At 47.9% G+C, this 141,253-nt stretch overlaps 4 protein-coding genes across 7 annotated transcripts in view; 2 read left to right on the top strand and 2 right to left on the bottom strand.

The window, feature by feature from the left end:
• The first annotated feature begins 20,044 nt into the window (after window positions 1–20,044).
• On the top strand, window positions 20,045–67,868 carry NTNG2 (netrin G2). 2 transcript variants are annotated; one of them, XM_027911633.1, is made up of 8 exons: window positions 20,045–20,541; window positions 23,096–24,215; window positions 41,273–41,916; window positions 53,477–53,649; window positions 55,358–55,384; window positions 65,456–65,623; window positions 66,268–66,402; window positions 66,713–67,868. In XM_027911633.1, exons 2-8 carry the CDS (start codon window positions 24,003–24,005, stop codon window positions 66,934–66,936), a joined length of 1,584 nt encoding a protein of 527 aa, XP_027767434.1. In that variant the 5' UTR covers window positions 20,045–20,541; window positions 23,096–24,002; the 3' UTR covers window positions 66,937–67,868. The 2 variants fall into 2 exon arrangements, with proteins under 2 accessions (XP_027767434.1, XP_027767436.1); XM_027911635.1 differs by lacking the exons at window positions 65,456–65,623; window positions 66,268–66,402; window positions 66,713–67,868 and adding an exon at window positions 57,259–57,843.
• A 6,062-nt stretch (window positions 67,869–73,930) lies between these two features.
• SETX (senataxin) lies at window positions 73,931–98,876 on the bottom strand. Of its 3 annotated transcripts, none has more exons than XM_027911630.1 (26): window positions 98,791–98,876; window positions 97,688–97,875; window positions 96,370–96,550; window positions 95,182–95,392; window positions 94,871–94,980; window positions 94,410–94,629; window positions 94,001–94,120; window positions 92,811–92,982; window positions 92,432–92,522; window positions 87,742–91,893; window positions 86,780–86,879; window positions 86,151–86,327; window positions 85,272–85,504; window positions 84,625–84,792; window positions 83,970–84,126; window positions 83,008–83,109; window positions 82,658–82,770; window positions 81,913–81,984; window positions 80,942–81,091; window positions 80,299–80,406; window positions 79,540–79,727; window positions 78,861–78,953; window positions 78,047–78,211; window positions 77,417–77,554; window positions 76,425–76,512; window positions 73,931–75,962 (listed from the first exon to the last, which is right to left on the bottom strand). In XM_027911630.1, exons 3-26 carry the CDS (start codon window positions 96,547–96,549, stop codon window positions 74,988–74,990), a joined length of 8,283 nt encoding a protein of 2,760 aa, XP_027767431.1. In that variant the 5' UTR covers window position 96,550; window positions 97,688–97,875; window positions 98,791–98,876; the 3' UTR covers window positions 73,931–74,987. The 3 variants fall into 3 exon arrangements, with proteins under 3 accessions (XP_027767431.1, XP_027767432.1, XP_027767433.1); XM_027911631.1 differs by lacking the exon at window positions 98,791–98,876 and adding an exon at window positions 98,441–98,466; XM_027911632.1 differs by lacking the exon at window positions 98,791–98,876 and adding an exon at window positions 98,190–98,208.
• A 3,529-nt stretch (window positions 98,877–102,405) lies between these two features.
• TTF1 (transcription termination factor 1) lies at window positions 102,406–108,631 on the bottom strand. Its single transcript, XM_027911628.1, has 11 exons — window positions 108,536–108,631; window positions 107,484–108,357; window positions 106,456–106,706; window positions 105,994–106,179; window positions 105,480–105,558; window positions 105,153–105,283; window positions 104,672–104,891; window positions 104,334–104,423; window positions 104,061–104,126; window positions 103,470–103,555; window positions 102,406–103,094 (listed from the first exon to the last, which is right to left on the bottom strand). Exons 1-11 carry the CDS (start codon window positions 108,603–108,605, stop codon window positions 102,943–102,945), a joined length of 2,205 nt encoding a protein of 734 aa, XP_027767429.1. The 5' UTR covers window positions 108,606–108,631; the 3' UTR covers window positions 102,406–102,942.
• Window positions 108,632–109,409: 778 nt separating this feature from the next.
• The window catches only part of CFAP77 (cilia and flagella associated protein 77), a 57,152-nt gene continuing 25,308 nt past the window's right edge, over window positions 109,410–141,253 (top strand). The window contains exon 1 of the mRNA XM_027911629.1: window positions 109,410–109,640. Within this exon, the coding sequence (XP_027767430.1) occupies window positions 109,512–109,640 (129 nt within the window). The 5' untranslated portion in view covers window positions 109,410–109,511. The remainder of the gene's footprint in view (window positions 109,641–141,253) is intronic.

The raw sequence follows: 141,253 nt of genomic DNA, 5'->3' as shown, positions 1-141,253 counted from the left end.
AAAGGCAAGCACTGGCCACTGCCTGGATAAGGAGACCTGTTCTATTCCTTGTGGCTGGGGAGACCCAGCAGATTAATTCATACAACAGCAGAAAGCACCCAACGTTGTAATTGCAGGAACTACGTCAAGACAAAAATCACATCCTTTATTCTATAGGCAATGACTTAACCAAACCCAAGCAAACTATAACTATAAAACACATATATACCGGTTCACCTGAAGTATGAACTTGATGATGTTCTAGACCTTTCCTGTTAATCACATGCTTCTGATGTTCATTTTCTAATCACTTCCATGGAGGCAGCCTTCTCCCACAGAGACCTAATCTTGCACTCCTCTGCAGTTACCTCAGACTCCCTCATCATTTCCTGATCCAACTCTTGTGATTAATCATCTCTGAACAGCTTTATCAATCTGTTCCTGCACACAGGAACATACATGTTCAGCAGATATTTCCTCTATAACTTTCCCTGCTACACTATTTTGGAGAACTGTTCCAAAGTGTGCCAGCTGACTCTTGCTATTTGTGGACATGGGAGATGGGATTCTAAACCATGAGGATTTGCCAAGGTAGCTTTCTGAGTGTGCTAGCAAAAGAATATTTCTCCTACTGTCAAATAAACTGTACTAGTAGAAGGACTTCTGCCTCAGCAGAAGGGTTTTGTTCAAAGATAATTTCACCTCCTTCACTGCAAACCAATATGGGAGTGATAATGAAGCTTTTGACCAGGGTGAGTTGTTTTCTCCTCAGTATTCACAGCTGCCAGGAAAAGGAATATGATCACTGTCTTAAGAAATAACAAGTGGCTCAATTTTGTCCCCAAAAATAACCTGCACTTTTGATCCATTCTGAATTCTTTCTTTTGCAAGGCTTTCCTGCACAGGGAACAACATTAAACAAATTAGCAAATTACTCTCTCTGCAAGAGCCAGGTCATATTTCACCATTAGAGAAGGAGTCTGATTGTGGTTGGGTGAAAATAAATCCACAGTAACACTATTTGCTATCATTCATGTCTCAACATTCCCCCTCAAAAATAGTTTCATATTGTTATATTTAATGCTGAAGCATTACATCTTAAAATAATGCCAATAATTACAAATCTCACTGTTTTATTTTAGGCACTGTTCTCCCGGAGTGACAGAAGCACACAGATTGAAAATGTCACTGAGAGGATTGCTGGAAGAGAGGAAAAACACATCTAAGCTTTGCCTAAGTGGTAAGAAGGAAAGGAATGCTCTTTGGACGCAGCAACAAGGAGATAAAAAAGTTTCTAATGTTTGTCATTTGCTTAAAGGCTGAAGAGGACTCTGGGACAGTAAATGAAAGCACTGCAGTGCCGTGGGTTCGTGCTGTAATATTTTGGCCCTTGTGGGATGTTGCACTGCGATACTGAAATGAAGGATCATCCTCTGAAGTCTGCAATCTGGTGCCCCTCTCTGGCTGTCAGACCCAATTTTAGGCAGAAGAAACCCAATAAAGCACATTGATCGAACTGTCTGATGTGTCAGTTAAAAAATAGCCCTTCATATGTAAACAAAAAACTATGCAGACCAAAAAAAAAAAAAAAATCTTCAAAACCCTCCTCTTCTTCAGGTTATTAAAGCTCTTTCTGTTGCTATACAATGAGGATCTTTGTGTAAGTTTTATGAGCTCTATCACTGATCTATTCATTTTCTAATGCCTAAAAAATCGCAGATCTTCTCTCGCCCATTGAATGAGAAAGCAAAGCCCTTTACAAGCCTATTAGGAAAACAATATTTACAACAAAGCACCGAGGAAAATATTCCCATTAAATTTTACAGCAATTTCCTTGGAAGAGTCCTTTCCACTGAGAACAGCTGGACTTAATTGCAGATGAGCTGACTGAAGGAAGTACATCTGATTGCAGATGTAATAAAATTCATGCTTGACACCTTAATTTTTTTAATATATATTGGCCACCATCAGATGCCTGCATTTGCTGGTTTGCAGGCTAAATCTATCAAAGTTCTGGCAGGAGAATAGACAGGGAACGGAAAAGCTTGTGGAGTCCTTCAAAGCTTGGTGCTTAAGACACAGCTTTTTAATGCTATTGATTCCTAACAATCAATACTTTTTTCTATAAGAAGGTCTCATATTACCCCTTTTCCCAACCACCCTTCACAATGAACTTAGTTTGGATGAAAAAGCACTTAATGGTTTTCTTTTGAGGTTTTTTTTTTTTTTCATGTTCATTGCAGTTTCTTCTTCCTCATAAAGTTCACCTTCCTCAGCCCTGCTGGTTGATACTATATGGTTGTGGAGTGGTTGACCAGATGTTTTCCAGTATAACAACCTGCCATCAGGTTATAATTTGACCCAGAAGAGGTAATTTCTTTCAAATTAATGACATTGTAACTACATCAACCCATTCCCTTTCAGATTATTTGCTTAGAGCCTACCATAAAAGCACAGGCTACCATGCGCTTCTTCCTCACTCCTGTTGTACTTCTGTGGATAACTTAATTCTCAATAAGTTCCACAAACCAGGTTTTTAAGTTTAATTACATTAAATTTGAATAAAAGCGGTGATTTCTGTGGGGATTCTTAGGCAGTGACTTTTCAAAAAGTCATTCTTAGGCAGTGACTTTTCAAAGGCTTGTCATCTCCTGTTGGCAGACACAGTTCTCCTGCATCATGAGGATATGAAACTTGCTCAAAGAGAGAACTGTGCTCCCTTCGACCTGACATTGCCCAGGAACTGAGTTGCATTGCTGATTAATTGCAGGCAAATTGCTTCTGCTGGAATGTATCGAGTGAACAGCAGCAACAGTGCTTGCCTGTAGAGCAGAAAGTTTAATAAGGATGGAATAAACACTAAATGCTGCCTGAATCCTCCTGCAGTGGAGGAGTATATAATCCCCTTCCCTCCTCAGTCCGTGATATGGGAGTGTGGGATCATCATCCCACTTGCCACGTCGTTCCATTTTCTGCTGAAGAAAATGTCAGGAGACTCTTCCAATTCTCTCCTGCCTCCTGACCTAACAGGACAGAAACACACAGTCCTGTGAAAGGAAAATGGTTCCCTGAAGCTTCTGCTCAGGGCTCATTACAAATGGAGGCTGCTCCTCCTTCCTGGTGTTTGTTTGGGGGTTTTTTTTGCAGACTAATACTGTGTGTGGCATCCCAGCACTTCAAAACCAACCTGCTGCTCCTCAGGTGCCGAGCGTGGCACTGGTAAGAGCTTCACGTAGGGGATGCTGCAGAATTTATAACAAGAAGCTCCATTTTTTTAAAAGGAGTAACATTCGCTGCTTGTTTCTGTAAGTGGCTGTTTAACCAGGCCTGCCAAACGTTGCAGATATACACACAACTGCATTTTAATCAACCACAAAATCACTCTGTAGCATAAGTAGTTACCCAGCTATGCCCACAACAGCACAGGTAAGTGGGGCTAGTAAATATTTAAACACCATTGTTGCACGGGATGGTAAACATTAATATTTAGTATAATGTTTATTTACATTTATATCCTATGTTTAGAATAATATCATGTTTAAAGACAAGTATACATTCAAATGTTTGGTCTGGTAATACTACCCATAGACACCTGCTTAGGTAAGATACTTAAAACAGTGTCATGATGCAGGCAAGAAAAGGAAAGGATTAGTTTGTAAGATACAGCCACATAACTATACACATACTTCATTTTCTTTGTAAAGTAATTGCACTGTAAGAAGAAAATACAATGTACATATCAGAATCTCTTTGCAAGGCGGTAGATGTTGGGTTTTTAACATCAGACCTGTCACCTGGTAGGGAATGACCTTGAGGGGTTGCACACCAAGATGTTGGACTGGCACGAGGGCAGATTTCCAATGAACGCAGCAGGAAGTGCAAATATCACTCCCCCAAGGCACAGCCCCAAGCACAGCCAGATTTCATGCCTTTCTTACAGAGTAAAATGGGGGGCTTGGTGATTCTTTAGAGAAATGCAGCATCCAATCACTGCAGAGAGAAAAATTCCTTACCAAAAGCCCTGGGAATGCACCAGCTCCCTGGCAGGGCTGCGACTCATCCTCCGAAAGGCTGGCTTTTGCCTCCATCCTGAAATAGAGGTGGCATACAGTTTGACACATTAATATTTATTGCATCTTGCAGTGCAGCAATAGTCCTATATCAGAGCTGACTCTATTATGGAAAAGACCTGCATTACAGCAAGAGGTGGCCCTTTACAGGGAGTTGGGTTTTCTGCCTGATAACGCATTTTGGACTACAGAGTCTCTACACACACTGAAAATTTTCTCTTACAGCTACCCTGCATATATGATGACACATCCTTTCTCTCCAGTTGAGGGTCTTCTAAAAGTGTTCCTTGAGTTCTGAGCTCTTTTGTCAATGAATTAAATAAGATTTCTTGCAAAATATGTATCCCTCTGTGGAGATGTGGGTACTAATTAGTGCCATTTATATTGGACACCTGACCAAAATATCAGCTTGACCAGAATATTTTGTGCTGAAGTAGAGCAGTCATCTTAGGACGAGTAAAGCACTAAAAAGCATTTAATCTCTGTTTCATGGGCTTCAGATGGCCCGTGTTATTCAGGACTGGTTTTACAATGGCTCCATGATGACCTCAGGGAGATGTGGCGTGGCAGAGGGTCTGGTCTTAGGGGACACAAGTTGTCTGTTGTACAAACAACATTGTCACTGCTGATATCTCCGCCAGAAGGACCTCTGTGCAGCATTGGGGTTTGTTGCTTTTTTTCCTTTGCATGCACTGCCTTTTTAGCAATATGCCTGCTGAATATTAACCACCCTAACGATCCCAGCGCAGCTCCACAGCACTGCTGCTGCCTTCGCTTCTGGCTGAAGTGATTTTCTGCTTTTCTAGCAGTTTCAGTAGAGGGGCCAAGGACTGGCAGAACTACAGCAGCTGAGCAACCTTCCTCTTCTTCACAGGCAGCTCACAGCCAGGCACCAGTGCTGACGCACAGGGCAAAGGGATGCTCGGTCCTCTAAGGATTTTTTGACAAGGGCATGTAGGGGTAGGACAAGGGGGAATGGCTTTAAACTGGAGGAGGGTAAGTTTGGATTAGCTATTAAGAAGAAATTCTTTTCTGTGAGGGTGGGGAGGCCCTGGCACAGATTGCCCAGAGAAGCTGTGGCTGCTCCATGCCTGGAAGTGTCCAAGGCCAGGTTGGACGGGGCTTGGAGCAACCTGGGCTGGTGGAAGGTGTCCCTGCCTCATTCCAAGGGGGTTGGAATGAGATGGGCTTTAAGGTCCCTTCCCACCCAAACCATTCTGTGACTCTGTGATTCCATGACTTACTTACAAGACCTCTGGGAGTGGCTGGACTGGCTGACCTGGTGCCTGTGTTTGGATGTTCATTGCAGCAGGAAGACACTGCTCTTCCTTCTGCCTACCAGCATGCCTGGACTGCAGGGGTTGAGGGAAGGAGATGTTCTGGGTCACAGAGCCAGCATTTTTCTAGCAGGGTTGGGGTGGGGTGAGAGGCAGGGGGTGGTGGTGGGTGGGGGGATTGCCCCAAGCTGGAGTGTGAGAGAGAGAGGGAGTGCAATGCACAGCAGGGAGGATTCCAGGCATGGTGGGCAGGAGCAGGATAGAAAATGAGTGAGTAGGAGGCATCTGAAAGAGCACTGGGTGGTTTCTCAAATACTCATGGAGGATTCCCCCGTGGGGATATACCGAGAAGTCAAATAAAAGGTGCCAAGACAGGTAGGAAAACACCTTTACCAGCAGCTTCTGAAAGAGCATGGGGAGACATGGCTTCTGCCAGACGTGGCTGAGAGGAAGGATGATGTTATCAGCACGCAGCAGCAGAAACCACAGGATTGATGCTAGACCTGAATTTCATTTATGTGGACGGATATGAGAGGCTGCATTTCAGAGAGGCTACACAGAAAAAAAATCTGTACAATCTAAACTGGAGGTGAGGACAGGGTGGGAGAGGCAGGACAGATGGGGCACCATGGCAGGCATGAGTGAAGGACTGGCATGGCTCTGATGAAGGAAAGTCTGCAGTGTTTGTGTTTTGGGAACACCAGATGAACTTCCAATGACATGAAAGGGAATGAGAGCTTGATCTAGAGCAAGAAGGGGCTAGGAAAGTTATCTTGGAATTTTGGAAGCCAAAGCGAAAAAAAAAAGTCAAAATAACAGAAGACCATCTGAAGTGTCTTTTCCATGACTGAGAAATACTGAATTCATAACTGTCCTTGTGGAGATGAGCAGGGAGAAGGAACCACTTTAATCTGACCGTTTCCTGGGAGAATTAGTTATTCCCAAGTAGGGGGTGAAACCACAGTACCTTTGTCTCCAGAAGTGAGCAGATCTGGGAGTGGAAGAGGAAGGCTGAGCACAGAGGCATTGACACACAGTGGGTAATCCTACTGCTCAGATCCTAAACTGTACCTGGAAAAGTTCAGGAAAAGCAGAGGCAGGAGGAACTAATCAAACTGATCCCTCCCGTGGGCATTTCACCACTTCAGGCACTGCTGTTCCTGCCACTTCACCCAGGTGCAGCCAGGACATGCTGTGCCATCCAGGGGAACCAACCCATCTGAGTCCCTCCCAAAACAGGGGTTGCTCTCTCTCTGACCTGCCCCAGGCCTCCCCCCCAGCACACTTCATTTTTCATTGACTGACTGCTAACATTGTGCCTGACTTCATTGAGAGGCTTTTAAAATCTTCATCTTTGCTATTAGTATTGATTAGCTTTGTCCTCTTAACAGGCCTTTTTTTTTTATTATTTTTTTCCTCCTGGCTTGTTGCATCATCATGTTCTATATTATTCTTCAGGGGCCTTTCCATGCATTCATAAATGTGAATACAGTAGGGGACCAGCCCTGGGAAGAGATGCCAACCTTCTGAACAAACCCCCCAAGCCATCTTTCAGGATTTAGGAGACCACTCACAGTGAGAAAGAGGATGAACAATCTGGTCACTGCACTCTTCTGGGGAAAAAGATAAAAAAAATGAGAAGAAAAAGAGAGAGGGAGTAAGTTTCTCTTCCACAGGGAGAGAATGAGGATTCAGTGACTTAGTGAGCCAATGCACCAACTTCATCCCTGCAGCCAGGGGTTCTGAGCTTAGAAGTACAGGAGCAGTAATTATTAGTTTGCACTTAGGTAGCATTTTTGCAGATTAACCTCTCCACCAAAATTTCACCTAAATCTAAATGCAGCCATTTCTGGAGTGGAGAATAGTGGGTGTTTAATAATGCATAGCAACACCATGCAAGAACTCAAGTCAGGAATATTATACAGAAATAAAAATGCAGGGGCAACGTTCATAGCGAGAGGACTCGGCTACTCAGGCTGGAATTGCTTGGCGCTGTCCTGCTAATAACCTGCCTTACAAAGCTGTTGCTGAATTGTTAAAATATTACAAGAAGGTATTACAAGTGCACTCCAGTTCCATATCTCATCTTACAGCCGGCATCTCCCCGAGCGTGGTGCCTCCGATCTCATCCCCCTGCATTAATCCAGTATTGATCCTGAGGAAGCCGAGCTTCTGAACCACCCAAACAACGTTCTGCAGCACAGAAGGTTTCCACTGAGCTCTGTCCTCCAGCCACTGACCCAGCGCTCCTGGTAGCTGTGAGAGCAGCAAATATCATGTTGCAAGGTGATGGCGGGTGCAGCCCAATTGATTTGATGGTCTCATCCTTGTCCTCTGGGAATGCATCCATTGCACAGTTTAGCCTGGATGTCAGGGACGTACTGCAGGCAGGAGAGCTGCCTCAGAAGCTGATGGGAGTTATTCTGGGGTTTCTATTGCTAGAAAATGCTATTTGCCATCTCTATTCCTTGTTCAAAGCCCCCAGCATTGTTTGGCATCTGCTGGTTGCCACGGAATGGGGGGCAGGTGTCATTTTTAGCCTCTGCCTGGAGTTTGACGTTCAGTTCCTTCCTCCACATCAGCTCAGTGACACCCCTGTGCCTGTCACTGCAGGTCATGAGCTCTCCAGCAGCACAAGCCTTGGTCCTCTTGCCACAGTGGAGATGTCCTGTGGCATCTGGAGCTGGAGATGTTGCTCATGTACAGCGAGTTCAGCTCATGGAAGAGGGAGAACACACTGTCGAGGGGGTGCTCGCTCATTAGCTGACCTCAGGTATTCCTTAATTGGACTCTGCTTCCCTCAAAATTCTCTCTTGAGAGTTGAGCTCTAATCAAATTAATTTGTCTCTTGGCCAGTGAGGAATAACAGTAAATCTGAAGTCCCTGAAGGCTTATGGAAATTGGCCCACATGAACGGTATAATTTTTAAATATGAAGGAGAAAACGGATTTGCAAAGGAAGTTTCTCTGGCAAAACAAGCTATAGCAGAGAGCACAACAAAAGGGGGGGAAACAGTCTGGAGAATACTGCAGCACAGCTGGAATACAAGGGGCTTGCCTGAAAAAAGCATTCTCTTGTATTTTACCAGAAAGGCTTTTCACTCTGAAAATGAAATCCAGACAGGATGTTACTGATGGTCCACATCTTATTTTCAATAAATGATGAACCTTCACATCCCATGAAATATGAAAGTAGAAAGCTGCATTTCTATTATATTCAGCAAAGGTGGTTTTTCTTCCCCCTTTTGTTTAAATATATTCATTATCAAAGGTATAGTGCCCTTGAGAAGCTGAGGCAGTTGCTTGTACTGCTGTGCAAGGAATTTGAGATACTTAGTAAAGTTTTTACGAACAATGATGCAGAGACGGGTAACGTGCCTTTCAAGACCCCAGATCCATCTATCCAGAGCTGACACTTCAGCTGTGGAGAGACATCCTTGTCAAACTACTTACATATTGCATATACAATGAGATGGCTCTTCATTTCTACCACACGAGTTGCAGGAGGTAGAATTTAAAGCAGAAGGGCTCCAGACCTCTTATTTCAGACTCTTGTGGCTCCAAGTGAGGAAATCACGCTGGCAATAATGAAAGTTCAGCGTTTACATTGAATGCACAGCATGTGAGAGGGCATGAAAATGTTTGGATGCAGAAGGATCTGGCTAAACATTCTGTGCTTCAGAAATTGTCAGTGTGCTACGAGTCAAGGTGGGGTGTTGAAGGGGCAATGCCTGTTTGGGATGCAGGTTTTCCCTGTACATCTTTTATTATTTGTCCTGCTGTTAGGAATGACACCAAGGAAAATAAATCCATTTGCATGTACCATACAGCCCTACAATGCAAAAGAAAGAGAGGAAACCATCTTAAAGTAAGAAAAATAAGATTCAGTTCAGCTCTTAGACATATATCAATGGTTTCACCTTATGATTCCTCTTTATCTTTTATGCCTCCTACTTTTATTATTATTTTATTTTACTAACACTTTTCTACCTTCTCCCTGTACCTTAGATACACTGGTTACTATTGCATAAGATATTTTTAATATGTGTGATAACCTCACACATAGTTTAAAAGCAGGAAAAGTTATTTATCTTCTCGAAAAGTAGCAATGGTTGCTATTAACCAGATTTTGGTCTCTGCAGTGCCATCAGGAAAAGGTGGCTCAAGTGTCTTCAGTAGCTTATAAACCAAGAATTGAAGAAACTAAAAGTCAATGCCTAAGATGACAAGAAATTTTGTGATATGGCTGTGTATTTCCAAGGAAAGTGCAGGCACTGTCATGCTGGATACTAGAGGAGATTCATCTTTATGCCATTTTTTGTCCATCACAATCTCATAGAAAAGGCTGTGAAAAACCTGAATATTAACAATTCATTTCCTAAATTTGCTTAGCTAATGTAAACTCAGTAGTTTCCACGTCCCACCAGCTTGACTGTGCCTGCTGGAGTTCACTTGTTGAGTAGTTCTCCCTGTAAGGAAAACGCTCCATGGGCATCATCTAGACCAGCTCATTCACTGCCAGGAACTGGTCTGATTCCTTAGAATAACAGTGATCTAGACAGCATTTTTACAAATCACTGTAAGTTCAACCCCTGAGAACAAGATTTTCTGAGGAAGAATTCCTGGGCAAGGCACGTTTGGAGGCAAGCAGGAGTTTAAGCTCCCTGTGCCTTTCCCACAGCACCGCTCAGAGCAGCAGGAACGCTGCACAAAACATCAGCTCAGTCCTACCCAGGCAGCTCCCAAAGGCTTGGGTGCCACATCCTACTCCACCAAGGAATTTTCCTGCATCTGCTCCACAGAGAAATCTTTGTGAGGCTGAAGGTCACAGCTCTGAGAAGTCCTTGTGTTAGGTGACCTCAGCTGGCTGGAATGTGGTCCTGAGTAATGACTGATGGGTTTCATATGACTCGGGTTTTTCTCCTTTGTCCTTCCCTCTCCTTCACCACTGAGCATTTTGCTAGTTAGTGGTTATGCAGCAACAGCTGCAAAGTGCCATTTTAAAGCAAATTATTCTTAATATCACTTTGCCAAATTGCCACAAACTATTGAAAAAGGAACCACAGAGTGGCTTGGCTTTGGAGGGACCTTAAAGATCAACTCATTCCATGGGGAGGGACACCTTCTTCCAAGCATCGTTCTTCCAAGCAGCCTGCTCACTGCAACCCCCTAAGCAGAGCAGGCATTTTTATCTTCACGTGCTTTTCTAGCCTAAAAAAGGCTAAAAGGCAGGACCTTGCCTGCCTGCAGCAGCGCTGAGCACAGCCCCGGCCAGCCCCGCTCCTCTCTCCCAGCGCTGCTGTTCCGCTGTCAAAGCTTTGAAGGAAAAATCTGCGGTACTGAGCGATGCTCTGCGATGTGGCAGCTCCGGAGGTGGCAGGGAAAGCTAATGCTCCAGTGCGATACTAGAGGGCACTGTAAACCTGGCAGTTTTGGCTCCAGAATGGGACGAAGCAAAAATTGAAGTGTTTGCTATCTACGGTCATTAAAGCTCTCCTGGTATTTAGTGCAAAATTAGTGCTAACCCCTGGGTCCTGAACAAATTAATTTGTGGAATTACATTCTGCAGTCGTAGATCCCCCTCCCTCACACTCTCAGTCCGGGATCCTTATTCACTGCCAGGCCCTGAGCTGCTCCATCCCAATGCCAGAGGGGCTCCTCTCCCAGGAAATGGTGGGGCTTGGAGGAAAAGGGAGCAAGAACCATTATGAGAACTCAGCAACTTTTTTTTTTTTTCTTAAAGCTATCACTTAACAGTAATGTGTTCATTAATTGCCAGCCAGACCACTGCCTGACTTCATTTAAAAACCCTGATGGTTTCCTTTCACTGTGGTGGCAAAAGGTTTCATCCTGCATCTTTTTTGCATATGCCAACATCAATTTTTTCCATGGGCCTGCTTAAGGATACACACCTACCAGAGAGGAGGAGAGTTCCTGCACTGCAATGAAACAAAGCTGTTTCTAAAAGAGTATTTTAAAACATATTTAAAAACAGGAACATGCCACTCCAAATTAAATGCTCCAATCAATGCGGTCGATGGATTAATAGTTTTCAGTACCTGTCTCCCCAGACATTCATCATAAGCCCATCACTGTGATTTATAATTCAGTGTTCAACTTAAATTAGTAAAATTTAAACTGAAACAACAACGGACTGACAAGTAAACGAGACTTTCCAATTTAAATGTGAAATGTTTACCCTGCATGCACAATCAAAGCTCTCTGCTCTCACAGGATCCTCCCCACACAGAACAAACACAAAGCCACAGGGAATAAGAGGAAAAGGCATCTTAAGAGGTCACCTAGTCCATCTCCTTCCCCCGGGGTAGGATCAACCCCGCCTAAATCAGTCTTGACAGGCAGGAGTTGCTCTAACCTGTTCATCCCTAGAGGTTTTCAAGGAGATTCCACAAGCTCCCCAGATGGTCTATTCTGGGTGTCAGTTATTCTTATAGATGGAACATTTTCCCCACATTCTAACCCAAATTGCATTTGCTGCAGTTTAATCCCACTGCTTCTGTCTGTGAGCAAGAGTTCATTACTTTTGTAGCATCTTTTACATTCGGGGAGGTTATTGCTGTATTTTCATCAGCCTTAGGTAATGGACCACAGTTCTTTCCCTCTTTCCTTCTTGGAAGCTTTATTTCCTAGAACTCCAACTGTTCTTTTCATTTTCTTTATTTCTCTGGCAGTCTGATGACCTAAACTGCTCCTCCCCAACACTCAGTAGAGATAGGAGCAGTGTACCACACCCCACCCTCTTTCCACACAGAGGTGTCAGCTTTGCTTCGCTCACACCAAAGCACCACAGTTGGCTCAGGATTATTATCTTGCCCACGATATTATCCCTTTCCCTTCGAAATGCTGCCTATGCAGCCATTTCCAGAGGCACATTTCAACAGTTCTCACACATTCAGCTTTGCTCTCGTCCTTTTAGAACAACAATCTCTTCTTTCCAGCCTGTTTCTTCAGTTTGTTAAGATTTTTGAATCTTACTCCTGTTCTCTGAGAGCACTTACAGCCCCTCTCAGCTTGACACTGCCAGCAGATGCAATAAGTCTATTCCATATTCCATTACCCAAGCCACTAATGAAAATATTGAGTAATACCAGACCCTGCACAGACCCCTGCAGGGCCAGGCTCGAGCCATCCTTCCACTTCGACAGCAAACAGCCAACAGCTTTTCAGTGTGTTTGCCCAGCTGGTTTGGTACCTCACAGCGTTTCTGCTCGACCATATTCCCCCCCCTTGCTCCTGGGAACACCACGAGTGAGTGGCAGAAGCCTGGCTGCAGTCAGGATGTGTCACACCTCTCCTCTCCGAGACCTGCTGCCCCGTCACGGGAAAATTAGATTGGTTTGATATGATTTATTCTTGACAAACCCATGGCCTGTGGGGCTACTGCAGCCCTCGTGCCCATGCCATGCCTCTGGATCCGGTGAGCAAAATTCTGTCCCTGCTGAAGTAAGGGACAAAACTCCCAGCATCCAAGGACTTCACCATGTCCAGATTCCACCCAGCCCACACAAGTGGTGCAAACACCATCACATTAGTGCTCCCGTGGGTAAGCAGGGTTTTATTTTCCCTGAGAGCTGCAGAGGCAGGATGTGGTCCAGGGATATCACATGTGGCTCTGAGTTTTGTACCCCCCGAGTACCAGCACGTCACGGGCACACAGCCCCTCTCCAAAACTGCTCTACCTGGTGCTACATCATTGCAATGGTATCCTCAGTGCAGTGGGTCAGTTCAACAGGGGTGGCAGAGGGTATAATTTGCATGCTGAAGGGAGCTGGAAGGAGGTGTAAATTACTCAGGCACAAGCTACCTAAGATTCACTTAAAATTCACTCTGAATTTGGCACCAGATATGTAGGAGATAATCAAGTTTTCCTTTTCGAGATCCTGTGTATTTAAAACCTGCTGTGTTTAATTTTTGCAGTCACAACAATGCTCATTCATAAATATTTCCTAATGTTTGATCCTATTAGTATGTACAGCGCAGTGTTTGATTAATGGACTGGAACAATGCGATCAAATATATTTTGGGCTCCAGAATACCACTTTGTAATGCCTAATATTTGATGAGATATTACAGATAGGCTTGTCTTCTGACTAGATGCGATTGCACTTGAATTCTGAGAAACCCAGATACAGATCTCGGATAAGATCTGAATTTCAAGCGAGTCCTAATTACACAGCACTGCTGGACCAAAGCTCGAGGTCTGCACATTTCCAGCACTGGATTCCTCGCAGCTCAGATGCAAATGATGTTTCTTAGCCCTCTCTCTCAGGAATCATAACATATTCATCAACTTGTAGTACCTAAGAGCCCTGTCCGACTGTATTTGGAAGACCTTAATTTGACTCCGGTAGGAGTTTAACAATATTAATAACTAATATTAAAGTGGGTTCCTAACGGGGACGCTGGGACAATACTCTTTGATCACTGCATTAATCTGGTGCAATTGCGTTTATATCAGCCTTGTTCATCCCGTGTGTGCTCAGTGCCATCTTGGCATGAATATGAAATATGCAAATCTGGGGGATACACGTTAATAGTGGGTCCATCTGCTTGGATCTTTTATTAAAGGGAAGTGTGAATGCAGTTGCCATGCAATACACTCTTACACACAAAGACCACGAGTTACGAAAACAAGAGAAAACACCTCATGCTTTGGCCTTACTGGCATTTCACATCCGTCGCTTCTGCGGCCGATTTTCACTTTAATTTAGAAAATTTTCCCAAAAAAACGAAGTTTGAGTGAAAAAGCCCAACAGTCAGCAGTGACTGTGCGTATACACGCACGCACATATCTTCCTCTCAAGTGACAGACAGGATATTAGTTCTCCACTGCATATGAAATTAAAACCAGCAGCACAAGAGAAAAAACATGCAAATGCCAACCCCTTAAAGCCTGATCTGGATCTCACTGCTACTGCTTAAGTAAGCTGTAACCTGGAGGAAAACGAGTTGTTCAAGAGAAAAAGAAGGTAATCCAGAGCTGGCTCGGGAGAGCCAAGTCCAAACTTGAGCTCAGCCTTGGCTATGGAGTCATAGCCCAGTGCCTCTACTGGATAGGGATGAACTGCTGTGTGCTGCTATTTCACTTTTTCCATGATAAACAACTCTCTCAGCTCCATCCAAAAGGAAGTGGCTCCTATGGCTCATTGTTCTTGTGCAGTGCCGTGTCCTTAGCTTGTCTCTGCCGTGGATGTCTGCTGTTCCATGCTAATGGTTTGGGGGGGGAGAATGCTGTGATTTATTTAACAGTTGGCAGGTCAAGCCTCCCTGCCCTAGATATGCAAGTGCTGATTCGGATGTGGAGTGGAGAAGGTGCCCTGACGACATAAAGTCAAAGTATCCACCTCGATGAGCATTTTTAATCCAGGAGCCGCCTCTCGTCCACCAGCCTGCAGACACAGAGAGCTCCTGTCACTGTAGTTGGTTCTGAGTCTCACACTCATCCCAGAAGGCTGGATTGAGCAGTCATTTTATTCAAGGGCACTAAGATCTGAAATACAAAGAGGGCCCATGTTCTCCTCCTTGATTCACATATTTGAGTAGGCAGCAGAGTAAGCAAGAAGAGAGGTTTTTTCCATATCTTCAATATGCAAATAGACTTGTGAGCTCAGCTCTCTATTCATTGCTTCCAACATACATGACACAGATGATACTGTTCCCATTGTCACACTAAAACTGGGGGCTTGATGACAAGAAAGCCACTCAGTTTCCATCTGCATAAAGCTGAGATGATGGTTGGATAGGGAAAGGCACTGCACTGGAATATGTCAGCTCCACTGTCTACATCCACAATTTATTAGCTGTGTTTGGGATCTGAAAAGCCACTTAAAATGTAAGTTATTCCTGCGTGATCAGTTCTTGGTACTACTTGGTGTGGCCTCATTTGTCGCTACCCAGGGACTGGCACCTTTCTCCCTAGAACAGGCACAGGGACTGTGTATGGGCTGGAGCCAGTGAATAACTGAAGGGAGTGTTCAACCAGCACGTGACTCGAGAAAAAGTTAAGTGTTGAGATTTATTATAAATGTATTTACTAATAGCATGGTAGCATAACTGGGTCAATTATTTGGTGGTGGGCACATGTGTGCCTGGGAGGGGAGCATGTGCACAGGTCTCCAGGTTCTGTGCTGCTGAACACATCACCTGCTCAGAAGAGGATAAATGTTTATCCCAGTGCTAAGGGAAGACAGAAAAGAGAACAAGTCAACCTTCCACAGCGAGCTGATAATGCATTTTCCACATCAAATTGTCAGCATTTATTCAATTACTTCACTCATTACAAGTGTGTTCTTCAACCACTACCCCAAAAACCCTCCCTGCTGCTGTCAGCTCCATTAGAAGTGACACCTTCCTTCCTCAGGTTAAAAAGCATCTGTGGAAGGCGTCTACTCCCAGCACAGGGCTGGGGAGACACAGCCCTGCCCTGGGAAGGGAGCTCCCCTCCCATCCATGCCCTCTCTCATCAGGGCTGGGGGGTGACACTGGGGCTTCCCATGGGAATCCATCCAGGGGTGACAGGAGCTGTTTTGAAAGCACAGACACATTCCAAGGCAGGGATTACAGGAATTCACAGGGCTCTGTCAAATATACAGGGGAGATCCCCAGAGCCAAAACCGTATATTCTCCAAACACTTCCATTTTAATAGTAAGTTACAAGGAAAGTTCCCCTTCTGAGGGGTTGTTAATTATAGATCCCTCCTTTAAGCAGTCCTCCTGTTTTTATCCGTGCTTACACCCCCACAGCTGGTAAAGAGGAGGAAAGCTCTACCTTCCCCAAAAATCAAATACATCCTAAATGCTTCCTTGAGCTGATTCACTTGGCTAAGCTCCGATTTGATATATGAAACAAAAGACAAGGCAACAGAAAGCGACATATTTTCCCTGTGTCAAGGTGAAGCACTTCCCATCACCCAGCCCATCTCTGCTGGGGTTAATGTGCATCAATAATATTTAAATGATCAAAGTTTCTCAGCAGAGACAGTGATGGGGGTTTTTTTTCTGACTTGTCATGCTTGTTTTCCTTAAAGAGGCAATGACCTGCTGTAGTCAAGGCTTGCAGTTTGGCACGCAGGAGCGTTTTGAGAGGCGTTATCTCCCGAACAGAACAGCAGCCTCATGTTTCCCTGCACAACAACCTTTCTTAGCCTAAAATGCTTTGCATCCCATTTCCTTGATCTGGCTAAGTGCTTGCATGCTGAAAATCCCACCCTCCCTCCAGCTGTCCTTCTGGCAGGGAAGAGACAGCATCTTCTCTCTGGAGAGTACAGTCACTGCTCCTTTGGTTATCTAATCAGGGAGGGCAACATTCACTCGGGGCCCTGCGAAAGCGGCTGAGCTGCAGAAAATGCATCCGAGGTCTTGTGCGGGAGGAGGGAGCTGGGGAAGCCTCCCCTCCCAGAGCAGATGCTCTCTGCCATTTCCCCAGTAGCTTTCACAAAGGAAGAAAAATGTGGAGTACTCCACAGGGACTGAAGCACTCGGCTCTTCCCTCTCCTGCTCACCAGGTCTGTGTGTGCAGGGCAGGGGCAGCGCCTGCGAGTCTGGCCCCGAGGCCAGAGCAGAGTGCGCAGAGAGGGCAAGAAAATAAATGTCCCCCACCCACCCTCCCGGCCTGTGCGTGCCAGAGCTGGCTGTGGCTCAGCTTCTCAAGGCTTTGTGTGGGTTTTCCAGCATTTCTCCTAACTACAAAATATTTTGCCTCTCTGCCTTTTTTAAAACCCCGTGATTTTGTCTTCGCACCGAGCACAAGGAACTGGGAAGCACAAACCTTCCCATCCTGGTCAAGCTGGGAGATGTTTTAACGTTCACCTTGCTAAGAACAAAAGGGCAGTACAAGGGTGGGGAGATGAGACAAATCCCCCCTGAGAAGCACAAGGTTCAAGCAGCCTTTGCCTCCATCATCCCCAACATCCCAAACAAAACCACCTAGAAGTAATTTCCTCCCTTCTCCCGGCAAACTTCTCCCCGGAGGTCCTGGCGGGCTGGAGAGAGTCACTGCTGGAACAAGGGGTTGGACTGAGATGTGATTGTCAAATATCACCCCAGGCCCTCCCTCACAAGGGGGTCTCTCTTCTGCTCCTGGGCTCGGAGCACAATTCCAAGCTGCGTTTCCACCCAATAAAATGCTTACTCACTGGCAGGAGGCACTTTGACATTCTTGGCCGCACATTGCTAGATAAGGACAATAAAAAGAATGTATTGCTATTATAGGTGATACAGCAACATGTATCCCCAAGTGAAAGGTCCTTTATAAGCCTGGTTATTATTCTGGCAGTAATCTTGGATCACCCTCCACGGGCTCAACTCAGCTCAGGCGTCAGCGAGCGCGTCGCCACCGTGAACAGGGACTGCGAGGTGCCACGTTTTCCTTCTGTTGTCTCAGTATATCCCCTATCACCCCAAGTCGGGAAAACACTTCCCTCTTTCTTCCACGCATGTCAAAAGCCCCACTTGCCATTTAGATTTAGGGAGCCAAATACAGCCCCGGTATAAACAGGTGCGAGCCCGCATATGTCAATAGAATTACACCTGCTTATAATGGGTTTACATTTGGCCCTTGAGCCCTGGGGATCCCTCTGGGAGCAGAGGCTGTATTAAATATTAAGGGCCTTATTCTCCACCCCCTGCCTACGCTGGAGTAATTAAATCTCGGTGCAGACCCATTGATTTTCAACCGCGCGCTCTCCCCGTGTGAGGAGGGAGTGCTCGGCACGAGGGAGGGGGCAGAGCTGTCCCCTCGAGGAAAATCACATCCCTTCTGCTGCTCGTGGAAATTTCATCCAGAAGAGAACTACACCCAGCCTTAAATATTTGCAAAATGTGCCCAGTTAAAAGAATGCAAAATGGTCCAGAATTAAACATTTGCTGCAACTCTCCCCCTTTCCCTCCTGCCTGTGGCAGCAGCACCGCCAGCAGCTGCTTCCTTTGGGCTCCCGTGCCTGTGCCTGCCACAGACGATCTCTTTCCTTCCCACCACCAGGACCCTCGGAGCCAGACCTGTCTGTTTAAGCCAGGAGCCGGGTGATTTCCCATCCTCCAAGCCTGCTCCCGGATCTCCTGAATCGCTGTGTAACCTTGGACAAGCCCCACAGCTGCCGCCAGCCTCCCCAGGGTGTCACGCTCATTAGTTAATTCTGGTGCTTTGCCTGGAGCTAGCGCCTTTTACCTGTGCCTATACAAGTATTATTGCCAGCTTCTGATCTTTTGAGCTTGCAGGGCTGAGAAAAACGACTTTGGTTTTTCCTTAAATGCCACGGAGTTTAGAAGTGTGACGACTCACACTGTGCTGTTATTCTTTCCAATTGAAACCTAATGATGCGTGCATATCACTTAACTCTGATGTCAATAATCAGCACACCACTTGGTCTTTGCCGTGGCTATTAGAGGGAATGAAAATGAAATACCAACTCCTTTTTATCCTGTTACGGTACCATAATAACTAATAAAGAAGTAATAAGTGAGACGTGGGGAATTTCCAAGGGAGTCATTACTAGCGAGCAGACCTAAAGGCACAAAGTGAACTCCAGGAATATTAGCCAGCCCTGGATTCCCAGCCAGTGCTTCTCACTTAAGTTATACTGCTGCTGTAAAGTAAGTGTTTACAGAAGAAGTTAGCATGTGGAAAGTATCTGACTGTGTCCTCAGCAGAGGAGTGGAAATTGAGCCAGAATCAAAGACATCCTTGCAGGCAAAGACCACCCTGTGCATCAGCGTCGCACTTAGGCTGGGCCACAGTCAAGACACAATGCCAGCATTTCATAAATCTCACTTATGCTCCAGAATATGGGAAACGTTTCCCAGAAGAGCTCTAAATCACCCCTTGTCTTGTCACAGGATGGATTGTGCGTTTTCCAGGGACTCTTAGATGGGAGAAGCCACATAGAGACCTCAGAGCAGTGGGCCAAAGGAAATCATGTAACAAAACACTGAGTCAATGAGGTTCAAACCACATACAAGCTGGACAATGCATTTTCTGGCTTAGGAACTATCGAATTCTTGGTTAGGAGGGAGCAGTTATTTTTTTTTGGAGGTCGTGTACATAGGAGGCAGTGGGGATTCTTTGGTTTTCCTCCCCGTAAATGAACTGTCATTTATCTGTGGGCAAGACAAAAACCTGTCGCTGCTTTGGCATCCTGTCTCCAGCAGCTGCCCCGTGCAGGGAAAACTTGGACCTTTACCTGCCACAGCTTTATCCACCTTGTCCACAGCTGGAGCCTCCTCTGCCCCGCAGTATGGACTCAACAGAGCTGACCTAAGCAACCTCTATTGCTTCTCCGGCCCCATGCTGGAAGGTGCTGTCAGACTTTACAGCCCTGCATATGAATTCCCCCACCCTACCAAAGAAAAACCCGGTTTGGTTAAATCCCAAAGCACATTCCCACCATTATCAAGCATTTCCCAGCCATCTGATTTCCCCATCCCCGAGTTCCTGCTTTGTTTATCCTATTAATTCCAACCACCCCCTCTTCCCCCAACACACACGCACGCAGCCTCATTTACAGCATCTTCGCTAGCAGAAGCCTCCCCAAAATATTCAGGGCACACCAAGCGAGGACTTACACGTGTGGGGAAACCCTCGTGACTGGAGATTTTTTTTTTTTTCCTCCCCCTGGAGCAAACATGATCTCATGATTTTAATTTTTTATTTTATTTTTTTTAAAGCTCTTAAAGGAAAAAAATAACAGAGAAGCCCCGAGGAGCGGCATTCCCGGCTGCCGTTATCCAACCGGGGGCAGCAGGACGGCGCGGATGCTGCACCGGGAGCCGCGGGGCCGCCGGAGCCGAAGGCTCCCGCTCGCATCCTCCTCTTCCTCGGGTGGTTTTCCCTCCCTCCTCCTCCTCCCCCCCGCCCTGCATTTCCTCCTGCACCTTTAAGAAGCCCATTGCCGCCGGTGGGATGGTGTGTGCTAAAGCTGCACAGAGGAAGTTACGCAGCCGGGATCAGGCACGGAGATAAAAGCTCCGATTGTGATTGAAAGTGAGAGCAAAAGGGATTTCAGCCTCGGCATTAACTTGCGAGGGGAGCCGGGATTGCACAAAGCTCCCCCGGCCATCTGCCCTTGGGGGCCGGCGGCGCAGCGCCTGCCCGCCGCGCTGGGCTGGGCTTAGCTGGGCTGGGCTGGGGGGTGTGTTTGGGGTTCCCCCCGGCCCCGAAGTTGCTCCGCCGGGAGCCCCGCACCGCAGAGCTCCCTCCCGGTAAGGACCCGCAGCGCCGAGCACCGGGGATGGGAGGAAAAGGGGAAAAAGGGAGGCGGAGGGGGGGGGGGGAAGGCAGCGCCGGCATCTGCCCCATCCCCGAACCCCGCGTGTCCCCCGCACCTCCCAAGTTGTTCCCAGGCTTTCCTGGGGTGTCCCGCTCTGTGTCACCCTCCCCGCAACGTCCCCATCTCCCCGCCGCGGGATGGGCTTTATTTTCCCACTTCGGAGTTCGGGAAGCCCGGGGGGGGCTCCCCCCGCCCCGCCGATTCCCACTCGCAGCCCTTCCATCCCCCCAAAGTCCTTCGGTGTAAAAGAAACCGGGGAGGATGGGGCGGGAGCGGGGGGGAGCGGCATCGGGTTTTGCCGGGAACCGCGAATCCATCAGGGAGAGCGGCGGGATGCGAGTGGGATTTACAGGTTTTTCTGCCGGGAGCTTGGAGCCGCGCAGCGTTATCGCGGGGTTCAGGGTCCCGGCACCCCGCGGGGGCTCCCCAACTTCGCTGTTAGGGGCGCGGGGAAGGGATGATCGGCGTGGGAAAGAGGAGAAGAACTCCCGCTCCCTGAGCGCGGGGGGGAGAGCGGAGGGTGCGTGGGGAAAGCAACACTTCTGAGAGAAAATTAAAAACTCCTCCATTGAGTTTACTTTCTGCTCTTAATTCCAGAGCAGCTCAGTTGTTGCTCAGCGTTGCCCCTTTATTTCAATAGGGTGTTAATCCAATAATAAGAAAAAAACCGGAGCCAGCTAAGTCAAGACACAATCTAATTTTGTGTTTTTAATACTCCGGCTATCAGTCCCCAGTGAGTGCTGAGTACTCTTCAAAGAGAACAAAGAGCATTGATTCTATTTGTTCCCATGAACTGCAGTTTCTTAATAATATCAGGTGAAGATTTATTTTCTAAGAATCAAACCAAATCAAGCAGGGTGAAACCTTTAATTCAGGGAGCCTCTCTGCCCCGTTTGCAGTATGTTGGCTCATTTCAGAGCAACACTCCCAACTATTTCTGCAAAGGGACTGGACTGGCAAAGTGTTGCACCTCAGACTTCTCCCCAGATCCGCTCGCCTGGCTGATGGACTGAGAGTAAATACATTTTTCCCCAGCAAATTTTTATTTCCCTGGGAATCTGTGACATTTAGCCAACATAACAAGACACTAATAGATATTATAGATCCTTTCTACCTGGGTTTTTCCCTGACAGCCATTCAAGTGCAAAACATAATTGTGGAGGCTATGAAAATAGATCCATAAACTTAACAGCACTGGAGTCCTCATTAAAACTACCCTGCTTGTTTTCTGCACAATGCCAGAGTCTCACACTCTCCGCTGTTATCAGGCACTTGGCAGTGACCAGTTTGATGTAATAATTAGGAACTGACTTGTTATAACTGAAAAGACAGCTCTGATGTAAGTAGGACTTATAAACACTGTGTCACACCGGCTTATTATTTTTACTACATTTACTCATAATGTAAAAATAGCAGCCAGTCTATTCTTTTTCTGGGAGTTTATTCAGGTCCAACGCAGCTATAATAGGCTGTTCGTTGAGAGCTGGCAATGAAGCATGAGAGACAGCTTCTCTTTATCTGAACTCATTCATCTCAATCAGCAATCCCTCAACCAAAAAGGGGGGAATGGGAGATGGCAGCACGGCGGTGTGAAGCCCCCGAACATGGATCAATGCATCTGTTAACCTGGAGTTTCGGAGCTTTAGCAGCTGAGCTTGATGAGGAGGCAAATGCTCAACGTGCTGTTGAAGCAGACATCCCTAAATTGTGGAAGAAAAGTTGGGGAAACAAACAGAAAGGGAATTATCCCGAGCTGAATTTCTGTTCTGGATAGGTGCCTCCCGCCTTCTCAGATGAGATCTCCCTCCTGAATCTAATGCTGAGAGAGGGTTTGATGTTTGGGTTTTTTTTCCCCTTCAGGTCTTTGTCATTTTGTTTTGTAATTACTTACAATTTTTATAGCTCTACTGGAAAGACAACAAAATTGCAGAAATGTTGCTCTAACCTGAAATGAATACTGGGAAGGTCATTGCTCTTTGTATTAGGTGAACCTAAATGTTATTAGGACTTTAAATTGTTTTTTATTAAATGTTATTGTTCAGATAAATCATATGTGGGGATGCTGGACAATGTATCTGTCTCCCCAGCTGTCTTACTTATTTGCTTATCTTTTTTAAGACTATCATTTTGTCTGTCTACCCCTGCTCTGTGTCTGCATATTCTCCATCTTCTAACGACCTATAGCTCCTTCTTGATATTATTTGAAGACCCATTAGAGCTCCTGTTGACCAGCTGCTGTTACAAGGCAGATACCTCAAATGGGGCAGCGCTCCTTCCTTTCTCCCAGACAGCAGAAAAGCCATAAGCATCTTACTATGGATTGGTTTTTATTAAAGTTGTATATCTCTCTGGCACAAAAACCTGTCTGGTGGCTTGGGAAGCCCAGCTGAGGACTCTGCCTCCTTGGGGACCCATGTCCTTACAAGTCTCGTTGCTCTGACTGTCCCCTCTTGCTCCCACCCAATTTGTCTTTCAATTTCTTGCAGGTGCCACCTGCTGATGAGCTGTCCCTTTGCCCTGACCATGAAAGGGAGAGGAGACCTCAGGTAGCCCCATGGATTGCAGCTGAAGGCTTTGGGAACTTGGTGCTCCGTTGCCAAAAGGCAGAGTTGGACAAATCCTCGCCTGCGAGTGCCTCACCACCACCACAGGACACGGCAGGAGCAGCAGAGACCAGCACTGCTCCTGTCAGCCCAGTGACCACCCAGCATCCTGCTGGGACCACCACGGCTCCTGACACCTGACCTGTCCGTGTTGACGCAGCCGTCCTTCGGGAGAAAGGAATTTTAGCTCCAAAGGGTCCCTCTTGGCAGAGTGGTACTGATGACCAGATGCTCTGTTTGTTTTATGTGTTAATGTTCAAACTCCCCAGTAATTAAGGCAGGCACAGTTTAAGGCACTTTCCACAGCGACGCATTTGCAGCAGACAAGAAGGTTGAGGAAAACCTGATCCAGCACCATCTTACGGCCTCTCCAATTTACTCCTATCAAATTTCATCAGCGACTCAGAACTTGATCTTTCTATTGATTGACTGGAGTCACCTCTAGATATTTTCATGCTGATTTGGAAGACCTTTCGTACAATAAAAGGGGGGAAAAATGAGGTTAAGGAAGACTTTTGACCACTGATCAGCAACTCTGGCCAAAACTTTCCCAATCAACTGAATTGCAAAGTTGGCTTCCGTGCCGAGAGGAACTTTCCACATCCAGACACAGCGGGACCATCAGAGTTGGGATCATCCCTGTTACCTCCTGGGTCTCCTTCCAGTGGATCATTTTTAGATGAGGAGTTTCCATGCTGATCCTGAGAGCAACCCCTAGCCCAGTAGCCGCCTTCCTCGGGACTGCCGGCACTGCCCTTGCCCAGGGACCCCGCGCTCGGCCGCAGCTGCCATGCTCCGCCTGGTTGCTCTCCTCTTGCACTGCGTCCCCTTGGCCATGGGACAGTATGACATTTGCAAGTCCTGGGTGACCACGGACGATGGCCCCTCGTGGGAGTTTTACGCTTGCCAGCCCAAGGCCATGCGGATGAAGGATTACGTGACGGTCCGGGTGGATCCGGCAGGAATCACTTGCGGGGACCCGCCCGAGAGGTTCTGCACCCATGTAAGTGTTCCCCTCCTTATCTGATGGGTTATAACGGGCTCTGCTGGTGGCCGTTGTGAGGGCATTTTTGTTCAGGGTGGCCACAGTGGCTGCTGCCTTGAGCTCTCAGTGTCCTGGTCTGCCAAGCTGGGGGAAGGCATCCTGCCCATCCCAGTGCTGTGCCGAGGAGAAGCCAGTCCTGCAGCAGGGATGGTGGAGGGGAGGGCAAGGAGGGGCTGGGGAGCGCTGAACAAGTCCTGGGTAAGGTCTGGCTTTTGGAAAAGCTCTGCCCCCAGCGAGCACTCAACCCGAGCTGCTCCAAGCACGTCCCTCTGCTTGCTAAAGCATGTGGGGTGTGCTCACCAGTCCCACCCCAAAGAGCTGCTCCAGCACTGGGGTTTTATCACAGTTATCTTTGAGTGAGAGTGAAGGGCAGGTTGGTGAGGGCCAGCGTGGCCCCTGCACACTGACAGCTCTGGCAGTTGGTCTGACAGCCATAAGTTTCACTGAAATATCTGAAAATGTGGTTCTCCCTCTGTTCTAACCTCCCCATGAAAAGACTCTGTGGACAGACATTTGCCCTTGTAGTTAAAATCTTTAACTTATTTTCTCTTAAATATTAATCATTGCATTTCATTCCATGCACCACAAAGCTCAGCAGGAGCGTTTGATTTATAATTCACAAGGCTTTACATTGTTAAAGAGTTCAGGGGTCAAAGCAAAGAGCGAAACAGTAATGCCCCCTCTCAAATGTCCCCCAGGAGTGGTCCAAGTGCACATTTAAGGGACAGGGACCAAGCCAGCCCATGCTGGCAGAGTTTCCATTGTGGTGAGCACTGGACACGGAGGTATTCTAAAAGAGTATGTTATTTTTTTATTACCTATAAGGAGAAGGGGAGCTCTCCTTCTAATAGAGTCCCACTTTCTTTTGCTAATGCTATCCAGGCTTGTGTACCCTGTGCCTCAGTTTGCCACCGAGGAATTACCCTGGGCCCAACCAGCTCAGGGCACCCCTTGAAAATCCAAGAGAAAAATGCTGCTTTGATACCAAGGGACACCAAACATTTATGACCATCAGAACATGCTGCCAGTAGTTCCCCAGTTCCCTCCAGCCTAAGGGGTCTCATTAGTACCAAGGAAGACATTTCCACTAATTCCAGATAAGTAGCAGCTTTTCCTTTTAAAAGATCGTTTGAAAAGAAAGATTAAGTCCAAGGTTGCAAATAAAACCGTTAACTATTGATGGGCCAGTCTGTATTTCCATTTATCTGACTGGCAGCAGAAGGATTAAAAGGAGAACACCAGATTGCTTTGCACTACACTCCCTGCAGCTCTTTGCAAACCCTTTCTGGTTAAGGATGCTCTAGACTTCAGCTCCACTGACCTCCAAGGAAGCAAAAGGTGGAAACTGAACTGCAATCAGCCCTGCACATCCCTTGATTCAGTCAATACCGAGCTGAAATCTTTCTATTCTGGGCGCCGGCAGTGTTTCCGTGTAGCGTACGCCTGCCATGTGCTGTAACACTTGCAAACACCGTGTACAGCCGTGAATGAGAGCTACACAAATGCAAAACATGGATTTGCCTTCCTGTCCCTGCCTCACCCCAGCCTGGCCCAGCTTTTTGTCTTCCAAAGCAGAAGCAAGCACTCACAGCCACGTCCCCGAGCAATTCCCCGATGAAGAATCAAGCTAAGAACAGGAATGATACACTGCAATATAATTTTTTAGATTGTTGGGATGGGTTTATGAAATTCCACTGTATTCGTGGCCCTTTGTCCCCTCCTCTTAGATCGATGCTGTCCTCTCCAGAGGACTAAAGAGCTATGAAGAGGAAGAGCAGCCCTGCTGAGGTGAGCAAAGAGCCCACCCAGCACTTAGTGCACAGGGCAGGAGGTGGCTGCAGGAGAGATCCAGCCTTAGGACCGGAGTGGTGTGGGCTGGGAGGCCATCAAGGTAAATTTTCACGGGGAATGACATGTGGCCACTTACTGCTGAGCATCCCCTCATGGTCAGCAGAAAGTGGAATCAGCAAGAAACGGCCCTTCCACCGCCGGTCCTGGGTGGTGACTTGACACCTATTGACAGGCAGGGGGAGGCGAGCCGAGCCCGCAGAGGATGTGAGCCGAGTTTTGCTCCCCCTGCACTAAGGAAGTGCTGGACAAAAATCGATGTCTCTGCCCACCGATCGTTACAACCTCCGAGCCCCGGCCCTGGCTGGGAGGGGAGGGTGAGCAGCTCGCACACACACCCTGAAGCTGCTCCTCGCTGCCAGCCCCACTCAGGTGCCTTTCAGTGTCCTGTTATCCTTCCTCTTCAGGTTTTAATTATTTCCCTGTAACAGGTGGGTTCTCATAGGAGCCTGGCTTTCCAGCAGAGAAGTTCTTACGGTGACGATATTGCTTTCTTAGGTGTCTTTCAAAACAGCGGGGTACTGTCCGTGCAGTTAAACTTGCGTTACTCAGAATTAAGCGCAGCCCAGCGGGACGCCTGCACTGCTCAGACAGCTGAAATCAAAACTGAAGACACACAAACACCCCTCCATGCTCAGAGCAGCCAGACAGGAGGGGAGCTGGACCGTGTCCCTGTGCAGGGCACCGCTGTGGGCAGGCAGAGGAGCAGAGTCCTGGTGACAGTCAGGACCCTGTCAGACAGTGAGTGTGTCCTGCGAGGCTGTAGCAGCACCAGGAGGCATCACACAGCCCACAGGATCACACACTACGCTGCAACAACTCTGAGCAGTGCTCACAGAGAGTTCTGCACAAGGAGGCGTCAAGGGATGGCAGGAATTATTTGGAGGACAGTCTCTTCTGTTTTACAGCAATTCTAGCCACTTCTAGCTGCTTGCTTCTGCTTGGGAAGTGTTTTGCTGCTTATTAAAGTCAAGGGTTTTGCTTTTTCCACAGTTTCTAAACCTGTTCCTGTTCATGTCAATGCCTTCCTGGCAGGGTCACCTGAAAAATGAATTGTACTTTCCCTCCTGGCAGGGCAGGGGGAGTGGTGGGAGCAGGAAGACAGATGGATAAGTAAATAAAAGCCTGAATGAATCTAAAAGCGTGACTGAAGACTAATAGGGAACAGATCTTTTAGCCAAGGATGTCGAGGGAGGGGCGAGACTTCAAAGATCACATGCAGGGCACGGCACGGAGCAGCTGAATGTGGGTTTCAAAGGAGAGGGGTTTGCAGGATAAGCACGGCTGGGGAATGGCAAAGCTGCACAGTCTGCAAGGGGCAGAGGGGAGATGGAGTGTTCCTTCACCTTCCCACCCTCCTGGGGAGGAGAGGGAGGATGGCCCAGCTGGCAGGGTGCTCCCAGGTGTCGATGCTCTGGGATGCTGAAGCGCTTCTTTGCTGATGAGCAGGGACCTTGGAGGATTTAACTTCCAAGCATCAGCGTTTTCCACACAGGATAAAAAAAGTCCTCTGGTTTTGTGGGGAGTTCACATATGGGGTGAACACAAAAAAAAACACCAAAGCCCTGATCCCAGCTCCAAATAGTCTTGCAGCTCAGAAGGTTTCCAAATCATTCTATCAAAAGCAAGGGGGGGGTGTCCACAGCAGACGGTCCCCATGGAATGGTTTTGCTGCTCCTTGACGTACCAGTGGGAGCTCCCTGCACCAGCAGCACAGGGAGCCCAGCCTGCTGCAGGAATGGGGGCCTTTGTTTTCCCCCCCAGAGGTGTCGAGACAGTATTTCTTGTTCTGACAACCCTTTTGATGCAGGGCCGAGCTCTTAGCCCGTATTGATGGGTCAGGGGTATTTTTGTTTGGCGTCAGCATTGTTTCATCAGCTAATAGAGCTTGTTGACTTTGGCACGGGTACATGAAAGGAAAGGGCTTTATTTATTCATTACACATGCAGCCAAATTGGATGTTTAGTTTAATTCTTAGCTAAACTTTTCTGAATGACATGCGGTTATAAGGCTTGTGCTGAAGAACTATTTCTCTTGCTAGACTGGGTGATAAATTGGAAAAAGCAGACAAGCCTTTGGGCATAGAAACCTTTTTCCCTACATTCTTAGCCCACCTCATACAACTCTATCCAACCATATCTTCATAGACCTGTTTAGGTGCAGACAAAGGATTGTGGGTTTAGGGATGGTTAAAAGTAAAGCAGAAGTTTTTAAAGTAAGAAGGAAAAAGGAGTTGCTTCAGAAATGCTCTTCCAGATGCATTTTTCAAGATGCAGCATGATCTAATGGTACAAGAATGGATCTTCTGGTGCCCTGAGCAGAGACCCACAGCCCTTTCCCAGCCCACTGGAGGCACCTGTGCTGCCCCTGCATGTTGTTTTAGACTGAACCATGGGGCAAAGCACGAGGTATCCTCAGCCTTTTGACTGCCCCAGGGTTCAAGGACACCCTTTGGGCTAAGCAGAGCCTGTATGCAAGTCAAATGGAAAATCCTTTCCAAGAAAAGCGGATGTTCTGCCTCCTCCTCGAATAAATCAGCACTACCCAATACTGGTTGCAAACCCATCCTCAGCCATAGCAGCGGGCTGGGAGTTGGAGCTCCCCTTTGCCCTTCATTGTGGGACCTACATGGCACTGGGGACGATCACTACTTTGCCTTTACACCAAAATTCAGCAGCACAAGAAACTCACTCTCTGCTGTCAAATGACCCAAGACATCTCAGGCCAGGTTGTGGAGACGGAAAGACACATCTTCCTTTTCACATCTACAAAGTGCTAACAGCCCCCCTTCCCTCTGAACCTTCCAGCACATTAAATTAACACCTGGAAAATGCTCCCCTTTCCTTTGAGGAGAGCCTGGAAAAGGCAACTGCTGCCATTTCCACCCGGATGCAGGTTTCCCTAATCCACGCCTTGCACCCGTCGTGGCGTTGCTTTCGAGCGTGGGAGAAAAAGCTGGAGCCCTTTGGTTCTCTTCCCGCCCTTAATCACTTCTCAGCATCAGGGTTGCTGCAGAGGACACTGTTTGAAGTCGGGATCAGTGGCTCCTCGCCCTTGGGGCCAGACCCTTGGGTTGTACGTTATTAGCAGCTCAGCAAATTACACATTGCTGCTCTCCCACCACCGAGGCTGCTCCGGAGAGCGGCAGGATCTCGGTGGTACAAAAGCAAAGGCTTCACAGACAAATGAAAGGACACAATTCAGCTTTAAATTAGAGAGTGCTGAGCACACGGGATTTTCCCTCACAGTCTGTAACAATTTCCTTAAATGCCCAGTTCGGGATTCATCTTGTTGTAAAGTGGGATGCTACTCCCCTAGCAAGGATCATTTCCACTTGCTGATGGAAAAGACACAGCGATAAAACCGAAGCTGTCAAGTAGATTTAATTGGTACAGTGAGCAGGAAGTTTACCCCCACCTTGAAGGAGATGAGAATAAACTACTTTTAAGAAAAGCTTTGCTCTTCAAAGGGAGCAGTGACCAGATGGGAAAAGCAGAAGAGAACAAACTCAGAAGACTTGCTGGGAGTGTGGCCAGAGCTGGAAGAGCAGCTCTCACAGCAGTCCTTATATCCCAGGTACCACAGTTTTCCATAAGCAACTTTTGAAGCCAAAGCTGTTCAAGGAAATCCTTCCTTATTTATAGATTCCAAAATCTATGTTGTATTCTACAGCACAGATATGATTTTCTGTGCTGGAAAACACCAAAGAGGCTTTTTCCTCCTCAAATCACACAGCACTGCTGGGTGACCATTCTGGAGATGTCTCTGGGGAGAAGGTTGTGCCTGCAAAGCCCTGGCAAACAGCAGTTTGGACTTCCAGCCTTCACCCCAGGCAGACAAACCATCCCCTGCAGCCTCAGACGTGTCCCATGAGGTTCCCACAAGCCCCCCCATCTTCCAGGCAGGGTCACCAGCACCCACAGAGGGGACATGTTGCAGTGCTGACCCTGCTCCTGCCCTGCTCCACTGCCCTCATCTGTGCTTGTTCCAGCCTTTGGCACTGGTGCCTCTGCACATCTGCTCCGTGCTCCACGTGGGCAGGCTCAGGGAAACCTGTTCCTTTTGGCTCCAGGGTGGATTTCTCCATTTCTCAGCCATCCCTGAGCAGGCTCCAGCCTGCCATTCACACGGAAGGCAAACATCAGAGTGTGTTAGAGCAGTGGGAAGGTGGTTGGAGGGGACAGCAGGGTCCACCCATGAGCAGGGCCGGGGGGTTCCAGTGCCCACACACCCACATCCCAGAACCACCACCTGTCTTGCTGCTCACTCCAGCACAAGCAATGGGTCTCTGCTCCCTCAGTGCTGAGCTCCACATGGATGCTGCTGCCACCACTGTGACCAGTCCTGCCTCAACACTTCCATGCCCCTTTCAGGGGGAATATCCCAAAAGGACAACTAGCACAGATTCAACTGGTTCTAATCCCAGCTAAAGGGTTTGTAACTCCCCATCTGCTGGCTGAGTCAGCTGCTTCAGCTCCACGGTGCTGCCATTCAGGGCATTTGGGTAGCCCTCTCAAAGGAAAGGATCAGTCCTGCCCTCAGGGACAGCCAGGACACATTTTGGGCTGACCACAGCTCAGTCCCAACCTCCAACAGGCACCTGCTGAATTGTTCCCCTGAAGCAGAGCATAAAGCAGCCAAATGCTTTGCTACAACAGCAAAGGCAGAGCGCTCGATGCAGCAGACACAGGAGCGCTGATCAGAGGCCGGGGTGGGTGCAGGGGTACCCACTGCCCAACTGTGCTCCCCCCAGAAAGGCTTCAAAAACACACCTCCATCTGAGGAGCACAGCAGAGCCTCCACTCCCTGCCTTTCCCACCCCCAGCCTCCACGTCCTGCCCTCCCCCATTCAAACTATCAGGGCCTCTCTCGCAGAATAAATTATTAATAGCGGCGTAGCGAGCCTCTCTGCAAAGGCTGCATGTATTGAGCTTACAAGGCGCACAAGCTTTTAGAGAGCAGGACACTTTTCCTACTTCCTAAGCATTTTCTTAGTCCTGAATCAATAATGCACTCGCAGCCCAGCACACAGGTCGCTGCTGCTGTGCTCCTGCTGGTTGGGGCTGCGGACACAAATACATCTCTGTAGCAAGATGCAAGGGCTTAATATTCTGGCAAAGAAGGGATAGGGCAGGATCCAAGCAGCTTAATTTGTAAACAAGCTTCAGGGAAGTGCCCTGGGCAGACCAAAGCTTGCAGCTCCTGGGTACAGAAAGTCCGAGTTTGGAGACGAGCTAAAAAGCAGTCAATGGGATTAAACGCCCGCGTTTCTGAACGCATGCCCACGGCTGAGGGGTGACTAGTTCATCAGCCTCTGATCCCGGGCTCTGGGTCACCCTGCAATCCCCACTGCAAAAGGTGGGGGCTGCAGGGGTGCAGCCCTGATGAGGGGGCTGGTGGGGGTGGAGGTGAGCCCAGGGCGCCAGGAGGGACGGGGTTAGAGCAGCTCACCGCGGGGGGGGGGGGGGATTAGCAGTTCACAAAGAAAGAGCTGCTCAAAAATGATTCCATGGGAAGCCGGGCTGCTGCGGGTGGTGTGTGTGGATCCCCGGCACAGATGAGATTATCTGCTTAGGAGTGGAATTTTCTGGGCGGCGTTAACCCTTGTGCCGCCCCCAGAGGAGCCGCACGCGCATCCCGCGGGACGAGGCGCTGGGCGGCGGATCCAGCAGCTGAACCGCTGCCAGCCCATCCTGGCTTTGGGAATGGGAGCGCTGCCCCGGTGCCACCCTGCAAAACATCGTGCCTGGGGCCCTCCTTGGAGAGGTCACCCGTGGACTGGGCTGATTGCAGTCTGGAGGTTAAATTTCGTCGTGTGGCCAGATTTTCTGCTGCTGGCTGAGCCAGAGTGGGCGTGAGGGGATTTGTGTCGGTGCACGGGCGGTGCCGGCTGCGCTGCGAGGGTGGACAGGTGACTTGGATCAGCCCTTGTGCGTGACAAGGAGCATCTCCCTCTGGATCCTCCCTTGGTGGAGAGGATGCTTCCGGCCTGGACATCAGCCTCCTGCCAAGCTTGCGTCGTTTACGGTGCAAAGACCAGTTCAGACCCTAACGTGGAGGTACTACCAGACCATGGGAGAGTTTCAGAGACAGCATGGGGTGAGAACAGAGATTTCCTTGACCCTCATGGCTTGTCTCGACCCTCAGATCAACATTGGGTGGACAAGCCACTACTTTTCCCAGCTTCAGATGCCTGGGGGAGTCCAGTCCTCACAGAGGTGGGGCCCTCAATGCTCCTGATCAAACCCAGACCTGCTCCTGAAATCCCTCCCTGCCTCAATTTCCCCAGCTGGAGGCAGGCCATTGACCTGCCACCACCCCGCCCTGTCTGGCACGGTGATGTTTCCCCAGGGCTGGTGCAGAGAAGGGCACAGCCCTGAGCCAGGATGAAATACGAACGAGATGCTTCTCGAATTCAGAGCAGGCTGGAGGGGGAAGGGGAAGAGCAGCCATGAGTAGGGCTTGAATCTCTTCTCTGGCGGAGAGACAGGCCCAAGGGAGCCCGAGAGCCTTGAACGAGCGGCGCTGCTCGGCGAGCGAGGATCTGCTTCAGGCCAAAGGCGAGAGGCAAAAAGCAGAATGTCTCTGTGTGTCCCGGTGTCGCGGCCAGAGCCGCGCGTGGGGCCGGTTGTGCTGAGTCACCTGCTCCCGAATCCCGCACGCAGGCAGAGCCTGTCCTACCACCCCTGCAAGGGGTGACCTTGGGCTTGGACAACCTCCGAGCCGGGAGGAAGGGGAAGGAAGCAGAGGAGCAATCAATCCCCCCAAACCACGGCCGGGGAGGAGATGGAGGGAGTGACATTCGGCTGAGCCAGAATTAGCAGCAGATCTGTGGAGGGACCCCATTTCCACCCTATTAATAATTCATTCCAGCTCTGCCTTTACCTGCTCATAAACAGCAAACAGCTTGTTAGCGAGGACGGTTTTCTCCCCTTTTGCTGTCTCTGCCTTAATAAGAGCCCCTTGCAGATGGCTGGGGGAGGGAGGCGGCAAGGGAAGGGCACACCAGCGGGCAAACCACCCCCCCAGCCCACCCTGAGCTTCCCATCCCATCCCAAAAATGCTCCCTGCCCCAGCACCCGCTGCCTCCCTGCCGGAGCTGCCCTTCCCCTGCAGAGGTGAAGCTGTGAAATAACCCCTGGGTGCCTTGCCAGAACCTGCCTACCCACACATGCCACTTAAAAACATCCCTTTGGAGGGACAGCAGGAAAAGCAGAGCGATGCCTGGGGAATATGTGGATGAGGGGAGCATTCCCGAGTGGCTCTCGAGCTGCAGCCGCACAAGCAGCCCTTGGGAAAACTGCAACTTCTACCGTATGAGGCAGCTTCTGGTTGTCTAAAATATATAGAGCTGACCAAAGTGGTTTTTAGAAAAAAAAAAAAAAAAAAAAAAGTAGAAGAAAATAGCATCTTGAAGAAACCTGTTAAGATTTCGTTTCCAAAAGGCTCATTTTTCCATTCAGAGCATTCCCAGTGTCTCCACAGTCCAATGCTGTGCTGCTGGGCCCATCAGGGACCCCTCCCTGCACACTGACAGACATCCCAAAAAAGCACAGGCAGAGCTGTTCCCAAGATGTTTTCCAGGCTCAGATCACCGCTAAGTTGCAGGGAAAGCCCATTTGGGCACCAGAGAAGTGGACCCTGTCCAGGCATCTCCCAGTGACCTCCCATATCCCTTGGAACATCAAGCAAGGAGGGCACAGACCTTCACCTGGGCTCACAGGGAAGGGTCAGTGTGGGGCTGTTTGGCACAAGAGGGCCCTCACATTTCTCCTCATCTCTCTCCGAGCTCCCAGCCCTCTCTGCAGTGAGTTATGCCACTTGCCAGCTGTTGGACATAATCGCTGTAAATTAATTACGGTTGTTTCACCCCTCTGATCCCTCCCAGCCCATGAATAGAGTGAAAATTAATTGTCAGAGAGTATTTCCAGTTCTCTGGGAGTCCCATCCTGGCCACTGGCAGGTTATGGTTTATGTCCTGAAGCATGAGATTTAATTACTCACAAATGTTATTTTTGATCATAAAATCACCTTGTCTTTTCATAAATCCCGACAGAGCAGTTGAACCCTCAGATCAGGAGCAGCAAGAGTGAAAACACCCTGAAATGCCATTAGGGCGAGCCCGTGTTTTCTCCAGGGTAAATGCAATTCTGTTTGGGAAAGAGCATCACATCCTGGAGCAATTACTGAAAGAAAAAACCAAGAAAGTTTCCCAAAACAAACAGTGCTCAGTGTGACCCTTGTCAAAAATCTGTGTTGCAGAAAATGGGTTTAACTTGGTGTCCGTGGGGAGGGTGAAGGTGTTTGTCACCAGAGCTGGATCGGAGACAGCATCTTCCCCGCTCGGTGGGTGATTTTCCGGTGCTGAACAGACACCAGAGCAAACCCACAGCCTGGCCAGGATGGGGACAGAGATCTCTGTGAAGCCCTGGCACAGTCAGGAAAGCCGGAGCAGGGGATGGAAGGGAAGTGAAGCCTCGCAGCTCAGTCCCAGCGTGAACTGGGGGAACTCAGCCGAGTGTAAAGCAGGAAAGCAAATGTGGCAGGACGGTCATTTCAGCTCCATCCTGCAGCCTGTGGAGCAAATGGATCCAGTTTGCTGCTGGATGGGGAAAGGAAGGGGGGAAAATAAAATATTGGGGGGGGGGAATGTGTTCCCAAACACCCATTAGAGAGGCAGGGTTTGGGGTTGGGGAGCCCATCTCCCATAGCTGTCCATCCTCCTGTGACAGACGGGTTGTTCAGGGCAGGGGAGGGTGCAGGACACCCACGGTGGCACTGCTCCTCAGCAGGGACATTATCAGGGCTGGAGGGATCAGGTGCACACAGAGATTTTGCTGATATGGTTGTTTTGCAGGATTTGGAGGAAATTTGATACCAACTTTAGGGCTTTGTTGCAGCGCGGGGGACTTTGTGAACCTCATCAGCTGGGCTTTGAGCAGAAACTCAGAGGTGCCCTGCAGGAAACAGAAGGGCCTTGGGATGCACCCAAGAGCTCCACAGCTGGATGGGGTAGGTGCTATGGAGGGGGAATTATCCCCTCGTGGGTGGAGGTCCAGACCAAGGTTTGCTCAGCCATGAGCACTCCTGAGGAGGGAAGGAGGTTTCTGTGCCATCTCCTGCTTCTTCTTATATTGAGAGAGCCAGACAGGGCTCTTCAGGCTGTAGAGGGGGTTATCAAACAGCCCCCAGTCCCACCCATCATCAGCACTTGCAGGAGAGCCTGGAGACACCCAAGGTCTGAGCAGTCTCTGGTTGAATTGGAGAGCCAGTTCATAGTGGAAAAAACCCCACTACAGAAAAAAGGACCTGAGAGAAACCCACACAACAGCTTGGGTCTTTGTGACAAATAAACACATTTAAATTTTCCCCCTTTGATAAAAATCTTCCTTTAAAAGGCCAAAGATCTCCTGCTCTCTCAATTAAAAAAATTAAAAATTTTGTTTTCCAAGACCAGTCCAAGTTGATGAGACCTTGTCAGTACTCTTATTAGGAGACTATAATTAAAAACAAGTGATCCCAGGGTGCTCTGCGTTTTAGCAGAGGCCTTGGCTTAAACAACAATCAGAAGAGACCCCCAAAAGCAAAAGAAGTTCAGGGAGGTTCCCTGGACCAAAACCAAGACACCACTAAACAAACCACACCAGGAGTGAGAGCTGTGGTGAGCATCCCTGGCTGAGCAGTACAAGCTCCCACGTCATCTACTTATTTTTCCATGCTCAAATCTTGGTTCTTGTTTTTTATTTTCCCCTTTAATATTATTATTTTTTTTCCTATTTTTCTTCACTGTGCAGCTAGTGGTTGCAATTGCTTTCCAGCTTCCCTTTGGCATGGAGATCTGAAAGCTGCAGTCTTATTTCTGTGCAGCTTTCACCATTCACAACAGATGTCTAGTTTGTTTAAAATATTCAACAGCCTAATGATTAATCAAGCAATTTCACCTACAAAAATACATAATTTTATGCTGTGAGGCTTAAAAATGGCATTATCTGCTGAGGGGGGAGCAGGGGAAGGAGGAGGCAAAAAAACTTTTGTGCTCATTAAGAGCCCTAAAAACCAGCTGGGCTTTGTAAAACCTTTTATTGTGCTTGTTTTCCCCCATTCCCTCCCTTCCCAGCAAGGTGGGGAGCAGCTCTGCTGCAGCATCCTGGACTCCAGGCATTGTGCTTTGTCAGGACCAAGATCTTGTTTCTTAAGAAATCCTCCTCAAGGAGCAAGTCTCCCCTGCCGCCTTCAAAAAGTCCCTTTTGCAGCGTTTTTGCCCAGCACAGACTCCAGGCACCAAGAGGAGGGAAAAACAAGGGCTGGGTCTGCAGTCACCAGGGCTGGGACACGAGGAGTGGGTCCACAGGAACTTCATGAGGTTCAACAAAGCCAAGCACGGGGTCCTGCACCAGAGTCAGGGCAACTCCTGATATCCGTCCAGGGGGATGAAGGGACTGAGAGCAGACCTGGCAAGGAGGACTTGGAGTCCCTTCCAGTATCCAAAGGGGCCCACAGGAAAGATGGAGGAGGGACTCTTTATCAGGAATTGTATTGATGGGACAAGGGATAATGGTTTTGAACTAAAAGGGAGTAGATTCAACTAGTTACAAGGAAGAAAATTTTTATAATGAGCGTGGTAAAACACTGGCACAGGTGGCCCAAAGAGGTGATGGATGTCCCATCCATGGAAACATTTAAGGTCTGGTTGGATGGAGCTTTGATTAACCTGACCTAGTGGAAGATGTCTTTGCCCATTTGGACTAAATGACCTTTAAAAGTCCCCTCCAACCCAAACCACTCTGTGATTTCCTCACGGAGGCACAATCTTGTTATGATGCCATTTATTTAGGACGCGTATCCTCAACGAGGCTCTTGCAGATTGTCCCCTGGAGATTTGCCCCTTTGGGCTGAGCTGGGGCTAAGCAAGGCTGCAACACTCTTTGGTGCACCCTGAAGAAATGCAAAACCAGGAGAGCTGGAGAGCCTGAAACCTGCAGTGTCTAGTTGTCGTGAGGACACTCACGACTGATTTAATAGCGTGAGACTCAAAGTGAACTGGTTTATTTTAAGCTCACCGAGACCAAGTTTGCCTGGCTAATGCATCCTGACTTTTAGATTGAAGACTTAAATATCATGAGACTTTGGACAGATTCTTTGGAGGACACACGGCTTGGGGGAGGAAACCGGATTCAAAAATAATACCTGGAATTGTTTCAATAGTGCTATATCTGATCTTACCAAGGCCAAGGGAGCAGCCAAAGTATGGCCATCTGTTTCCGCTCCCCCCCTGCCCTCCTGGCTCACTTCTAACCACCCCCCCCAGCAGAAAAGGCATCGAGCATCCCGCAGAGGAAGGACAATTCAATAAACCCAAACCCAAAAAGGAACACTTCATTTTCGCAGAGGAAGCTGTAGTGCTGTGACTCACTCGGTGGCTTTTGAGGCTCTCCCCCACCTTCCAGCGCTGTCACTCAGAGGTTATTTTTTTTGTGTTTGCCCTCTGACAGCCCCGCAGCCCTCGTGCCTCTGCAGAACACGAGGGTGGTTAAAGGCATCTTTGGGGTTGCTGCCTGCTGAGCTGAGCACACTCACAGGTTGGGATGCACGGGAGCCATCATGCACCTCCAGTCCCTCATCTCTGGGACAAAGCATATGGCAGACAGGCAGAGTTTTGGCTCCGCTTCTCCCTGCTCTTGACCCGCCAGGTCCCCTGCCAGGGACAGGCCTGGCCAGCCCTGTCCCTCCAGACGGGACACTGGGAGAGGGATCACGCTTGTCAGACTCAGTTGCTTCCCCCACTGCTCCTGGGAAATCTGTCCCACCTCCCATCCTGGCCACCCTCTACTGGTCTGGGTAAAAAACCCTTTAATATTTTCTTACTGTGTTTTGGTCACAGAGTCCTTCCTTTGTTCAGTTTGGCCACTGCTTAAGGAAGCCTCCAAAGAAAGCCTTGACAGGAGCGTCATCTGTAGCCCACATCTCCACTGTGGCCATGCTGGAGACAGCTCAAGTGGCAGATATTCAGTGGAGATTCATCTTACACCAGCTCAAGGGCTTTGGCAGCCCCAGCGGCTGCTGCACACAGAGAAAGGAAGGTGCACAGCAAGAGCCAGGACAGCTCTGTGACAGACTCCTCTCAGACAGAGCCACTCTGAGCATCAAGGCGGGTTTATCAGGGAGTTTTCTGCTGCCACCCCAAGTGAATTCCCCACCTGAGCCCACCAAGACACAGCACTGCTGCACCCTCCTTCAGACAAGTGGTGAAACAGGACCTCTGGGATGGTCTTTTCAGGACTGCCCTATTAAGCCATCTGTATGGCCACATTGGCAGTAGGACCATACTGCAGCACAATATGTTGCCTCAGCACAGAAAACACAGTCACAGAGCCCCCAGCACTTCAGCTGAGGGGGAATGTTCTGTCTTTTCCATCAGCCACCGCTGTAAAGCTGTGCTGAGAGGCAGCTCCATCCCCCAGCAGGAAGCTCTGTCTCATTAGCAGAGGTAAACAATTCCTCTGAACGTGACGAGTCAGGATAGCATATTTAATGTGTCACTGTCTCAGGGTTTCTTAATCCCTACTCCAGAACAGCGTGTTGAGGCAGGAGAGGACCCCCCAGTGTGGCTCAGAGCTCCACCACACCCCAGCTGGCATCTCCCCCTCTTTGGGGGGGATAGTGGGGAGCACCTGGGCAGGTGCCCTCAGCCTTCAACCTCACCCACCCAAGCAGGCCCGAGCACTCCCATTCATTTCCCTTGCTCAGTTGTCACAGCTGCAAATAAGACAATGACAAAACCTATCCAGCCACTTGCCTTCAAAACACCAGCCAGCACATCTGTTTAGGACCAGAATCACAGAATAAACTTTCATGCTTCGGGGTGGGCACAAAAGCCCCCACGTTGCTTGAGTTCAGTCTGTAACAGGAGGAACAAACCCCAGCACAGCACTGGCAGCTTTACCGACAGGCAGGTGCCGTGTCAGAGCAAGGCAGTGCTGCAAACAGTTTGAGTGTTGACCTGTTTTCTGATCTGCTTTCCCTGGCAGCCTCGTGCACACACACACACACACACACACGACGTGTGCTGTGTTTACAGGAGTCCCCTTGTCTCCCCAAGGCTGTCGCTGTCTCCCCTGCAGACGATCCCGGTGCTCACGTGCAGATCAGTTCCTCGCTGTTTTGTTTTATCCCCCGCGCTGGCGGAGCAGCCTCCTGCCTTATTTACAGTGCGTTACTCGCACGCTGCTCTGAGCACGGAATTATTTATGCCCTCCTGGCCTCCCCAGGGCTCCTGGGTGCCGTGGGCTCCGCTCTCTTTGCAAAGAGTCGCTCGCGTTCCGCGCACGGCTCCGAGGGAGGCACCCAAGGCACGTTTTACAGGCACGGAATGGAGAAGCTCTAAGTAGTTCCCAAGACCTTTTTGTTTGCCCAGCTGGCAGTGGCAAAGCACCGGTTTTCCAAAGCACCTTGTGTTACGCAGGGGTTTCCACGTTCAAAGCACAGCCCCCGAGCTCCACTTTGCACCCCTTTGTACGAGCCAGATCCCCTCCTCTGCTTTGCCTGGGGGACACAGAGGGCACCCTAAAAGCAGGTCACAAGCATTCAGACTCCAGCAGTTTCCCAGATCAAAGCAAGCCACGGTGCAGGGTCAGTCCCCAGTGCCACGGGCACAGGAGCAGCCTCTTCCCACGCCTGCAGCAGGGCTCTCCCAGCCCAGGGACACAACCAGCCTGCACAGATCCCAGCCCTGCACCTCGTTTTTCAGAGCCCCTAGGTACCAGCACGAGCTCCCTGCACCCCAGCACAGCCCCAGCACTGCAGGAGGTCTCCAGAGCTGGGTAGGAACACTCTGATCCCCACAAGCAGCACCTTCCCATGACCCAACCACACACAAGGCACCCAAAAACCAAACCACAGCACCTGGCTCGGTCTTACCTTGTAAATCCACTGTGCTTGGGAGGGACAGACCTCACACCCCAGCAGGCTCCTCACCTCCAGCCAGAAGCTCTGTGCAGCTCCAGCTGCTTTATCACCTCCTCCTCCTCTGCCAGGTGCTTCTGCCTCCCTGACAAGGGTCCCACTGCAGCAGAGCCTGCTGTTGTACCAGTGCCTCTCCCTCCCCAACCCTTTGGATTTTGAATCTGAGAGGGAGGTAAAGTGACAGCAAAGAGATGCTTCATATGCAAAAAAGATTTGCATTGTGTTGCAGAGTTGATCTGTGGTCCGTGCCCACTATAACACAGGCCTGCATTATCCCCAAGGAAGGTCTGACCCACGTGCTCGCTCCTGGAGGCAGAGGCTGCAGGGCAAGTAATGTTGGGCTTTAACACACATATGGATGAGCAATAAACCCATTGGCACAGCTGATAACCCTGATGCCCACCTCCAAAACTTCAGCCTTCATGGTATGTCCTCGTGCAGCTCAGCACATGGATGTTCTGTGTGTCCCTGCAAAACATGCCAGCTTGGCTGTGCACTGTCACCTGTGGGCAAAATGGGGTGGCTGTTCCTTTTCTCCCGTTGCCAGGCCTGCAGGTGGTGGACATTTTCACCTGGATGGGATGAGCCAACCCTCCCTCCATGGTCCCTGCAGGCAGGAAAGGACCATGGCACCAGGAGCACAAATTTCTGCTCTCCCTGCTACTCCTCAGTCCTGTCCCAGCTTGGAGCTGGAGAAGTTTGGTTTCCCTCCTCTGGCCATGCTCGGTGGCACAGCAGGGATGGTGTGTCCCCAGGATTTTTGGCTTCAGGAGCCATGAGAGGCAGGGATGTGTTTGGGGGATTTTTAGCCATTCAGTTCTTCCAAGGCAGAGCACAGCATTCTGTGGGCTTGTAAATTGGCCAAGCTGAACCGAAGTTTCCCAGACACCATCTCAGGGAAGGCGCTTTCCATGAAAACTGCCCCCGTGCCAAATTGAAAAGCCCTTTCCCAGAGGGCCTTTCAAAGGAAACAGCTCAGCTGTTCTTATAGTGGAGGCGAAGCCGCATCTTTCTGCCCTAAAATTCATTCTCAGAAACAGCTTCCTCCAGAGCCAGGCCCGTGGCACACTCCAGTTCAGCCCAGCAGTTGATGTTTGACACAAGCAGCCAGATCCAGGGCCTGGTAACAGTGTGAGCTTGGCTGTGATGCCCACACGATGCCCAGGCTTTGTCTCCCTCTCTGGTGACCGTTGTTGTTGTTCCAGGAGAACCCGTACCTGTGCAGCGACGAGTGCGACGCCTCCAACCCGGACCTGGCCCACCCGCCCAAGCTCATGTTCGACAGCGAGGACGAGGGGCTGGCCACGTACTGGCAGAGCGTGACGTGGCGCCGCTACCCGGAGCCGCTGCTGGCCAACATCACCCTGTCCTGGAACAAGAGCATCGAGCTGACGGACGACATCGTGATCACCTTCGAGTACGGGCGCCCCACCATCATGATGCTGGAGAAGTCGCTGGACAACGGGAGGACTTGGCACCCGTACCAGTACTACGCAGATGACTGCATGGAGGCCTTCAGCATGCCAGCACGGAGGGTCCGCGACCTCTCCACCACCAGTGCCAACAGGGTCCTCTGCACCGAGGAGTATTCCCGCTGGGCGGGCTCCAAGAAGGAGAAGACCGTGCGCTTCGAGGTGAGGGACCGCTTTGCCATCTTTGCCGGCCCCGACCTCAAGAACATGGACAACTTGTACACCCGGCTGGAGAGCGCCAAAGGGCTCAAGGACTTCTTTACCGTGACTGACCTGCGGATGAGGCTCCTGAGACCCGCCCTGGGGGGCACCTACGTGCAGAGGGAGAACTTGTACAAGTACTTCTATGCCGTCTCCAACATCGAAGTCACTGGCAGGTAACGGCTGCTGTATTTCTTTGGGCGTCTCTTCTCTGAGGGATGAGAAGTTACTGCTAGTAAACTAAGCCATCAGTGTTTCTGCAGACGGTGTTTCTCCCTCTGACACCCTTTCTCCCCAGGCAGGGCGGCACTGGAAATAAAACAGATGTGTCCTTGCAGGGAACGGCTGGGGCACCTCCAAGGCTGTGTCTGAGAGAGGGGCTGTGTCCTCCTGCAGCCAGTGCTGGGGGAAGTGGGATGTGGCTTAGATGAACAGTCGGGGTCTGAATTCCCTCCCAAAACCCTGTCCCCAGCTGTGCCAACACAGCCAAAAGTCTCAGGGGTGATGCTGATGCATCTGGGGGGTGAGGAATGATGCTCATCCCACTAAACTCCAGCTCACTGCCAGTACAAGCAGGATGGGTCATCCTGAGTCCGTCCTCACCCACTGAGCAGCCCCGGCTCCAGCAGAGGAAGTTTGGGGTGAGGATAAACCCCCAGACACATCTGGGGCAGGGGAAGCTGTGGGGGAGGGGAGGTGGGGGGTGTTTCTCCTGGGTTTTGTTTTCAATTTCTCTGTACGGCGCCATATGCTACGTGATGACATCAACCGAAAAAGCAAAGTAAGGTGGAAAAGTGCCGAGATGGCTGATTTCCCATCCAGCTTGTGCGAGACTTACAGGCGAGAGGGGAGGAACCTCCCCATCACCCACCCCGTGCTAACAAGCATCACCACAGCGACAGAGGAGCCGTTTGTATCGGTTCCAAACTGTTTGCCACGGAGACTTGCGAGTAGAAATGTTTTGCAGGTGCCACCGAGGCTGGCTTTGAACGGGCTCCAAGGGGAAGGAAGCTGCAGCGAGGGATGGGAGAGCCCCTTCCACCCACCGGGGCAGGCAGGAGGCAGCGGTGAGGGTCTTTCTCACGCTGTGGTCGCCTGTCTGGGACGAGCAGCTGTGGCTCTCAGCTGCACTGGTGGCATGTTGGAGTGCCCACCGTGTGGACTGCACAGGGAGAAGAAGCCCTGGGGGGGCTCAGGCAGATGGGCAGAGGAGAGGCAGAGCCCTCTGCACGTGCCTGCAAGTGTCCAGGTTTCAGTGCAATGTGCTTCTGTGTAAAATGTGCTGCCCATGAGAAGCATTGACAGGGGTACTAAATAGTCCAAAAACCAGCTCAGGATGGAGTAAAATAGCAATGTAAGGAGGGTGGAAGGGAAGGAAAGCAGGCAAAGGTGAGGAAAAAGGCAAATATGTTGCCTTCATCTCCCCCCCAGCCACAGCCAGTCCTGTCCCCTGCTCCTTATTTTGTGGCTCTGCTCCCCCCCAGGTGGCCCAGCTGCCCACAGGGACACTTGATATTAACTGACAGCCATGGCAAAACCACAGGGATCAATCCCCAGCCAAAGCCCACACTGACCAGAGCATCTGGCAGGAAGGGCTGGAGCTGGGGTATCAACTTATCCAGGCTGGTTAGACCCTGTAACAGGGATACAGAGTTTTCAGCTCAGAAAGTGGTAAATTAGAACTGAACGTTTGATGTCAATGCTTGTGCAGTGACCTTTGGCTTCCAAGCGTGGAGATAACTGCAGACAACCAAGGACTTGTTGCTGCTCCTGCAGCAGGTGCAGGATATTTAGTGCTTCAAAGAGTTCAAATATACTTGGTGTCCCGTGAATACCCTCCTCCTCCTCCCATTACATTCTCTGCCTGCCTTGGGCAGCATTTGTTGCTTCAGTACTTTGGATTTCAGGCCATGCTGGAGGGATTCTCCCCAAACCAGCACCTTGCTGGTGGCTGCCCTCCTCCCACCCACCCACTCCCTCACCAGCTTTTGAACTCACTGGCCAAATTCAACACCATTTAATAGTAGCAGCGATCGGTTCAAGAGATTAAAATCCCCCAAAATTCTGTGAAAAGAACTAGGGCAGGGGGAGGGAAACCCTTTCAAACACCCAGGGCTTGGGCAGGGCAGGGGGGTCACAACCTCTATGAGACATCCAAGACTCCACAGCCACCTGCACGCCGAGGACAGGGCTGGTGAGGGAGGGCCAGGCTGGGACCGCCCAGTGGAAGCTGCAATGCTGCTTTTTTAGCTGGGGCCAGGAGGAGACAGGTTGGGGTTTGTTGGCCGGTTCCTGGCAGCCTCCCCCCGGCGCTGGCTCTGTGCCGGCGTGGCCGGCTGCCCACGGCTGCTGCAGAGCAGCGGCTCCCGCTCGCCTCCACTTCCCTCTTGGCTGCGCTCACCACGAGCTGCCTGACCCACTCCTCCCATGCAGCAGGGCCTCTGGGAGGACAGGGCTTTTCCTTGGCTGGAAAGACAGAAAACTCTGAAATCTGCTTTTATTTTCAGCCCAAACTCCCAGCTTTGCACTGCTCCGGCTCTCCCCGCTTGCTGGGATGGTGCCCTGGGAGAGGGGGACACAGCTTGGACAGGGAAAAGGTCGATGCCTGCCCTGTGCTGACTCTTCCAGCCCCGGTGGGCACAGGGCAGGGAAAGGTGACCGGCTGAGGAACTGTGGACAAGTGGTGTATAAGATGGAGAAGCCTCATGTGAATTAACTCTGCTCCTGTGATTATTCCAGTCCCAGCAAGCAGGTTTCTCGCTGAAAAGCAATCTAATTCCAGCTGTAAGCAAAGCCAGTTACAGTGCAGGGACTAAAACCAAATTAAATCTTGTGTATGGCTCAACAAGGGATGGGTTATTGAGAGGAAGAGAGGAGAAATCAATGTGAGCCTGACAGGAGCCCTGTGCAGGCAAGGGGGGAGGAAGGGCAGGCAGGGGTGGGGATGGACACACAGTGCCACTTCCAGCATGTGGGAATGACTGTGGTTGAGGAACAGGAGGAAAGTGCCTGGATAAAATTGGGGTGGTGTTAGGGATCCACTACAGGGGGCATGGAAACAAGAGGGAAGATGATCTTGACAAAATGAGGGCTCAGAGGCAAAAAGCAGCCAGAGAGTTCCACCTGGAGAGCAGGGGTGTGAGCAACCCTGGGAGGCTGGAGGGGCCGTGCCCAGCCATGGTGTGTGGCACTGGAGGAGCAGTGTGTGCTGTCAGAATGTGGCATTGCCTCTGTCCCTGAGCAGCACCGGGATTTTGGCAGCAGCTGGCAGTGCCCACAGGGTGATGAGACACTTGCAAGTTCATTTCTAGTTGGTGTTCACAGTCAAGGGAAGAGAAAAACGCTTTGCCCTCAGAGCAAACCATGAGCTGGGGCAGTTTCTCGTGCTGCAGCCTCGACTGGTGGGTTCAGAGAGGTTTCTGTGATCCCTTTCTGGCACACACTCCATGTGGTCCTGGGCCCCCCTCCAAGCCCTTCACACCTCAGCCTGCCACCACAAAAGACCCCTCACCACAGTCTGGGGAAAAGCAGAAAGGGACAGAGCAAATAACATGGGGACAAGGGGAAGGAGTTTTCTGCCTTCTCTTCTCCCGAAAGCCAGATGGACTGGGGTGGTCACGAGTCTGGTGAATCCAGGGAGTCACTGCTTCTTTCCCTGGGAGCTGGTGCAATGGGCTGGTACTTCAGGGCCTCCTCTGCATCTCCTCCTCCCACAGCCTCAGCCGGGTCCATTTCTCCGTTCATGGTTGATGAAAGTTTATTTTTACTCCCTCTCTTCTTGGTATCTTTTTCTCTTCTTTTCCCTTCCCTCTTCCGTCCTGTCCCTATCGATCCGCGGAGTAACTGGAGACGCAGAAGAGCCAAGACAGGAATAGACACGAGCGAGCCCTTGGCCCGTGTGCCGCGTGTGTGCCAGGCAGGGCTGGGAAGGGAAGCGGAAAGGCTTTTCCCCACAGATCTCTACCCAATGCTTCGTTTTTCTCCTCGGTGCAGCAATGAGCTCGCTCATCTCCTCGGGAACGGGTGAATGAGCTTTCCCCCCCGCTGCCGGGACCGGCGGCCGGCGCGATGAAAGCCGCTGCTTCCCTTCCCATTAACACGCCGAGTCTCTTCGGAGTAATTTTTTCCCCTCCATAACGTCAGTCACCGCCGTGCTCAGCAGGCCAAGCTCCATCACGAAGACATTAATAAGCTGTAATTGAAGTTAATGTGCCATGGCCGGGACATGTGGATCCAGTTAGGAGAAATCACATTGAGCAGAAGCAAATCAATTTTAGGCTGATTTATATTAGGATTTCGCTCCTTTGTCTTCCCCTGCCCCAGTGCATGCACTGCCTGTCTGTCTGTCCGTCCTGCTGGTGATGAGCAGTCCCTGGAGGAAGGCAGGAGGAGGGAGTGTTCCTCATCCCTGAGCAGCTCCATGGAACAGTGGGCTTTGCTCAGGCCCAGGAGGGACCAACAAGATGAGGCTTCCAGTTTTGTAACGGCATTTCCTTTCCTTGCTTTTCTGATGGTTTCCTTGGCTGCTGCTCTGATTACACAAAAGAATTGAAGGGAAAGGCCCTTTGTGCTCCCCTGCTTCTTTCCCTGCTTTCCCCTTGTGTGCTCTTGGTGCTTTGCTCAGATGCTCTTTGGGAGAGTTTGTGCTAGTGGAGCAGACCAACTTTGCCCAGTCTCCAACAGCCAGGATCAGGCACTCCAGACCTGGAGGATCAAGGCCATCCCCAAAAGTACTTCCTGCAATAAATGGAGCTGGTTGATTGTCAGTGGTACCCACATGCAACAGATGTATTTCTCTGCATTCATGATCAGTTTTGAGACCTGGGGATGCTTGATGCTGCACTGCTGTTAAAGATCAAGCAATTCCTGCTTGGCCTGGTCACTGCCTCCTGCTCTGCCCTCCTGGCCAGCACACTGAATCAGCTGAATGCACTTCCCCTGCAGTTGTAGCTCAGCTCAAACCAGGGGTGTCAGAGCAAAGTGTGTCCTGGCAGCCCCTGAGCTGCTTTGCCCTGCTTGGACATTCGTCTTTCTGGCTCTGTTGAAGCTGTTGGAGACCCTCCAGCTGATCTTGGCCTCTCCAGCAAAGCTGTCTCTAAAAGGGTGAAAAGAAGCAGGTTTGGTCCATGGAACAGTCTCTCGTTGAGGGTCTTGGTTTTGTGTGGTGGCCGATGGCCCTGCTGAGCATCTCTCCCTGGGGAGCAGGGGGGGATCTGCACTGCTGCTGCTTTGCCAGAGGGGAAGAGACAGGACTTTGGGTGATCTGTGAGACCATGGGCTTCCCCAGCTGAGTTTTCCCAGCCCCAGTACCGGAGCATCACCCCCAAAATAGCCACGGGCTCACCCAAACAACCCCCAAGAACTTGCCCAATGCCCCTGCAGCCCTGGGCCAGCAGCCGCCCACACTCAGCAACTTTGGGAAGACCACAAAAACCAGGGCAAGCACTGCCTGAGCCTGTCCCTGCTCCTTCCCCTGCAGCTCCTGGCAGACAGGATTCGGGTCCCAGGAGGTAACAGCATCCTCGTGTCAAGGACGGCCAAGTCTGTGCCAACGGTGCGCCGTGTTCCTCGGCCCGTCCTCGCCTCCACGCTGGGCAGCCCCTGGGAGCTGGATGGCTGAATTTCCCTGGCATTCCTCCAGGGTGGAATTAGCTGGAGTCCAAGCAAAATCTTGCTCTTGGTCAGATAGTTAAATTAAGTTAACGTGGAGCAACTGTTCGCTCGAGTCTTGCGACGGTTTCTTCTCCCACTGCAGAACAACGGAGGGGAAACTTGCAGAGCGGGAGGGAGGGAGGGAGTTAGCGAGAAACTTGGAGAGCTCCTCCTTCCCCCAGCGCTCCTGACGCTTTGTCGATAGCCAGAGACGGATGCCCAAGGTCCTGTTACCTGCTCCTGGCCTCGCTCTGTGAGGGTTTTTATTTCCCCTCCGATTCTGTTGCCGAGTCGCGTCCGGCCCTGAGCGGATAATAGGATTTCATCGATAGACTGAGAAGGTGATGTATGTTAAAGCACTTAATATAAAGAGACTTCTACAGGAGGCCAAATTCAATTTGGCCAATGAACTCAATTGCAGGCATTATTGCATTCCAGGAGAAAGACCAAGAGCATTTATACACATTACTCTGCAAATATTTATGTTCACGTATCCGTGTGATGTCCTCTTCACCCTTCCTCCCTTCTGCTGCCCGACCCCCTAATGGGGAAGTTTGGTTTCGTGTTTGCTTTTTTAAGACAGCTTTGAATGTAAATAATGTTCCACCAGTCAGCAGGATCTTGACAGCTGGTGAGTGTCAACTTATTTAAAATAAATAGCCTCTCGGATGGGAACAGCCAGCTAGCGTGCTCTCCACTTTGGCATCTTTTAAATTGTCTCATCTTTGTAACCCAAACCTCAAATCATTTCGAAGGGCAGCGAGGAAGGTTCTTTCCATCTCTGCCACACAACCAAAAGTAAAAACCCACAAGGAAAATAACCTACTCACATGTCCCTCTGACCTAACTCAGGGTTTTTTTTTTTTCATTTTTTTGGCTCTGCACAAAGCAGTGAAACCCAGAAGCCTCTTGCCCTGGTTCAAGCTGAAAGAAACAACATGTTAAAATAGCTTTTCCTGCACTTCCCTCCCTGGACTGCAGGCTCCAGTAAGCTCCCAGTCCTGCTCCTGGGATGAATGAGCCACCTTTGCCTCCTTCAGCCCTTTCAGCCCTGCTCCAGGCCTGGAAATAGCAAACCTCTGCCAGAGCCATCTCCCAGCAAGGCAAATCCTCCTATAACTGCTCTCCACAAAGGGACTGTGCATCTTCCATGGCCCAGCTATTAGAAGCTATTTTTACCTGCTTCCACACGCACAGGTGGGCCAGAAACAATCCAAGCTCAGCACCCGTTATGCTTTGCCCAAAAGATTTGCTCCCTGCTTTTGCTGAGCTGCCAAAACAGTTGCAAAGGAGCAGGTAAAAGTGGGTAAGTGATGGCCAGGCAGCTGCTGGAGCGTGCTGAGAGCAACGGCTGGGGATGACAATAGAGAGATGGAAAAGAGTTATTCATGTTTCCCCGAGAGCCGAGATCAGTTGAAACATCATTTTCCTTGGGGATGGAGAGGAAAGAGCTCCCTTCAAACTCATCATCCCATGAGACTCATTAAAGGCTCATCAATTACAGTGAGAGCAAACAATTCAGGGGAAGCTCTGATAAGCCTTCCTTTGGCCGGCAGTCATTAGCAGCTCTTTGAGCCGGTGCCTCTCCCCAACACCGGCTCAGGGAGCAGAGAGGGAGCAGGGGGGCAAAGCCACACCGGTGAGGGGGCAAAGCAGGAGCCCAGTGTCTCAGAAGGCAGCAGGAGGGGACCAGTCTCCACAGAATCCCTGGGGACACACGGCAGCATCCTCGTGGTGAGCACAGGGTGGAGAGGAATTTGCAGGCTTGGCTGGAAGGAGACTTGGAAAGGAGATGGTCCACTGCAGTGGACTCCTGCTGCTCCATGTCCTCTCCCAGGGTTTTTTTAAGGAGCTCAGGGCAGTGTTGTCTCCATGGGGACTGGGTGGAAGGTGCAAGGGGACAGGACAGCTCTTTGGGTCTCCAGCCAGCAAGTGGTTCCTCCAGCCCTACCCCACACAGCAGGGGGGTCACTGCATCAGTCCTGAAGGGGGGTGACAACACCCCAACAGTGTCTCAGCCCCGTGGGGAGGGAGAGGGACGAGGAGATGCTCTTTGCCTTTCTCTGCCTTACTTCCCTGCTCTGCAGCTGGGGTTATGGACAAAAAAAAGAGGTTATAAAACACATAAGAATCCTTGGAAGGAAAACAAAGGGCTGGGAGGACTTTTTAAAGTCACTTCAAAAGTCATTACTAATGAAAGCTCAGGGAAAGGGGCTGTTTTCCCATTCCCAGCATGGCTTCTGCACTCACCCCCTTCCTCTGCATGGGCATCTCCTTCCCTCACACGTGGGCTTGGCACCAGACACCTCTCCAGCCGCTCAGTGCTGTGACCTCCAGGATGCTGACTTGGAGAAATGCAGGAAAGTGTTCTTTATGGCTGGGAAAAAAAAAAAAAAGGAAAAAAAAAAAAAAAAGGACACTTTCCTGTAAACTTTCCTTGGCTCTCCAAGCTCCGTGATGTTCCCTGGTGGAGGCACTGGCAGCATCAGGCCACACTGCACCACTCTGAGGAAAGGCAGCAGCTGAGCAACTGCACCAAAATAAACTCCTAAATACCCCACTGTGCAAACTGTAATGTCCTGGGCCACACAGTGCCCCGGCCTCCCTTGCAGGGAACAGCGTGAGCCAGTTCCTGTTTAATGCCAAATGCAGTTGTGTGACCTGCTGCCCAGTGCAGGACGGGTGTCCCCAGGCCATGGGTGTGCTCTGGGGCCGCTCCCCACCGTGGGCTCCAAATGCTCTCTGAGATACAGCACTGCCACTGTGAGCCTTGACCCACGAGCTGGAGGAGAAACACTCCTGGTTCTTCAGACCTCCAGAGCCAGAGAGACCATATTGCAAGCAGCCCTTTGCTGGAGCAGCCCCGGGGCTGGAGCGGGGCCACGGCTGCAGGACACGGCGCAGGTGTCTGCCCTGCGCCTGCTATTTAAGCCTCCCTGCTAAGTAGCTCCTAACCTTTCCCTTCATCCTCTCCTTCCTGCCATGGCTGGCCGCCCAGGAAGACGGGCAGAGGCAGGCAGGACTAGCAGCTCCCACCCAGGGGACTGGGCTAATGCCATTTACTCCAGTCTGTGCCAGCTGGGTCTTGGCTGTGCACAGACCATCAACAAGCACATGTCCTTGGGCTGCAGGCCCAGAGGAGGAGGCAGAGGAGCCTGAAGAAGGGGTTGAAGCTGAGCCTCTGAGCCCAAGCAGCAGGAAGGCTGGGATGCAGAAACCTTCCCCCCCAAAACAGAGCTGGCAATCAGGACTGGCTGACGGCGCTCGGCTGTTGGCCATTAAATAATGCAGCCTGATTGATTGGGCTGAAGAGTGCTGTGCTGCGGGGTCAGCCTGCTGGGGTTACAGTTCTCTGCTTAGATTGATGATCCTCAAAGGTCAAATTCAGAAAGCAATTCCCTGGTAAAATTGATCCTTTGGATAAAAAAACTTCTGCACGGTGGCAAAGGGCGAGTGAGAAAAATCAGTGACCTGGGCACAGGCAGGCAAGGTGAATGAATGTCTGCCTCTGCTTTCACTTAGTTTTCCTTGTTCACACCAATTAGGAAGTGAGGATCTTGTCTGGGAAGGGCAGAGCTCCATCACACCTACATGCAGTGGCTGGGGGACGTCCTTGAGCACCCACCCTGTCCCCATCCCGCTGGCCAGGGTAGGAGGCAGCTGGGGCTGTCCCAGGAGCTGGTTCTCAGCTCCCAGCTCTCCTCAGCAGAAAGTGAGCAGTGTGTGTGTAAGAGTAAACACATCTTAGTGTGTTTTCAGCCCTTGTTTTCAGCAGAGGTCTGGCTCCCACTGCTTGGTGAAGGTTTTGTAGCTGGAGCCAAATTAACGGTGAACAGGTCTCGCCCTCCTGCACTGGCAGCAGCTTGGAGCCAGAAGAAGCACCTCAAAACATCTGCTTGGCTCTTGGTGGGGGATGTCAGGAGCAAGGATATGCTATGTGTGGAGGGGGTTATTGAGGCTGTCCCAGGCCACCTCGGGGACCAGGTGGTGCCTCCCTGGGGCTGCTGTTCCTGCTGTGAGACTCGCAGGGTCAAGGACTGGAGCCAAGCATTACCCTCCACATCATCCCAACCTTCTGGGAAAACAAGGGGCATGACAGTCCCTGCATTCCTTGTACCCACTGCCCTGGGGCTCAGACTCGCCCTCAGCTGGATTGTGATGCCGTGCCCTGGAGCTGGTCCCATCCCTTCACTCCCACCGAAGGAGGAGGGAGGAGAGATCTGCAGCTCCCAGAAGCTGTTGCTCTGTTCAGGCTGGGCCCAGAGCAGCAGCAGTGAGGCTTTGACCTGCTTTAACCCACTATCTTGCCTGCTTTGCTCTCGTCTGCTCGTTTTGAAGTGAGAGAAGGAGGCCACGCTGTGTGGACGCTGAATAATTCAGAGCCAGGCTCCGCAGCACTCCGGGGCTGGGCATCACCTCTGCCACAGGGCTGGGGCAGCTCAGCCAAAATCCTTCCTCACCAGAGGCAGAAGGGACACGGAGCATCTGAAATTCAGCCTCCCTCCCGTGTAGGTACCAGCCAAAGTCACATCCTTCCCCTGGATGCTTGGATTTGTGACCCGCTCCCAGAGCACCGATTCTCGGAGGCTGTTAATGCTTTCAGCCGTGACGCGGCATCTCCAGCTCTCACTAACGCACAGTTTCAAGTGGAGCATGCTGAGTGTGTCTGCCTCTGCTCCCTAGACCACGTTTTCTTCCTCCCTCCCTTTTAGAAACGGCAAAATTCCCTCCTCTGCTTGGTCAGAGACAGGGCAGGATTGTAAGATGGGGAGAGAGATCGCTCATCCAGCTTATGCTGAGCCTCTGAGCGGGGTTTGCTAGAATTAAGGACAGGGAGGGGAGGGAGGGGGGGGAAAAAAAATCATACATGAGGTCAGCTTATCCAGCCATGCGTGAGGAGAGCACAGCAAAGGCGGCCTCAGCGGGTCAGACAGGTGGCTGGGGAGCTTCTTTGGGGGCTCCCAGGGAGAGGGGAGAGGCACCAGGAGCTGGGGGGGCATGCGCAGCACCAGCTCCCAGCCTAATCCAGGCTGTTTATCCCGGTGCAGATAGAGCACAAGGAGCAGCAGGCCATGTTTCCTCTGTCTTCTCTGCATATGTGGTTCATTCCCTCAGCTCTGCATCTCTTCAGCCTTGTGTAGAACGAGGTGTCGCCCCATCAGATCTCACCCCTGCACAAAAGGCTCAGCGTTACTGTTTTCCTAATGGTTCTGCTTCTGAGAGTGTAAATTACGGCACAAAGCGTCGGGCTGTGCTAGGGATCGACTGTCTGGAATGAAATGAGATGTTTTGGTCCCCAAAGTCTCTGTCTGACGGTCTGAGCTCGGGCCCAGGAGTCACCAGAGCCACGTGTGAGTTATGGGCTCAGTCTCTGTGCTCTGCGCAAGTCACCTCCGGAGTGTGAGCAACAGGAATTATTGTGCACAGAGATAATTATTCCCTGCATGCTGCACTACAGCTCATTAAAAGTTTCTTAATGTTTGCAAATTGCTGAATAGTGTTTTTAGTTGTTGCCTTCTCTGATGAGGCGCATTCTGATGGTGACTTGCTCTCTGTGTTATTTTGGTCACAGCAGGCTGGGGAAAAGGGTTTGTGCTGTGCAGCTTCACACCACGGGAGAGAACGCTGCTGACTTTATCACAAGGGGCAAGGGCCAAGTCCCACCAGTGCTGGCCATGCTCCTCCATCTAAAGCCCAAGGCTGCCTCCCAGTAAAAGCCTCCATCTGAGGTAATCACCCAGATTTCTGTAACGGCCCCGAAATGTGAGTGACTCCTTCCTGGAGTCTCAGCTGGAGACACTGACTTACCAATAACGTCTGTGCTGCTGCAGTCAGATGGTGGGAGTAAAGCATCTCTCATCTTGGACTAGAGGCAGCAGATGCACCTTGGGCAAGGAAGTGGACATCACAACCCCAGCACAGATAACCTGGGGAAAACAGCTGAGTTCAGTGATAAAGTCCTGCAGAAGGAACAGAAAGGGGGGTGACCAGCCCGGTTTCAGCGCTGCAATTTTCGGCACTACACCAGGGGCAAAGAGGAGCAGCAGTGACACCTGACAGCTCTTCCCTGTCTCCCTCCTCCAGGTGTAAATGCAACCTGCATGCTAACCTGTGCACCTTCAAAGAGGGCAGCCTGCAGTGCGAGTGTGAGCACAACACCACGGGGCAGGACTGCGGCAAGTGCAAGAAGAACTTTCGCTCCCGGTCTTGGCGAGCAGGGTCCTACCTGCCTCTCCCTAATGGGTCCCCCAATGCATGTAAGTAACCTGCTGGGAGCCAGCCCTGGCTGCACCCCCACCTTGGCCTGCACAACACCCACAGATGGGAGAAGGGTCTCATCTTGTCCTTCTCCGACTGGAATCGGTGCAGGACGCTCAGCTTTTGAAAGGGAAGAGGGTATTTACCCGTGTCTTTGTACACAGAGAGGTTAAAGAGGACCTGGTGGATGCAGAGGTGGTTTGTTGGCTGCTGGTAGATGAGCAGTGATTCTAAATGATGGTCAGGAATAGGGAGGATGACCTCGGGCCAAGGTGCAGGTCCATGGCTTTGTGGCAGAGCAAATTCTTGCCCTTTAGAGAAAGCACTGTTCACCACAGCAGAGTGCTGGCTGTGGAGAGGGAGTAGCAGTGCAGGTTTGATTCCTGGATCCCGTTCTGTGCACGTTTCAGGCAAGCGCCGCGAGCTCCGGTCCCTCTGCGCAGCCCCAGTCTCATCCAATTGCTGCTGGAACAAGGCTCTGACAGAAGCAGAGGCACGCAGGATGCATCCCCACCATCGCTCGAGCGGGGGAATTGGGGCAGGGGACATCACAGATGGGCCAGTTCCTCCTGGATTTCTGTCCAGTCCACATTAGCAGACTTGTTTAAATGTCACGGAGCCACGGTAGCCACTCCGGCCTTTCAAGCAGCAGCTTTGAGCATTGCCAAAGAGAACCTTTTCCCTCCCACCCCCCCAAATTTTTTGAAAGATTCATGTGCTTTAAGATGATCAAAGCTGAAATTCAGGCTCCGAGGGCCGTGACAGGAATGTTTTGTGTGTGCCAGGGCTGGTAGACGAGCAGGTTCTTTGAAAGGGAACGAGCTTGTCAGCTCCCACCAAGCGGCTGCATTGCTTCAAAGGAGCCTGGGAGAGTTTCTGGTGTTGACAGGCACAGACATGCTGTTCTGTCTCCTTCCCTCCCCTCCATTCCTTGTGTCTCTTCCTATTTCTCTTTCTCCTCTGCTTGCTCTTCTCCCATTCATCTCTCTTCCCAGCTGTCACTCAGTCCTCTTCCTCCTCCCCGCCCCAACTCTCTCTGCTGCTTCCTCCTCCCCACATCAGCATCCTCTTCCTTTGCAGCAGATGCAGTTCTCTGAAGCCCTCTCCTCTTGGTAGCCCTACACCTCTTCCATCGCTGCTCCTGTGCTTTACATTCAAGCAGAGCTGATACTTTCCATGGCTCGCCCAGTGGTTACAGCAGGGAGGAGCAGGGCCACTCGTCTCCTGGGTGCCAAAAGCTGGTCCTTGGATGGACTTTGGAGCTGGTGCCTTTGCAGCATCCTGTGGAGCAAATGCTGCAGTGGGAAGAGTGTCCAGCCTTCTTGCTCACTGAGAGCTGGTTCTGTCCCTACAGCTTGTCCTCAGCCCACTGAGCCTCAGAGGATGAGCTTGTCCTTTGCTGGGCTTTAAGGGCAGGTCAAGGAAACGGTTAAGAGAAAAAACCATCAGCAAAGACCACGCTGATTTTCCTTCCCCACATGACAGGCTTGAGATGCCAAGACCCCAGACAGCACTGCCTGGTTGCTCCTGTGGTCTGACAAAAGCAGCTTTTAAGCTGTTTGTTGCAGCAAACTGATGTGCCCATGAGCAAGACCTCCACTAAATTAACTGCTGTTTGGTCCAACGCTGTGTGTCTGTGTGACCTGCTGGTCACAGAGTTGGTTGTTTCCTGCCTCCAGTGACTGGGCTTCTTCTTGTTTCTTCCAGGTGCAGCTGCGGGCTCGGCCTTTGGCAGTAAGTAAAACCCAAACTGAAATGTTGGCATTTAACACCGCGGTGCATGGCCCTTGTGGATGTCACTAGAAAAAAGAAATACGGTTATTTTTCTGTCCATTATCATTTTTCCAGGCAATAAGTCTTCCCTAATTGTGCCTCATTTTCTGTCTTGTCGAACGAGTCTTACATTTTCCTCCTTTGACTTCAGCAGCCTCATTTTGCCTCTTCCTCTGGCATGGTTTCCCCCCATGAGGTTCGTTAGTATGGCAGCCGGAAAGGAAATAAAAAAAGACTCTTCAAAATCACCAGCGCTCGCTGTGAACTTCCCCCCCACACACACATCCCCAACCCCCCAGGATTCTGCTCTGAGAAGGAGCTGGGTGTGAATTATTTGGCATGGAATCCAGTCTGGGTCACCTTGGGCTATCAATAAAAAAACATGTAGAGCGTGTGTGCATCTGCATGTGCACGTGTATGTGCGTGAACACATGTCCATGAGGTGTCAGCAGCGAAGGCAGCAGAGCTCAGTGGGGATTTCGGCTGCAAGATTGATGGGCTGAGAGGACTCCTTATTTAACAAAGCTGGAGGTAGTTTGATATCAAAGAGCCTGGAGTTTTGGGTAAGCAGAAGCCCGGGTTCGAATTCTGTGGCTCAGAATTCCCCTCCAGAAGAAACAAATCAAGAGAGCTGAATGAATAATGAATTCTTTGGTTTGCAGGCAAGCGGGAAGAATTGGAGGAGAAAGAGTTTCAGAGAAATGCAAATGCAATTAAGAAAAATGCACCTAATTGACAAGTGGAGGACAGGTTTTCTGGGTAAATGAACCATATTTAGGTTTTAAGCAGTTAAATGCTTAAAATTTTCAAATGAAAATTAAAAGTCTCCCTTCAGTAATTTAGAATTAGAAAAAAATAAACGTTTTAACAGTCCAAAATGTTCTTCACCTTCCCAGTCAAAACCGTTTTGATAACTCTTTTTATCCCCTCTTAACAAAGCTTGGCATCCTCAGCCCTACCTTTGTTTCACTGGAAAACATTTCCCACCAAAATTTTCTGCCAGGGAGAAGCTTTGAGGGTGCTGGGAGCGACATGCAGGAGGTGGACAGGAGGGATTTGTGTCCAAGGCCAGTTAAGGAGAGATTATTTAGCCCGCACAGGAGACTAGAAGTGACCTAAATTAAGTATTTAAACTAGCTCAGGGCTATTATGAAATTAAGCACGATAATCTGCATGAAGCAGTGGGACAAACAAGGACAGGAGGGCAGCAGGTGTAAGTTAAGTAGGAATTTGTGTTTGGGTGTTATTTCAGTTCGGGCTGTTGTGGCTCCATACCCGGGGCTGCTCCTTCCTGGCTCTGTGGGGGCTTCCTGACCCTGAGCCATCCTTTAATTTGAAGGGTGCCAGTGGAAATGAGCAGGTGCCAGTGATCCTGGTTGGTTTTGATGGTGCTGAGCAGTTTGGGGCTGTGTAAGGAGCACAGCCAGGCACTTGGACACTGGGCAGGAGAATCACAGCTTGGGCTGGGAGTTCGCCTCGCCCGCTCCTCACCCCATCCCTTCCCACACATGCCTTCATTTCCCCTTTTCAGCCTAATTGGCAATTAGTTTATGATAGAGCTGTAAGTATTTAAGCCAATATCTGCACCAAGAGAGTAAGCTGATACAGCCACAGCCTCCAGCCCCTGCACACACACACACACACACACACACACTCATGTGCTCGCTGTGCCCGCCGCCATCGAGCTGCCGTCGCCTTAATCCCCTCGGTGCCCCAGTTGTGACCGTGCTGAGAAACCAGTCACCACTTCAGCAGCCTCGTGGGGGTGCAGGCTGGCAAGGAAACCCTCCATTCCCCCCAGTAAGTGCCTCCCACCTCTTCTCTTTGCTTGTCAGCGTATGAGCGACCGCAGCGGGTAAACACCCCAAAAACCACCACCGCAAAAACGACCACCACAACAACGCCCACCACCACCACCACCTCAACCACCACCTCAACTACCACCACCACCACCACTGCCACCACCACCACCACGCCCCTACCAGCCACCACCACCCAGCCAGGTGGGTGCCTCACCTGGAGGCCGGGACTCTTCCCAGCTCCTCTCTTTTTAGCTGCTTCCCGTGGGGCTGCCGCATCGGTGGCCCTGGATATCTGCTCTGTAGGATGATAAAGAGACATGGATAAAAATCACCCTGACTCATTTCACATCTCCCAGCCTCCAGGCAGCTCTGGTTTGCTGTTGTCTCGATTCAGCTCCTGTCTAACATGAGCCAGGAGCAAGGTTTATGGTCCCTGTAAGCAGGGACAGCCACAGCGGGTCCACCTCAAAGCCAAGAGACAACCACCCCATGGGGTGCTATCCCACCTCACCAGCTGTCACTCTGTTACCATCAGGGCAGCCAGAAGTGAAGCTGGGACTGGATGCTGGGGGACCATTGATTTTCACTGTTTTATCTCAATTTTGTTGTTTTTTTTTAAAAACAGAAGGTTTTCAAAATCCATCCCTTGGACTTGGCAGTGCTGTCCTGCACAGGGCTAGCAGGGCTCTCTTACAGCTCTACCACGAGGCAGGGCAGGAAGGCAAGATTTTCCAACCCCATAATGAAGTTAAACCACACATCTCTCTGGAAGGAGAGAGGAACTGCACCCCATCCTGCTCCATCCCTGACCTCCTGCCAACGTTCCCCAGGCAGCTGCTGTACAAGCAGCCTGGGAGCGTGTGGGGCTGGAAGTCACACACGTGCCAGAAACATCCTTTCCTAATTTCCAAAATCACCCCGTGGAGGAAAACTTTTGTCCTTTTCCTTGGGGGTTCCTCCTTCCCTCCCCTCCCCGTGAACAAGGAGACGGCGTTTTCGCCTGTCTTTTGGAAATGAGCAGATAAAACTTAACAGCAGGACTTTTTTTAAGCTTCTCATGGGGGAATTAGACACGCATTCCTCCCCTTGCCATGCATTCAGGGCCTGATATTTCCCAGGAGGACGTTTTACACCCACAGTATGTTAGTAACAGTCTGTCTGGGGGAGCTGCCAGAAGCCAGTCAAAGGGATGAGGAAACTTGATTGCATGTTTATGCAAATATAGATATATTCATGGAAGTACCCTGCCTGGGGAGTTAATCAGGAAGCTGAGGGCTTAGGGACCAACTTCCATGGAGTTGGAGTGACCCTGGGAAAAAAAGTGTAAATCCCAGCTCTGTTAAGAAGTGTTCCTCATCCAGATCCATGCTGTACACGTGCAGGAGGAGGTTCATCCACCACCCCTGCCCAGAGCTCACACCATCACCACGGCCTCAGCGGGGGCAGTGATCACATCCCCATCCACACCAAATGCTTGGGGTCGTTTGGTTTTTATCCATGCTCTCCTGTAGCGATGTTTTAGGGCTATTTTTTAGCTGTGTCCATGTGGGTGATGTGCTTAGTGCCTCTCTCGTGCCTGACTTGCAGTGCTCTGCCTCGTGTCGTACATCTGGAGTGGGCAGGACGCATCTGTGGGGCTGGGGGTGGTGGGGGAAAATCTCTCCTACCAAACTTCTCTGAGGGACCTGAGAGACATCATGCCCCCTGGGGTTTATTCCTTATCCCAAACCTGCTTCCTGGCCAGAGAAAATGTTTTCCTCGTGCTTTCATTGACTGAGGGCAAGGGAGAAAATTAATAGATTGCAGCCTGGCTGACAGATCCCTGCCTGGATACAGCCAGGCCTGAGCTCTGAGCTCCTTGCCCTCATCCAGAGCCCCATCTGTGCTCCTGCAGAGCCAGGCCCCACCAAAGAGTGGTGACAGTCCCTGGAGGGGCTGCTCCACATAAGAAGGCAGCCAGGGCCACCCAGCAGCTCAGGGAGCTGCTCTTACCTGGGCAGCATGATGAGGTTGATGATAAAAGTCCACCTGTGCCTTTGACCAGCAATAGGGAATCAAGGCCCAGCTTAGTTCTGGTCTTGGCCAGATCTGCTTTTGGCCAGAGACGTTACTTCTCCTCCCTGCAAAGCATAAGTTATTTCTTTAAACACCATGACATCCCCACAGGGTGCAGATCTAACTCACCTGGACCTCAAGGGGAACACCCTGTGAAAGAGGTGACCCCTGGTGGGACACACGTTTGCAGGAGACAAAATAACCCTGAGCAGGGTCAGAACCCCAAAGTGAGACACCCTGTTGTTACCTCCTTTCTGAGTTTCAGAAGCATTAAAATCCCTCCTTGCTTTAAAGCCACCTCAGTCAGCCAGGCATTTAAAAAAGTCCCATCAGAGCCCTGCCCCGTCCCTGCACCACTCCACCCTCCAACTGACACGCTGCCTTCTGCCCTCTGAATTTCTTCTTCCCACCATAAGCAAGCGTCATCAGACCAGCCTCTGAGTTTGCTGCCTCTGTGCCCGTGACAGAAACACAGAAAAAAACAGGTATTTAAAGCCAGCCCGACGTGTTTTTCCCCTTCTCCTTCGAGCCTCCGCACACTGGTGGGTAGCAGCAAGGCAGAAAGCAACACTGCACGTAGGCTTAGAGGAGTAGATTAGATTTGGGTTGTCTCTGGGTTGCAAGGATCTGCTAGACATCTGCTTCCTTTGGCTGCTCGGGGTGTTTTCCGTGGTCAAGGTGGAGCTGTGGTCGTGTTCGGAGGATTGTGTTTGCTTTTGTCGCCTGTTGTGCGGTGAGAGGGGAGAGAAGAATGAGCTCACGGGCAAGGCCTGTGGTCTGAAGGCAGTCGAGGCTGCCAAAATGGGTAGAAGAAAGGGAAATGGCAGAGTTCCTCTAAGGAGGGTGAATTAAGTGCTATTCTCCTTTGCCTTCTGCAGTTCTGTTATTTCAAAACCTTCCTCGAAGTCTGTCAGGTCCTTCCTTGCCGTTTGCTACGTTTTTCCCGCATTCAAAATAAGCAAAAAAAAAAAAAAAAGCTTTTTTTCTTCCCCCCACCCCTCTGGTTTGTGGCAGTTTCAGCAGTGCCAGTTCACCTCTGGGAAAAACACAGCCAACCTGAGCCCTGCTTGATGGTTGCGAGCTCCTGACAGCCTGGCTTTGTGTCGGTCCTGCAGAAAGGGGATCCCCGTTTATGTTCTGAGCAGAACTTTTTCAGGGTCCCCCACTACCCTAGCACTGTTTGCCCCGATGGTTTTTGCTATGAAGTGTGACTTCTTGGTTCAAGAAACCCACCAAGAGCAGCAATTTCCATCAGAGCTGCCCATCGTTTCCCATTTGTACGAACTGGGTCTGGGGGCAAAACGTGTCTCTCCCCCCTCCCAAAATATAAAACTGTCCATGATGGCCCTGAGCTGCAAGGGAAAGGTTCTCAGGATAATGAGCATTAATAATTTTCCTGGCTCTGTAAATGTGATTGAGTGGAGGTGTATGTGAATGACTAAAAAGCAAAATGCCTCCAGGGCTGTTTTTTATTGTGACTCTAATTAAACCCTTGCCAATTTGCACCGGGCTTTTTTTCATATTCTCTTTAACACCATATTAATATCAATTGGTTTTCACTTTCCAGCTGAAAAGGACAGTGTCTATCACCTTCTCTTAGAGCTCGTCATTAAAAAAAAATATTTTTTTACTTTTTCATTCTGTATTGTTTATCATCCCCTTGACAAGGCTGGGAAATCACATTTCTCTCCTACTCGGGTTTGTCCTTTGAAACTTGGCAAGGATCAAGAGATTTTTTTTTTTATTTTTTTATTTTTTTTTCCCTCCTCCTCCTTATGTTACTCAACTGGAGCTTGAAATTAATAATATGGCTTTTAAAATTTTTTAGTCCTTGGTTTGTTTTCTAGCAAACCTGAAGATTGTTACCAGTACTGAGGAGCTGGGGAGGGGGATGGAGCCAGTGGGGGTGATGGTTTGCGGGGAAATCAAACAAGGGAGCTATAAATTTCTGGCTGGTTTAATTTCCCTGCAAATTGGTATTTTCTGAGGGAAGGGCAGAGCCTGAAGGAAGGGCTGGAAGTTGGGATTAGGAACCAGGATTTGGTGCCTCCATCCTAAACCACCTGTGCTGTTTCTCAGCGCTGTCATTTCCGAGGGGCGCAGAGCAGGTGCTGATGCAAACAGAGCAAACCCCTGTGTGTTGAGCTGGGCTGAGAACGGGCAGCTCAACACACGCTGCCATCCTGCCCCTCCCAATCCAAGGGCTTCCCAGCCCCTCCAGAACCTGAGGGCACGCTGGCCACGCTGTGCCAGCAGCAGCGCTGGCATCAAGCGGGTGCAAGAACCCCCATGGCACAGGGTTGGGGCGGTTTGTTTGGGGGCTCTGGCTCCCCATCGGGGTTCTGCAGGGCTGCCTGTGGGACACCAGCTCTCCCAGCACACCCAGTAACACAACTTTCCCCTCTGATCACTCCAAGACTACACCGACTTGTCGGCGGCCGCCCCGCTGCAGGTGGGCTCTCCCCCGGCCCAGGCTGGCCCAGGAGCAGAAGGTGAGAAAGTGAGAGCCACTCAGTGGCTGAGCTGTGTCCTGCCAGTGAGAACCACCTCTGAGAATGCTTTAGTTTCCAGCTCTGAGCCTCTGCTTTCCATGCCTCTCTCCTCCTCCACCTGGGAAAGAGCTCGGGGTTTGTCTGTGCCCTGCACGCAGCTGGCACTCTGGTGAGGCTGCATTGAGCCTCGGGGTTTAGTCGTGTACATGAAAGATGAGGATGGTAAGTGGTAGAAGGGATTGTTCACAGCTTGCTGCTGGGGTGAACGGAGAGGATCATGGAAATCCTGTCATCTCCTGAGACCGGAGTCTGTTTGTAGAGCAGAGTCACTCTGTAAATGGATAAGCCTGTGTTGTCTAGAGCGTAGATGCCTTCTTGTTCTCCTGAGTGACTGCCTAAGGTGAGCTGCTCCTGGTGGGAACCTTGGGAGGTTTCACACTGGCTGTTGAGGCTGAAGCTTCTCCTCCTCAGGGTTCCCACCAGCACACACTTCAGCAGCTGCCTGCTGGTGCTCAGCTCTTGTTCCCCACCCAAGATCCTGTAGCTGCTCCAGCTGTAGACACTGGCATCCCTTCCAGTGCAGAACATGGCACCCCGGGCCTGTCTCTGGTCTCACAGAGACACAAAGCTGCACTTGGTGCAGTAACAGGGGATAGGGCCACACCACAGCCATCAGGGCCCGATGGTGCTGTCAGTCTGTGCTGAGTCCTGACAGTGGTCTGCAGATCTGGCTTCTCTCCGTGCTTGGGCAATGTAAAGACCACATGTCAACACTCAGTCACCCACGCCCTCCCCTTAGGAATACTTTTCCTGTCTCTCTTCACGTTTAGAAATGCTACTTTTCAGGAGACTTTGTCTCTCGTTCCTGCTTCAGCACATCCTCAACCAGCTATGGCTCCGCCCACCCACCCTAGAGACCCGCCTAGAGCTTCCAGTGTCCCTTTGCCACCTTTGTAAGCAAACAAGGGGGGATCTGTGTTAAATCTGATGTTCTCTCCGATGCCACCTGTGATGACTCACCAAACACAGCAGCGCTTGGACGCAAGCTGAAGCCCCCAGACCCTCCCAAGAACATGCGAGGTAAGGCCGTGCCCATCCCCAGGGCCAGGACAGGACAGGTTTCTCCCTCAGTGCCATGGGCCAGGACCACCCTCCTGTCCTCAGCATGACCATCAAATGCTCCAGTCTCCTTCTTAGAGGGTCCATCTCAGCTCATCCTGCTGCTTATCCAGCCCCACGGAGATCTTTTTGGAGACAAGTTTGGGGCTGGGAGAGCCCATGGGCTGCTTTGGGAAGGGTTTTTATGCCATGGCCAAAGTCAACTGGGCAAGGTTAACTGGGATGATGGGCTGCTCTGGCCCATCAGGGACAAGCCTTGTTAGCAGATCAGCCTGCTCCCAACAGCCCGTGGAGCCTCCTCACAGCCATGACCCCCTTCTCCCTGGTCAGGATGTGACTGACACAGGTGGTTGTAGCTGGCAGTGCCCACCCAATGCCTCCCTGAGCCCCACAGCGCTTGCAAGGGCTCATGTTCCACAAATAAACAGCGGGACCTGTTCCCAAACACCTCAGTGCTGCTCCACCTTGCCCCTCACTGGGGTCACCAAAGCACAAAACCCCCCCAAAGCACCAGTCAAACCCCATCAGCTCGATGGCCTCTACCCCCAGCACTGGGTCATTCCATGTGGGACGGGGGTCTGGCTGGCAGCACAGCCCGCAGGGAGCACCATCCCAGCTGGGGCAGCCCCTCACCCCGAGGAAACATCCCAGTTTAGCCATACTGGGCTGGCCCCGGGAGCCCCTTCCCCTCCACAGCACTCAGGCGTGTTTATCCTCTGGCGCAGCGGCTCCGAAGAGCAAACCAGGGCGCACAGCACACTCTGCAGGCAAGAAGCACGGCAAAAAAACAGGTACGTGCTGCTGGGGACGGGCCAGGCTGGAGCAGCACCTGCTCTGCGGGACCCTGTGGCACCCCCCTGCCAGACCCCACCTCCGTAGCACTTTTCCTCCTCGCTGCTTTTTGGGTGCCAGTTGATGTTGTTTTCAAGCTGTTTAGGCTTGTAGATCCTAATCCCAAACAACCCAAATCCACATCACCGAACGTGCCTGAAGGCCGGGAGGGGGGAAGATGTGTGAGTGGCTCCTCCCAGCTCTGCAATAGCGCCGTGCGTGGAGTTTTTCACGCCTCAAACTTCGAGGAGGGGAGGAGAAGAGGAGGAATTTAGCAGCTCCCAGCTCCTGGTGCAGAAATGAGATGCCAGAGCTGCCAGAGGGGTGTTCCTGGCTTGGCATTGTTCTCGTGGCAGGGTGGTGTTAAGCAGTGAGAAAAAGGCGTGTCTCTGATTTCTCTTAAGCGTCCTCAAAGAGCTCAAAACTCATCCGGCTCAAACCAAACGCTGGCCCAGTGGCTCCTATTGAATCCTACAGAGGTAAGAGGAGGGAGGGTGGTGCTCCAGGACTTTTTGTCTTCACTCAGGTGATGTGGTCCAAGAGGCTCAGACGTGGAGAGGATGGGGAGGGTCTGGCTATCCAAGTCAGCTGTATGTAGGAGTGCATCCCCAGACTGAAACAATGCTTGGGAATTGCAGGCACAATAATTTGAGCTGAAATTCTTTGGATATTGGTTGACGAGGCAGAAGCTGTTTCACAGCAGGTCAAGATCACAACATACTCTCAGCTCCTCCTCAGGCAGCTGTGAACCACGGGGAAACCTCTGCCCTGCTCCATCTTCCCTGATCATCATTTCACTGAGACAACTCTCCTTCTCCAGTTGCATGTGCATGGCAACCCACACCCTTCCATCCCACCCCTGCCATCCTTGAATGTTTAATGTTACTTGCCTGGAACAAAGCCCCAGCTCCGAGCCTTCCTCCTCTCCAAAGGCTGGGGAAGCTCAGACCTGGATGACACCATTTCTGCCCACATTATTCCCTGCCCATGCTGGCTGGGAACCTCCTGACCAGGACAACTAGGCCATAAAGGAACTAAGTCACCTCCTTCCCTCCTGCATTATCCTTTTAAACTCCCAGTAAGATCCAGCACCTGGATCTGACACTGCAAGGGTGTCACCGTCCCAAGTCGTGGTAGTAAAAAGCAAACACAAGAACCACATCATCCAATTCCTCTGGCTCCAAATTCAGCCTGGCTAGTTGTGTTCTAACATGTGCTCACAGCAGGGAGAGGTCAACCCTGGGGACAGGAGCAGTGCTTGGCCAAGTGACGGTGGCATCTCCCACCCCACCAGCAGCCTTCAGGCTGTGCTGTGCCAGGCAGCCCTGGCTCAAACCTTCACACACCCGTCCACCAGCTTTTGAAGGACCACACACAAGCCATGCTGCCTTGTACAGACTCATTTTAAACATCTGAGAGTCATCACCCTTCACAAGCAGCATTGGCTTGGGAAATACCAGGGGTGTGCCGAGAAGGGACACAGAGGGGAAAACGCCAGAGACAGCAAGGTTTTACCTGGACACGCAGCAGCTTCAGCTCCACTTGAGCACCCTCTGCCAGCCCCCTCTGTGCCCAGCGAGGCAGAGCCTTCACTAGGGCTCTGCAACCTCCCCAGAGCCAAACCCAGCTCTGCTCATTAACAAAGTTCTGTGGCTCTTCTCCCCCGCCCGGCGGGAGGGAGGGAGGGAGGGAATGCCCAGCCCAGCCCCCCAGGTCTCTCGTCCTCTCCGCAGACTGTGAGTGCTACGGGCACTCCAACCGCTGCAGCTACATCGACTTTCTGAACGTGGTGACCTGCGTGAGCTGCAAGCACAACACGCGGGGGCAGCACTGCCAGCACTGCCGCCTGGGCTTCTACCGCAACAGCTCGGCCGAGCTGGACGACGAGAATGTGTGCATAGGTGAGTGTGCCAGCCCCGGGCAGGGCCGCCGGGGTGTTGTGGGGTGGCTCATCGGGGTCCTCACTCTGCGGGGTGGGCTTCAGTCCAGCCCCTCTCTGGAGGATGGTGTGCCCACCTGCGTGTTCCACCAGGATGATGGTTGTTACGGTCTCTGCAGCATCCCAAGGAAGCTCTTCCCTGAAAACAAACCCCACATAATACTGTAGAATCACAGAATGGTTTGGGTTGGAAGGGATCTGCCTTAAAGATCATCTCATTACAATCCCCTGCTGTGGGCAGGGACACCTTCCACCAGCCCAGGTTACTCCAAGCGCCATCCAACCTGGCCTTGAACACTTCCAGGGATGGGGCAACCACAGCTTCTCTGGGCAACCTGTGCCAGGGCCTCAGCACCCTCACACTAAAACAGTTTCAGATGCATTGCTGAGCCAGGAGGGGCTCAGCTCCAGGGAAGGGTGGCCTTTGCACCCATGGCTGTTTGCACCATCAGGGGGTCTCAGGCCACCGTGTCCTTCCCTGGTCTATGATGTCCCTCCTGTAGCACAATGCTGGGCTTTTCCAAAGTCCCCCACGCCTCCCTCAGGGCATGGGCACGCACAGAAGCCCCGGGCAGGGCAGGCTCTGACCAGAATGTCTCTGGCCAGAATGTAACTGCAACCAGATCGGCTCCATGCACGACCGCTGCAACGAGACCGGCTACTGTGAATGCAGGGAAGGCGCCACGGGGCCCAAGTGCGACGACTGCCTGCCCAACTACTACTGGAGACAGGGCTGCTTCCGTGAGTACTGGGGCTGGAGAGGCACGGGGACGTGTGGGTGGGCCCAAAAATGAGGGGGATCTTCAGCACTGCGATGCTCGGGGTGGTGGGTGAGCAGATTCCAGCCATTCCTCCCAACTCCGAAACGACTCAGTGGCTTTGTGTGTGGAGAGTTTGCACCTCCCACTGTGTCCCTCTGGCCTTGGAAGTGCTCTAGCACTCCGAGGGTCGGATAATTGAACCCCTAGGAGCCGAAAGCTTCTAGTTTCTGCTGCAATCAAGGGGTTCAACATCCACACCCTTCCCTCCACCCCTCCCTCTCGCCCCGTAGCCAACGTCTGCGACGACGAGCTCCTGCTCTGCCAGAACGGCGGCACCTGCTACCAGAACCAGCGCTGCATCTGCCCCGTGGGCTTCAAGGGGGTGCTGTGCCAGCAGTCCAGGTGCGAAGTGGACAAGAAGGACTGTGACGGTGCCCCCGGCGCGGGCGGCAGCCTCGGCACCGTGGCCCTGGGGGTGCTGGCCCTGCAGCTGCGCGCCTGGGGGGACCTCTGACCCCGCAGGGGAGGGGGCCCAGCCCGGGCATGTCGCCCGAGGGACCTGGGGAGCCCGAGGTTTAACGGGGTGGCTCTCCCCGCCGTCTCCTCCGCCTTCCTTCGCGCCAGGACTTGCACAACTTTGGGCCCGCTCTCCCAGCAGGGGTGCCCGCAGAGAACCCCGGGCCAGCTCCTGCCCAGCCGGGGTGGCCCAGCCCAGAGCCGGCTGTGGAGAGTTGGGACCTCACAGCCCGTGCCAGGGACATGGGCACGTCCTTCCCTCTGCACAGGGACTCTCCTTCCCTGCCCCACGCAGGGCCAGCTGGGGCCGGGGCCCTGCTGAAATAGTGCCGCGATCCAAGGGAGATTTTTTTTATTCTTACTTTCTTTACTTTGGTATAGGCTGGGGTGTTCTTTTTTATTTTTTTTCCCCTCCTCTTAGTGTCCTGTTTCGGAAGAGCCTGTCATGACAACTCCAGAGCCCCACAGCACAACAGGCAGGGGAAGGGGAGGGAGGGAAAGGGGGGGACTCTGGTCCATCCCTGCTGATAGTCCCACATCCCACCATCGGCCTGGCCTGGCCACGCACATACTGTTGCCTACAACTCTAGTTGCTGCATTGATTTTGTATTTTCATTGCTGGGGTTTGTTTCCTTGCACTTATGGAGGACACGGGGGCCACGAGGCCACGAGGTACGTGAGGAGTGCAGTGTCTTATCCACACATGTCCGAATAGTGTACGGTTCAGATACTTTTTTTTTTGGTAGAGACTTATTTTTGTTTGGATTAAATGTTATAACAGAACCACAACTTAAAGGGACGTTTTGCCATGAGCATTTGATTCTGGTGTATTCTCCTCCAGTAAAGCAACTATTAATGGCTGCTTGATCACCACGTTTTCCTTTTTGTGTGCACAGTTAATTACAGGTAAAGACTTATTTTTTTGATTCACAATGTCCTCTTGTGTTTTCTGAGTCACTGCCAAGGTGCACCACATGGTGAGGTAGAGGGGAGGGAGAGAGAGGTTGCCTCATCACTGAGAGCTGTTAATTATTTCTCCTAATTACTTTGCTGAACCTAGGTTAGATTACTAACTGTAGATGATGAACAAAGCCTGAGTGATGCATTAAGCAACTGGTCCTGTGTGGAAAGGCCATTTCCAAATGAGCCTGTGGCAGGGGAAGGCTGGCTAGTCCAAGGATGCTTCTCCAGGTGGACCTCAGCTGTCCCAGTCCCATTCCAACTCCCCCTGCCCCCAGCTGGTGCCATGATGCATCTTTTGCAGACAATGCTCTTTATTTTGAGTATCAGCCTAGAATTTGAGTATAGAGCTCATAGGGAGTAGATAACTTATTTAAGGCTCACAAACATGCCCCTGTCTGAGGAGGCATTTGCAACCAAGCACACAAGCAAAGGCAGGAGAAACCAGAGACAAGAAATGCTGTAACTCAGAACAATGGGAATGTCACAAACACAAGAGCTTTGGTGTTGTCATATCCAAAGATCTGGATTTCCTTGGCAGATGAGCAGCCCTTGGTCCCCATCCCAACTCCAGGACGCTCCCTGAGCCAGCCCAGGAGCTCCAAACAGTCCAGGCTTCAGCCTCCACTGGCATCTCCAGGTTGCAGGATGGATATTGTCACTTCAAAGAGCAACACGAATCTGGTGCACATTTGGAGCATCACTGAACATCACAGGGGGAGGAAACAGGGCTTAGTTAATCCACTGTAAAATAAAAGAGGGGTTAAATTCACCCTGCTGAGATTTGATCCTGGAGGAGGTGAGCTGGCCCCAGCAGAGCCTCCCTGTCTGTAACATTCTCTTGGTATCAACACTTGCTTTTTCTTTGTACTTTCTGGCTGCCACAGATTTAAATCCTCATATGTTACTGTTCTTACAAGGAACAGCAGAGAAAAGGCTGTAACGAGATCAGGATCTCTAATGGCACTTCTGGAAGGTGATGCAACAGTCTCCTTTCCCTGTACTGGTGTTTTTCTCTAGAATATTAGATTAAGCACCAGAAAATTTACTGTTTCATAAAGCCATATCCCAGACAAGCTCTGCTCCCAGCAGATTCACCTTTATTGCAATGCAAGCAGGAACGTGCCAAGCAGCAGCACCAAATTCCTGTGGAAAATAACCTCAGAAGGGCACAACAAAGCTCAGAACAGCCCAGGAACAAGGACTGCTGGAGGCAATACACCCCTGCACTAAACCTTTTGAGGTTTGGGGATTTTCTCTTGGTCAGTTGGGTGTTGGCTGTTTGGCTCTGGGGTTTTAGAATCACAGAATAGCTCGAGTGGGAAGGGACCTTTTAAATGTCATCAAGTTCAACTCCCCTGCACTGAGCAGGGGCATCTTCAGCTAGACATTTGTAATATAAAGCATCACTGGCTTCCTAACTCAGCTCCAGAGGTGGTACCACCTCCCTGTGAGCCCTGAATGCCAGTGAGATTCAGCCCTGGCCCTGCTTTGCCACCAAAGCTCAGTGGATGGTTCTGTAAATCCCAGCAGAAGCAGAAGGTGGTTGCAGCACAAACCCTCCTGCAGCTGTGCCACAGGACACCTGCAAACTGCTGGGGAACAAAACCACGAGCCCACCCTCCACACCGTGGGCACCATCCCTGGGCTCTTCCCAGTCGTGCAGGAGCAAAACCCTCTGAAACAGTGACTGCAAAGAGCAAACGTGACACGTTCCACCTCACAGAACGAGTGGCCTAAAGGCCGTGAACAGGAGGGGAGTTTTGGATGTCCCTCCCATGGCTCTGCCTGCAGTGCAGCTCAGACAGAGCCAGCCCCGTGTGTGGGACATCAGGACAGCATTTTACTTGTCCCAGCGTGCTGTAGAACTTGAAATCACATATAACACAGAACCACTGCAAGACAGAAAGCCTCTCACAGGAGAACTTACATTTGGCATTTAAGAAAATAATTTGAAGCTTCTGAAAGCTTCAGCACTGAAGATCCATTAACTGCAGACATCTGTTAGCACAGGGGTGTCTGCACAAAGAGAACCGAGCATTATTGAAATGACACAGAGAAACCATCACAGCAAGTACCCACAGATCCCAAAGTTCATCTTCTTTAAGATAGAAACATTTGTACATCCCCTAATGCTTCCAAATGGGAGACGTTTTCCAGTGAGCTGGATGCTTTACTTGGGGAAAGGTTAACCAGAAGGTACTTATCTTTCTGAGAAAAGCCACTTGCACTCTTTCAAGAGGCTCCATGTGCATCCTGTCACCAGCATTTGATTCCCTTGAAAAAGTTTTTAAATTACACTTCTGCCTGCAAAAAAGTGACCTCTCCAAACAGCACAAGTAGAGCTTTTGATTTTTCTTGTTTACCTCCAATTTCTACCCTGATTTTAACTATTTAGAAGACCAGCAAATCCAAATAACCAAAAGCCCCAAGGCAACAAAAACCTGCCCGATGTAAAATGTTAAACCAAGAGTCCCTGGGAGCTGGAGATAGAAGGATGGGGGGCTGGGGGAGGGGGGAGAATTCCATTGGCACTTCCCAGGTATGTTATTTGGGTTTCCAAAGATGAGGGAGCAGACATCTCATCTCATCTGCAGGAGTGACCCCTGAGGAGCCCTGCGGAGGCTGGAGGAGAAAACCAACACTTCAGTGGGAATAAAATTAACAGTCTCACCGATTAAAATGGGGGGGGGAAACTGATGGGATTTCTCTGTGGCAAAGGCAGCTCTTGCTTCGTGCAACAGTGAAATCAGTGACATCACTGAACAGCTGCACCACTGCAGCCTGTTGGGCTGTAAAATAAAGGCTTTCTCCATTTTCCCAAGAACAGATGTGATGTGCTCTCGAGCCACCTTCACTTCCATCATGCTTTTCCTGGGAGCTGGTGGCAAATTAGCCGAGGCCAGAGCAGGCATATGGTGAGGAGGGCCCGTGTCAGGGATATTGGATGTCCAGGGCTGCTCAGCTCACATTTATTTGCACTAAAGAATAAGGCATCGGGCTCCTTTCCAAGAAGCTTAAAAAGACAAGAAAGGAGACCTTTTATATTGCTTGGGAATGGACCCGTTGTGCCAGAAGACTGTATTAAATCATTAACATTATAAATTCCATTTACAATACAGCAGTCATTTCATCCATCATTTATTCATGCAGGAGGGAGAGGATGTCCTGCATTTTTAGGACAGTGGTTCTTCTCCTTGCCCACGGTATTGCTCCAACCACAGGGCTGTGAATGAACAGCCCAGCTCCAACTGTTGGATGCTTCCAACTTCTCCTTTCTCCACACAAAAGTGAACCCCAGCATCTCACCACACGCTTCAGCAGCTGCCAAAACCCCAAATCAGCTCTGAAATCACTGGTGTTCCACGTTGTCTTTCAGATGCTGACTGAGAATGTTGTTTAGCCCCAAATCAGTAAGTTTGGTCACTACAAGTTCTGCCTTGCCCTGGAAGCTCTGTGCTTCCCCACATCACAACAGCAGGGGTGGGGGTTATTCCCATTCCATGGGCTAGCACAGGGAAGAGGGGAAGTGCCTTTCCAGCCTGCACATCCTTCTCCCAGCTCCTGTGCCACCATTCATTAATGAGACCAGTTGCTAATTAGCTACTGCACTCAGCTGCTCTAGGAGACAGCACAGGGAAAAGCTCATTATCCCAGCAGTACTCCCAGCAGTGGAAGTGGGAATGGAGAGATTGGGAGGAAGGAGAGGCTGATGACTCGTGTCCTCCCACGAGCCTGGTACAGCTCTTGGGATTGTCACTCACAACCCCAGTGGCACCACCAGCTCTCAGCACCGCTCAGGTCCCTCCAAAAACCTCCCTCATGCACTTCCTAAGCGGAAAACGCTCCTGCAAAAACTGCTGGTTTCCCTCTGGTGCCCCACGGACAGCTCGTGAGGCAGGACCCACAGCATGCACAGGGACACAGAGGGAAGGGACACTTCCCAGAGAGCAGTGCCTGCTGCATGTCATCACTGCATGTCATCACTGCACACACCTGCTCTGCTCTCACAGTGCCCTGACAGGCAGTGATGACATGGGAAACAACCACAGCAAACCTTAAAAGGCAAAAGGAATAACCACCATTATATCCACCTTTACTGGAAAGCCTATTTTGTGTACAAAGAGTAATTAAAAAAAATAAAAACACCCCCCCTCAAAAAAAACAACCCTGAACTCTGAACAAAACATAGTCCAACACTTACAAGAAGACTTTCCCTTGTTCCTGATATCCAGGACCCCAGAGGGAACTGGCTTTGCACTCAGAATTCAGCTGCCAAGCTTGGAAGCAGCATGGAAGCCTCTGCATAAAAACCTGGATACTGCTCCTTCCAAAGGGTTTTGGCACGACCTCCAATAAAGTGTTTTACAGAAAGTTGTGTTGAATACGGTTCTCCACTGACTTTTTTCAAACTTTTAACACTCAGGAATCATTAAACAGCCTCCTCTAATGGCCACCAGTTCTGAGATGTTATAAATGACTCAAGCAAGTCTGTGCTCACAGTTTACACACACTGACTGCCCCATCACTTTGTAACACACAGGGGAAACAGCAGAGAAGTTATGAAAATTGTACCTGATCTTTTTGTTGCCCATTGCAGACTTGAGTCCGTGAGAAGAGTGCTTTGGATGGGATTTTGTTTGGTTTTCCACGTTATGGGTATAAAACAAAAGGGGGAAAAAAGTTAATTAAAGCCACAAACCTGCTCTGAGGGGTATGTGAGGAGGGACAAGTGTTCTAAGTGCAACAACCCAGGCGTTTTTTTATTCATAAATACATCATTAACGATACCCACTGATATGGCAGCAATAAGCCACCCCTGAAAGACCAACAACTCCAGTCAGGTAAATCTTGGGTTAAATCAGCAAAAAAAGTCTGAGCCACTGACCACACCTCAGAGATGATTTATGGAAAAACACAGGTGTTGGAGAGCAGAATAAAAATGAAATGTTACAACAAAATTCCTTCCAGCGTGGGGCAAGTATCGCTCTCAGAACACGCTCTGAAAATGCAGATTGAGGAGAAAGACAACTGGAAGAAAAGCTCGAGAAACATTCTTGTGACAAAGTTGTATTTAATTACCAGCAAAGCATTTCCTCATTTTATTTTGGTGCCAGCTTCACTTTATTTACATCAAGACAGTCCAAGTGGCTTCCCCAGCCATGGGGGTCACAGAGCAGCAGCCTTTTAATGTGCTAAGTACAAGCAGCAGGCAGGGCAGCACAGCCCTGCCAACAGGAGCCAAGGGGGTTGAAAGAGGACAGTTTTTAAATATTCCTATTAACATAAAGGGAGATAACACCCAGGGCAGGGAGCCCGTGATGTGGGAGTGACCGAAATGCCCCGTTCATTAAAGTCAGAGTCACTCCAGCTGCCTCCCCTCCTCTCCCAACAAGAGCCACAGCAGCTGGAGAAGAGCACACACTGCTGACAAAAGGTGGCCAGGGCTCACTGAAGCCACTCAGATTGCAACAGAACGAGTAATTTAAGCCAGACAATGCACAGATGCTGCTCCCACCTCAGAGGGATCTCAAGGACTCCCCCCTGTTGCACTGAAATGCTCTGTCCTGCACAGCACAAGCTGGACAGTCACAGATGGCAACTAAAAAGCCTCTCAACACACCCACAGTGCAGCTGCTGCCAGTAAAGCACCTTTGTTCCAGGCTGGGATGCATTAAAGGATGTGTTTTACTGGCACTTACACTGTGAACCAGCACCTGATGGGGAGTGCTGCGAGTCCAGTCTCCCTGCACTGGATCTCTGGTCAGGGGAGAGTTAAAAGGGCAAAGCCGACACTGATCCCTGAGTGCAGCACAGAAGATGGGACTAAAAATGATGGCAAAGAGAATTCTGGTGGCTCCTCTGCTTCAGCAAAGCCCCTGGCAGGACACTGGTTCAGTCAGGCCTGCCTGCACTGCCAGGTTGCCTCCGTGCAAAACTCTGTGCAGGTGAAATGTTGCTCTTACCCCCTCCCTGAGACAGAAAGGTGGCTCCAGAAAAAGTAAGTGATACTTCACAGTGACCCAAAGGAATTCTTAGTAGAAATAATTCCACTTTTATTGGGAGATGTTATGATTAGAGGAAGGCTTCCTTACAAATAGCTTGGGTTTTTTTTCCCCCATCCCCTGTTAGTGGCTGTATATTCCTCATCAGCACAGTGGAAAGAATCCAGTAATAACATCCAGAAAGAACTACCTGCCCTTTTTGCCCCTGTAGATCTCCAAAAAAGCTCCACAAAAAGAAACTCAAGTGTTATTACCAATAACTGTGAACTAAATCTTCGACCCAGATTCCACAGTGCTACTGATTATTCCTCACGGGGGCACAAACAGAGACCTCGTGGGTTTTAATCTGCAGGTTGTGTTGCCACTGCAACAGGAAAGGGATCCCAACTGATGGAGCGGCAGCAAAACTCAAGGCACATCTGTATAAACAAAAACTCTTCTGTTCCTATAAAAGCAGGCAATAAAATATACAAAAGAAGTAGAATTCTCTCCATTCAACCAATGTACATCTGCCTCAGTCTTTCCTGAGGCACCAGTGGAGCATGAGGAAGAACCACTGCTACCACGTTTTCAACATTCACTTTTGTTATCAAATAAATTACTCATTAGTGCAAAAGGAAAAAAAGAAGTCTGGCTGGTTTTTTTTTTTTTGGATTTGGGGGTGGTTTGGGGTGGTGTTTTTTGCTATGCTCTGGTTCTTCATAAAAAAATTACATCTCTAAGAAATTAGCATTTACACAAGAGAAAAAAAAGAAGCTACGTATCTGTCAAATTAAATCTTAAAATAATTCTGTATACTGTACAAATATACACTGTTAAACATTTACAACTTTAGCTTCCTAGATGACAAAATTCACCGCTCTTCCAAGCAATGCAGCTGCCCAACTTCTCTTCTCCAAACCTCAAAGCTCCCATCTGTCAGGTATGAAGTCCCTTCACAATTAGGGACAGGATGGGAGAAAGATCTACTGAGAGTAGTGGCATCAACAGGAGGGAGTTCCAGGTGTGCTGAATAATTTAAGATGCAGTCCTTGCTAGACAGAAACCTGGGAATACACTTGTCAGTGATGAGCCAGTAGTGAAGTCAATGAAATATCTTTCTTCGCTTGGCATTGCTTGATTCTGTGTCCTCTGGCAGTTCCTCTGATGGTCTCCTGGTTAAACCCCGACAGTCCTTGTTGCACTCGCTGCTGTTACTGTGACCTCCTTCACTGAGGGCTTTGGAACCGTTTTTGGGCACAGCCCCTCTCCTGTCACCCTCATGCTGAGCTGTGCAAGGAGATGTGGAAAGCACATTGCACTGTCCTGTTGCCTGCTGGGCCTTCCTGAGATTTTCTGTTCTGGAAATCTGATCCCTGGCAGCTGAGGGTGCATTAAGGCCTTGCTGTGATGTTGATCCTGGATTGCTCTGGGCTGACCAGCTGCCATCTTTCAAGGCCTGCTGCTCCTTCCCTTTTGTCTCAGTTCTACTGGCCAGACTGGCCAGCCTTGGGTCCCGTGGTTTCTCTGGATTGGCAGGAAGTGCTGCAGCCCCCACGGGCACAGGGGCACTGCCCCTCCTGGAATCTCCAGCAGGAGACCCCAGGGATGCAGGGGCACTGCCCCTCCTGGAATCTGTAGCTGGAGCCCCCGGGGGAACAGGGGCACTGCCCCTCCTGGAATCTGCACCCTGAGTCCCCACAGGCACAGGGACGTTGGCCCTCCTGGAATCTCCAGCAGGAGTCCCCAGGGATGCAGGGACACTGCCCCTCCTGGAATCTGTAGCTGGAGCCCCTGGAGGCTGTGGGGGCCCTCGGCTTCCTTGGGGCACTGCATGGCCAGAGCCAGCAGCAGCTTCCCGTGGGCTGCTCCCAGGATTTGTGAGCTCAGCCCTCTTGCCACTGTTAGGACCAGCCTGCACCAGAGGAGCTGTCACTGTCCCTGCTTTGGCCGGGGGCTGCACTGCTGGCCTGAGCTTCAAAATCTTCAGAGCATCTTTCTTGTAGTTCTTTTCTGCTGTCCTGATTATGGCACCTCTTTTCTGAGCATCCTGAATCAGGTGATTCCAGTTTTTATCTTCCTTTAAAAAAGAAAAAAAAAAAGGGAAAAGGCCTGAGTTATTAGCCAGAAATCAACACAAATGGACAGAGGTGTCAGAAGATGAACAACCCCTTTAACCAAGGTACCTGACACAACTGTCATGGAAACCACTGTTATGTTCCTTCTGGAATGGAAGAATCTTACGTTTCAGCTGCAAAACAGCTGCAGACACTCTGGCTGCTGTAACACAGGGAAGGTACTTTGAACCACCAGAAGCACCAAAAATGACCATTTCCCTGTTTCCAGGGTTTTCTCTCACTGGCACGTGGCTTTATCGCCCTCTAATGGCAAACTGACACCCCCCACCCTCGGGAAAGAGAAACCAAGGGGTAAAACACAGAGTTTACTCTCTTCCTGGCAGCAGCCTTGAGGATGGGTTTGAGTTCCCAGCCCTGCCTCGAGGGTGGATCACAGAGGACCATCCAACTGACACTGCACCTACCATGAGGGTCTGCAGCCTGCCCAGGATGAAGAGGCTGAACCTGGCTCGGGTGATGGTGACGTTCAGGCGCTGAAGACTTGCCAGGAACCTGAGTGACAAGACAAAACTAAGCTCCTAAACTACTCCTCCCACAGGGTTTAGGGGTTGTGAGAAAAAGAGGTAAAATTGTCAGTGAAATGAACAGCAGCAGCAGCTCCTGCCCCCTCCACAGACCCCCTGGCAGCAGCTCTGCCTCACGTGGAAGGCTTGGCATGAACTGTGTTTTCTTTCACCACTCTAACTCCTTGAAGGGAATTCTAGTTCTTTCCTGCTCTTGCCGTCGATGTTTCCTTTCTTAGAGCAAATCCCCTCTTAATGCCAACCCCTGCTTCCTTAAACGTTCCTCAAAGTACAGAGGACATCAACCTCACTTCACCTATCAAGACTTTAAGCTTCTTTTTGACTTGAACTGAAACAGATTAACAATATTTGGCATGATTAATGGGAAAATATCCTACTGAAACACTGAGCACTGGGCATGAATATTTTATTTTAAAGGTGACCTGCATTGGAAGCACGTCAAGGCAGACTTTTGCTTTGTCATGCTTCGAGAGTGGAAAGTGTTTCCTTTCAGAACAAAGTCTGGTTTTGCACTGTGAAGAGTGCAAATGGATTTCACTTTGAGAGAACAGCATTCAGAAAGTTACAGCGTGTACCAAAAGCTACAGGAACTGCTGCAGTGTTAATGCACAGAGCCAAGACCCCAAAGCCAATCCTGCCAAGCCCAAAGAGGGCTAAGGGAGCCCAGTAAGGAACAGAGAGCAGAACACCAGCACTTCCCTGTCCCTTTTGTTCTGAGAGCTCAAACCAGTAACACGAATTCGTGCCCTTTAATTCACTGACCGGTAGAGGTGACTTGTTCTCTCCAACGTTCTCACCAGTCCTACCCAAAATACGACCTTATCCACAGTGTCACTGGAAATGTAACTTGCAGTTCAGTGCAGGACACGTACCCAATGGATCCTTTGGTGCTGTTTGCCTGGGCATATGCCAGTGCTGACCCCTCAGAGCTGTTTGCCCGCACACAGGACACTATGATACAATCCTTCTCTCGACCCTGGAACGCATCCACTGTGTCCACTTCTCCTGGGCTGTGGAAGAAAGAATTAGCAAGCTGTTAAATTCTATTATTAGAGTTTTTCAGCAAAAAGAGTTTTTCAGTTTTTGATGCAAAGACTCCAAACGTTGTCTTAAATGCTCATCTGTCAAAACCATCCAGGGTAAATTTCTGCTTCTGTGTACGAGCCTTTGAAAGCTGAATTTACTTTTCTGAGAGCAGCATCGTTACTGAAAAGCTGTTCTGGTCCACACAGCTTGGAATTTTAGGTTTACTTTTCAATCAGCTTTATTCAGAACAGCAATAAAAATCAAAGCATGTGCACAGGTAATAACTAAGAAGTTGTACAAGGAGACCATGCCTGTTTTAAGCAAGAGGGTTGCACATCCCCTTTGAAGACACAACCAAATACAAATTTTAGCAGCAGACGAAGAAGTTTGAGAGTTTTTGCCGTTAGTTTAAGAGGACAAACAAAGGATTGCTATGCAAGAGCCAGGTCTCCTTTGAAAACTCGTGGTTTCTTTACCTGTTATTCCTAAACACACTGTCCAGCTGACCTTGAATTCTCTTTTTCTGTGCACTGTAAGGGGTGATGATTCCAATGCGACGAACACCCAGATCCTTCCTTTTCTCTTTAATTGTTCTAATCAATTCCATCACCAGCTTCACTTCCCGGGGGTTACTGTAAGAGCTGAACAGGACAAAATGGAAATGGTACAGAAACACCTTGGACAGACCTTCCCAATTCAATGCCCAGTTTGTTGGGGGATTGTGAGTCACAGCCTGGCTTGAACTTGTGCGGCCTCTTTTCACACAGAGGCTCAAAGAATTTGGAAAAGAGACCCTGAGGAGGGGATGCCAACCAGGAGAAGTGCAGGCAGGGAAAGGCTGCACTTCCATGTTCCCTTAGCACCTCCCAGCTGTGCTTTCCTTACACAACAGGCAAAGGGGAGAGGACTGAGCCTGCCACCTCCTGGCATCACCTCAGCCTGCAACTGGGAAAGGGAAGTCACTGATGATTAAAAAAAAAAAAAAAAAAAAAAAAAAAAAAAAAAAAAAATCAGGAACTCAAACTGTTGTAGAGTTTGCAGAGCCTGAAGGCACTTACTGGGATCTAACAGATAAGTCAAACCAGGATTAAAACCAGTTTCAGATAAGAAAAAAAAAAAGCCAAAAACATTCAACAGCTGTTTTTGTAAAATTAAATCAAATCAAGTGAAAAAAAAATGTGGTTCTAGCTACTTAGTGCATATTGGGAACACCAGAGGAGAGAAGATAAGTCTTTAGGTAGGTAATTATCAGAAAATCTGAACTTTGGCTGATTAAAATGCAGGACTTACTCGCAGTCTCGCTCCTCACGACCGTCTGCTACATCAAAAATCAGGTAGGGCTGGAATGGCCAGTCTGAAGAACATCTGTTCTCTTCTATTGCTCTGTAAATATCATTTTAATCACTAGGTAACCATACAGAAATGCTATCAACTGATACTTCATTTATTTATATCAAGCTTATCGAACACAAGGAACTCTCCACGACGAGAGGAAATGGCCTCAAGTTGCACCAAGGAAGGTTTGGGCTAAATATTAGGAATTTTTCCCAGGGAAAGGGTTGTGAAGTGTCACCATTCCTGGAAATGTTCAAAAATCAGGTGGCACTTGAGGACATGGTTTAATGGTGAACGTGGCTGACACTTGAACTTGATGATCTTAAAAAGTCTTTTCCAACCTTAACAATTCTATGATTCCAACTTTCAGCTTCCCCCTTCCTGCCAGAATCCTTAATTTTTACTGCTCCCCAGACATACTGAGGCCTAAAAATGAACTCTGAAGAGCCTGTATGCTCCATTTTAAGGGATCTGGTTAACTCACCTATCACAGCCAGCACCCACAGGATGCACAATTTCTCCCACGAACCATCTTCCCCTCTCCCACAGCCTCAGGAGTTTTTAGACTCAAAAGAATATCCCCACCTGAGAAGTTACCTTCGACAGACAGAAGGGAAAACAGGCAGCTACTCACTTGGCAGTCTTCAGGGTTTTGCCATAGACGTAGTTGGATGGGAAGAGGCAGATGTCGGGGTGCATCCTGTACTGCACCGTGAGCTGCACCACCGGCAGGCTCCTCAGAACGTTCCTCTGCACCTGCTCCTCCAGCAGCCTCTGCAGTCGGGCCATCAAGGACTGGTCGTAGCCATACTGCTGAGCTTTCTGCCAGAGGGAACACAGCACACTGAACTGCTGGGGAATCGGGTCCCAAATTACAAAGAGGGATTTGGGTTTTTTGAAATTAAAGCTGTTCGTGGCGACTACTCGCGTTTCGATTTTTGGGGTGGGTTAGTCGGGCTGTTTCAGTCACAACATTTTAAAAAACATCAACAGTAATGAAAAGCAAGGTCTTCCAGGTGGGATCTCATTAAAGAAGCCTCTAGAGGATTATCTCTCTAAGGAAGCCAGTCTGTTTTCTCTCCTTTCTTCAGCAGGTTGTTTAAAAATAGTCCTTAGTGCTGGATATGAGGAAGTGCTCCTGTATGTTCATCCTTAGATGGGGTAAGGAAGTGCCCATGCTCTTCATCCTCCCTTCCTTAAGGAATGTGACACTGACTGAAGCTCCCAAAACAGCCCAATAACAGCCTGCCACAACATCCCTCACAACCCCCCTGAAGTTTCTGTTGCCACATTGAAATGTCTCCTTTTTTCCCCCCCTTTTAAATATTTTCTATAAATACGATTCTTAAACTACACAGCAAAAAAAAAAAAAGAAAATACTTCAAACACTTACTACTGATTTTACAGTGGGAGGGAGCTGTTTGGGATCTCCAACAAGGACAAGTTTATTACAGCGATGGATCAGAGGAATCAGCGTCTCCACCTCACAGGACTGCCCTGCCTTTTGTGAATGAGGACAGGACAAAAAGTAGTTGTAAGCATCTTAAATTTCCTGTAACACAGCCAGAAAACTTAAATGCTTTAAGTCTTCTAAAAAAAAAAAAAAAAAAAAAAAAAAAAAAAAAAAAAAAAAAAAAAAAAAAAAAAAAAAAAAAAAAAAAGAAAATAAGAGGAAAAAGAAGGACTTCTCCCTAGTTAAAAACTGCAACCAGATTTATTTTATTATTGCATTTGCAGAGCTCTCCAAACAGACATAAATATAACCAAACCATCTGGAAACCTCTACAGCAAGAACCACGCTTCAGCCATGATTTTTCAGTGAAAGCTGCCTGCCATTAAAGCACCAAACAAGACAGCAAAAGAGGCAATGAAAAGTCATTCCTTCTCCTCGTGGTTCTGCACAGCAGGACCGGCTGGGTATCAGTTAAAAGGCGGGGATGGGGCAGGAAACCCACAGAATATTCCACCAGCAGCCCAACCACTACAAGTATCCCAAGCAGAGGCAGAAGACTGGAGTGCCACAGAGCTGCTCTGACCTCATCCACGATGACACAGCTGAAGGGGTCGTGGCCTTGCCGTGCAAAAGCCGATTCCAGCAGACTCCCCCCACTGGTGCTCAGGGTGCAGCAGATGATGTCAGACTCCAGGATGATGTCTGCCTGCACCTTCTGGGAGTGCCCACGAACCTTCAGGTACAACAGGACACCTCTTTTAGCTTTCTCTGACCTCCTCAGAGCAATTGGTAACTGCCTGGACAGGTCTAATTGCCAGTTGTGTGTAATGCACCACCCCAATGGAACTGTCTCCATTATGGCAAATGAAAGGCACAAGTTTATTTAACTGAAATGCTCCTTTCACTTGAAATTCCAGGACAGTGCCAGTGAGGGTGGCAAACTGGAAAGAAATACTTATTTCTACAGCTGTGCAATCCAAAACACACTGAGAGCAGAGTTCAGTTTGCCATCCTGTTTGTAACTCCAAGCCTCCATGACCATTAAGGGTCAGCAAATATTCATTAAAGGGATCTTCATTCATCTCATTGTTTATGCACTTAGCATTAATTACTGGGTTTGTTATCAGTGCCTGTTTCCCCTTTCAGATCTACACACACACACACAAAACCCTCCAGCTGTCGCTTTACTCAGAAACATTTAAGAGTATCTCAGTTCCAGCAGGACTGTCTGAAAGTGTGGATGAAGATACATCCTAGAACATGAGGACATGCACATTTTTATTATCTTATTTGTCAAAGATGGCACATTTTGTTTAAAACTCACTCTCAACTGTAACAGTGAATATTCCTGTTTGGGTTTTCTGTTTGTTTGTTGTTTTTTCCAGCCAGAGTACACACAGATTTCACACCTCCTGGTCCATAACTTAGCTTACAACCTTTTATTTATCTACTACTTTAGAAATATTCCCAGCTACATCAAAACCAAAGTCCACCAAGTATATAAATACATCAGCTGAAGTTTAATAAAGAGTTGCCCCTAAGATAAATTCCTACCTCCTTTTGCTGAGAAGCAAGTTGTTGTCTCTCCTTTGCAAGTCTGGCAATTTCCTCATCTAACATTTGACTCTAGATGGGAAAAAAAATAAAGAGAAAACACTTTTAATACAAACTATTTCCTATATTTCTTCTGTCTTCCCATACCCTACATTTAGACTTGCTCAGACCGACTTTTAATACCAAATGTGTTCGAAAAAGCTGAGCAGTTTCTTGGAAAGTTGTCAGCATATTCAGGTTTTGCAACACACAATACTACATCTTACATTTCTGTGCAGCTGGGAAATGGTTTGCCACCAGAAATCTGTAATTTGAGCACAAATGCCCAATTTTTAGACACCAAAAAAAAAAAAATTGAAGACTTCAAGTGTGACACATAAAAAATCTCAGATCACAAGGTCTCTTACTATTTCCAGTGAAACAAAACCAGAGCTTTGAAGTATACAACCAAATTAAACCATTAGGATTTATAAATATGGTTACATTAAAAACTAATGGTGACAGAGCCAAACTGAACACTGGAGCAACAAGTAGCACAAGCAATCAGTGGAAAACACTGGTGTAAATAAACAAAAAAAATCCCTGGATGCACAGTTCTTCATTCCCTTTTACAGTGCTAACCAACTTTTCCATCAGTTGAAAAAGCAGGTGAAGAGAGACAATTACTGCTCGGGGGGGGGGCATTATAAAGTAGCTCTTTATATGCTTTGGATTCTACAAAGAGGATTAGAAGTTCTCTCGCTACCTCTCTCTTCTCACATCTGTGCATGGCACGCTGCCGGGACAGCATGTCCAGCTTCTGATCCAGAGCTGCTTTTTTCTTCTGAATATCCTGGTCAGAGTCCCCTGGCTTTCGTTCTGTCACAAACCAAAGGACAACTTACAGGGGGGAACAGAAAAACTGTTACAGAAACTCTTGCTCTCAGCCCTGAGGTTTTTAAAAGCAAACGGCCCATACAGAAACTGCCACTTTCCCACTGAGACTGAGACAAACAGCTTTACGAAATATCTTCCTTCTTATAGGACATGCAGTCCCACATGTAAAACATCACTCTTAAAGAAGACTGGATAAAGTCTGATTTGCATGCTACTCACTCATTCTGTGTTCCACTTGCTTATCCAGGCTAAATCCCCGGACTTCATTGTTGATGGCCTTTTCAGCACCAAGTCGCACTAATTTGATGTCACCACAATTCCCTGTTTACGAAACCAGAGTCAAAACACTTTTACATTACTTCAGTCACCTCTCCACTTTGGTATGAGAGTTAAAAAAAAAAAAAAAAAAGAACATCGTGGATATCAAGCAAGGCTTTTCTTTTTTTGCTTGTCTGGGTTTTTCAACAGTTCGCTTGTACTTATCTAAATGCAGCTACAAAAAAATCCAGTAATTCCAAACTCTAAAAAATAAAAGATGTTACCTGTGTTTTAGTGGTGGCTAACAGTTAATAATGTTATTTTGAATTAACAGAATCACCTCTTTTTCTCAGGTTTATCTAAAACTTACAGAACTCCTAATTCAGACAATTACTGAGTACCATCAAGAAATGCAGTTGGTAAGTCAATAAAAATTAACATTTGATTACAATGCAGGTATTTTTCCCCTTGCCACAGACAAGATACCTTGTTCAGAATTCATCTACTTTGTGTTAGTCAAACTGGGAGGAGGAAAAATGAGGGGCTCTGACACGTCAAAACTTTCACCACTTTGTCCTGTGTGATCAGCGAAGTTTTTTTCAACTTTATTCAAAATCAAGGCAACGGCCCTGTGTTCAAACCTTTAAGTGCTTAATAACTGCTGAACTTAAATCAACAGCATGAGGAAAAGGTCGTTGTCTATACAAAAACACAGTGCAATTTATTTAAAAAGAAACACACAACACACCTTTCAGAAAAGCACATTAAAATTAACAACAGCGTGAGGATGTACCGGACACGTTCTGCAAGAGGAGAAAGCTGCTCAGAGGGGCGTGTAAATACAATATGTAATCAACTGTTTCACTTCCTCCTTCAGGCTTTGCCTATTTAGCATAAAAACAGAATTTTGAGACAAGCCCTACCCAAAGGCTCCTGTTTGTTCTGGCATTTCTCCTTGAACGCCACGATGATCTTTTTCATGAGCTCATCCACGGCAGCATTGGACGGTGCACACACCAGGAAGCGGTTTGGCTTCATCTTGGAATTCTTCTTCCGAGCTGTTTTCTCATTCCTGGTGTTCTGTAGATGAATTAACAGCACAACAAAACGGGCTCTTTAGGTTGTCTAGTTTGTGATTTAGAAGCCAGACAGTAGGTTCACCTTCATCAGCAGGCAGAGTATGGGGGCTCTGGCACTTGAATGTCCCTTAAGGTTTGTTTTATACTGAGGAACAAGCAGTCAAATCTATTAATGCTATTTGCATAAATTCCCTTCAATGATGTACTTGAATCTACTGGTTGCTTATATAAAAAACCATTAAGTGGGACAGGCCAAATAACATTCTTTAATAAATAAAAATACTACTTTTTTATGTAACAAGTGTTCATTTTGATTTTTCCATTTTAAGTTCTATGAATTAAGTGTTCCAAAAGGTATTATTTCCACAAGACAGATTTAATCACCTCAGCTTCATAAATTACACCCCCAGTAATTCCCAATACTGCATTTCCAATTAGTTTAAGCTATCACTGACTTCCACTGAGGAACCAAATGAACCTTCACATCACGTTCACTTACTTCTCTCAGGACACGGGACAGAAGTCCTACAATAGTTTTCGATTTCCCTGTCCCAGGTGGCCCATGGATGAGGCAGATCTTGGGGAGCCCTGGGTGTTGCTTTACCATGGCATAAGCTGTCTCAATGGCTCTCTTTTGATCTTCATTGTATTCATTCACATACAAAGCCTGAAGGGATAGACAGGGAAAAAACAATTAATTGATGCTGATCAAACTTTTCATGTATTTTCAGAACATCCTCACCCCTCCTGCTACAACTCAAAAGCTGGAAGGGCAGGGAAGCTTTTGATTCTAGGTTTGCTCTTGATGCACTCCCAGTCCTGACCTGAGAGTTGTAAAGAAGGTTTTGTTTACTTTCCACACCCTTATTTTTACAGTACCTTTTCCATACTGTGTCTTATTTCCTGAACACTTCTCCAGAAAGGAAAAAGAAAACTGAAAGCTGCTTGAAGTGCACAATGTCAATATAATACAAACACCTGAGCAAGTTCAGATTCCTCTCCACCCAATCAGCCAGCTCTGAAGGAGTTGTCTCAATCAACTCGCCTGTTTGCCCTTGGTCATCTCCACAACCAGATTTGCAAAACTCCCAAAGGTCCAAATGCCCACTTTGTTAATCCTGTCCCCTGAGCAGCTGCAGGACTTACAGCACTTCCTGAGGCCACCACAGGCAGATCCCTGGGGCAGAAGTCGTTGTAGCAGGGGTTTATGATGGGTCTGGCCAGGGGACTCCTGCTCAGCAGCAGCAAACCTTTGAAGGTTCGGTGTGTGGTCACCAGGGACCCAACCACCACACACTTCACCTGCTTGCGGATGCAGAAGGACAGGTTGCCTCTGGTCTGCACAGTGAGATGACAGACACTGTCCTGCTCCTGTTGTCCTGGTAAAGGAGAGAAATAAAAAACAAGCTGTTAATAAAAATATCCAAATCGTTAACGGAAAGATACTTCAGAAAGTCACTCCATTAATTCACCAGAACAAGGTGGTGTCTTCTACTAAGGAGCCAACAACTAAACTCTTGCAGAAACCCCAACACTTCCCCATCTCCATCAAAAAACAAAGAAACAAACACATACAAAAAATTAGTGCTCCATAAAACTAGTCAGTTCATTGCTTTAATCAGGCAGGTACTGGATACTTGGTGATCCTGGTAATTCACAATTTCAGTTCCAGAAGGTGGTGAAAAGTTCAGCCAGTGAGGTCACAGAAATTCATGGCACTTATCTCTCATGGCAGTGCCCTCCCTAAAGATGTGTGCAGAGCACTTACTTATCATTAGTTTCTGTTCTTACATGAAGTATTAACACCTGTATTGAAGGAATTCCCTAGAAAAATAGACAGAAAGCAGGTCTGCAGCTTCAGTTCCTGACTTTTTACAAAGCTTCTAGCACGGAACAGACATGCTAGAGTGGAAAAACAACCCCATTTCCTCTGAGGGAAGCAGAATATACCACCAGCCAGCTATGAACAAGTATTTTATGGCAACCAAGAAGAATCCCACCTTCATTCCCCCCACAGGTACTTACTCGCTGTATAACCGGACGCACGAGAAAATCGTGTCACGAGCCCGACGTGATTCACCACGTGGTTCTCCATCCCACCTTCTTCCCCAAAGGTGTCTTTTTCCATCTGGACCACCAAAAGGATTAAGTCATCCTCCTTTGGATGAAGCTGCCTTGCCAAGTCACCCTCTCGAAAATGAGCTACCCAAAAATACAGGTTGAAATTAGAGCGTCGAAAAGAAAACGATTGCGGTTCTGACTCCAGAAATGCTACAATTAACACATCACAGAGACTTCATGACACTCATCTGTTAACTTTTAAAGCTATTAAAGACTACAGCAAAAGACTAGATAGAATTTTAACTTCATCCTGCATTCTTAAGCCTGAACACAGCACTGCATAAAACCAGGGCAAGTCTAGGACTACTTTATCAAAAGAAGCTGAAAGGAAATCCCAAACGAGAGACAGAGAAGGCACAAATTCCCCGCAAAATACCTATTTCTGTTACATGCATTCTGTAGAATAGCAGAGTCAAGATCCTTTCCGTATTTAAAACAAATAAAAAAACCTCTACCTGTAAGTGCCAGCTCATTATAAGGCATCACCTACTTGAAACTCATAAGATTTTATTTAAAAAAACCCCAATCTTTACCTGTAAAATGTGCTGTATTCATGTCAGCAGAGAAGTTCTCCAAGGTGAAGCAGTAGCTCTTCTCTCTTGCTTTCTGATTTTCTACCCATTCTTGTGCCAGCTACGTGTTGAAAAGTAAATAAAAATACTTTGAAGGGTTTAGTGTACCAGAAGAAAAACTCATCATGACTCAAAGGGCAAATACACTACATAGAAATAAAAGAAAGCTGTCAGACTGCCAGGTAAATATACCAAGAACCTTACCCAGTTCTTTTTTTCACATCAGCATACACATTATATGTAAACACACAGGGCAAACAAAATTGCTTCCTCCCCACTCACCCATTTAATAGACTTTCTTAAAGCTCTTCAAAACAAATGTCGGTTCCCCCAAGTGCACTTTCACCTAAAATATTAATATCATTCTGGCAATGACTTAATTTTTTTACCTTATTTCTATGGAGGAAATCATGCAATGACTGAACTTGAAAGCAGTCAGACATCAACTCCATGAACACTGACTTTTGTTGTTATTAAACTATAAACTATTAAAGTTTGGGAAAAACTACTTCTTGGATTAACCAGCACTCACATAAGTTCTCAAGAGAAATCTAAACAGTAGGGTTTTATCCTGTTTTTACAAATGCTGTCACTGAAGGACCTCAGTTTCTTAAGGGTTTCTGCTTTGAGCTTTATATTCTCTAGAGGAACCATCTCCTTTGCCTCTCATTTTACATGTTATTGTGGATTTGCACCCAGGAGGAATAAAAAACCCAAAACACTTCACTGAGGTGAATAAGCCTGGCAGTCCCCAATCTTAAAACAGAACTGTCTAGGTTATTTTCCCCAAATCATTCCTCTACTCTGATCTGTATCTCAACATTTACAGATGGTAAAAACGGAGAACATAAAGCAGATTTTAATCTCTTGGTAAAATTTACCAGGGTCGATGCAACCAAACCGAAAGGCAGAAAGCTACTCACTGTTTCAAAGGCGTTCAGCATCATCAAGGGGAAGAAGGTATTAAAATAGTCATTGTAGTCCTGAAACTGGACAGGAACAGAGGCTACCACAGACTGCAGGAGGTGATTTGGAGTTCCGAAGTAGCTGAAGTTGGCGAACATCTCGTAAGTCCACGTCAGGACCTGATTAACGAAGATGCTGTGATCGCGCTGCTGAGCGCCGAGGAAGGAGGAACACACTCCTCGTGCAGAGCCTCTGGAGATGTTCAGAGCGTTGTCATACTGCCTGTTCTGCGACTGCAGGACGCTGTTAGACAGCTGGGGTCGAGGTACGTGGCTGAGGCCTGGAGCCCTGCACGGCTGGTTTCCCACTGGCGCGTACGCTCTCGGGAGGGGCGGCCTGACCACGGCGGGTTTGGCCGCGTTCACTTTGCTTTTGGAAGGAGGCGGCGGCTTTTTGACGTCCTCCAGGTCCTTGCTGAAGGCGGCGTTGCGGGAGGAGCTTGCTGAGCTGAAGATCTTGGTAGTGGAAGGTTTTCTGGCTTTGGGAGGTAGCAGAGAAGGTTTGGCGAACACGTGGTCCGCTCCTGAGCTGGTGGCTGTGTGTTCACTGCAGGACTCTCCTGCTTTTTCCACTTTCTCCACACAGCCTTCGTGTTTACATGTTGGAATAGCTGGGGACTCGTTCTGCTGAGGGTTTTCAGCAGCATTCGTTTCCTCTGGGGTTTTAGTATCTACAGCAGTATCTTCAAAACTTTCCTCCTGAGAACATAATTCCATGTCCACGGGATCTAACTGAGTTAAAAACAGATTATCATCATCATCATCATCTTCATTGCTTTCATATGATTTACAACCACTTGAAGTTTTCACCTTGTTCTCAGGCAGGACAGTGCAACTTTTTCCTGCAGATTCATCTTTATCATCTGCAAGTGCAGTGTAAGACAGACTTGAATCCATAGGGACAGGAGCTATCCCACTGCTATCCTCCCATTTTCTGTTCCAGTCTGAAGAGCCAGGCGTTTTAGAGGCACACGCCCCCCCTTCCACAGACAGGCTTCCAAATTTTCTCTCGCCAGCAGACGGACCAGCAGTTTCCTCTCTTTGATTTTCCCCAAACGCCAGCTCAAAACTCGGAGCCTTTTGTCCCACAGGCTTCACGCACACCCTGACGCCTCTTCTGTTCCTGCTCTCAGAGCTCCCCGCCGGACTCCTCACCCGGGCGCTTCTCTTGGGCCTCATCTGCCTGAAGAACTGGCGGTCCTGGCAGGCCAGCAGCTTCTTGTTGCGCTTCACGGACAGGCTCTGGGCGTCGATGAGCTTGGTCCGCAGCCTCTGCGCGGCGCCCACCCTGCCCGCGGCCTTGCCGTGGCTGCGCAGCTGGGCCACGCTCTCCCGCGACGGCTGCGACAGCTCGAAGGCTCGGCGGGGGCCCTTCTTCAGCCCCAGCTTCTCCGCGGTCGAGGTGGGAGCAGGACGCTGCCGGGCTCTCCTCGGGGGCACCACGGCAGGCATGGACCTGCCGGGCTCAGGGGGTTTGGAGGCGCTTGAAGGGAGGGGTTTTTTGGGTTGGGTTGTTTTGACAGCAGGGTTTTTGGGGCTCCTCTGGGCAGTTATGGCTAATTTAGGTTTTGCCGCGGTGGCCTTCGGGGGGCTCGTGGTGTTTTTCTTCCAGGCCAGCTTTGAAGCCAGTGAGGTGGTAGATGTAGATGCTCTGGGTTCAGGCAATGGTGAGCCCAGGGCGAAGCCTTCAGCAGCAGCACCTTTGTCTGCAAATTCCTCCAGCTGCCCTTTTGCGTCTTCCTTTCTAACAGATTCTTGCAACATCAAGTTTGTTGCCTCTTTTTTATCATCAGCTTCTTTCTGATGAGAAACATCTTCTATCTGCTTTTCTACCGAGCTTGCTGTTTCTTGCATAGTATCATCACTGAGGTAATCCAGATCATAACCCCACTCGTTTATGCTACTGTTCAGGAAGTCATCTGAACTACTGTCAACTGCTGTTGAAACATCACCTTGTTTGTACTCCTGGGTTGCTTCCGTAGCATAGGCTTGAGTATCTTGCCAAGCTGAAAACACCTCAGCATCTGTTTCAAACTCAAAGAACTGAGAATCACAGTCATCCATTGACAAGGGAGGCCTTGGAGATTCTGATTCCATTTTGACATCAGTATCAGAAGTGCTGTTGGAAAATGAAGGCAGCTTTGCAGGACAAGCATTTTCGTCCTTGGTTTTTGCTTCCTCCTTGTCACCTGCACCTTTTTCTTCATCAGAAGAGTCTGAAATTATAATGACTTGATTGTCACGGCAATCTCCATCACAGAGAGACCTGGTTCCTTGGCCTTCATTGGAAGATCTTACAGCACCTTTCACTCTCCTCCTAATATCACTTAGATTCTGGTACACTGAGCTTTCCTGGCTTGACTCCAAGGGAAAATTGACACTTTTGGCATAAGCAGCTAAAGATAATTTACTGAGTTCTCTATCAACCTGGGAGTCTGATAAAGTATCATCTTCAGAAGACATCTTCCCAAAATCCTCTTCTTTCCCCTCTGAACTGTTTTCCCTCTTGAAATATTCTGAAAACGTCAACAACCTGTCACTTGATTCATGCTTCACGGACAGTGGCCTGATCTGAAGAGCAGGGTTGGACACATCCCTCTTGTTTTCAGACCTAGATGGAAAACAGCCATTTGCTGAAACTTTAGTAGTACAAAAGGTGTTTGAAATTTGATGTTTACAGTCGTATTTAGCCAGGTCATTGAAATTAGGCTGGTCCCAGTCTGAACTTGGCATGTCAGTGTCAATACTGTTATCTTCCTTCTCTTGCATACCAGGTCCATTTTTAGGGCAGTTAGAGCAATCCAGTGATGTTTCTTTTGATCCCTGTTTAGTGGGGACTCTGGATTGAAACAAGCTGTTTACACTAGTCTCCTGCACACTTCTGCAATTCCTTGAAGATGAAGACCCAAGATGAGTTTGAGCAGATAGATAACATGCTGTTGAGGGTCCTGCTTCCTCTTTGACTTCCAGCTCTCTGCCCCTTCTGAAATCTGAATGCTGGGCATTTGGCTTAAAGCCCTGATTATCCATATTGCATTTCCCTGCCACAGAGTCATCATTCCTATTTTCCTGAACTTTTCTACGTAGTTTTGCTGCCAAAGAGTTCTGTGGGAAGATAAATTCCTGAGCTGCTGAATCATCAGGTTCCTTTTTAATATCCGTCAAGACGCCTCCTGTGGATGTCCACGATGTTGAACTTTTAGGTGCATCTCTAGATTCCTCTTCCCAGGCATTTTTCCTTCTAGGGAAAAGGTTCCCTTGACAATCTCCACTTTCCTTTGATATGACAGATGGAGAATAAAGGTCACCTCTCTCATGTGCACTCGCCCTGAATCCATCATCGCCCACATTCCTCTCCTGCTTTAGAGAAACAGTTGGCAAAGCTGTAGAGTTTGAATTGCTCCCTTTGGCCAAAGAGGCACTCAACGCTCTGCCCTTTATACTCCTCAAAACCTGCTTCAAGCACGTCTGTAACTCCTGGGTCTCCTGGATGTTCAGCTGCCAACCCATAGAGAGATTTCCTCGCAGGAGGAGGTTGAGCTTGTCCAGGTACCTCTTGCAGAGGGCCTGCTGCCCAATCTGGTAGCCCTCCTTGAGGAGGCTCCGTATGAGCTGCACACAGGCGTGCTGCACCGAGTTGGAGGCTTGGAAAGATCCTGCAGATGAGCCTTTCCCACAGGGCCCAGAGGTTTTGTCCGTGTGCCACGTGAACACCCTGGCTGGAAGGGTGGCACATCTCACCACTGCTTCCACCCACTCCTGGGAGCTGATCCACAGCAAGTGCAGGCATTTTTTATTCCTGTGGAGTTCAACGATGCACACCAAGATGAGGAGGAAAAACTCCGAGATTCTGTCACACTGCTGGAGGTTTTCAATGAGAATATCTTTGATTTCCGAGCACAGGTAGTGGATGACCTCTACTATGTAGGCCACGCCCAATTCCTTGAGATCCATGAGCGACTGGACAAAAGGGATGAACCAGAGGAAGGTGCTGGGATGGACACGCGTGTCTTTGCCGATGTTGGACTGCAGCACGTTAGCCAGTGTTTGCATATCTTCATACATGTTGGGGCAGTACTCTGGGCAGATGGCAGCCTTCCAGCCAGAGTCCTGGAAAACAAAGCCACCACACATCAGCCTCACTGACCAGCACATCTGCAGTACCAGCTATGAGAGTGGGAAAGGACATGAAAGAATGTGAAAGACACAGAGGTAATAGAAGAGTGTTGTTAAAAAGCTGTATAAAAGACTGCTGCTTGATTCAAATAAATGGTGTTCTCTGATCATCATATTGGTGTGTTGAGTCGTCCGTGCTCGCATGAAAACCCCACGATATCCCCGCATGCAGCAAAATTTAAGAAAATGCAAAAAATAAAGACCAAACGTGTATAAGCATCTATTTTCCTAAAATGTAACCTATGAAGTCAGTGAAATAGAAGTTCCTTTAAAAATCATTGTGAACTCTCCAATGTTATGCTGACATAGTTTAACCTCAGGTAATCAAATACATATTTAAAGCCTTTATAAAGACACTTCATGAATACAACACATCAAGAGAAGAGCATGTTCACTAATGTTTTTTTCTTGTTACAAAGCAGAGTAATGACCACAGTTCAAAGAACAGGAAAATAAAATAATAATTTAATACCTTTTGAGGCTTTTCTGTGTTGTAATTGTACACAATCTGACTGCAAGTAATCATGTCATCACCGTAGTCTGACTCTGGTTCAGTTTTTGTCCTAAAAAGAAACACAGAAAAAAAGTCCCAACAAGTGTAACAGGCATCAGACTTGCCAAAAAGTAGCAAGTACATATTTACTGAAAGTACCTCACAATTTTAAGGGATCTACTTCAACTTTCCATTGATTGAAGATGGAAACGTTTGTGTTTTTTTTGGTTTTTTTTTTTTTTTTTTACTTGCCGTTTCCCTCTCCCCCAACACAAGTTACAGCAGCACTGACAAGAAATCCAAGATCAGGTTCTACTCTAAATTCATACAACTGTTCTACCCTCTTAACAACACTGACCTCATAAAGCTATTGCGTATATTTTTGATTTCATTTTTGTAGCTCTCACTGTTGATAATGGTTTGAAAGGCTTGGACAGGATCAATGAGCTGTCCCCAAACTTTAGATCCGAGTTGATCCAAAATAACCATGAAACAATGCAGGGCAGGCCAGAAGGGGTCAGTGGAATCACCTGAAATACAACAGCAACAGTGGGGACAGTTGAAATGCAAGTCCTGGACATTCTTAGACTAAGCTGAAAATAAAAAGTAGTTGGTTCTCATTGATTTTTCTTAAATATCAATGTAAAAAGAAGTATTCTGGTAAGTTGCAACTATACTTTTTAACCTGGAGAAAGGATGGAAAAAAAGTCAAGCTCACTGATCTGTAGAGAGACACTGCTCCTTAGGCAGCCTTAAATCAACAGGAGCCTGGATGCCCTTTGTTAATATTAAATAATACTAATATTTCTCAACTCTATGAAATGGTTTCTTTCACACTGATTTTTGCTGGGCTGTGCTACGAAGTGGCACAGCTTACACAGCTTTGACAATTTATACTTTACATTTATAACAGAAGCAATTGGTTTCCCTTCAAGTGTGTTCTTCCTCCTTCATGTAATATATTCTTAATTAACACACTAAGTTTATAGAGATCTAGTAATTTAAGAGGCAGTTCTGGTCTTGAGCTCATGTGCCACTCCCAGACTATGCCATGGCACGTGACCTACAAGATCTACACAAGGGTTGATAATCTAAATTATAAATCTAAATTTCCAGCTGCAAAAGGGGGACCCTCAAATAGACAGATGGAAGAGTCAAATTCTAAGGCAAGCTGCAGCAATTCAGAAGTGTTCCTTTACTTTAAGACTCAAAATTCTAACTTCATGCCACAATGAAATGTGCATTCTGGATGCACAGGCAGCCTGTACATTAAATGAAAATAATGATGGAAATTATAGATTTGTCCTCTCAAATCTGCCCTAAACCAGCCTCAGGTAAAGCACTGCCATCCCTCCTCCACTTCACACTCTGAATGTCATTCTTCAGCATTTGTCAGCAGTGCCCAAATATTGTGCACCTTCCAGAAGATAAATAAGCCTCAGTTAAAATCACCTCATCATTACACTAGTAAGAACTTAATTAAGCAAAAAAGTTTGATAAAGATGACAAACAGTCTATGAACTGTCTTTAAGTATCAAAATTAGTTACCAGCTGCTTCTTTCTCCATAGTGTGAAGTATGGACTGCATGAAATCATTCTGTTTGTCTGGGCCCAGCAACAAAGAGTCCATAGCTTGTTCTTCCAGCACTGACAGCAACATGCAAATCCCTAGAGACGAATGGGAAAAAGGAAACAACCTGTCTGCATATCTGCAAAAATTCGTTCAAATTTTCACCAAATCCAGGATCATTTTCCAAATGCCATTACCAGTGAAACACGTGAGAAAAGAGATGAGCAGCAATACGAAACTAATTAAACAAAACCTCATTATTGCAGCTGTGCAACATTCAATTCTCCCTTTGACACAGCACCTATGAAACTGCAGAGCTCTGACTTGAAACAAGTGCTTACAAACGTGAGAGACTCCCCAGATTCGTTTCTGATCATAAATACTCACCCAGCCAGTAATTCTTGTAGTTGGTTGTATCATACAAGTGTGCTGGCAGAAGGATGAGTTTACCCTTCTCGTACATTGAAGAGCTGTAAATATCTGGATTCTCAAAAAGCCCCAGCTCAATAACTTTGAACAAACAAGTCAGCACTTCTTCTAAGTCGTAGTAATCATCCCTGTCAACCTTCCCTAAATTCCTTGCTGTTAGGATGGCCCAGCGGCGAATCTACGGATTGAAATAAAAAGTGATGCATTAATAAAGAGAACAAATAAAAATCACAATTCTGTAAGATTATCGTTGCTGCTACAAATGGGAAAAGGGCATATTTTTACTAACAGAATAATTAAAAATCAGTCTTTCTCCAAAACAGCCTTAGGACCAGGCTCAGTATACAGCTACTCAGTATTAACATAGTGCATGAAACCAGAATTCACTGGAATTCAGCAGAAGAGAAAAAGGAACTTACCACCTCATTGGGGTGCACCAAAAAGAGATAAATTCCTGGGTATTTTTCAAAGACCTGAAAGGAGTCGTGGCCGAGTTCCATCCTACAGAGCACTTCCACACACAGCTCACCTAAAAGGGTAAGTAAGACACAGCTGTAGTAAGGACTAATCTGTAGGCTCACAAAAAAAAAAAAAACTATTTAGTGTCAAAATAAACAAAAAAGATACATACATGCACACTGATATTTTGGCTTAACTACTGTTTGTTACTTTCACCCTCTTCATTGGAAACACCACCATTCCTTCCACGGGTGTGTGATCAGATACTCACTGACTCTCTCATGCAGCAGCAAGTAGGGATATTTCAGGATTTCTAGAAGGGGCACTCGCAGGTTATTCTCAAAATCAGGGCCCATGTAACCAGACAGCCGAGTCTCTCCATTCTCATCCACTAGAAACAACTCATCCTCTTCCCCGCCTTCTTCCTGCATGGATTTCTCCATGTGGGCAACAAGACGGGCCGTTTCCAAGTCCCACAGGTCCTGTTCACAGTGGGGAAAAACGACTAATCAAAGTGCATTTGTGAAGGAGGTGATTTAAGGACATTTATTATCACATGTAGACACTTTAACTGAACTTCCAAAATTCCAGATTTCATTTTGAAAAGCTTCTTTCTAAGCGTGGCACAAAACACCGAAGCTTTGGCGCAGAATTCAACTGTGCAAACCACAAAACTCTCACTTCAGGTTAGCATTTTTTTTTAAAAGAGCAGCCTTCAAACCAGGAGCAATTTTATAACTCTGCTAAACATTTGTATTTCAGTGAGTATTTCAGGCCACTGGCCAATACACAGAAGGACACGGTACAGGAAAATATCATATTTAGGAAGATGGGAAAAGCAATTTTGTCATGTTGCCCTCTCATGGACTTTGCAATTAACAGAAGGAAAACAACATAAACATTGCAAACAGACCAACTGACTGGCTGGATATGTGTAGGGATTTGCTCACTCTACATGGATACTGGATACTAGTGAGGGAGAATTGCAAAATACTTCTAATAAAAAATGAAGGGGTTTCAAACTTTTCTGATTGCTTTTAATTGCACGGTCTCACAGACTTGCAAGGCCTGACCTCTGAAATTCAAACAGAGGAGAAAACTACAAGTGAGAAGTGAAAGCAAACAAAAAAAAGGAAAGTAAAAAAAAACTGCAGAAATGTTAGTCTGGCAGATGTTCTTTGTTTCACATGACAAAGCACCACAGCATGAATAAAGTCCAGATTATACTGTCTAGTCAGCAACTTCCCACTACTGTTTTAGTTCTTGCTAATTTGAATATATGCAAAACAAGAGGGTCTTCCCTTAACAATCAGCTGTTTACAGCTCCATGTGAAAAGAGCACAGTTCAAAAACCAACACACTCTGTTCCCAAAAAACAGCAAAACACAACCCCAGCATAAAACTCCCCCTACACCGAGGCTGGCACACACAGAAGCCTCTTAATTAATCCCTTAATTACCTTATGCAACCTTGGGCACTCTTGCCTTGCCTTGTGGTATTCGACCACACACTCCAGGCAGTAACTGAGATCATCGTTGGATCCCTCAAACTCCTCCTGGGACAGCTGTTCAGTGGCATAGTGCTTCAGGAACTCGGTGGTGTCAGGGCCACTCGGGGTGCACCATCGGCATGTGCTCATTCTGGGGGTGGGAAAAACGAGGAATTAACAAAGTCCAAGGCCTGGAAGAGGCAAAATGTTTCCCAGCAGCTCACAACAGCAGCTACTTTTCAGGTGGGATGAGCTTCAGGATTTCTGGGGCTCGTTAGCAGAGTAGATGCAGGTGTTCTTATACAGATCTACAGGTGCAGGTAGTTAAACAGATTAAAGCATTAAAGGAACATCATCACAGAGAAAAGCCTGGAGAATGGCAAACAGTAAGAGTAAAGCACCAAAGAGAAGTCAAATTTGTAGACTGTGAAATAATGAGTGAAAATTCATTTTTCACACACACACACACAAATCTCCACCATAAATAATGCAATTTCTAGAACTACAATGCTAAAGCTCTTTGTATTAATTTACAGGTGACTGTGGAATCTAGGTCTAGTGCCACAGAATTTAATTAGCTTTTTTCCCTTATCTCCTGCTAAAATTTATAGGTCAACAAATCCCTGTTGTCACAAGCAAAGGATATTTAGGGAGAGCTTTGCTGCCTTCATTACTGTTAGAGTTACAAAGTGTGATAGAATTCTCACCACAGATTGCTTCCTCCAAAAACAGAAGGTCTTCACTAAGCAGCAGCAGAGTCATCTCAGACCCTGCTGGTCTGAAAAACTCAGCAGAACACTGGAATCACAGAATGCTTTGGGTTGGAAGGGACCTTAAAGACCATCTCATTTCACCCCCTGTCATGGGCAGGGACACCTTCCACTAGTCCAGGTTGCTCCAAGCCTGTCCAACCCGGCCTTGGGCACTTCCCAGAGATAGGGCAGCCTCAGCTTCTCTGGGCAACCTGTGCCAGGGCCTCCCCATCCTCACGGGGAACAATTTCTTCCCCATATTTCCTCCAACCCTGCCTCTCTGTCAGTGTAAACCCACTCCCCCTGGTCCTATCACTACAGTTCCTGATGGAGAGTCCCTCTCCAGCTTCACTGTAGGCCCTTTCAGTGACCTTTCAGATACTGGACGACTGAAAAAGCACAAACACTTGAACTACCTGTTTAAAAAGAAAGATGGTAACTGCCTCCCTTATTCAGCGTAACAAAGAAAGCCAGACGAAGCCAAACCATAGTCGTCATATTGGGAAAACCCCAACAATTACCTCTGTGGCCTTTACCTTTGGAAAGGGAAGCTCTTTGCTGTGCAGGTGTGCCAGTCACATCGTGGGAAGGAGAATAGCACTGCCCTGCAGGCAGGAAAGGCAGCTGAGCCCTTCAGCCATCCATGCCCTGCGAGCAGCAGAGCACAGCAGAGTCCTTAGCAATCCATCCCCTGGCGACCGAGTCCCGGCGGTATTTCGAGGATCTACAGCAGCAAAACAGAAATCAAACCACTGAGTCACAGAATCAACCAGAAAAGACCTCTGAGATCTTCGGGTCCAACCTGTGCCTGATCACCACCTTGTAAGACCCAGAGCATTGAGTACCACCTCCACTTGTTTCTTGAGCAACTCCAAGGATGAAAACTCCCCCACCTCTCCAGGCAGCCCCTTCCAATGTTTAACAGCCCTTTCTTGAACAAATTCTTCCCGATGTCCACCCCGAACATCCTCTGGCACAGCTGCAGGCTGTGTTACCTCCCCTGTCACTGGCTGCGGGGGAGAACAGGCCGACTCCCACCTTGCTCCACCCTCCTCGCGGGCAGTAAATCACCACAAATACTTTCAGAATCGCTCTGGCATTTAGGATAACACCGGCTGCATTGAGCGGACCCCACGAAGCGATAGGGAGGCTCTGCAACCGAATCCCTCCCGTCCTTCCAGCTGGGGGGGGGGGGGGGGGTACGACAACACCCGCTTGGCCGAGAAAAGATGTAAACATTTATCTACCCGCGTAAAGCAAGGAAACCGCTTTAAAGGACGCACACGAACCCGGGCTGCGAGCGAAGCCTTCCCCCCGTAACGCCGCTACCGGCTGAGGAGCCCCGGCCCCCGCAAGCACTTTCGGTTTCGCGGTTGGAGCAACCCCAATAACCCCAACAACCCCAACCCTGCCTCCAACCCCCGCAGCGCCCCGTGCTCCCCCCCAACAGCTCCCCCGGGCCCCGCCGCCCCTTCCCGCCAAGCGGGGCCGGCCCGACGCGAAGGGCGCTGAGGCGGCCTGAGGGCCCCGCGCTCGGGGCGCGCCGGGGGCAGCGCGGGCTCGGCGGCGGCAGCGGCGGCTCCGGGCGGGCGGTCCCGGCGGTCCCGCTCCTCTCTGCCTTGCTCTGCCCTCACCTCACACCGCTCCCCCCGCTCCCGGCGGTGCCACCCTGAGGCCGCCGCGCCCCCCACGTTTCCGGGCGCGGTCGGAAGCGGGTGCTCGGCTGCCCGGGCGGGAGGGGCCTTAAAGGGCCAGCGAGGGGGCGCTGAGGGGCGGGCAACCCTCCAGGGTGGGATTAAATAAGGACTGGAATAGTCGGGAGTTCCTGGGGCGGTGGAAGCCGCTCGTGGATGCCGCTGGTGCCTCTTGGTGCGAATCCCACATGGGGCAGGAAAAGGGCTGGTCCCTGCTCAGGCCTGGCTCCTCCTGGGGCTGGGGGATGAAGCTACTGACCCTCTGGGTCACAGGGGTGACACCACCCCACAGCCTGGGGGGGCTCTGAGACAGCAAACAGGGATCACCCTCCTTCCATGAACTCTCTGGGGATGGTCCTGGGCAGGGCCAGGACTTGGACTCGATGATCCTTGTTGGGTCCCTTCCAGCTCAGCATATTCTGTGATTCTTGGTTGGATTTAAAGAAACTCACTCAGCACCGGAGTTTATCAGTGTTGAGCAGCATCCCTTTTTATTGACAGTGCTGGAGAAGCATTGGGGATAGTCCTCCATGAATGCCTCCAAGGAAATTACAAAAGCAAAAACCTTTTATTTTCTAAGGTCTTTGAAGATTCACGTTAAATCCCACCTTTCTATGCCTCCTTGCTATATAAGTCTTTGGTTTCTAGTCCATAAAAATCCTTTGTATGATGTAGCCTTTTTGTCTTGGATGAATTACTTCTCAACCTTGAATGTCAAATGCTGATTGGTTACTTGTCTGCTTGAAGAGATACATCCTAATAACTTGCAAAAGTTACGTGTTTTTTTCCAGTTGCAAAAGCTATGTCCCTTATCTAAAAGTAAGAAAATTCTCAGCAAGTTAACCAAAAATGCAAGGTTATTACATTAGAAGTATACATGACTTCAGCTTACAATAATTCTACAGGAGTTCTTTATTAACTATTTTCTATTTATATGTTAGTTTATTAAAATCTTAAAAAGTAAAACAATTAAAAGAAAACCTTATCCATACTAATAAATCCAGGCTTAATGGGGAATATACAGGATTCAGCAGCTTTTCACTGTACGATATTTAACAGCTCTCTCTCAGACTCGATGATCTTTGTGGGTCCCTCCCAACTCAGCATATTCCGTGATGATTGCGTGATCCTTGTTTAAGACCTTACAGGTGCAGGGGGTGAAAAAAGGCAAGTCCTTGTTTGATCTGCAGCTGCTGCCATCGTAACACTCCTCAGCTTTGAAGTGTGTCTCTGCTGCAAACACAACCCTTGGAACTCATCTGTCTCTGCCTTTGATAACACCACACAGCTGAGTTTTCTGCTGTAACACCACTCAGGCCATGAGCACGTCAGGAAAATGCTTGAAGAGACACATCTGCTTGAAACACCCAAGTTTTTAGGTGCTTTTTCAAGTGCTTTCTGCACTTGAAGGATCTGTCATGCTCTTATTTATAATGCAGCCTGATACACAAAGCTTTGTCAGTGTTGTTTCCCCTCAGCCTTCTGTGAAGTCTGTTTGGTGGTTGTTTTTTTTTTTAAACCTCTGCAGAGTTTGCTGTTAGCAATAAGATTTAAATATCCACGTGAAACAACTGCCTTCTTTTGTCTGTGTTCCCATAGGCCTGGGTAAGAGGATGGCAAAGGGAAAAGCTCCTCGTGCCATTATTCAGCACCTGGGAAGCCATCAACAACTGCTCTCCTCCTGCAAATGGATCACACCCACTTCACCCAGGGAGATGCAGGTAAGGAGTTTCCTTACTCCACTCCCAGGGACACGCACTTTTTTCTCAGGTGTTTTCCCAAAGCAGCCAGTGCAGTGATGGCTTCAAGTTTACAGTTCCTGCCTTGGTTTAGGAACATTTTGCAGAAAAACAGCTTTTAACAACTATCAGGGAGTCTTTTTTTTTTTTTTTAGGAATTTCTGTGATGTAGCAAGAGGCCTCGTGCCCTGCAGTGACCCTGTGAGCTGGAATGCTCCTGGCTCAAGGCCAAGGGAGTGAAAATACCTCATGAAAATATTTTGGAAGGTGGTTTTGAAGCCCAAACATGCAAGATAATGACAGCAGGGAATGAGATAGCAGAGCTAAAACAAAGACAGCTATCTCCCCCTAATGAGGCTGAGGTGCAGCTGGAATGCAGGGTAGGTGAGTGCCTGCCCTGGAGCAGGGAAACCTCTCCAAGTTGGAGATTCTTTGCCCAACATCCTTCATTGGCCAAAGGTGAGAGATCCCTTACTCTGAGAGATCCTTGGTTAAGTGAGTGACAGCCACGGGATTGGTACTAAAGAAACATTGCTAATCCATGTGGCTACCCAGTATTAATTATAAATTTTATATATATAAATCACTGACTGTGTGTGGGACTAAGCCTGGATCCAGTTGCACCCAGACTCCTCTCTGAGACCCCCTCTAAGGGGTCCACTCTGAACCTCATGACTCAACAGGAGGGTCTTTCTTACCCTTTGTATCTCCAGCCTCTTTGTGAATCCATTCTAACTTGATTCTAACTCAATTTTCTTCTGTGTGTCTCTTCCATGCAGTAATGAATAAGGTGAACTTTGCCATCAAACTCCCTGAATCTTGATAAACCACTGTTAAAACTTTGAATTCCACTGAATTTACCTCAGTAAAACATATTGCTGCTTCTCTTTTTTAAGTGAGGTGCATTCCACTCATCCACAACAGTTTTCCTTTAAAGCAAAGAATAAAACTAAATCTCATTATGGAGGTAGAAGTTTATTTCTGTGAGATCTACTCTACAAACTCTACAACCAGGCAACTGTTTGTGCTCCAGCCTGCAGACAATTCAGAGATCTCCATATTCCTTGAGAAACACAAACTTTGTAGATGTAAAAGTCCGAGTTTTTCAGCTCTTAACCTTCAAACCCATAAAGTAAAAGAAGGACGGGTGTATGTTTTCTTGCCCTCTGCCCCACTTCATGTCTTGGCTGGCAAACTTACCCTCATGCCAGTGGCTGATCGTGCCTGTCCCACAAGAATCATCATTTTCTATCTTGAGAGAGACCAAAGCCACACGCAGTTAAATATGGCAAGTTCTCCTTTAAGATCCTTTGCTACAAATCACGTTCCAGACCCTCCAACAAGGCCTTTATTTCAAGCTGTTCAGAGTTCTGGATTTTCAAAAACAGTTATTAAAGAACTTATCAAAATGACCCTCAAAAAGCAGAGCCTGAGTCTTCTTGCATTGCTTTCTAAAAAAAACAGCATATGAGAAATACAAACAAGCCATACAAACATTTTACACAGTAAGGTATTTTGGGGGTTTGGGTTTTTCTTTTTGCAGTCAATTTACAGATAATCACTCTGGGCAGAGAGATAAAAATATCATACAAAGCCATAAGTAAAAGCTACATCTTATTGCTCAGTTTTCTTATCAAAATGTAGAAATTCTCCTTAACACAGTAAAAGTATGTATATGCACATGTATATATATATATATATATTTACACTGTCTGTCTCTATATTCCAAACATGAACAAAAACATTTCGAATGCATTGTTTTGGTTTTCTCTTGAAACGACATTACAATTTATGAACAGAAATGGACAAGTATCCTTTTTCTCTGGGAGGGTTGAGAAAAGTGTAAATCTACATCAAAAATAAAATCAGGTGCTTTTAAGAACAAGATATACCTGTTAAAAAAAAAAACCTCAAAAGTTGTGCTGTTTCCATCAACACAGACGTTTCAAGATTTGGTTATTACAGAGATTTAAAACCAAATTGAAAGTCTTTTTCCCATGACATGAATTTTAAATAACTTTAAAAAAATAAAGTTCTGAAAACCAAGTTTATTCATCAAAGGAAAACAGCAGTTTTTAATTTCACAGGAAACAAATCAGTAAAAAAAATCGTATGTTAAGACATTTAAAAAGCAATGAAGGCTTCTAAACCCAGAACTAAATGAAAGTAATAAAAAGTGGCTCAAAAGCTCTACTGAACTGTCTTCAACATGGAAGAAGAAAATCAGACGTGCCCATCTTGACTTTTCCCATCACTCCACAGCCTGTGTACCTGCAGTTGCTGAGCTGCACCCACTCTCAACCAGATCCATCTGCAGTTTAAAATGCAAATGAGGAGTTGCTTTTAGGACAGTCCCATTTAATCACTCTCTTCACCGGAGTCAAAAATGTCACTGAGTCGGAAAGCCTTTTTCTCCTGACTGGCTGATAAATCATCAGAACTGAGGTGCTTTTTTCTTAACTGTTCTTCTAATTCTGGGAGCTTGTATTGAAACAGAAAATCCATAATTTCTAGGGGGCAAAGAAGAAAAAAAAAAGGGAAAAAAAAGTATTTTAATTGGATCTGTAAGGGAACAGAAGCTCACAGACAGAAATTTAAACGTTATGTTAAATGCACAAAATGTCTGAATTGTTCTGGTCACAGGGGCTGCAGGGACACCACTGCATACAAACATGCAAAGATAAGTTAAAATGCACAGTCAGAAAACTTTTAGAGCCAAGGCATTAAAAAGAAGAGGTTCGCATGCACTGCGCAAAGACGACATTGGAAATTATAAAACAAAAAACCAAACATTCAGTAAAATAAGCATAAAGCCCAAATATTTTAGCCAAGTAGGGGAAAGTTATGTAGGAATGTGTGTAAATACAAACAGCTGGGATACTGACCAGGAAAAGTCTTTTTTTGCCAAAAAGGGACAAAGGAGACTTTAAGCCTATAAAACAGGGCTTGGAGATAGGCTCCAGTGACATCTCTGCAAAGAGAAGAGGTCAAAGAATCAGTGGTGCAATGAACTGTCACAAAGCTTGGTTGTTACCGAGTCACCCATTCATGAAAGTGATGCCAGTTAAAAAATATCTTTAGGTAGAAAGGAGGGAATTCAAACTGTAATTAAAACAGGTTTTCAGGACAGCAAATCCCCTTGAGGGTAAGAACCTGCACGGTGCCATCGCACACGTTAAATGAAAGTATGTGGAAAAAGGGGAAGTTCAGCATTCACAGGACTGGTAATCTCATATTCAACACTCCTTTAGTTGGAAGACAACTGTTCTATTGTATTACACAATGAAGAGTTTCCTGATGTGGTTAAAAGCAAGTTCCAGATCCTGTAGGGATGGTTTCCTGCTCAGTGATATGCCAGGATATACACGTATGTTGTCAAACTGAACAAATGCTGTGGTTACAGAGCTCTAAGAATTTTGATTCATCTGCTTCAACTACCCTTTCTACCCATAAAAAGAGGGGGGGGAAAGGTTTACCCAATAGCATCACAGAGTTCTTCCCAGTTTACTTCATTGGCATCCTCCACTTTCATTTCATACAGCCTGCAAAGGCAAGACAGGAACAGATTGCAGGCAGAATTCAAGGCAGAATTCAGTGTCCCCAGCTCCCCCAAGTCAGAAGGCACAGGACATTTAGCCCAGAGTAAAAATGGTTGCAAAACACATATCGAGCTGCAAGCAGGCTGTTCTCCCCCTGCAAGCTTTTATAAACCATCTCAGAACCAACATCCCAGTGCCTCTGAACTGTACCTTTTAATGAGAGTGATCTTGTTCTGTAATCTCTTGATCCATATATCTAACTGCTGCCCCTTGGACATCTTCTCTACCAGAATTGAATTCCTTTGAAAACACACAAAAACAGGTTTCTATCATTCCAAGCATCCAGATGCTACTGCTGTCACAGAGAGGCAGAAATCAGGCTTTGCTATCACAGCAAAAAGAAAACTTAATCCAGCTAGCAAGGAGTTATTTGTCTCAGACACATTTCTAACATTACACATCCTACCAAATGATCATGACAGCACAAAACAAAGAAGAAATACTCCCCAGAACACATCTGATTCTCTCAGGTGAGTACAAACCCTTACCATTTCTGTTTACATTGTCTCCAGTATCGACTCCCCACTTTGGTTTCAATCTCAGTCCATGGTAGGTGCTGGCACAGTTTCTCGCGGTCAACCCAGAGATCTCTGTCTGGCTGTTCCAGTGAGGAAGATCTTCCATGTTCCACTCTTTTCCTTATCACTTCCTTCACTGCATGCTTCAACTTCTGGACCTCTTCCTTTCTCCAAGGACCGTAATTAATAGCTAAGATTGAAAGAACACAGATTGAGGTGTAATTTATCATAAAGGATTAGGAAAAAAGGCAAAAAACCAAGTGTTTCACTTTGTGTTGTTATTATTTATAGACCAGCTTCTTAACACACCTCCTAGAAACTCTTCTCCACACCAGACTTGAGGGTTCAGCCTCATCACTAAAGATGTGTAGGGTACATACAACATCCAGTTCTAATATAACTTCTCAAATTGCATTACACAGAATTAATGGCTTTTCTTAAAATCACATACCTGACTTGATTTCAGAGAATTTCATAGCAACTGAGAGGTTAGAACGGGACATCAACTCAGAAATCTTCTTCCAGTCGTTGCCATGCATAGCCTGATACTTCTTTAATTGTTCTTTTTCTTCCTTACTGTACCTGGTTGAGGAAATGAGCACAGCTATAAATTCAAACCATTTCAATCTTTTATAAAAGAGCTGTAACCTCTACTGTGCATGAAGTCACAGCAACTGGCATAAAGAGGAAACAATCTTCATTTAAAGAAATTGTTAATGCACAAATAACCAACAGATACAGATATGAGCATTCAGAAACCCTTAAATGATTCCCTTACCTTCCTTTATAATTATTGGGGTCAAACATCTTCCTTGCTCTGTAATATATCAGCCTCCAGGGTCGAGGTATGCCCTCAGCTAGAAGGGAAAGGATCATTTTTAAGAAACATTTCTCACACTGCTGAGGCCATTTAAAAAAACAAAAAAAAGCCAAAACAAAACAAAATCAAAACCCACCACCACACATTTTCATGACTGTGCTGCCAAGAACAGATTCTTGCCCAGCAAATAAAGCACCTGAAGCCATAAAGCCCAAATACAAGTTTAAAACTCTTTAAGTGTTACTGGTCTTGATATTTTATCTCTAAACTCTTCCTACCTGAGACCAGGTAAGAACAGAACATAATACTGTGAGGATTATCAACAACACCATCATCTCACCAGCATGCTCCTTTTTGGACCAAATTCAGCAATATCAGTGCTTTTCAATAAAAATCAGTTTAAAAAATATATCATGGCATCACCAGGCTGTGGAATGGAACATTCAGTTTAAGAAGGAACTTAAAGACTCACAGATTTTCGTACAGAACTCGTGCTCTGTCTTGAGGCGATTGATGGTTTCTTTATCTTCTGGATACCTGGAAGTGAACAGGAGTTTCTCAGCACTGTCTATCCCACTGATGGATAAAAATTCTTCAACGTTTTTCCGGATTTGATTGTTTTCCTTCTGGGTAAATCTGCCAAACTTGACAGCAACACCTAAAATATACAAAGGTAAAATAAAAAAGAAAGTCAAACCTCAAGTAGCATCTTTTATGTGTTTCAGGTTTTAGCTCAGGTTTAACAAGAGGTCAACAAATCCAAAGGGGAAAAAAGAAAATTGAAAGAGTCAAAAGAGTAATTTACACAAAAACCAGAAAATATGTCAGATGGAATGAGGTGAACCACAACAGGCACAACACAAATAATTATTTTCCCTCTGTCAAAACATGAGCACGGCCCTTCCTCACTGCAACAGTATTTTAGAGAGCTCACCTTGTTTTTTAAACTCTTTAAACCTTGGCAGGTCTCTTCCAACCATCTTCTTGATGGAACCATCTGAGATATTCTCCACGTGAGGAATGAACTCTTTCAATTCTTGCCTGGCAGTGTCCAAATCCATGAATGAAGACGTGACAGAGTCCACGTATTCATCATCATCCACACTCACCTCATCAGAGGCTGCCATCTCAGCAAAGGAGCCGTTCTGGCTCTTCTTTTTATTTGATGCTGAGGGTTCTGGGGTCCTGCTATTTAAAACCAAAACCAAACATAAATACACCACCAGAACTCCAAACCAGAGGTTTTTCTTAGCATCTCTGCCACTAAAAGAATGAACATGGCCATTCATTAAAGAACAAGGAACACTTCACACATCCACCCCCTTGTATTTCCAACTTTTTAACACAGATATAATTTATTACCAAATGTCTATACTTACAATAGTCAAAGAGCTTTTTAAGGTTTAGAAAATCCACAAAACTCTCACCCTTGGCCATACTGAAGAAATAGTGTCTCTTGCTACTACTGGCACACAGATTTTTTTTCCATCTGTCCCTTTCTAGTGCACTTATAGTGGGTTCTAGACACTGTAAAAGCACCAAGAGCTACTTACAAGAACATTTGTCTGCACAGAACATTAAATTCTTTAGCTAACCTTACTAGTTGCTTCCAAATTTAACACATGAACTTCCTTCCTCCCCCCCCCTTTTTTTTTACTAAATATGAATTGTTTGAACTTATATTTCTACATCTACAGCTTTTAGAAAGGAGGAAAGAGCCCACACTGAAAGCAAGTGTATTCTTACAACTTGTTATTCTATTTCCATAAGATAACTAAGCTTTTGAAGTAGTCTCTAACATCTCAATGTGCTGTGTAAGTTAAAAGTTTTTCTTTAAAAAACATACAAAACACAACGACGAAAAATCTGTGGACCCAAAAAACCATGACAAAGCCCCACATTTTGGGGGGTGAAGGAAGGAAAAAAAAAAAAACCCCACACAGAAAAACCTCCTAAACTTACATCTCATCTGAGTCTGAAGAACTTTCTTCAGAGACTAAAGCGCTGCTTTTAATTGTCTTTTTAGCATATCCTGGTGTTTTCTGAGTTTGATTAGGTGCTTTACTGGGTGTGGAAAAACCAGCAGGCACCTCCACTGAGAGCTCACTGGTGGCAGAAGCAGCATCAGAGTCACCACCCTTGTGCCTCTGCTCCTCCTTGGCAGGTAAAGATGACCCTTTGTCCCTTGCTGGCCTGTTTCGCCCTGGAGATGATTGGTCAGCAGCTCCATCTGTGTCCTCCTGCCCGTCCTGGGCACTGCTGCCTCTCCTCTTCTTCCTCTTCTTCTTGGGTTTCTCTCTGCTGTTCTCGCTGCCTCTTTGGGAGGGAGGCTCCTCGTGCTCCTCACCCGCCTCAGGCAGCTTTGCTTTCCTCTTCTTCTTCTTCTTCTTGGAGGATTTTTTGATGTACACATAATCCATAGTGCTGTCCTGGCAGCCCCCGGGGCTGTGCTGGTTCACCAGCACGCAGGTGACATCGCTCTGCTCGTCCGTGCTCTCGCTGCACTCCTGCTTCCTTCTCTGCTTCTGGGGAGCCTCCACTCCTGTTCCATTGGTAATCTCCTGGTCCATTCTCACACAATAATCAGCTATGGAAGCCTGCTGCTGCTTTTTCCCCTTGTTTGGGGCTTGTTTTTTCTTCTTCTTGCTGCCCTCCTCACCCTGCGCTGCCGCGTTTTCCAACAGCAGAGGGGAAGCTCGCCCGAGCTCCGGGTCACCCCCACTCCCATCATTCCCACGCTGGCTGTTGCACTCCTTGTGTTTTCTCTTCTTCTTCCTCTTCTTGAGGAAATCCTGGCCTTGAAAATCATCTGCACGTGCCATTCCTTTCATTTTTTCTTGGATAAAAGACAGGAATTTTATTAAGAGTGTGGTAATTTACCTACCATGACCCACGTTCAACTGTACAAACCCCTCCCCCCTATAAAACAAACAACAGAAAGCACAAAACCCACTCAAAACTTTAAAAATCAAATGCTTCATTTTACCTTAGGAATATTAAATAAAAACACTCACTTTTCAAACCAGTTGGTTTTGCAAAGTGCCTATGAAAAACTGACGCCTTCTCTGGGGAACAGATGTGCATCACAGCTGGACTCAGCCTGAAAGTGCCTTCCTGGAACACCAAAAGACACACTTTATTAACTATTAGTTTGATTTTGAATAACGAAGCACCGTCAGACTGTCATGATGAACTCTGTTTTCAGCACCGAAGCACCAACAAGTTAAAATTAACAGAGACATATGAGACTAATCAGCATTAAAACCCAATTCTCTAATTAGAAACTTTCTGCCGGGCCCTGCCCGAGCTCAAACCTTTGAATTCCGCAGCCCCGGGGCAGTCTGCAGCGCCAGCCAGCACCGGGCATCACCGGCTCGCGAGGGCCCTGCGGGCAGACACTGAAGAGCTCGCACCCAGCTCGTCCCAACGCCCCGTTACCGATCAACCCGCCCGCAGGCCCGGCCGAGCGCAGGGCCCCGCCGCAACCCCCGCGCCCGCCCTGCCACTACCGTGGACACGCGTGGAGCACCCAACGCGTTCTTGGCGGCGCCACGACCTCTCAGTCTACTCCGGGACCCCCTAAAACCCCTCAGTGACCCCCCCACCACCGCCCCGAGCCCCCCACCTCCACGTGGGGTCCGCCCGCGCCGCCGTCCCCCCCGCGCCCCGCGGCCAGCGGATCTTCCGTTCCCCCAACGGAAGCGGCCCCCGGCCGGAGCCGTGAGAGCGGCGCACCGCCCGTTGCCAGGGAGACGGAGGACGCCGCGCGCGCCACGCGAGCGGTGGGAGCGGGATTGGGACCGGGAGAGACCCCCCCCAGAACCTGGAGTGGGACTGGGAGAGACCCCCCGGGACCGGGACCGACCCCCCGGGACCGACACTGGGACTGCAGAGACGCTCCCCGGGACCGGGGCCGCCAAGAGACCCCCGGGACCGGGGCGGGGACCACTGAGACTCCCGTGAAGAGGGACCCCCGAGAGCCCCCCGGCCATGGGTGGGGGCACGGCGGGGCGCCAGCGACGGAAGCCAATGACCTTGGCCGAGGCGGGCCCGGGCACCGAGAACGAGCGGCTCGGGGTGATCCGGCTCAGCATGTTCGAAAACCCGCTCATCATCAAGGTGAGCCCCGCGACCCCTCCGCGAACGGGACCCCCGGGAGGGCGGGGGGGTGTCACGGTTCCCACGGCGGCTCCTCGGCGGAAAAGCTTCCCGTTAAAGTTGAACACGGGACGGGGACATTGGGTTTCCTCGCTGCTCCTTCGTGTTTTAAAGTCCCGGCGGTCCCAGAGGGTGACGGGTACAGAGTTCTCCCTCGGAGGGTCGGGGGTTTTCCCGGTCTGTGGTTCCACTGTCTGGGGAGCTCGGGGACAGGGATGCCTGGTTGACAGTGTGGTGATAGGTCAAAGGCTGGATTCAATGATCTCGGAGGGCTTTTCCAACCTTAAGGATTCTGTAATTAGGATTTTCAGACCTGCTGTAGAGGCTCTGGTCCCTTGACAAACTCCTGACGGTTCTCGACTTGTACCCCCCCCCCCCCCCGCTCACCGGCCGAGCTCGAGACTGGCCTTACAAGGTTTTAGGCATCTCCCTTCGGTTAGTTCCTCCTCCTCGACCCCCACAACCCACAGCAGGTGCCGCTTTAACCCCCCGCCTGTCCCGGACCGAGGAGCAGCTGAAAGTGCAGCTCCCGTCCCCTGGATGGCACTCGTGGAACAGCTTCGTGCCCGAACCAAGCGCTCCCAGCCCGGTCCCCGGCAGGGAGCGAGCCCCGAGCGCTCCGGGCTGCACCGGCTCCTCTTTTCCCCTTTCCCTGCCGAGGTTCTGCTCCAAAGCCTTGTTTTCCCACTGCAGCCAGTGGTGGGAAAACTTTCCCACTTTAACCACGGAGTTCAGCTCTTGAGCTCCCTCGGTAATCGCCCCCCCGGCTTGGAAGTCAGCCATAAAAAATTTGGAATGTCACTGAAAATTTGAGTCTTTGCAATGTCCAATAACTTTTCTTTCTTTCTCGTGAAACTCTAAAAGTATGTTTGGAAATTGTATCAGGCAAAGTAAAAAAAAAAGAAAAGAAAAAAAAAGGAAAAAAAAAAAAAGAAAAAAGAAAGCAGGCTTGGCATCAGAATTCAAAAGCAGCTTCACCTGTTCAAATCCATGGCAGGGTGTGGAACTGGATGAACTTTAAGGTCCCTTCCAGTCTGGATTCCTGCTCTGTGGCCAGGTAAAACTAAAAGTAGAGCAAGTTTTGGAGAAAAAAAAAAATATAGTGTTAAATTTTAGCATTCTGGACAATTCCCGTTCTCTCAGGGCTTCCTTGCAGGTAGGGATGTAAGGAGATTTGCATCCACCTGATGGAATCCTTGAGCCTGGAGTAACTGGGCTGTTGACAGGGATGGTTCTACTCTTGGAACCAGCGGTAATTTCACCTCGTGGTAGGTTCTGTTGTAAAGTTTGTGCAACGAGCTGCTGCCCCATTGCCAGCTGCCTTCCCACACTGTGCTGTGCCCCAGCAAGTGCTGGATTTACCAGGGTGTCCTTCACTGCCAGGAGGTGACAGGGAAAGGATGGCATTTGACTGGGTGAACACTGGCACTCGGCCAGTCCCCCTCACTGGGGCACACACTGGCACACTCGCAGCATCAGCCCTCTGCCACATCTCCTCCTGCTTCCAGCTGCAGTCTGGAGCCTCCTTCCCTCCAGGAGAGCCCTGGGGACCAGGCATTTCGGAGACGATGGCCAGCAGGTCCCAGCCCTCCCGCTGTGTGGGGCCACCTGAAAACCAAGGACACAGAGATGGTTTAGAGGAAAGGGACAAAAGGCTTTGAGACAACTGCTGCTTGGACAAGTGCTGCTGGCAGCTGAGAGAGCATGAGGAACACACAGCTCCTACTGCTGCCAGTCAGACCCTCTGGGCAGCAGAGACAGGAACCTGAGGCCCAGGAGTGATGGATGGGACACTCGGTCCCCAAAACCTTGGTGGAAGTGTGACAGACCCCCCACTTTGCAGCAGCCAACAACGGGATCTGCTGCTTTCTCTCCCAGTTCTCTTATGAATCTTCTAAATGTGGCATCAGATATCCAAATGAACCACTGCCCAGACTGTTTCTGGCTCTGCCCAGCCCCATCCCACCAGGATGTGTCCACACACACCAGCTATCACAGATTAAAACCACCATCTTCTGACATCAAGATTTCTAGGGATAAATGCTCTATTTTTCTCTGCTAGAATGTGTTTTAATTAATCAAGGAGTTAAATTAGTTATCAATATATATATATTTGCTTGCAGCATGAAACTGAGGGAAGCATTTCTTCTACTGATGCCAGTGAAAAACTGAGCAAAGCATTTTTGGTTTGTTTTCACCAATAAAAGCCTTAGCCAAGCACTTTTCCAGTACAAACTTACTGAAAACTCCTGTGTTCGAAAAATAAACCAGCTCTGGGAAGGAGATAAAGAGTTTACCACCCTTAACCCCCGGCATGCTCAACAGGAACTGCAGAAAAAGTTGTCCATAGAAGTTTGGGGACATTTATATTAAGATCTTCTGGACAATATGGCATAAATAAGTTCCAAAGTCATTGTGTCACCCCTGTGAAATCAGACATATCTCTGGGGTGTGAAGGTAAATGGAGAATTCAGCCCCACGTGCCAAAGCATCCTCTTACCTGTTTAAGTGGAGCCACAGGACGTGCCGAAAGCAGGGAACTGCTCTCCAGGAAATGCCCTCAGAGCCCCAACAGCATAAAAAGTTGTCTCAGAACTGGCATTTCTGAGGAGGAAAAGGAGGATGGTGAGAGCAGGGGAAAGGCTGGCACCAGGTCTCAGTCCAGGCTGCAGGAGAGACAGAGATGTAACAAAGACAACTGCTGGAATGTGCATTACTTGTTTTAAAAGCTGGTTATTTACATGAAAACTGATGCCAGGCTGTCTTTATTGGTTTGAATGCCAGGCCATTTAGGATTCATTTTCCTAAGCTTCCTTCTGCAGCCCTGAGGGCTGGAATTTTTTTCTTTTTTTCCAAATAGGATTGAACAAAAGCTACAGGACTCCAGCAATAAAATTTCAGTAGCTGCAATCTCCAGAAGAAGAATATATGATCAAAAAAAAAAAAAAAGCTCACAAAACCATAGGAACTGGCACAGGAGGGTTCAGGAATCCCTGCTAAACCAGGGAGAGTGAACTGCTCTTTTTGTGGAGGAAGAGGAGGCACAGGAGAGCTCTCCCTGAGCTCCCCCAGGAGCTGCTCCATGCCCAGGGAGGGTGGGGGTAAGGACAGGGCACCAACCTGGGCAGGAAGGGAAGGTGCTAAAATAGAGGCTTCCTTAAAAATACACCCATGGATGCTCAGAGAGGGCTGAATGAGCCATCAGAAACGCGCAGGGGTCGTGTCTGTGTGAGGGCTGGCACTGACAGGAGTAAAATCGTTGCCTTTCCACAGGGCACCCAGGCAGGGATGTCAGATCCCCTTATCCCTGCTCTCCCCCAGGGAGCTGGGGCTCCAACCACAGCTGAGATCTCAGAGCTGCTTCCACGTGGCCCAGCTCTGCTGCTGCCATCACATCTCTGAGTGGCAGCTTCCAGAGTGTTTGGATAACTTCTCTCAGGTGTTTGCTTTGATGATTTAAATAACTCTAGTTTCCTCTCTTAACCTGAACCTGATTTAAATAACTCTAGTTTCCTCTCTTAACCTGAACCTGCTCTCAGCTGCGTGGGATCAATACATCTGTGGAAAATTTGGCCAGGGACCAGGTTTTGCTTTGTCTGCTCAGGTAAAGGACCCCCATCACACAGAGCAGAGTGGCCACAAGTGCCTTGAGCTGCATTTGCAAGAAGGTTGTCTTATTTGGTGGTAATTATACTATTTACCTCAAATCTCTGCATGTGCTGAGCATCCTGCCTTCTGTGCTTCCTGCCTGGGGACACTGAGGTTTAATTAGTGTTTAGGCAGCATTTTGTGTGCTTATTACTGTTATTATTATTATATCACTCGTACCATTATATTTTTTGCAATCTAAGGCCAGTTGTTGTGCTTTTAAATATGTATTCTGAAATGTCTACATTGTACAGCTCAATAATTCATTAGAGAAATAAGCTAATGAAGGGCTGGTTAGTCAAATAATCATTAGGTTTGGTTCTGGGCTTTCTTTCCAGTGCTCTGACTTCTAAGGGTTTTCTTCTCAGCATGAACTCATTTAAGATTTTTAAATGAATTATTTGGTACACTAAAAATTAAACTCCTTATGAGCTTTAGTGCCCTCCCATATTTTGCACAGACACCACTGAAATAAATAAGGTATTTCCAAGAGGCAAATAAACATTCTGCATGAGCGAAAGGAGTGTTTATTTTTTAACTCCTGGTTATTTGAACACAGGCACTTGGGCAGCTTGCACACTGCCAGCTGTGATTCAGCAGGCAGAGGGACAGCACCAGCAGCACCAGGCACTCAGAGCTGCTCACCCCCAAGATCCACATGCAGGATGTAAAATCAAGCAAAAGGGCATTTTGCTCCTTTATGTGAACAAAACAATGCAAATTGGTGAGACTAATGAGACCAGAAACATTACAAGGTGAATGCCTTTTATGTTCGTGAAAATCTTCTATGTTTATTTGTCTAATACAATGGAAATAAAGCTTCAAAGGCTCTTTGATTTAAAAGTGCATTCTTGAAGTCAGCCAGCCCCGTAATAATGGTGAGACCAAATTGTTGCATTATGACCCCAATGGCAGCATTGTCATAGCAGAGAACATCTGTACAGCCTCTTGCCTCAGTTGGTGGTGATGTAAAAGCAAAAACTCAGCCAGAATTTTTGGGCAGAATAGGGAAAAAAAAACCCTAAAATGAAAAAGGGTCACAAATGGCTCCAGACATTCACAGAGCACCCAGAGCTGCAGCGGGATATAAATTTTTATGATGAACCTAAAAAACTCAGGCTTTATTATCTGAAAGATTTAAGAAACTTTGGGGGGAGAGCCACCACCAGTTTATAGTGCTGGCCCTGAAGCACACTAAGGCAAGAGATTATTTTCAGACTGAGGCAGGGATATTCCAAATCCTGCCAATATGACCTTAACCCACCAATCCTTCTCCAGAGACACCAACCCCAGCAGACTGAGAGCAGCACCAGGGATCCAGCTGCAACTTGTAAGAGCACAAGAATAGCTCTCTCCTCCTTCCTCTCCATCCTCAGCTTCCCACTCCACCATCAATAAATATCCCTCCTTGTCTAGAAGAGGCACCAGAAAGTGTCCTGAGCACAGAGGAAAGGCTAGGGGGGACTCAGTGAGCTCAGTTCAGGACAGGAGGGTGTTGGACAGGCAACTGGGGGGCAGCTGCCCAAGGAAAAGGTGAAAAGCTCTTTATTTTTACCTTTCCCACAATCATCCCCCCCTGTTTTGAGTGCTGCCTGGCAGAACACAGAGCAAACAGAGCACCTTCTCAGCAATCACAGGGACCAACGTTTTCAGCTCCTCATTTTTGCAAGTTTTTAGCCACACTTTCCCCAAGGGCAGACTGCTTCCCATTCAAATTCTTAGAGATGCTCTTATGCCTAATTATTGAATTTGAGAAGCCTTTTGTCATCTTGCAGGGATTGTTTTGTTCTTGCTTGGCTGCTCACATTGTACAGATTAGACAGAACCTGTATTTGTGAGAATTATTTTCCTTTTTAACCATTTGTCCTTTATAAAATAAATTACACTGACTTTTCTACTCACATTTATTTGAAGTAGCATAGATAAATGAAAGTGGGACTCTATTACCAGGTTTCCAACAACAGCCTTTAAGAAAACTTCAATATCAAGGGAAATACCTCTGGTTTGATTTGTTTAAGCAAACCAACGCAGGATCTGTGCCTAAAAATCTTACAAGTGAAACCTGATTAAAAATAATAGTGTAACTCCCAGGCCGGGGGAATAAAAATCAGTAAAGCAAACACAGTGAACCTTGTAAAGAGCAGAGTAGCCTGAAAAAATATCACTGTTTCTTTTATGAGGAGCTTCGGGCTGCTCGCCCAGGTAGAAGAGCCCCTTTGTTTGCAGCTTTTCAACTTCCCAACGTTTGCCGTCTCCATCACCCTTCAAGCTCCCGGGAGATACCAATGGGATGATCAGGAGGTGATTGTAACTCCGCTAATTACCACGTATTATGGGGTGTTAAAACCCCAGTCCAGCCTGAACCAAGTTTCCCCCCATGGGCTCCATCCCTCATCCCTCATCCCTCATCCCTCCTCCCTCCTCCCTGCCGGGATCTGTCCCGCCGCTCCCTCTGCCCGGAGCCGCCGAGAGGGGCTGCAATGCCAGCCCTGCCACAGCCAGGGAGCTCAAAAATCGTTCCTGGCTCATCCCCAGCGCCGAAAAGCACAGTCCCAGTTCGCAGCCGCGCTTAGTTAGCATTTAGATAGGCTGGGCCGGGGCTCTCCACAATAGGCATCAAAGCTGAACTCTTGGTGCAGCGAGAGGGATTAATTTCTTTAACCAACATGCCTGATCTGGCCCTATCTCATTACCCTGCCTTGTCAGTGTCGATGTTAGATTTGATTGAAGATTATACCATTTAGGCCTTTCCCCCTGTTTTCCACAGAAATCAGGCCTATTGAATTGCACATTCTTCCATGGGCCCCTGTCAATACTCAGTGGCCTGAGCCTCTAATTCTGCTTCATTTAAACTTCATCAACTTTTCCAATCAAGTGGAAGGATCTGAAATAGGCTCCGTAAGCAGAAAGGCCCTTTTTTCCTTTTGTCAGATAATTTATTCTGTTTTCTCTTTCTCTCCCCCTCGCTTCCCCACCTCTTTCTCTTTTTCTTCTTTTCGCTCCCTTTCCCTGATGCTGAAAATGAGATTACAGTATTTAAATGACTATGATAATCAATCGGGGGACCTTGAGCCGAGATTGAGGTTAATTTTTCTTAGCAGAACAAAGAAGCGTGATGCCATCGGGGATTTGAAGGTGCAATCTGTGTTTCATGCTTGTATTCCTGCCTCCCACACCCCCCCACCCCAACCAGAAACTGCAGTTTTAGGAGTCTTTTCTTGTTTCTAACTATGCAGTTGTTGTGATTTTTTTTTTTTTTTTTTTTTTAAGAGGCAACCCCTAAGAGAGAAGAAATGTAATTTTGGGCTGATAAACAGCTAACAGCTTTCAATCAACAATTTTAATAAGAAAAAAAAAATCACTTATATGGTGAGACAGCACATCTAATGAAAATGCTATCATTACCTTCTTTATTTTTAAATATATTTGGAATAATTTTCAGCAGTGCTAGGAGTAGTCCTTCCAGCCCGCCCAGCAGAGTTGGGAACTTTTAACTGAATCCCCCTTTCATCCAGCCACTCTTCCTACTGAGCAGCTTTCTTGGTTGCCTGGAAAAAAGTTGAGACTTTTGTCATGATTTTGCTAATCAGAAATGGAATCGCTTATGTTCTGCTTAGAACCTGCCTTGAAATGGCTTGTTAAGTCTTTAGATGATGTATTTTTGGTTGTAACACGCCAGCATTCGCTCACCTGGATCGTTCCCATTCCCTGCTCTGGAAGAGAGAAAGAGAAAAATATGCATTTCTTTGCTTCCATCCTAGCTGTCTTGTCAGTGCTGTTTTACATGCTGCCACCCAATGTTATCTTTTATTTGTGTCAGGAGAGAGGATTTGACAAGTTCAGTATACAATGTTCATTTGGCAAGGCAAATTTTTCATACCAATTTTGAGTAGAAAATGAAACCATCTTTCAACACAACGAGCGACATCATTTTTGGACAGACTTATTATGAGAAGAAGAATTGCAAAACTTTATTTCCCTGCACGATCCAAAAGAAAAACAAACCTGGAAATGAGACATTTAAACAAACAAACAAACAAAAAATAATAAATGCGTGTATGAATGTTTGAGGCCACCAGTTTGTTTTAGAAATAAAAAAAAAATAACCACTGGCTGCTGTCAGGTAGCTGTGGCCTCCTTTTTGTTAATCAGGTGCTGCTGAATTTGGTTGCATCATAATGTAGCTTTGTTTCCAACCTTTTAAGCTGTCAGACGATTGGGGAAGGCAGATCAGACCGACCTGAGAAGTTTGGCAGCTTTTGCCAAGCAAAATAGTCTTTAGTCACCAGTGCAGGCTGAGCTTTGGGAAGGGGCTCAGAGCCAGGGAGGGACCAGGGGCATTTCAAAAGGCTCTGGGTGTTTTACCTCTCCCTCCACCCCCCAGAATCCCAAATGTAACTTCTGGCAGTGCTAAACACTCTGAACAAGCCAATTAATGGCAAACTCTCGCTGTAGATTCTGCTGTCCCATGTGTCTCCCAGCAGGTTCCTTAGGGATGAGCTTTGGTTTCTGACAGGCCCCCACCACGATGGGCTTCTGCTCCGCCACAAGGACTGGCTGGTGCAAAAACTGCGTAGGGAGGACACAAGACAGTGAAATAAATATTGCCTAAGGAAGACCAGTGCATTAAAAAAGGGCTGTCAAACCTTCAGTGGGTGACAAGTTCATTTTAGCCCCCAGGATCCCTGCAAGGTTGGGAGGTGCAGCCTGGGAGTCATAAAAGTCCACGGGAAAAACCTCAGCCTGGGGTGGGAATTATTGGGAGGCTCTCTGATGCCCCAGCTACTCCCCACTGGGAATTTTCCCCCCACCAAAGCCCCAAGATGCCTGAACAGCCTCACAGACTTCTCTCAGGCAGTGGTTTGCTCCAACAGTTTCCTCTCTTTAAGCAAATGTTGACTCACCACGGGGAAATTAAAACTCCATTAGGCTTTGCCACATTGTAGAGCAGACCCCATTACAGCGGGCGAGCTGCAATTAATTGGTTTCCTCAGATATTACTTAATTCTGGGAAGGCACAGTTAGATGGGAAGGACAGGGCTGATCTAAACAATCATTTCCTAAAATAACATAATCTAAATAAACTAATGAAGTGATTACATAGTTATTAATCCAAATATGAAGAAAGAGGCAAAAGAAAATATTGGGTATATAACAATTTAGGAAGAACAGTGGAGTTAATACCATTCTGGTTAGACTCATCATGAGGCAATCAGCATTTGTGCTTAGGGATGGATGCTGGTTTAGCAGATTAATTATATTTCATGCAAAAAGCTGCCATTTCAAAGAGTCCCATCTTCTGCTAATTTTGGCCTGTTGTTCATTCTACTCAACTTTTCAACACACAGATGGAAGGGGCCACTGCCTACGTGGCAGTGCAGGTTTGGGGGTTGTTTTTTAAATAAAGTTAAGTTTGGATTAGGAAATGTAAGGCAAAATAACCACAAAAACATGCTCCCTTGTGTGCAGAGAGTACAATTACTAATTTGAAAATATTCTGGCGCAGGGAGGGCCCTGCACAGGCAGTCCCTGTGCAGAGAGGCAGTGGGGAGCTGCAGGCTGGGGGTGCCTGGGCAGCAGTCCCTTGGGTGCTCTGGGGGTCCCCAGGGCCGTGTGGGGTCCCCCAGCCTGCTGCCAGTGCAGGGAGCAGATCCAGGCATCTCCCTGGGAGCTCTGCTGTGCAAAGCTCACTCCCTTGCATTATCAGGGCAGAGAAAGGATTTGGCTTCAGGAGAATAAATAACTAGGCCTTATAAGTCATTAAAAATGTATTACAAGAAAAATACAGTGCAGCTATAAATAGAAAACAAAGCAACTCCTATATAAACTTTTACAATGACTGTTACTCAGACTATTTTTCACTGTCTGGTTTTAAGGGAGTTTAGCATCTGTGATCTCTGGAGGCTGAGATCCCTTGAAGTCCTGGCAGCGCTCTGGTCTCTGTGAGACTCCCCCAGTTTGGATGGTGGCACTGGGTGACAGTAGCTCAACTCTGGGACCTGCTCAGCCTCTCGGAGCTGAGATGGAGACAGAGGTTCTGGTCAGTCCCAAACTGGAATTTTGGTGTTCCTCTCCTTTTTTTTTTTTTTTTTTTTTTTTTTTTTTTTTTTTTTTTTTAACTGGAAATATTTTAGTTGTTTCTAATTCCCTTACATTTGTGACAGTCTGACACATAGCAGTTACCTCCATAAAAGATATCACCTCTCCCTGCAAACCTCCACAGATACAGACCTTGACTTAATATAAAATAAACTCTATATAGAAAGACATTAATCATTCAGTGGTGTATCATTACTGTCTTCCTTTTTGTTATTAAAAATAATTCACATAAGTAACATCAAGCATTCAGAATAATTTTGAAACCTTTCTTAAGGAATGTACACCTTTTTTTGCCACTCTTATCTCCACATTCTCTTCAGTGCTCCAGCTGAAGTCAGGGCAGGCTTGCTTTCAGGGGGAGAGGAACTTGGTATTTTCAGACTTCAATTTTAAGATCTTTTGTCCTCTGTCAAGCAATAAAGTGGAAGAATTAAGTGGTTAATACACCTTAATGCAACGTGGCAACTCAGCAGCAACTTTCAGCCGTGGGACGTTAGGACTTTAAAGAATCAAATCCTGACTGTGATCCCGACACAAAAACTCCACCTTTTGGTATTCACAGCACTTAAACTCCCACGTGTAGCTAATAGGTTGCTCCAAGGGAAAGGCTGAGCTGCCTTGGCTGGACAGTGATGAACAATTAGAGGTTGCAGCATCCAGGTGTGCTGAGGAATCCGTAGTTAAATATTCAGGTCAGGGAAAGTAGGCCACAGATCTAAAGGGGGACTCCTAATAGCTCTAATAATCCTAATAGAGTCCTAATGATCCTAACAGAGTGGTGGCTTCTTGGTAAGGAGGACATTTTGTGCAGCTCACATCTTAAAAAATGGGATGTTTTCAATCACTATTCTGCTGGACACAAAAGAGGGAGGTCCTGTAGTGTGGTCCAGAATGAAAACGTTCTGTTCGTGTGCAGGACTGGAAAATATCCAGGGGCTGGGAGGCAAGATCAGATCTTCCCAAGTATTGGGGTATTTAGGATCTGTTTGGTTCCATTAATGCATCTCTGATTCAAGATCCTGCAAGAGGGTGAGAGATCTTGGTTGCATCTAATCCCTGATTGCAATGTAGTGACTCAGTTTGGGGTCTTGTTGCCCACCTCCCTCCTACGAGGTTGTTAGCGGGCTGCAGTCCCTTTAATTTGGGAATTTTTACAAGTAATTCTAACCTGGGATGTTGGAAAACCTGTGACCTTATCTCCCGTGTCTATCCCATCAGATGTGGTTCTGTGCTTTCACTGCCTCGAAGACAAAGGGGAAGAGAGTTGAACACATGGTATCCTCAGCTAGAAAGGGCTTTGCTCTAAGAGGATATGGAGTTGTTTTGAAAAGCCCAATATTACGCTTGAATTATGCCTGAATAAGGAGAAAGGACATTGTTAAAGAGCCCTAAACATTGACCATAGTGGATCTTCTTTCTTGCAGCCCCTTCAGCGGTGTTGTTTTTGGCTGTTAATGATTTGGTATTGTATTTATAAGCCGTCAGGGTAATCCAGAGAGCAGCAGGAGGGGCAGTTGCCTTAAATAAAGCTTTACAATGCTGCTAATTAAAATGATCCTTCCTCTCCCCGTGACGACTAATGAGACAGAAAGAAGAACCGGGGAGGGTTAATGAAAATGTTGCCATGAGATTCCCCATTTTTAATTGGTCTTTTTAATGTTTTAATCTTCTTTACGGTGTGGGGGTGGAGGTGGAGAAATTTCCTCTCAACCTGCCTTGAACCGTGTCCAATAGGCTGGAACACGTGGCATTTGAAAAGTCCAGCTCCAGCTTTTTATTCAGAGTCTGTAACCAAAGGTCTGAGACTGAGTGTAGCCTTGAGGTGGAAGAAGCAATTTTGGACTTAACTGAGACCAGAAACAAGAAATGTGAAACCTGTTTTTCAGCTCAAGCTTCCCAAACTCCAAGGGAGCATCCGTACCCCGAGGACGGAGGCCAAGATCTATTGTGAGGGATTGGCACTGATGCTCAATAGTATTTAGAGCTTTAGGTCATGATGCTCTGTTAAATGCAATATTTATCCCATGAGCATGTCACAGTTCACCTCAGATGTCAAGAATTCAATTAATATTCTGTTTAATAGAACACACCATGACCTAACCTTTTAATACTCTTAGTGTGTCTGAGCCCTCCTTATTAGTGTCACTCTCCAACTCTCCTCAGCTGATGCATCTAACAACAACTGGGACGGGGAAATTGGGAGCAGGGAGAGAGGGGAAGAGATTTAAATTACTTCTGGACCTCACTGTGAGGGTTCAGCAGCTTTATCCCTTGTAAAACCCAGTTCACAGGGGCTTGGCACACCCCGCTTTTCCCATTTTTACAGGGTTTGGATCTTGCAAAGCTTCAACTTCCTGCCAATTCCAACCCGCAAAAGGCACCACCAAATTTCTCACCGTTTGAGCCCGGTGCAGTTTCACTGAAATTGCCCCTGCCTGACATCACATTATCAAACCCTGGGGTCAGGGGAAACCATTCATGTGAGTAACACCTGCAGGATCCAATCTCTGGCTGGAAATTTTGTCTGTGCGCTGTGATGGGGGGTTATAAACACCCAGAAATCGGAGCTGCAGAAATTGCCTTGCATTGCATCTGCAAACTGGCTCAAGAGGTGAGATCCCTTGAAAGCACCGTGATTTTAGAGATCAGAATAGAAAACTGGAGGACTCCTTCTGGCCTGTGAGTAAGCAGGGCAGCCCAGCTCCTACGTTTGTGGTGGAAATCAGAGGCACAGAACCGGGTTTTGCCATCCTTGTGTCACCTCTAATGAGCTACCAGAAGAAACCCATAAAAACCCTGGTAAATTGTGTGTTTCAGATCACATGAATTAGGAGACAGGCTTAGTAATCTAATGGGGTTTATATCCAGCTTTTTTTAAAGAATACAATTAAATACTCCTAATTGGGATCTGCTTCAGGCTGGTACTTTTTCTGGGCAAGACCTGCGTAACACATTAGAAATGGAAAGAGCTTGAAAGTAAGTAAGTGTTTTAAATTACTCTGTGTTGTGTAGCCTTTAGATTTTGAGAAACACTAAACAGCAAAGGCTTTTTTTTTTATTATTATTTTTGAGGCATCATTTCCCTGCCTTCAGCCAGGAGGGGAAGGAGGGGGTGAGCACAGAGAACACCTGCCTGCAGCTGGGAGGGGGCCACGCTATTACCACACCTGTGATTCCAGTTAAGATTTGTTGGGGAGATCAACCAATAAATAAAGAGGCTGCACTGCAGCTCCTTAAGAGGAGGAGGAAGAACAGACATTGTGCCAGATATTTTCATGCAACTATATTCATTATTTATGCAGAAGAAGAGATATTTCAGGAAAACAGAGCTGAACCATGAGTGACAAGGTATCTTTCCCGAGCGTAGGGTGCAGCAAAATTGCACTGAGGTTGACAGCTTTTTAATGTAGAGTCTCCATTTCACTGAATTACTGCATGTTGGCATTTCAAAAGTACAAGATGACCTATTTATTAGCTGTGAATCAAACAGAAATTACATGCTAGAAAATAAAAAAAAAAGTTGTATGTTTCTTCCAGCTGGTAAGATGCTTATCCTACAGAAATAATATATACATAAAGGAAAACCTGGAAACAAAGGGTCATCAATCACAAGGCACTAAATTTAACGTCATAGGACCTATATTCATCTTGTAATATTGCAATCATATGTGCTTGTTCCCTTACATGTGATGTAATATTAAATGTCTGTGTGTCATAATACTTTCCAATTTCACTATCCTTGCTCTGCTCAGGCTCCCATCACCCCCTTCCCTTTTGGAGAGGGAATACTGCCTTGGAACCTTGGCTTGAACAATAACATGGATCCCAAAGCAACACAAAATGGCTCTCTGAGATTGAGTTTTCCATATTCCTGGCTGATCTCTTCAGGCATGTGGTCTGTCCATGTACTGGCGTCAGAGATGTCTCTGATTTGGGGGTGCCAGGCTCTAATCCTGCCTCTCAGTACGTGCAGCACTTCTTTTATCTCCCCCAGAATTCTACCCAGGCTTGGAGAAGGGCTGCCCAACATCACCTGTACTGCACAAACCCAGTTACAGTTCATTTACATAGAGGGGTTCCTACACCACGTGGAAAAGGCAGGTGAACATCACCCATGAAGTGTCTCTCACAAGAATGTGCTTCTGTTGTCCATCCAATCAACACAACCCCCCTAAGAAATACTTTTGGTCTCATTTTTCGTTTGATAATGATGCTGTATTTCATTTTTTCATCAGAGATGGCATCATCCCGTGGCTTCCAGGCAATATTTGTAAGTCAGTAAGAGCTGAAGAACCCCAGAGCCTCTGTTCTGAGCAGCCTTTCGGGGTCTGCCGTTAGAGAGGCAGCTGGTGCTCAAAGCACCCTGTTCACTGCTGCTAAAAACCAACAGAGCCACAGCCAGCCCTGGGGCTTCTCTGTGAAGTTGTAAAACAGCAGGAATTCATCCACAGCTTCTAATGCAGGGAAAGCACAGTTTTCTCTTATGAAAAAGCTGAATATCAACCTACAGGAGAAACTAAGCACCACATTTTAGGCCCGTGTCAGAGCCACTCTTTGCCTTCCTGCTTGTAAATGGGCAGTGCCAAAACCTCAGGAGGAAGGTAACCAGCTACCAAAATAAATACTAGAAACTACCAGGCCATGCAGGTGGAACATTTCCCTGTGGAAAAGGCAAAAGTGGGAGGAAAAACTGCCAAAAGAGCCCAAGAAGTAGCTCTGCCCTTTGCCAGAGAGGCAAATGCCACCTCTGAAGGAAATATCCTTACAGAGCATGACAGCATGTCATTTGATGGAGTGGAAATTCGGCTTTTCCTGGGAATTTTGAGATCCAGGATCTCAGCAAAGGCCCAGAAAGCAAAAGTTAAAATTGCTGGATTTGGCAGCTGACATTCAAATGAAGGTGGAACAAGTCCTTGCCTTCTCTTCCCTTGTGTTCTTACAGAAGCAATTAGATAAGTTGCAGGAGCAAAAATGTCCAAGCCCAAACCTGGAGCAACATCAAATGTAGCTTTATCAGTGTATTTCATATACCTTTTTAGCTCAGAAAGTAAACAATTTTATATACTTTCCATTTTTCACTCCAAGTACCACCACAATGATGAAGATTAATCCCCACAGAAAAAAGGCAAATGCATGGAATATGAAAAGGTGTGGAGAAACATTCAGGAGAGAGAGACATGGACACACACACGAACAGCTGCTACAAGTGTGCAAGTGTACAATAGAGATCTGATGGAGAGATTGGCACAGGCCACCAGCAGTCTGTAAATACCCAAAACTCTGCAGTACCAGGGTGAGTGGGTGCCTCATTTCCTTCCTCACCAGTCCCTCCTGTTCCCCCACCCTCTGTAGCACAAAGTTTTGGTGTCTCACTGCGTGGCCTGGCTGTTTTTTTTCCCCGCCCAGAGCAGCAGGATTTGTAGGGGAGATGAAATGATTGCTGACTCTTTTCTTCTCATTAAGTTTGTTTACTTTGTGGACCATCGAGGCCTCCTGGCTTTGTGTCTCCGCCCTGAGAATCCCCAGCACTCATAAAAGTGAAGCCACCTAAACCTGCACAACTCTTACCCTGCTTAGAAAAATCCATATGGACTTGTATCACATTTGTAGCATTTTTCTTTAAAAATAAAATAACCCCAAAACCCGCAGGAAAAGGGAGGACAGTGTTAAAAACTGCTGCTCCAGAAGAGAAATGAAGGAAAAGTAAACCAAAATTCCTGCTGACGTATTTTAAACCCATTAGCAGAGGCACATGGTGAACTTGATAATGGCACCTCCCCTTTGGCTTGGCCACTTTGCCCTTCTGGGACTGCAAAAAAAAGGTCTTTTCACCAACCTTAAATTCAAATCAGCTTTGCAATTAATCAGCACCCCTTGGATATATAAGTGTTATATATATATATTCTATCAGTGCAATTTTCAGACTTATCAGTACAGTGTCTACTCACTGTGGATAAAGCACATTTTTAAATAAATGCTGATCCAAGTATTCTGCAATAGGAGCAGGGCAGTTATTTCATCATTGCACAGTCATTCCAAGTTAACACACAGGATCTTTAGGAAAAAAAAATAATCTATACATTAGAAACATTTAATTGACCACTTGATGTTATTGCAATCCCTCTGTGTTGAATCCTGAATGGTAAAACTTAACAGGACTCTTTTTTTTGCCTGAATTATCCTCCTGCTCTTGCATATATACAAGCTACGTGTTCTAATGCAAGACTCATGCATTTGTCTTAGTAATTTATCTCATTTCCTTTGGAATGGTGTCCCTCAGTGGCTCAGAGAAAGTGGAGCGGTTGTTTTAATAGATTTGAGTTTTATCTGCCTCTCTATTTGCAGCAGGGCATAATAATAATAAATTATGATACTAATAAGTAGGTTGTGCAGAATGGACTACAGTGGTACCACTTCCCTCCCCCTCCAAAAAAGTAATTTATGGGTACATTCTTGTGACTTTAGGGGTGTAATAAATTATCAGGGTTCGTTTTTCCATCCAATTTGAGGCACTGCAGCTGTGTTTTGCAAGCAATAAACTCTCTTGTTGTATTTCTTAGCTAAGCACTGAAAAACACGGTGTGATTTTTTTTCCCTCCCTTCCCAATTATTGTTGCAACGCCTGGTAGCTTCTCTGTAGTTAAGGGCTTGCCAGGGCTTCTGTTATAAACCTCAATTTTCAGGGGCCTATAACTCGGCTCTTTTAAATCATAGAGGGCTAGAACTTGGTGTATGTGCATCTCTCTAAATTTTATGCTTTTTTAACTGAGAAAAAGGCAAATTTTTTAAGGAGTCTGGAACTTGGTATTTGAGCCACGTGTGGAAGTCACAGACACGTGGATGTAAATAGCTGGCAACGCTTGGTTACCTTTTCAGCTCCTGAAAAGCCTGTGAGTGCCTCCTATTTTGGACACATCTTGGGGCAGTGTCTGGATCCTGATGATGTTTCTGACACTGTACAAGAAGGGGAGCACCACGTGCCACTCTCCTGCTGGAGGTTTGGGGATCGAGGACGAGTCAGCCAGTTGTAGGAGCTGCCTTCTTAAAGGTGGTGCCCTGCTGTTGAGTGCTGGTCCAGGGGTCCAGTGTGCTGCAAACACAGAAGGTGTACAGGAAACTGCAGCAATTTACCCTTCCCCAGCAGCCACGGGCACTCTCAGCCAACTGTATCGACCAAAATGCTGTCAGAGGGGCTCTGGATTCAAGGAGAGGTTAAGAGTCTAGACCTGGCTCCCCTTCCCACACCCTGCCCTCTTTGCATTCAGCCTGACACGAGCAAAGGGTCAAAGAAGGGAGGAAGAAAACGAGAAGACGCAACAGCAACATTAGAATTGCACGACCCGCAGCAACCTTGGAGACCCAGGGCTGGGAAGTGCAATGTGTGCCCAGCTCTGCCAGGGAATGGTGCATTCCTTCCCATCTGCAACATCTTACTGAATGGGGAAAAAAACCCCCCAGTGCTGCTTTGTGCAGGCACAGCCATGTCCTGTGCGTGTTGTGCAGCCTCTGCTCTGCAACGGGGAGCCCAACACCCTCCAACCCCAGGGAGGAAAGCAGGGGTGGAGGAAAAATGACTCCAGGTTTTGGAGGTGCTCTCAGGGAAGGAGGGAGCAGCTCCCAGCCCCTTTGTGCTGGCTGCTCTTCCAGCTGCTCAGATCAGGCCATGCAGCACTGCCAGACTGACGCTGCTGCTGCTAAAGCTGCCTTCTACGTGATCAGCAATTAAGCTGTGAAGTCAGCCCCTTAATATTATGTTAACATAGTTCAGTATATTAAATGTAAAACAAGTCATAATTTTTAAAGGTACCTCGGCTTACTGAGTTTAAATAAAGGCAGCAGTAGGACTATCACAGCCATATGCAAATCACCTGCATTTTAAAGCTAACAATAGATTTTGCTTTATTGTTTTGGCATTTAACGAGTGGGAAAATAATAAATTAAGCCACATGGGGAATCCCTGGTGTTTTTACAAACTGAAGCAGTGCCCATTTGGAGAAAGAACATTCCCCATTTTTCTCCCCAGCTGCATTTCTCTTAACCCACCACCTTATTAAAGCTTATAGGGCAAAATTCTCTTCTCATATTCCTCTGGCAGCTCTTAGTCCACATTCAGCTCTCCCTGCCTTCCTGGCTGTCTTTCATCCTGCCAGCTCTCTCTGCAGACAGGAAAGAGAAGAAGAGTAAAGACTGGCTGGGCTATGGGGAGTCAGAAGAAGGATGTTGTCATAGTTTTAGGAGGGTTACAATAGCTATTAGAGCACGGGCTGCTTTTTTTTTTGCCTGCTGTAATAAGGGATGCAGTCAGCAGCTACCAGCCTGTGGATGGAAGAGGCAGCTGCATGAGGCTCTGCTCAGCAGCACAATGGATCCATGCAGGAAAAATAACAGGGCCTCTGCCACGTGTGCCACCATGCCAAGGACCAGCTCTGACACCCTCACGGTCCAGCAGGGATGTGTTTGCTCAGGGCTACATAGCCAAAGGAAGGAGGGGGCTGAACATCTCAGCAAGATGACCTCTCTTGTCTGAAGCATTTTTTAAGAGGTTCACAGATTGCCTCACACACGGCACGAGCAAAAAAAGAGAGTTATATTTTCATTTTAAGTCATCCAGCTCTCACTGATCAAAGCCCTGAGCTGAAATCAAGCCTGGCCATGAGGATTGTAGAGTATCTCAAGGTGGAAAAGACCCACGAGACTGACTGAATGGGCAGGTGTTGATCTTCCAAGTAGCAATGTTTAGCTCTCTCATCAACAGCCATGCCATGTGATCTACATGCAGAAAGTAGATCACATCATGGATGTTGGAGACCGAACATCATCCTGGATGTGCCTTCTCCAGGCCATGTTTTTACAATTCACCAAAGGGAAAATACACCACTGCTCCTCTGTGGGAACAAGCCCAGACCCTCCTTGTGCAGAGCAGGCACACAAGAGTGTTCAACACGTGCTTGTTTCTCGTGTTATCCATGAGAAGTATCAATCATGTACATCCATGAGCATACCCCTGCATCTCCTTTCCCCCAGGAACACTTTCACCAACACCAAAGGATGCAACAGAAATCAGGGACCAAGGCAACCCAGCCAGCCTAAAGTGAGCACGGCACTGCAGCATTAACTGGCAACAGAAAACTGCCAGGGAGAAAGAAAATTTAAACAAACAACAGGAACACAGAAAACCACTTTGAATGGAAACCTACAAACCTCAGACAAGTCTGGAACGTGCCTGGGGATAATTCCTCAGCTTCCATCTCCTGGCTCTGCACAAGCTCTTAGGAAAGCCCCTGTGGTCTTGCCACACGTGTCTGTTTTCTGTCAAATCTGCTGTTTGTCCTATTCAAGGCATTTCATCAGCTGCGTGTAACGCTTGCACTTTACATCTGCACTACACGGGGAAATTGTAGGCAGAAGGTTTGTGCAGCCCCGTGAATATGTGAAGTGCTCCACAAGGATTATGGTTATTTTCATAATAATTCTCCAGCCCTGCCTACGTTTGAAGTCAGGGATGTCTGGTGGCTGAACCAGGCAAGCAGAACACACGCAAAAGCCCAATTAGCTCCGTGTTGCCAAAGCTCTTACAAACACTAATGCATTAATCATCGTAAAACTAAGAGAGGAGCGTTGGTCTGCACTCCTGGCTCGGTTCAGTCAGGTTGCAACTTGAATCCTATGATGAATCTTGTCCATTCATCTCCACTGTGCAGGAGAGGAAACAGAAACAAAGGCAGAACATCTCACTGGCCACCCTGACCTCAGTCCGTGGTGTCCCTTTGTAAAACCTGCCCAAGTCTCAGCCCAGGAACAAGCATATCCTAGGTTCAGGTCCAGATGAGCATCAGTCCTCCATGCAGTGCCTTCTATTACCCTGTTAGAAAATCTGGATGCTGCTTAAAACATGGGAAGTCTGAAAATGACATGAGAATAGACAGGGAAAGGCTAAACAGCAAAATAAGTGTTTGGTTCTGTACGAGATGCACAAACACACAAAAGCAAGCTGGCTCTAGGAAGAGCTTTTCAGATTACTTGAACGTCTCTTATAAAAAAAAATGGATTAAAATACAGATTCCCCCTATTATTTTTCAATAATAGAAGTGCAGCACAGAACAACTCACTGGTGCCACAAACTACTTTTTCATTTCTGTTTTTGTTTCATGCTTCAATATCTTCTTCCAGCTGCTTCATGTCTCCTTTTCCTTCTCCTCACTTTGATCTATTAGTTTTCCCCAGAAATGGGGTTTATAAATCATTGTAATGCAGCCCTGGGAAAGACGGTGCTTAGTGCAGGGAGAAATACATTGCAGCTAACAGCCACGGCAGGGAGGAAAACTCTCACCTCGTACAGGGGCTTTGGCGACAGGTTACGGATGGCGCTGGGTTATTTTATGTCTGCATTCCTGCCATCAGGGGCAGGGCCACAGGGAGCGCTGCCTGCAACCCCCTCGCAATATTTCAAGCTTCCTTCTGCCGGCAAAAACAAACCGCTCAGGGGCACGCCAGGGAAAGGAGAGGAGGAAAAATTGCCAGAAGAAGAGGAGGGGAAGGCAGGACAGGTGGGGATGGATCACTTAGTTCCTGCTTTTGCACCGTGGCATCTTTTTTTTTTTTTGCTAATTCCATGCAGGTCCCATCCATTGGCAGCAGGGGCAGGATCCATCTCACCCTCGAACATTTCCACCCCTTCGTGCTTTTGTGTTCCCATTTGGTGCTCAGGCGCTGGAGGCCCCTTGGTTGAGGCTGACCCCGAGGATGAAGTTTGGGGGGGTCCCACAGGAGCAGCCCCTCCAGCACTGCCCCAGTTTGCCCCCCATGAGAGCAGGTGCAGACACTCCTGCTTATGGTGGTCAAAAATCTTCTTGTGTTTGAAACCTAAGGATTGAGCTTCTCTCTCTCCTCAGCATGTTGAAAGTTGGCTACAGTAATTAAAAAAAAAAAGTCATCCTGAATATGAAACTGGGAGCAGTGCAAGGCTGGGCACCAGGTCACTGAGCAACCTCAAAAATGGCCTTTCCAGGACAAGTTTGTGGCTTTAGTGTTTGTGGCACGACACTGTGACTCACCTGGGTGAAGGTCTGAGCGTCTTCCCAGCAAGGGGAGGTGCCCTGAGTCCCCTCCTGGGAATAAAGGTTAGTTCTAAAAGCAGAAAACCCAACATCATCATGGAGCCAGAGAGACAAACCTCTGTCAGCAGAGCTTTATGTATTTATCTCCTGCCCTGGAGCGCAACATGGATTAGGGGAACCCACTGCCAGCCCTATTTAATTAGGGAGGAAATCTTCATACCCTCCTAAGAGCAGCACAATCACATGCAAGCTACAGGCATTTGAAGCATTTGCTGTGTTTTTAGGATCACCAGCTCCTAATCAGACCACCCCGGGCAGACACACCATCCTTTAGTTTGGAAAGCACACAAAAGAGACACCATGCTGGAATCCTACCTCTATCTTTAACAAAGCATTACCCCCTCCTCACCCTCTTCCCCATAATTGCCTTGTTATTGTCATTGGTGCCATTGTTCATTGGCTCGGCCCTAGAGAGGCCCGAGGGAGCAGTTCTGCCTTAGCTAAACCAATATCTCCTGCAATAACCCCCTGCAGTTTCCCCTTTGCTATCCCATGTTGAATAAATCCTCCATCTCTGTTTGTTGAATGATCATAAAGATATGATTGAAGTTTCAGATTTATGGTTGCCTTCGAATCGAGGAGCAGCTCCAATAATGCCAGAGCCTGTTTGCTGACTGCTTTTGGCAGGAGAGATGTAAAGGGAGGCTTTGCAAGAGCAGAAACAGCGATGCAAAGATTAAAGGGGAGGTATTTTCTAGACATGCAGTGCACACACATGCAGTCATGTGTAGGGCTTGAACTCACACACAGACACTTCCAGAGCCTCCTCCATCCGAGGACCTCGCTGTGGTTCCCAAGTTCCCTGCAAGGCAGGGAGTGCACACAATATTTTACTCTAACAGCAAATCTGTCTCAAGCAGCCACACAAGGGACCCACATGAACTGGTTGCCTGATAAAGGAGGATTCCTGACTAAAGACCTCACTCAGCTGTACTGAAAACTAAAGTGGTTTCTGCAGGCTGGCAGAGGGCTGGATATTGAGGTGGTCCTTAGTGCCAGCTCCATATGCCATGAGTTCCCTCTGAACTGTGTTAATGCAATCCTCTGGATGCCTGGGGTGCTTTGGGGAGTGCAGAGAAACCCTCTTGCTCCTATGGGGGAACATCCCAGATGTTTCCTCTGATCAAAGCACTGACACCCAAAAAAAAACCCCCAACAACCAACCAAAGGAGCCTTGCACTTGCAGGGAGAAGCAGCTGCCTCCTGAGGACACCCAATCTTGCACCCTCCCCACCGAGGCAGCAGCCTCCCAGGGAATCTGGTGCAGGATTGGGAACCTCAGACTGGGGATAATTACCATATTTCCCAACGTTAATGTCCTGGCTGGGTGTCAAACCCTTCCTCTCCCCATCAGCCCAGCCCAGCAGTGTTTAGTGTCCGTGGCACAGAGCTGTATCCTGGGAATTACACAGCATGGGGCACAGTGCTATTCACAGTCAGGTCAATATTAGTTTTCTTTAATGGATAAACCACCACAAAGCTGCAGTGAAAACAGAAAGTTTGTGACTTTGGTGTCAAAATCTGAGCAGAGCATCCACAGTGCATTCCCTCAGCCTCGAGGCCGTGGCACGTTTGCTTTTCCCTGATTCACAGCCATTTATGCTCATTCTCATTTCAACAGAAACCTATAAAACTCTTACAGCGTGGTGCAGCCCTAAATTAAATGCACTTTAACATCCCTACATAACAAGGGAGTCTTTGCTCTTTTAAATTAATGCCTGTAGCTGAGAAGGGGACCTTTCCTGGAAAATTTATTCCGCTTTATTTGGAGACAGAAAACCCCACCTCGCTCCACCTTCTCTGAGAGCAGAGATGATTTTGTGTGTTATAATGAGGAATTTGTGATAACGAGAGCGTTGTGTGTTGGACTAACTACGAAAGGAACAACAGAAGACTCCTGTGAACAGCACTGTTCCTGTGATGTATGGTAATATTTTTCCTCAGTGCATTACAAAAGAAAAAAAGCAAGACAAAAATATCTTCCATTTTCTCCCTAATTTGTAGTTTTCTGGTGTTAGCAAGGCTTATAAGACACATGCTCCCAATTAGCTGCTCCTCTTAATTTAAATGCTTCATAAATTATCTCCTGCGCTTGTGGATTATCACTTCATAATGCGAGTTAGCATTTAAATAAATAGCTGCGATGTAGGAAATTAGAGAGGTTTACAGTCTGAGGCAGCAGCATAATGAAGGAAAATACCACAGCAGCTGAACAGGGGTTGGGAGAGATGTGATGAGACAAGAGATTTCCCCCCCCCTTTACCTTTTAGTGACCAAATTTGGACTGCAGCGGGGAAAATGTGGGTCAGAACTCCAGCAGAGCAGGAGCCTTTTGTGATGGCTGAACACGAAGGGAGCACAGAGAATTCTTAAGCACATGAAATATCTGATTTAGCAAATATGGTGCAATTAGGAAGTGACTTTTTTTGAGCCAACTCTTGGTTGCCTCAGAAGGTCGTCCCTTTGAAAGAAATTGGGCTCCTCGTGTAGGTCACCTGAGCAGTCTCCAACCCCTTCTGTTCTACCCTTCCCAAAAAATGTGGGACTGGGGAGAGAAAAAGGGTAGAACAAAGCAGAGCTGGAATTATACTGAGAGAATCTGGTGGGGAAAGCAATGGGGAAGTCAGATGTAGGATTGTAAGGAATTTTAGAAGTACATATACTTTGAAGGAAACAGGCATTAGTTTGTAAGCTGTGTTTTTAGCACCATTAATAAGATTGACCCATGAGCAACCAGAGTTGTTAACCATTGGCAGCAACCTGCCAGGGCTATTTCAGCCCAGTTTCACAATTATTGTTATAAATGTAGAAAATTCGGAAGACAGGGCAGGGAAAAACCCTCTCAACTCTTCCTTGGAGGATTAAGGCTTTCCTCCAGGGCTTGATGGTCTTGCTGTTGGTGTCATTGCTGCTTCTTCTGCCACAGGAAAAAGCTCTGGGCAAGATCCTGCCAGGAGTTAAGCGCATCTGACTGGCAGGCTTGATCAGGAGCTGAAGACAGAGGCCCTGGTGGGCTCAGGACCCTCTGGTGTTGACCTTGCAGAGCACCCTGGGTTGAGCACTGCAGCTCCCAGGGAAGTTCAGCTGTTCCAGCTCTCTCCTTGCTCACACACAGAAGCTCCCAGAGTGTCAAAATCATAGATTTTTTTTTTTTTTCCAGAAACACAGGAAAATCATAGAAGCCTTGACAGCCTTGACCAAAGTCCAGCCTTAGGCAGGAGTAAAGTTATTAGTTACCTGATTTCCCCGAGAAAGTCTGACACATTAGGATTTCACAGTAACTGGCTGTAAATGTAATGGGCAGGGTGTGATTTTGCTCACTAGGTTCTGCAGTTAAATTCCAGCATGTTGAATACATTTTGCTGTAGGACAGAGCAAATGATTCAGGCAGATTTCCTGCATTAGCACAAGGCCCTCTGTGCTTAATGGGAGTCCTGCCTGACAGCACAATTTGGGTCTTCCTTGTATTTCATCCACTTCAAGAGCGGGGGTCAAATCGTCTCATCATTTACATCCCTCCAACCCTGCTGGTCCCAGGGGGACTGCAGCTCCTCTGAACTCAGCAGGAATGAACGTGGGCAACTGGACTGAAATCTGTTGGAAGGAGATTTCTGCCTGGGCCCCTCAGGACTCAGGTGGAGTTTGCAGCCGTTGCCTGGAGATGCAGTTCGCCCTGCAGAGAGTTCAAGTCAGCACAGCAGGACCCCTCTTTCATCCTATAATTTTCTATTCCAACATATAATGTTTAGAAACTAAAAAAAAAAAAAAAAATTAAAAAAAAATAAAAAAGGGACGCATCCATCTCCAAGCAACATCTGAAAGTTTACGGCTCTTCATCTCTCCAAGTTTCCAGGGGCTAAAAGAAAAGCTCTGGGGGGCCAGGCTGTACCTGTGGCCACAGCTCTGCAGTGGCTTTGTCCTCTGGGGCATCCTTGCTTCTCTATTGTCACTTTGTCCTCTGCACCAGGCGAGGAATGGCCACAGGTGTTATTGGCTTATTCTGGGCTTGAGCCTGATAAGCCTCAATTTTGCTGGGCTGTGAGGACGCTGAAAGCAGCTCTTCTGGCCCAGCTGCAAGGGCTCTTCAGGTCTGAGAAAAACCTGGCAGAAGTGTTGAGTGCTGAATGCAGGAGATCAGGCTGGAAACCCCAGGACTAGATTCCTTCAGGGAGATGGTGCCACTTTTTACAGAATCACCTTCTCTTCTAAAAGGGCATTTTAAATAATAAAATTGGAAGCTGCCGCATATCTTTCCAACTGATCTACTAATCATATTTCTTCAAATTTTATATCCCTGACCCTTGTAAAGGGATTGCAAGGAAGGCATTTTTTAAGCTGCATTTTAATAAGTCAATATGAAAGCTCAAAATTATTTAAAGCTTCTTAAATAGGATTATATTTGATTTCTTGTGGGAATAGTGGGGGATAGTCTAGTAAAGACGTTCTGTCCTGCTGAGGTTTTATTACATTAAAGAAACAGCATCCTTTTTTTTAACAGCAAAAACTTTATCTATTCTCTAATGAAATTGCAGATTATTCTGTACATGAGGTGACTGAAGTTGGTAAGTTCCTGCATCTGTGATCAGAGATTAGGGTTTCTCCTTAAGAGAAAACTTAGAGATTCCTGAACCAGAGGCTTGCTCGAATTTAACAAGTTCTCTCCTTGTGTAAAATATTTGAATTTTGTTCTAGGAGGTACCACAAGTGTATTGACTTCAGACAAATTCTTCTTTGAAATAACAGGTAGCTCTCAAGGCAGCCAGTATCTCATTTTGCAGCCAGGGATTTAATTTAGCCCAAGAATCAGAGGTCTGTGCTGCCGGGGAACTATTTTACTGTACAGGAAATGTGGCCAATATTCAGTGTGCTCAGAAAGGCCCACAGTCAAATTCTCACTTGAATTCGGCTCCTTTAATGCCACTGTGGCTCATATGGATGCTATGCTGGCAGCATTTAGCTTAAGATGTTCTATGGCACCCAAAGAAAAGCAGGAGGGTTGAATAAAAACAGGAGTTGAAGGAGCAGCAGTGACTTACATGGTATGAACAGCAGCTTCACTGAGCTGAGTTGCTCTGGACATAATCTGGGCCAACATCTGGCCTCGAGAACATAAGGGGATTTTTCTTGAAGTAGCAGATGGAGGGGTTCAAAGAACAGATACTATTAAGGATGAAACACAAAGGAAAGGTCATAACTGCTAGAAAGGGAAAGAACCTTTAAAAAAAAAAAAAAACAAACACCATTTTCCATTCTCTTTAACATTTAGAGAATGTTCTCTCTCATCCTCAAATAGCCCACACCCTTTCTCAGCTAAACCTGGTGCTCCCACTGAAGCCAACGGCAACATTTCCTGGCAGAATTTGACTTCAGGGTTTGCAGCACAGCAGAAACCCCCAGTGCTGTGGGTCTCTGGGAAATGACTACCCAACTACATCCTTTCCAGCTCCTCTCTGGATGCCCCTCATTTCTCTGGGCAGTCAACTGCAAAGATGGTAAAACAGCTTTTTTTGGCCAAGTTACTATTCACTATTCTGCCCACATTATCCCCAAAGCTTCCAAAACTGCTGCCACATCAAAGAATTATTCCACTGATTTTCCCACCCTGGTCTGTCCATCCATGCCTCCATTTTCCCCTTTATGTTGCCCACAGGGAGAGCAAGGACTCAGAAAAGTGTCTCTCCATTCAGCTGCTCCACCAAACCTCCTTCCCATTGTCCCTGCGTGTCCTCAAATCTATCCCAAGTTCATCCTGTCTCTTAGAGGTAAATGGGGGTTGTAGCTCGAGGAAAATCATATACAGGTAAATCTCAGTCTGGTGATAGCTGTAAACTGCCCCCATCTTCGTTCAGCCCAAGTAACCCATCCCTCCTGCCAGGGACTTTGTCTCCTGATTGCAGCCCCTGTTTGTCCTCCAGGGCTGGGAGCAGGCAGGGGCTGATGTGAACTTCACAAGCTGTGACACCCTCTGCAGAAAACACATGTGCTTCTCTGACCTTCAGCACTGGCACAAAACCTTACACAGGCTCAAATTTATCTTAAAGGCAGGAGCAGGTTTAATAGAGCAGGAGATCGTTTTCAATATTTCCATCTCAATTATAGTCAAACACCTCGGCGAGTCTCAGCCTTTGGGGCTGTACCTGGGCTGCCTGCTCCCAGCGTGGAGACTGTCGGCAGAATCAGCAGAAATAGCACAACTGGGCAAGGTGTTGGTGATTTATCAATGCTGAAGTAATTCATCCTGACACAGAGGCGCCGAGGAGGAGCTCAGGGTCCAGCAGGTGCCCCCAAAGACCTGAGAGTTATTCGGTGCCACACATCGACAGCGACAGACTTGGGATCAGACTCCTTAGCAAAAAACATCCCTTTTTTTTTTTTTTTTTTTTTTTTTCCCCAAGCCCAGTTTTCAAACAGCAGAAAGGAGCAGCCCTGTCATGGAGAAAGGCAATTTTCACAGTTGCAACACACCACTGCTAAAATTGTCCCTCTAACAGCACGTTATCTTCTAACTCATTGAAGACTAGTATTCAGAGTGCCAGAATTTTGGGGCAAACAGGATTTTTCAGTGGAAAACCAGGAGGTGAATACACCCACGAAGACAAATGAAAGTGTTGTGTACGCAAATACTTTCATATGTGCCTGGCCCTTTAAAACCAAAATGATGGAGTTCATTTGCATTTAGATCTCTTTGGCTCCCTCTTTTCATCTAAAGACAAATCCTCACAAAGGCTGCTTAATTAGACCAAATTAGATTTCCACCTAGTGGCTTGTCATTCATTAGAAAACGCTGTTCTTTTTTTTCTGTTTTGGTAATTATAAGCTGGTCTCGCAGTGTTCACTTCAGGCTCAAAGTCTGACTTGCATTCATGATTTTGTGCAGATGAGAGGAAAATTATTCAGTCGCATCAAGTCTGCCCATTTTACAAGTTGGATAAAGATCATCGCCGGAGTCTTTTATGTAATGGGGTATACTCTTTCTTAAGTCTTTAATGATTAATTGTAATAGCATATCTCAGGGCAATTTTCAAGACTAAAAGCTGAGTGCAAACAGTTCGCACACGAAGTGACTGTATCAGACAGTGCCTTCCCTAGGTGGGGGTTTCTGTGCTGGGGACTCGTGTGTGGCCTTTGGTTGTGGGTGTTACAGCCCTGTTGTGAGCAGGGAAGATGGTGCCAGGGGTTGGGGAGGGAGAACCTGGGCTGGAGGTGCCATCTGCCTTCTCTCCCTGCCCTACCCAACCCAGCCTCCAGCGCCAGCATCACACACAACGTGGCTTTCAGAGGGGAAAACCTTTCAAACTTCGACCTGACACTCCAAGGTTGGTATCTAATAAGGCTGCAGCTCCCAGTGCAGGTCAGTCAGGAGCACAGGTTAGCACAGATGGCATGTGTGGACATACCCTGGGTTAGCAGAGTGCCCTGTCTGCAGCATTTGTGATGGAAGGAGTTAAACTCACAGCAAGATCCTCGAGCTTTGCCGTTCCCGACTCTGAGGGCAGCAGTTTGCACAACCATCACCCTTTTCTCTGGAAGAATCTCACACTGCTGTGGGACACTGTAACAATTTGGTCTCCCACTCTGAACTCAGGAGACCATTAGGAATGATCTGCTTCTCTCCCCAGTCCAAACTCCATTCCCTTTGCTGTCCTACATGGTCACACTGATTCCCTGCCTCAGTTTCCCCCTTATTACAGAGGATTAATGCTCAGTGGCATGTTTTGAAGCTTAATAAATCAGGGACAGATTTTGTGGTGGTCCATCAAGCAAAACTTCCTTTGACTTTGACCTTTAATGCTTATGAAAAGCTTCGAAGATGACTGCCAACTTATTATTAATAATCTTCTTGGGAGTGGAAGTTGCAAGCAGTTAGCGGCAGGCAGCCCAGCAGCCACCAGCCCCTGCTAGGATTTCTTCTGCACTAACAAATCCAGATTTTCAGGTGTGTTTTTATAGAACAACATTCTTGTTTTCCCTTTTTTTTTTTTTTTGTGAAAGTTTTTCCCTCTACCCTTAACAAAAAAAAAAAAAAAAAACCCTCATCAAATTTGCCTTTCTCAAAACACTGAACATTCCCTTTCTCATCTACCTAAACCTGATGTTGAGTTACTGTCCCCCAGAGGCTTTCAGCAGCTCAGTTCTGATGTATCCCTGCACTTTGTAGCTCACTGCCTTCTTAGAGTGTAATCAAACATCAAGCTAAGTAGCAAATAAATCTCCCGATCTCATAAGCTGCACAGCAAGATCATGTAAATGCAAATGAAGGGCTTGATTTCAAGCTGTCGCGGGGGGGAAGGAGGGAAAAATGCTGGGCCTTGTCACTGCAATCACTTCACTCTGCAAGTGCAGTAAATCTGCAATAATAATAGTAATGGCAGCGTGACGGGGAGGCTTTACTGTACAAGGGGGTGTCATGAAAAGGGGAACAGAAGGTGGGAGGGAGGCAGGGCCTGGCAGGATGAAAATGGACCGGCGCAGAGTTTGCAGGTGGCCACGGGGCAGAGCCAGAGAGGAGGGGATGGGGCAGCCCCAGCGTTCCCTCCCAGTGAAGGGCTGCAGAGGCAGGGATTAAAAATCCACGCCTGTCTCTCGCTGGAGCTCTGCACAAACACGTCTCCAACCTCTCTCAGTCTCAGCCGTCTTCAGAAAATTGATGCAATGTGTGTCACTGGGCCATAAACACCAGGGGATGGAACACAAATATGTCTTGCAACAAAACCTTTCAGGTTTTGTTGCAAGACATATTTGTGTTCCATCCCCAAACCTGAAGGGTTTTGTGCTTCCTTACACCTTTACAATGCATCCACTTCTCACAAACAGACCCCTTCTCTTCCTTGGCGGCAAAACATCTTCCAACACTCAGATACAAACCCAGGGCTCAAGAAATCAGAAACCGCTCAGCAAAGGTCAGGGATATCCTGATACACCCAACACCTCTTGCTTTTCAGCCAGCCAAGGTATCCCCAGCGATCAGACACCCCCCAACACCGTGCTGGGGCTGGTCTGAGCATGGCACCCTCCAAACCCAGTCCAGACACACCCCTGGTTCAACCACGAAAATCATCGTGTCCAAAGGGAAAGGATGGATCAGCCAAGTCCTTAAAGACAGTTGGAGTGAGCAAACAAAAGCCTCAGTGCACATCTCCTGCGGCCCTGGGAGGAGGTGTTATCCCTGCTGGGTGCTCTGGGAATGCTTCAGGAAAAAGTCTAGAGCTGTCCTTTCCAAGCAGGCTGGATAAACAGCATTTAGGATGCTGGATTTTCCCCTCACTGAGGTCGTAAAGGGAGAAAACTTGCAGAAGGTACCCAGAGAAAATTAGGACCGCCTGGGATGCAGAGAGAGACGGTTTTAATTAGAGCCAAGAGGTGGGAAATAAGGCAGAGAAATGACATCTTAATGAGGTTTAATGAAGTTGTCTGCTGATGGGCACAGCTGTCAGACAGATCTGTATTCCAGCCAAGCAGCTTTGTGACAACCTAAACCTGAACACAGGGAACGGTGCTGGGGCTGGGGGAGAAAAAAAGGACCTTCTGCATCAACTTTGGCTCACTCTCCCCACTGCTTTATGACAGAGCACACCTATAATGCCCCAGGACAAACAAATGAAACCAGCCCACGAGCTGGAAACAGCATCTTGTTAATTTATGAATGAGAAAGGCTGTAATCTTGGATTACACCAAGCAAGATTCATTCCTGCTACATCCTTCCCCTTCTTTTGTAGGTAAAAGATGTTGGCAGGCAACCAGAGTCCTCTGAGTTCGTTGATTTTGATTCAGGCACAGATTCTCTCCATGTTCAACATATTGGACCAGATTTTTTTTTTAATTAATTATCCAGCACCTTCAGCTTTATTTATTCAGTGCAAAGTGACTGTAAAATGCCACCTGATCATAAAAGGAACCAGCATGCACTCATTTTGTGATGGAGTAAACACCCAACTGTGTTGCCTTCAGGTGCTCGACAAAAGGGACTCTTTAAAGCCCGTAATTTCTTTCATTCTCCACAGTTCTGCATTCGAGGGTCTGGAAGCAGCTTTGCCACAGGTTACAAACCTCTCTCCTTTCCTGCAGTCTCACAGCAATTTTCTCCCATCTGCCACACCTTCACCATCATTGCAGATTTCTGACCTCACTTAACTGCTCCGGTCTCAGAACGTGCTCCCTGGAAAAAGCCTTTTCTCACGGCTCTGAGGAACGTTACACCCTTTCCCTCGTACACCAGTGACAACCACTCTAAAAATAGCTGTAAATACAGGAGAAATAGATCAGCAATGAAAGCCACTTCATCATCCCTGGCAGAGGTTTGTGTGCTGTGCGTGAGCTCCCGACTCACACGCAGCGGGCACATATGGCTCAGCACTGCCGGGGTGGCATTTCACTCGTGGCAGCACTAAAAACCCACTCACTGCCCTCGTGCTCGGTGCTGGACACACCTGCAAAGGGGCAGTCCCTTCCTCTGCCACTGGCAGCTCGGGAAATGCAGCCATATCATGCACAGGTTGCGTCAGGGTGGCTTTCAAAGAGGTCTGTGGGCAGCGAAGGATCTGTCCTTTTGCACAGGGCAAGGAGCCTCCTGGGGGTTTTGAGCCTACCAAAGGGTCTCAGCAAGTCCACAAAACTCATCTTCTGGTGAACTTGTGCTCCTGAGAGTCATGGGGATACCACACCTGCTTTGTAGCGACACAAATATGTGGATTTAACCGGAACAAGATGAAG

The sequence above is a fragment of the Empidonax traillii genome, unplaced genomic scaffold (genome assembly GCF_003031625.1).
Source record: "Empidonax traillii isolate 1590-97213 ecotype Southwest subspecies unplaced genomic scaffold, ASM303162v1 scaffold34:size3740991, whole genome shotgun sequence".
Classification (NCBI taxonomy): domain Eukaryota; kingdom Metazoa; phylum Chordata; class Aves; order Passeriformes; family Tyrannidae; genus Empidonax; species Empidonax traillii.
The sequence above is the reverse complement of the archived record's forward strand: the minus strand, read 5'-3'. Positions and strand labels throughout refer to the sequence as shown.

Coding starts and splice junctions, on each gene's coding strand:
- NTNG2 (XM_027911633.1), top strand. CDS start 24,003: ATGCTCCGCCTGGTTGCTCTCCTCTTGCACTGCGTCCCCTTGGCCATG. Junction 65,624..66,267: donor CGACGAGAATGTGTGCATAG/GTGAGTGTGCCA, acceptor GTCTCTGGCCAG/AATGTAACTGCAACCAGATC. Junction 66,403..66,712: donor CTGGAGACAGGGCTGCTTCC/GTGAGTACTGGG, acceptor CTCGCCCCGTAG/CCAACGTCTGCGACGACGAG.
- SETX (XM_027911630.1), bottom strand. CDS start 96,549: ATGAGCACATGCCGATGGTGCACCCCGAGTGGCCCTGACACCACCGAG. Junction 92,983..94,000: donor TATGGAGAAAGAAGCAGCTG/GTAACTAATTTT, acceptor GTTGTATTTCAG/GTGATTCCACTGACCCCTTC. Junction 77,555..78,046: donor AGTGTGTTTAGGAATAACAG/GTAAAGAAACCA, acceptor TTTCTTCCACAG/CCCAGGAGAAGTGGACACAG.
- TTF1 (XM_027911628.1), bottom strand. CDS start 108,605: ATGCACATCTGTTCCCCAGAGAAGGCGTCAGTTTTTCATAGGCACTTT. Junction 104,127..104,333: donor AAGATCACTCTCATTAAAAG/GTACAGTTCAGA, acceptor TTGCCTTTGCAG/GCTGTATGAAATGAAAGTGG. Junction 103,556..104,060: donor GAACTCTGTGATGCTATTGG/GTAAACCTTTCC, acceptor TTCTCTTTGCAG/AGATGTCACTGGAGCCTATC.